Source organism: Liolophura sinensis, chromosome 1 (assembly GCF_032854445.1).
Source record: "Liolophura sinensis isolate JHLJ2023 chromosome 1, CUHK_Ljap_v2, whole genome shotgun sequence".
Classification (NCBI taxonomy): Eukaryota; Metazoa; Mollusca; class Polyplacophora; order Chitonida; family Chitonidae; genus Liolophura; species Liolophura sinensis.
Window position 1 is genome coordinate 14,403,188 of NC_088295.1, and position 136,349 is coordinate 14,539,536.

Sequence of the window (136,349 nt, forward strand, 5' to 3'; positions counted from 1 at the left end):
TCATTATGCCCCAGTGATATTTGCACCATGGCGATTTCAGTATGTGCCAGTAGCATTTGTACAGTGGTAACTACAGTAAGTGCCAGTAGCATTTATACCATGGTGACTTTAGAAAGCCCCGGTAGCATTTATACCATGGTGACTTCAATGTGTGCCATTGGCATTTGTACGCTGGTAATTTCAATATGTCCCAGTACATTTGTCTCCTGGTGATTTCAATATGTCCCAGTACATTTTTACCCTGGGGATTTCAATATGCCCCAGTAGAATTTATACATTGGTGATTTCAACGTGTCAACAGCATCTATACCATGATGAAAAAAAAGTGGTAAAATACGGCATATTTCAAGCTGCTGTTCTCTTCACCCCTGCAGAGGTCTTGAATTTTAGACTAATCAACGTCAACGTTAGCAGCTAGCCTAGAAATTTCAAAGATGCATGAAATATGAATGAAATAGTGTCTGACTGTTGCATGACGTACATGTGCGAATGAATTTTTTTCCATTAACAACAGTGATATCTATAAATTACGTGAAGTAGCATCTATATAATCATCTAAAAATTATTAAAAAAAATATAACACGGGTACAAATTCAAATCCATTTATTTGCACTAATAAAGAGCAAGGCGGTGTATCATTCGGGGAAGTAAACGTACCACCCGATATGTTGCGCGACACACTCAGTACCTGTCGACAATGTACCATAATGTTGATAATAATATGAATGTCGTTGTAGTGATGTCACAGAAAAACACCATAGTCTGGTGCTAAAGTCCAAGACTTCCTTCAATCACAAGAGCGGCCTTTCCTCTTATTTGAAGCCGGTCTCCTTTTCATACACACGTCTGTCCCTCGTTTCGAACACTGGCGACCTATGGACAAAGAGTAAAATATGCTAAAGGAAAGGCTATAAACCACAGGGACAAAAAGTAAAATATGCTGAAGGAAAGGCTAGAAACCATAAGGACTAAAGGTAAAATATGCTAAAGGAAAGGCTATAAACGATAGGGACAAAAAGTAAAATATGCTAAAGGAAAGGCTATAAACCATAAGGACTAAAGGTAAAATATGCTAAAGGAAAGGCTATAAACCATAAGGACTAAAGGTAAAATATGCTAAAGGAAAGGCTATAAACCATAGGGACAAAAAGTAAAATATGCTAAAGGAAAGGCTAGAAACCATAAGGACTAAAGGTAAAATATGCTAAAGGAAAGGCTATAAACCATAGGGACAAAAAGTAAAATATGCTAAAGGAAAGGCTATAAACCATGGAAGATTTGATCCGGGACGACCATTAGGAGGGAATAGAAACCGCTTGGGGTGAAGCCTGGTGGGAAGGCAAATCGTGAGACTATGAACTGATTACATCCAAAAAAAAGACTCCATGGCAATATGGAGAATGTGGTGAGGGTTGGAACTGTAAAAAGCGTTAGATGTGCTGCATGGTACATAACTGCATGGTCTAGTGATCAACCACGCCATGTGTCACTTAGGTAGATATACCAGTAAAGTCACCGTAAAGGATCTTAGAGGGTTATGTCGGTACACCCATCATATGTACTGATATTCACTGATCCATTTTGTTGTATGTAGAGCTACAAAGTGTTATATACAATGTTAAATCATGCTGTAGCGAGGATAATGAGTGTATATAGATAAGATGAGACATTCATTCAAATTGTCTCAGCTTTGCTATGGTGGGACTTGTCAATGCGACACATGACCTAACATCTCTGTTTTGCCAAGCCTTGGTCCCTAGTAATAAGGTAACACTGTATGTACCGAACCTAAGTAAAAGCAATCGTATACAAAAACACAGACATATGTGTAAGTATACATGATACGGAGAAGAGAGCCTGACAGGACAAGACCTAGACATAAGTGTACACGATACAGCGAAGAGAACCTGTCAGGACAAAACATGGACATAAGTGTACATGATACGGAGAAGGAGCCTGGCAGGACGAAACATAGATATAAGTGTATATGATACGGAAAAGTGAGTCTGACAGGACAAAACATAGACATAAGAGTACATGATACGGAGAAAGAGCCTGGCAGGACAAAACATAGATGTAAGTGCACATGATACGGAGAAGTGAGTCTGACAGGACAAAACATGGACATAAGTGTACATGAAACGGTGGAGAGAACCTGGCAGGACGAAACATAGATATAAGTGTATATGATACGGAAACGTGAGTCTGACAGGACAAAACATAGACATAAGAGTACATGATACGGAGAAAGAGCCTATCAGGACAAAACATAGATGTAAGTGCACATGATACGGAGAAGTGAGTCTGACAGGACAAAACATGAACATAAGTATACATGAAACGGTGGAGAGAACCTGGCAGGACAAAACATAGATATAAGTGTACATATTACGGAGAAGAGAGCCAAAGAAAACATGGACGTAACTGTGCATGATACGGAGAAGGAGCCTGAAAGGACAAGATTTGGACATAAGTGTGCGTGATACAGACAAGAGAGTTTGGCAGGACAAAACATAGACATAAGTGTACATGACACGAAGTAGAGAACCTGACAGGACAACATCTGGACATAAGCGCGCATAATACGGAGTAGAGAGCCTATAACAGGAAAAAAACATGGACATAAGCGTACATGACATGGAGTAGAGGCCTATAAATCATAGACATAATTGTGTATGACAGGGAAAAGATAATCTGATAGGGCAAGACAAAAGTATTGAGGAGATATCCCCACAGTACCAGTAACCGACAAATATAAACGCACATGGTATATAAGGAAGAGGAACGATAGTATCAGTACTAAATAATATCGACAACCTACATGCTAGCATGGTACATGATTCGGATGCTGATTTAATCCAGTCGCCCAGAACATTCGTTACGTATATACATCATTAGTGAAAACTGTTGTCTGCTTCTCTTTCCAAGAATTCATCCAAATTTCTTGCTTTCGTGTCTACTTTCTTGGTCTTTTGCACGGTGCTTTGTGTTACATGTTATTTTGCAATTGGTGTTGTGATTACTGAACGTCGATTTTCGTTGACGGCTTATATGTGAATTAGACGCCTTTATATATGGTACATATATGGGAAAAGATCCCGACAGTACAAATATAACATGTCTACAGACTGCATCGTATACAGATTACGAATATGTATAAACACGACAACGTATTTGGGCAAGGGTAGCTGACAGGATACTTGAAACGGGATTCTTTGACAACAGGCTGACGAGATCAGGAAGGAATATAAACCATGTAATTACATAAATATTAACTCATATACATATCTTTCAAAAAGTATCCATAAAAAACAACTTCTCGTAATGGTGTACTTCCTGAAAGACAGAAAGGAAAACGAAATAGATTATTACTTAAACGGACCACTTTAGAATTTCAATAAACTGGTGTGAATTCAGAATTGGACCTACTCATACTGAAGGGCAAAACACTTTAGTTTGGATCAAATGTATTTTCACGAAACTGGAAGATAAAGGTTTGAATCGTTTGGCAATATTCAACTATCAAGACACTCCCAAAACAAATTTATCAGTTCGCCAACAATAACATAAGAGAAATTAGCAAGCACAGCAAAATTGTGTGCATTTTATGAAGTGTTTTTTTTTCTGACAAATAATGCGTATTATTATTATCCTTTGGTGTTGCACTTTTTGGCTACAGTTTATTTATTAATTTCTTTTGCTTGAGGTTGTGGAGAGCTTGTGGTGTTATGTGAACACTTCATTGTTTTGGATGAGGTCATAATTATTCCAAGGCAAGTGACATGCTGTAAACCAAGAATGTTACATGACCTAACGACTGCAGCTGATTTGCCTTGCGCTGTGCTGAGCTAACCTGTTCCCGTCCTGGGAACCTATGAGGTCACCACTCAGTGCCTCAAACGTCAGAGAGGATGAGAAGTTCTCTGTGGAGAACCAAGGCATAAAGTAATCGTCAGGAAAAAGTCTCAACAAGACAGAAGACATTCTCCACGGTAAATATCGCCATGCCATTGCATGAATGTAACACTAGAAGGCGTCCATCAAGGTAAACATCGCCGTATACCATTGCATGAATGGAACACGGGAGGGCGTCCATCAAGGTAAATATCGCTATGTACCATTGCATGAATGGAACACGGGAAAGCGTCCATCAAGGTAAATATCGCCATACCATTGCATGAATGGAACACGGGAAGGCGTTCATCAAGGTAAATATCGCCATGCTGTGGTATGAATGGAATACTGGAAGGCGTCCATCAAGGTAAACATCGCCGTATATCATTGCATGAATGGAACACGGGAAGGCGTCCATCAAGGTAAATATCGCCATGCCATTGCATGAATGGAACACTGGAAGGCGTTCATCAAGGTAAACATCGCCATGCCATTGGATGAATTGTAACACGGGAAGGCGTCCATCAAGGTAAACATCGCCGTATACCATTGCACGAATGGAACACGGGAAGGCGTCCATCAAGGTAAATATCGCTATGTACCATTGCATGAATGGAACACGGGAAAGCGTTCATCAAGGTAAATATCGCCATACCATTGCACGAATGAAACACGGGAAGGCGTTCATCAAGGTAAATATCGCTATGTAGCATTGCATGAATGGAACACGGGAAGGCGTCCATCAAGGTAAATATCGCCATACCATTGCATGAATGGAACACGGGAAGGCGTCCATCAAGGTAAATATCGCCGTATACCATTGCACGAATGGAACACGGGAAGGCGTTCATCAAGGTAAACATCGCCGTATACCATTGCACGAATGGAAAACTGGAAGGCGTTCATCAAGGTAAACATCGCCGTATACCATTGCACGAATGGAAAACTGGAAGGCGTTCATCAAGGTAAACATCGCCGTATACCATTGCATGAATGGAACACTGGAAGGCGTCCATCAAGGTAAACATCGCCATACCATTGCACGAATGGAACACGGGAAGGCGTTCATCAAGGTAAATATCGCCATACTGTTGCATGAATGGAACACGGGAAGGTGTTCATAAAGGTAAATATCGCTATGTAGCATTGCACAAATGGAACACGGGAAGGCGTCCATCAAGGTAAACATCGCCGTATGCCATTGCACGAATGGAACACTGGAAGGCGTTCATCAAGGTAAACATTGCCGTATACCATTGCACGAATGGAACACGGGAAGGCGTCCATCAAGGTAAATATCGCTATGTAGCATTGCACGAATGGAACACGGGAAGACATTCATCAAGGTAAATATCGCCATACCATTGTACGAATGGAACACTGGAAGACATTCATCAAGGTAAATATCGCCATACCATTGCACGAATGCAACACTGGAATGCGTTCATCAAGGTAAACATCGCCGTATACCATTGCATGAATGGAACACTGGAAGGCGTCCATCAAGGTAAACATCGCCATACCATTGCACGAATGGAACACGGGAAGGCGTTCATCAAGGTAAATATCGCCATACTGTTGCATGAATGGAACACGGGAAGGTGTTCATCAAGGTAAATATCGCTATGTAGCATTGCATGAATGGAACACGGGAAGGCGTCCATCAAGGTAAACATCGCCATACCATTGCACGAATGGAACACGGGAAGGCGTTCATCAAGGTAAATATCGCCATACTGTTGCATGAATGGAACACGGGAAGGTGTTCATAAAGGTAAATATCGCTATGTAGCATTGCACAAATGGAACACGGGAAGGCGTCCATCAAGGTAAACATCGCCGTATGCCATTGCACGAATGGAACAGTGGAAGGCGTTCATCAAGGTAAACATTGCCGTATACCATTGCACGAATGGAACACGGGAAGGCGTCCATCAAGGTAAATATCGCTATGTAGCATTGCACGAATGGAACACGGGAAGACATTCATTAAGGTAAATATCGCCATACCATTGTACGAATGGAACACTGGAAGACATTCATCAAGGTAAATATCGCCATACCATTGCACAAATGGAACACGGGAAGACATTCATCACGGTAAATATCGGTATGAATGATTTATGCCCCAATTCTATTCCCCAATTTATTATAGGTTAAACTGAGGTGACCCACATACGACATTTTATTTTTTCGGGCTGTTAAAATTTTTCTTTGGTTTCCACCTACAGGTTAAAACAGTCCTCACCTGGATGAAAAGGTGGTTTTATCCAAGTTCCGGAAGCATTAACACGGCATACATTTGGATGGAAACTATTTCCACTTATGTTAAAAAGAGAATACAAGAAATCTCATGTCGACGCACTAAACTGCTTACCACAGGTAAAATTCTCGGAAGGGTTCATTGTCTTCTCTAAGGCGGTTTCAGAAATATTCATCTCCGCTGCGATCTTCTGAAGGGTCTCATCCTCCATGGGCGCACAGGGCACATAAAGACCAGAGCACACAGAATGATAGCATTAACACCAGAGACACAACAGGATAGCATTGACATCAGAGGACACAGGACGATAGCGTTGACATCAGAGGGCACAGGATGATAGTACGGACACCAATCTACACAGAAGGATAGCATTCACATCAGAGAACACAGAAGGATAGCATTGACATCAGAGCTAGCTAGGACACCAAGTTCCGCATGTGCATCAAAGCAAATGAAGAACCATATGAAGCATATGTTCAAAAGACTCTCTCACAAGACGTCAAACACATTGAAGTTTACATTAGCTTTATCAGCTATATAGTACCTTGTGAATTAAATAACATATTGTTTAAAACATATTGTCAATCTGTTTTACACAGCGATGTTCGGTTAGTAAAAGTGACCAATAATAATCTCTGAACACTGCATGTTTTGAGAGCAAACTACCAGAATTATCATGCAGAGATGGACTATTGGTCACAAGACGGATCACTTTTTTTTCAGTGTCGTTAAGGTTTTCCGCTGTGCTTTTCCGCCAGAATATTTATAATATGAGAATGGTCTGAAGGATTCTGGTAGAGTTTCGCCAGACACCTGACTAACATCCTAACGTCAACATGAGAGGAGTACTTTGGTGGTCATCGGTTGGGCGAATCTTATCAAGGCCTTTGATGGTGACAGGTTTCTTTTTTCTCTTGTTTGTTTTGAGAATGCTTAAACCGCCAGGCCTATAAGGTTTCTGAGTTTGACTAACTATCGTGCCGTGCTTATGCTTATAACCATCGACAGTTCTGTTAAGTAAATATAGACTTAGGCCTACAGTGGTCACAGTGGATATGTTCAGCCAGATCGCTAGGTCAATTTAAGTTTTAGAGCTGCCTTCACAAGCTAGGCCGTGGCATACTGACCCTCGCAAAAATCTGGCATGGGCCTGCATATATGCGAAAAGAGTCAGCGCACAACTTTACCTGCTGCTGTGTGATACAGTGTAAGAGCCATGATTCGTATTACAGTGTTGGCCTACTCACAAAGTCACAGCGTACAGCGTATACAGGGACACACGCCTGCTTGATTTCTTTGAAAAGGTACATCGGAGAAAGCATCTACAATAAATATTGTCTCTGAAGGAGTCATCTTCGTAGCCACGTGTCAAACTGAAGTGTCTTCGGGATGATATCCCTTACACCGAAACATTAATATTTTTCTCCTTGAACACAACTTTGAGCAACCACGTTTGTAATGAAACCATCACGGAGATGGGATGTGCCAAGTAACTTGATTTTGAAAGAGGGCAGTTTAGCAGGATCAGCGCAAAACTCAAAAGTAACACCAGTTACTTGGATTTTGGCACATCCCATCTCCGTAATGATTTCAATGACACATTGACAAACGTTTATAAAATCACACAAACATAGATTCAAACAGCAAAATATTTGAATCCAATAAATATTATTCTTGTGAAGAGTAAATATGATTTCTTGTAACTGTGAATAGAAATGAAAATGCACATAAATAAATGAGATAGATCTCATACCTGATTGGTGGTTTACGCGTAAACCACCAATCAGGTAAATAAATAAATAAATATTAAAGAAATATATGTAATACAATCAGGTAAATAAATAAATAAATATTAAAGAAATATATGTAATACAATTCTACTCGATTCAATGAATCTAAGCATATAACAGTTGGACAGTCCATAGGTCTATATCGTAAACATGTCATATCGTAGAATCATGTGACACCATTCCCACAGCATTATAACCTATATGTCCCTGCATAGGCCTGATCTTTGACCTCCACGAAAATGTCACAACTCACCCCTCTATCTGTTTACATTCAGATATTCGACCTTGGCATACATGCACATCTGTAAATGGGACAGGGACATAACAGCGTGTAGGCCTATACGGTCCATATAGTTGATAAACAAATATCAAGCTTAAAGTAATCTGTTCACCTCTGTTGTTGAACGCCCAGCTGTGTATAAGTACCGGTAGTAACACTGCCATTCAGGTACAGAACCAAACGTTCCTATACGAGGATATAAAACACAGATTCTGGATTCTCCGGGAGGCTACACATCATGACGACTGTCCGGATGTTCACCGTTGATGCCTTCACTAACGAATGTTTCCTGGGAAATCCAGCTGCTGTATGCTTAGACACGGAATCACAGGTATTAGTCAGGCAGCATCTACTGCATAAATCTGTTCAACTGATTTATGCAGTGGTTTCTTACTTTTTTCCTTTCTTCATATTCCGTTCAACAAAATAAGACTTGTCAACTTTTCTAAGGTGTTTGATCATATTTTATTAACACCTGGAAAATTCGGGTAAAAAAAATCACAAATATGGCATGAAATGCAAGTAACTATATTTGTAAAATATTGAGTATAACTCAAATTAAATGAATTTTAATCAACTTTATCTTTTTATTTCTTTCTCTGGAAGTGAAACATGCATCCATAAACACAAAACATACCACAAGTACACAAGTACTGAAATATGACATCGCCCAGTAATGTTGAATCAGAGGATGCAAATTTCTAATTAAAAAATCTCGTACTGAATTGATTCACAAAGTAAAATGTTGCGATCCAAAGTTGCTTATTTGGCAAATCTAGGTCGAGGCACTAAATAACAATAATATGTCAGTTCCTTAAAGCAAGAATGGAGAATAGGGTCACAGAATTAGATCAGTCGGTCGTCATCTCTTTCCACGGGTCTATCCTGCACAATATTCTGACTTGTATCTTCACACCCACACAAGTCTGTTCATATCAGCTCATTCTTCTTAAATCCACGTGGTTCTCTCATACCACCAGTCTTGCAACTGCATTTTCTCAGCTGTAGCAGGGCTTTCGGAGCTGTAGCATTGAGGCAGAAGACTGGTTTGAGCTGGCCATTTATGGACTCTCAGGAGTAGTCTGTAGGTGATGGCAGTTTTGTACAGGATGTTTTTGACAACTTTCAGACTATAGCCACATAGTAAGCCCTTGAAGTGTGTGGAACTAATGTTCCCCGAGTTGGAGGGAGCTGTGCCCTTCTTTTTCTTTCTGTGCAAACAATGCCCAGTTTCATTCAGGTGTCCAGTTTTGTACAGTACATTTCTTTTTCTTTCTGTGCAAACAATGCCCAGTTTCATTCAGGTGTCCAGTTTTGTACAGTACACACAGATACCGCTCCATTTGATCTAATCTGTAACAATACTCACCTTTAACAGTTTCATTCAGGTGTCCAGTTTTGTACAGTACACAAAGATACCGCTCCATTTGATCTAATATGTAACAATACTCACCTTTAACAGTTTCATTCAGGTGTCCAGTTTTGTACAGTGCACACAGATACCGCTCCATTTGATCTAATATGTAACTTGGCAACTCCTGAGTTTGTCCACATGCTGCAAATTCATCAAGAATATCATCAGTTTGCATAAATGCCTTGAAATGGCTCAATACACCTTTGGCAGCAAATGATCCAGTGTTATCTCTTCCCGTGAAAGCATACCGTCCAATCAGTGCTTCTCCTCTTCTTCAATGGATATTTTCTCACCCTCTGTCTTAGGAATGCAGTTGACGCTTGACGCATAGGGAAGTGGCCTAAGAGAAGAACGAACAAATCTGTGTCCACTAAGAACATTTCAAGGATAGATTGTGGGTTCTTGTCCAGCACATCAGATGCATTCAGAAGTACAAGCTGGTTACCCTCTTCTATGTTGTGGTGACCGGCTGCCACCTCTGGCATACTAGCAATGTTCATCAGGGGGCAATCGCCTTCCATTGTTCCATACATAACCAGCCTTGCCCTGCGATTGACTGGTGAGCTTATGAGACAGATACTTCGTCAGTTCTGCCTTAGTGTTTACATGAGAAAGAAAGACCTTCATGTTCGTGATTTCAGTATCATCATTCACTTAGTAATAGACTGGTGTTATTTTAACTATTCGCTTATCTCGAGTTGTTTCCTCGAGAGAGCCAGAGATATATTGATCAATGACAATCCTGACTTCATCATAAGGGTCACTCATTCCAGCTACAACATCAACAAACTTCAAGGCAAAATGCATTGCAATTCATATTTCAGGGTTTTCTGGCACCATGTTTACTATACACATAGCATCAATGATTAGGACTGAGGGAACATCAGTTGCTGGTTCAGATAATGTTCTGTTTTCTGGTACAGGTATATTCAGAATGGAAAATACCACCTTCGATTTGTCAGATAGCATTATCATTGATCCATCTGGGTGGAAATTGGAAGGTGGAGCTACACTAAATTCAAAATCTCCAATAGCGTCCTTGACATCAAAGTTCGTTCTGCTCTAAGCTACAACACGTGAGCGAGAAAGAAGCCTGCTATCCTGTTTAAATGATACCAACTGACAAATTATTTTAGTGTCTCTTTCTTTTGGGCATCCCAGAAGTTCACTGATTGATGTACCATCCTAGTAGAGGTAAACTTCTCCAAAGCCCCCCACCCCCTCCCCCATTTGTCACGATCTTCACTGTTACTGCAAACATTTCCAGGTACAGCAGCAAATGTGAAAAGGTTGAACATATCACTTTTGAGAAAAGGGTTACCCTGTCTAGTAATAACCCTCACAATATTTGCAGAATTGGAAAAAAGGGTGGTACTTTTGTCTCCAACAAGTTCATGATGTAGCAAACTGGGCTGTTTTGTTTCAATTCCCACACAATCTTTGAATTCTTGTACAATTTTGCATAGTGTGGTAGCTATGATGAAGTACTTCTCCATTGCGTTCTCATTGCATGTGATGCCTGTAAATCCTGCTCTGATCTTCATCTTCTCATGTTCCTGTTCAATGCCACGGTCTGAATCACTTGCCATGGAAATTATTGCAAAAACTGCTTCCATCTAAAAACATGTCTCAGGGTCTGCACTTTGCAGTTCCAACATATCTGCTGCATACATTGATAACCAACGCCCGCAAATGTATTGGTCACGAAAATAAGATGCCAATTCTACCATTGTAACCAAATGAAGACGAAGCTGTCCCATGTCCGTGTTGCAGCATTGAACAACAGCAAAACCTCCAGCTGATCCATATAGTTCCTAAGAAACTTTGAGATACCCTCTGCTTGTTCCTTCCACTCATGTAGCCTTTCAAGTATGTTACTTGCACATAGTGTCTGATGTACATCCGTCACTTGTGATTGGAATGTTTCCGACATTTAATCTGTCTGTCTGCCTAAGAAGCGAAAGCATTAACTGCTTCCATCCAACAAGTGTAACTCTGTGAGCTTCAACTGATCTGAACCAGCCCCGATAGCACAGTTGGTAGAGCGTCCACATAAGCGGTAGATCCAGGATCAATCCTGGGTCGAGTCACACCTAAGATTTTAAAAGAGGAAGTTGTAACTTCCTCGCTTGGCGTTCAGCATGAAGGGGATAGTGCAATCACTGGTTGACCTGTATCAGTATAATGGCTCGGGCGAGGCGACTTACTTGCCTCCTGTAAGGTGTCTCAGTAAAGCAGCACTAAATGAAGAGCGGTAGAAATCCGTCCTACAACAAGGAGGAACATTACATGCACTCTACAGATTCCTTCGTCGTCATATGACTGAAAAATTGTTAAGTACAACGTTAAACCCCAAGCACTCACTCACTCAACTGATCTGAAAATGTGACGACCATCCAATGTTTGTCTCAATGTACCTGAACCATACATGCCACTTTCTTTCCAGGCCAGATCAATGCCACTTCCTTCTATATAGGAACATCTATATACTTCACTAAGCACTTCAAAGCCGCCATGGTGATATACAAGCCTCCAAGCCTAATGCACGAGTTTCTTTTATAGTCTTTCAGCTTGACAGCACGGTCATACAATTCAGCACCAAGAGTGATGATTGGTTTATGCCCTTCCGCTACAGTATTACATCTCAGTTTTTGTGCATGTTTTAAAACTGTCTGGAGCACTGGACATTCTGTTGGACTTCTTCTGTACATTGGAGTAACAATGCCAACATCCCATATTGGTGTTTTGTCACTTATGTGGGACTTGAACATGGACCCTGAAGGCACTTTCTTGCTTGTACCTGGAAGGGGTCATCTGGGTACTTAAATACTATCACGTAGATTCTCACGTAGAGAATATACATCCTTTGGTAATCCATCGTCCTTACATGTATCTACCATTCTTGTCAGTAGCAAACTACACATGAGTAACCATGTGAAGTCACATTGTCTGTAGTTTGTAGGTATCTCTTTCCGGTTGTCAAGTTGATAGTCTGTGTGAGACACAGAAGGATTTGCTGGCTTATCACAGTCAGTATATTGCACATCTAATGACTTGTTGAGGGCTTTGTCAAGAACATTCAGGACAAGCTTGAGTTCATTGCCAAGGAAGGGGGCTCCATCATCTCCCCTCTGGGCTATTAACAGATCAGCCTCATGGAATGAGACAGCCTCACTCCCGAATAACAGTTTGTGCTATTTCAATGTCATGAATTATCATCTTTTTCTGATGACAATGAAGATGAGCTAATAGCTTGTGTTTCCTTTCGCCGACAATTTATTTATTTATTTGATTAGTGTTTTACGCCGTAGTCAAGAATATTTCACTTATACGATGGCGGCCAGCATTATGGTGGGAGGAAACCGGGCGGAGCCCGGGGGAAACCCACGACCATCCGCAGGTTGCTGCCAGACCTTCCCACGTACCGGCGAAGAGCAAACCAGCATGAGCTGGACATGAATCGCCAACAATTGATGTGATACTTAATGTTATGTGCAAATGCATCTTTATCAGTATAAAAAAAAAGTCAAGCCTAGCGTGGATTTCCTTGTTTTTAGCAGAATCTTTAATTTGCCAAAAACGTATTTCCATGTCACTGCATGGAGGAACACTATGTACAGCAGTGTCGTCATTACTTTGACAGAATACATACAGCTCCTGATCAAATGTCTTTCATGTTTTCGATGAAGAAGCTGCGACATTGGCTCGTCCTTTTTACTCTCTGCTGCTGATGCTATGTCATCCTCATACTTCTTTTGAGCTCGATCTGGATTACCTTGGTGGCACAGAGACTGATAACACTTTCTGTGCCAAGCATATTTTGCTTCTTTTGAAAATGTCAGATCTTTCACTCTATTCAGAATATTAATCGTTTTACCGATTTTCGTCCAGTTTTCAGAAAATGATTTGATAGTCTCGTATGACTTGTGACTTGCAGCTGACAGGGGACCACCACCTGACACTTTACAAATATGGTGGTTTGATGGAGAGAACAACGTTGTAAAGTATGAGAGAGGGACAGGACGTCTATTCTGTATCAACAACCTGGAGGCAGCCCCCCCCCCCCCCCACCTACGATCACGTGATAGCACTTTCGTTTAAAAAGATACAACTAAATACATGTTAGCATCAACGACTTAAAACTAAGTACGAATCACAATGAATAAAGGAAGAAATCGAACTCTGTCCGTAAACATCGATTTAAACAATGACAAAACATCTTACCAAACATCTTAGATTTTAAACCAACCTATAAAGAACCTATAGGTGCCACTAACACATCCCATAGCGTTCGCTACATTCTGATCCATACTGTAAGAAGCATTCCTAACACAACCTTAGTAACTTTTAGTTGAACCATTCAATTGTTTATGTCCATCACAAAGCGCCCACACCGACGGGTGCCTGATTCGACGACTACCAGCTCTCGGTTCGGGAGTAACCACCGTTGCAGGTTGTACATTGCGCAGACAGTTTCCATTACCCATTACAGTTTTCGCAAATTCAAACCATTTTGACCATTTCCCCTCTCGGTAAAAGAGCTTGAAGTTGATTCATTGTACACAGATAGATGCTTTTCATTCATTTTTTTCACCATTTGCTAACACATAAGTATGTGAGCCAACTGGTTTCACAATATTTATAGGACCAAAAATTTACTTTCCGCTCTTGGTGTGATTTTAACCAATGTAGCAGCTGTAAAGGAACGAGGTTTCACACAGTGACATCTGTCAAATCCTTCTTTCGATCGGGCTTCTCGCTGTTGTACTCGCTCATTAATCTCATTATCGGAGGTTTTCGGAGGTGAATTCGTGTAATCAACGATGTCTAACAATGTACGCATGTGACGCCCATGTAGTAGCATGGACGGCGATTTACCTGTTGCCGCATGTCGCGTTGCCCGATGAGTGCCGAGAAATTCGGTCACCGCATGCTTTATACAAAGTTTCTCGATTCTCGCAGGTTTCACAGTTTGGCTTAAAATGCGATTCAGGTGTTCAACCCCGCTGTTTCCTTCACAGTAATACACAGCGGAAACTCTATGTGTGATATTACGTTTACCAAGGACACTCGCAGACTAACTGAGGATCGTTGTCCGTTACGATTTCAGCCGGGTAGCCTTCTCTGCTGAAAACACTCTATATCATGAGCATGGTTTTCATGAGCACATTCAATCAACTATGGTGTCAGAGAGGATGACACAACAATCATCCCCGCGAAAAATCACGCCGTTATGAACATAAAGTTCGTCTCTGATGTAAAAGTATGACTGCAAATCAGGCTGCACATGCTTCTTTGCAGTCGGCCATTCTCGATTAATTACTGAAATCAACCGCGAGCAAACTGAATCCCGATCAGCATTTTCGACTAATTCAGCTTGAGTAAAAGTGTGCAGTGATTCGTCAACTCCGATTGCACACACTCCATCACAGTCGTCTTCATCCTTGGCCTACTGTCTCACTCGGTAAGCGTAATAGAGCATCGGTGTCATTCAGAGTCAAGTTTCTGTCATGTAACTTATTATGATGTTATCAAGGAAACATTGAAAACAGACACGTTTGTAACGAAATAACCCCTCGTGTGATGAACGTAGTAAGGTCTCGGCTTCTTTCGTCAAGTTCTAACTGGTGATACGCGGATTTTAAAGTCTAACTGTGTCTAATGCGTAGCACCATGCATGTCATTCAACATTTCGTCAGTGTTGAGCAGAGGAAAACGTTCCGGGACAATCACCTTGTTTAGAGCACGTAAATCCGTGCTTATACGCAAAGTACCGTTCTTCTTGCGCGTGACCACAATAGCGGACACCCAGTCAGAAGCATCCGTCCGCTTGATGATACCCGCGTCCTCCTGACGACATTAGATCAGTTCATTAGAAACATCGTCACGAATCGTACAGGGCAACCCACGGACTTTGGACTGAACGGGAGTTGCGTCAAGTCGTAGCTGTCTGACTCTGGGACAGGAAGTTTTTTTCGATCAGCTGATCGCGTATCATCTCGTCTTGTAATGTCCAAAAATCACAAGTGGACGCTAACTAACGCAGTGCGGCAATGTAGGAATCTACCGTCTCGTGAGCATACTGTGCTCGTTGGCGAAAACGATGAGGTTGTGTACCAACGTTGACCACAGGAGAAAAATGTTTCTTCAATGCCGCCATAGCACTTCCTGGGGAAGGAGGAAGGGTGCAGTAGATTTTTTGGCCTTCTGCACCGAGAGAATGAAGTAAAATGGCAGTCTTTCTCTCGTTGCTTACTCCATTTGTACCCGAGGTCATCAAATTTTAAACAACCGATGCCACTGCAACCAGGGTGTAACGGGGTCCGGTGTGAAGAGAGAAATTGAACGGATACGTCAATCCTCCCACCGGCCATCGTAACCTAATAACTAATAACATCGTAACTTACCTAATTGTCCATGAACTGTAGTAATTTCTTCCGTGATCCTCGTCGCCAAATATAGTGGTTTGATGGAGACAACACCGTAAAGTAGGCAAGAGAGACAGGACGTGAATGCTGTATCAACAAATGATGCACTTATCAGTCATTTTAGAGTTAATATGATTAGATGGTCAGTGCAATCACTCACCAGTGGTTTGCATCCTGTTAAAGAAAAGATAATTTTTTTATCATGCTAGAGCTGGCAAAATATATGCAGTAGCGCCACGGTATCAGCAAGTGCCGTCTGACTAAATGTTATTCATGAGTGACATTAGGGTGGCTGTCCCTATTCCGAATTTTCGTTTAGTAACTGGGGAGTTTCATTAGTAGGGAACAATTAGCAGATATGACACATGTGTATATGCATATTGTGTGGTTCGTATACATTTGACACAAACCATGTCACTACACCATATACAACACATAAATGGTCAGTTGTACTTGTATGTACATGTAAGCTATATCTGCTTTAAGAAGCAGCAAATAAATTGTAATTGTTCCCAGCATGTGAATGTATTTACAGCTGCTATATAGTGCCCACATATAGTTGCTATATCGTGTCCACATACAGTTACTATATCGTGTCCACATTCAGTTGCTATATCGTGTCCACCTACAGTTGCTATATAGTGTCCAGATACATTTGCTATATAATGTCCACCTACAGTTGCTATATTGTGTCCACATACAGTTGCTATATCGTGTCCACATACAGTTGCTATACTGTGTCCACATAGAGTTGCTATATAGTGTCCACATACAGTTGTATTAAAATCAACTTCCCTATTACCAGCCCATACCCGATGACACGAAGCAGAAAATGGCGGCGGAGATGAACCTGTCAGAAACGGCATTTGTCCGACCATTGCGCGCAGAAGAGCATCTCGATACTGGTTTGTACAATCATGTCCCATATATCATCATTTTAACAGATTTAGTATTTACAGACACCTCTTAAATTTTGGGATGGACCTTTAAAGGAAAAGGCTGATAAAGTTGATTAACTAGACTTGCACCAGCATCAGCAAGTCTTGCCATGTTTTACACGTATGGTTAGGCTATTTACGTTTAAACTTTACAGTGAAGATTCAATTGTGACAAGTTATGTGACCGAATATTCTGTTCACTCATATTAATAGAGTGAGTGAGTGCTTGGGGTTTAATGTCGTTTAACGTTGTGGTGTGCAGCAATTCATTTAACTGAGGGTCCACAAGGATGCCAGGCAAGCGGGAATCACCATGCACAAATTGTTTTGTCAAGTGAGCATATATCTTAAAATTTAACGAATTATATGATTTTATCTTGTGTACATGTCACTGGCTATACGTATACATCTCAGCTTGGCAATAAGGAATGCACTGGATTATTTGAATTTCAAACTTACATGTATATTTTCAGGTAACCGATTTAACCTTCGCTGGTTTACTCCACTCACCGAAGTCAAGATGTGTGGTCACGCCACACTGGCCACTGCCTTCATTATATTTGACCGCTTGAGTGAGTTTAATCATTAATTTATTGAGAAATACTTTTTATTCCTGAAAAACGAAGTATCAAGACTTGCTTATATATAAACAGCTATTAATACAAATGTCTGACTGAATTTTATTCCAATAGAGTGTTAATATTTGAAACACCTCAGGTGTATTAGGTCTCCTTGCTTCATGATTCCCCCGTAAAAAAGCTAGGAATAAATCAATGACATGTAGGATTGTGATGTCATTTCCCAGAAAACCCGTCACCTGAGATAACATTCGAGACGCTGAGCGGTGAGCTGATTGTGCGGAGAGACGGAGATTTCCTGGAAATGGACTTCCCCACTGGCACCATTCAACCCGAGGTCATACACTCACGTCAATGCCGTGATTAACACAAAATGCATGCAGATATTGCATCTTAATGCAAACGGAGTTTATCTTCTGAATATATGCATCTTCAAGAAGCTCTCATGCAGCTTGGTACAATGAATATATTTTGTATGGACATACACATATATATATATATTTATTTGATTGGTGTCTCACGTCGTACTCAAGAGTATTTCACTTATACGACGGCGGCAAGCCCTATGGTGGGAGGAAAACGAGCAGAGCCCGGGGGAAATCCACGACCACCTGCAGGTTGCTGTAGACCTTCCCGCGCACGGCCGTAGAGGAAACCAGCATGAGCTCGACTTGAACTCATAGCAACCCCATTGGTGAGAGGCTTCCTGGGTCAGAGCTCCACGCTGGCGCACTAACCTCGGCCTATATATATATATATATATCCTGCTTACTCTGTTGCTATGCAGAGGTCACTTTCACAAAACTTCATCAAACCAATATCCCGTATGATTTTAAGCACCATGTATAGTCCATGTTCAGATATGATTTTTTACCACATTGTTGAACGATTAACGAGGTAATGTGAGCGAGTGCTTGGGGTTTAACGTCGTACTCACGAGGTAATGTGATTTGAAATATATATATATATAAACACATTAGGGTAAACTTAGTCACATATATGTCTGTAGGCCTATATACGTAAACAGACGACAACGAATATGTGTTGCAAATATGAGCTAATCTCTTTATTCTCACCTTGCAGAACACAGCTGACCATCAGTCTTTGCTAAAGGTATGTTGTGCAGGTAGCCCTGGCTTTGGAATTATTGTTCTGAAAATTATATCTGAATCCTTAATCAGTACGATTCGCTACGATTTATCAAAGAATTACTACGATGTATATAGATCGGCATACCACGACATGGCTAATACAACTCAAAAATATGAAGGCCTCGCCCATTGAAATACTGCTCCCGGACTTAAGTGTGAAAAAAGACGAATTCCTGTTGCTGTGTGCTGCTGCAATGTTATAGTGCTGCGGTAGGCGCAGAGACCGCCAAAATCGACCACAGTTTATAAAAGTTGATGGAACTTACGATGCTGTGACGCGTCAACCCTTCATAGCACAAATTTCAGTACAAATATGTTCGTTCCAATGCTCTCGTGGGAGCGTTTTTCTCTACACCATAAGCCTGGGAAAAACCATCCTCAACTATTTTGAAGATGAATTTATGGTGACATTTTGGAAGCGGAAAGAGCCAATTAAGTGCAATTAAGTGGTCGTGTGACACGGGCAATACCATGGTATTATCGTGGCAGTGTTCTGACGGCTTCTTGATGATGTATTCTTCGGCACATCCACTTACATACTGCCAATTCTTTTGGACAATGTGCAATGAAACATCGGTTGTATTTGACACATCGTCGGATACCGTAGCATCAGTTATTGTTGGTATGTCAGGCAGCTTTGTCTCCTCTTGCCTTGACCGTATTCTTGAGACATCTTCCACCAGGTTTGCTTATCACTGAAATGGTCGTGGAAATAGTAGAAAGTCTGTCCCCTTCATGCCTATTAGTAACAATTATTTCTGCGACGAATTATCACGGTTTAACACGACACGGCTATGACCTTGACACGATCATTATAAATTATCAAGACGTAGGGGACTACTAGCTTCATAGCACGGCTTTCGATTTCGTTCATAGTGGATGTCTTAAACATGTTCAAAACGCCTCAAGAAAGGCCACGACGGATCAAAAAGTACCAAGAAATTTACGTTTAGTCCAACGAACAAACACGAAGACTCCCCAAGCACTCACATCGGGGCACATCATACGTCTAATTCTTGATGGTGGGAAAGAGATGTTATCTCCATCTGAACTACATGTATTACATCTGCAGGCGCTGTTTGATACTGTTGAATTCCCAAGTTGCACGTACTATCACATCTTGGTTTTTTTTCACTTCACAGGCATTACTAGGTAACTCTGATGCCGTGGAGGAGGTGGTGCTCTGTGAAGCCCTGAAATATCTCCTGGTTCGCCTGAAGGATGGGTGGACTCGGTAAGGCCATTTGTGAATCTGCCCAGATCAGATGCCAACGCGAATTCCTCATGACCATGTCAGGCCAAGGTATCCTTGTCAGACCGATGTTTCATTTCGGTCATTAGACCTCGTTTTGTCACTCCCCTTGAAGCAAAAACTGTGAGCAGGACAATATTTTAGACGGGAACAGATTATGTTTAGAAGAAAGACCACCAAATCTTATTATACACGAATATTAGCCTTAATATGAGAAATGATTTTGAACTCATGGTAAACCGACAGCGCCAAGTAAAGTAAATATTGAAGGAAGTAAATAATCTAGATAATACCTTAGAGAAGCATGATATATTGCATGCAGTATGAAACGTGTGTATATAATCATGTTTTGGGTACTACGGAATGCTCTATTCTATCACAGAGAGGAGTTCGAGCACTGGTCCCCTCCAGTAGGATCATTGCCCGAGGCTGACAAGACAGGAAAGATGATTCTTGTGATTGTCACCGTAAAAGGACCCCCGGAGAAAGGTTTCGTCGACAAGGATGGGACACCGTACGACTTCGTGTCCCGATCCTTTGCTCCTTGGACGGGGGTGCCAGAGGATCCAGTCACAGGTGAGACAGCCGATACATAAGCATGACATAATTAACCAATAAGTTATTCAATAGCCTCAATTGAACATTTTTGTGCTAAAAGTGTAGTGTTCTTTACGTTTACGTGTTATATCATAATGCATAACTGTTTTCAAGTTTGACAGTTTAAGCCCATTATTTGGTGTGCAATTGTACACCAAATAATAGCTGCCACCAGAATAACGACCTACTATTATATCAGACAGATGGAGTCATGGGTGTACATGGATAAGACGTTTCCGTGTTATCTTCTTTTTATCAGGTTCTGCTCACACAGTCCTATCCCAATACTGGTCACAGCATCTGGATAAAAACGATTTTTACGGTAAGATGTGAAAAGAAGACTAAAAAACCCTTTCAACCTTCATTTCACTTCACTACTGAGCCTATCATAATCACTACTGTTTCATGTTTTCAGCACGGCAGTGTTCGAGGCGTGGTGGTGACGTTTGGGTAATGAGACAGGGGGAGAGAACTGTGCTGAGAGGTCAGGCCGTGAGCATGTTGGAGGCACAGTTCCATCTGTGAAGAAAATGAACTAAATGGAGACAGGAAGACAAACCTCTAATTTTCTATATAAAGATGTTTTAAACTACTATCTCACCTCTTTCAAGACAATTGACCAACCAATTCAATAAACCTTTGGCCAAAGAGAAGACAAAGAGAAAAAGTTAAACCTACACACAGAAAGGAGCAACGATAGTGTCATTTATTGTCCTGACTGGGAGACTACAAATTACAGGGGGATAACTCTGATGCACATGCCTAATTTATGACAAGAGTACATGATTGGACATAGCATCCTTGTGACACGGTATGTACAGGTTGCCTTTATAATACAACACACAAGAATTAGGTTCACATGTATATTTACAATATCATCTAGATCAAATAAACACAGTGTCATCATAAAAAGCTGGCATCACAGTTTATTTTATTTCACTGATTCTACAGTTATTATATAATACACTTGACAATGGGATGCGTAATATACCTACTTTGTAAAGTGTCTGGTCATCATCCTGAATACCACCAATAACTATAAACATGAAGTACTGTTTATAGCACTGTGGAGGTTATCACATAACTTACACCATAGAGAAGGATAAAGGTCATTTGGTCAGATAATTTAAAATATGTACAATTTAATAAAGTCTTCATTAAATTAATCTTTAAAAGTTTACTTCATAAGAAGATCTGTTAATTTAGTTAAGATATGACACACAAAACCCTTAAAGGCATTTTCAGATTACCTGAAAATCCTCAATTTCTAATATTATTCCACTCAGAAAAGGTGATTGAGATACCTGTACTTCAGCAACAGAGGTAAAAACTTTGCATAACATTTCAAGCAACATTTTAAAGGGAATGATTGCATGGAATGGTAACTGAAGCTTAATACATGTAGATGATCCAAGAAAACCTCTGGCATATGAAAGTCTTTGAGCTGATTAATTCTTACAGACACCAATTACATTTTATATATTAATTTATAGATAATTAACCAACAAATAGCCACTTTGGCCAACCTGGGAGCTGAGGGATCCTTTATCTATTACACATTAATTTACAGACCGTGATCCAACAAACATTGTTACACCGGCTAATAGCTGACTGATCCTTACAGGTATCTATAATATACCCACATTACACATTCATCTTATATTAAACCCTGGATATTGTCATTACCAATCATATGCTGGTGACAGTCTTCCTGGGTGAAGACAAAATCTCACAGTCCTTCCCCAGAGGGATAGGTCAGCTCTTTGATGACCAGGTGGAGTAGTTGGTTCTGTTCAGCAGACAGGTGTGACCAGAGATCAGTCTGCAGAGCTCTCAGAGAGTCCAGTTCTCGAGACTGACAGGCCATCTGTTCAATAAAGGTGAAGCTGTCATCATGCAAGCAGATGAAGAGAATCATAAATAAAATAATTCAGTTAATACTACATACTAATGGTGCTTCAGCTTCCTATTTGGTAAACTAGTGACTAAACCTGGTATAGTCCCACAGGAAAATTTACCCCTTTAGTCATCGAGATGGATTATCCCCCCTGATAAGATGGCCACCTCACATGCTGGTGATGCCTGACTGAATGTTCCCAAATAATAAATATCACAACTGCTAAGAGTGGAGACCTGACATAATCTGATGGTTGCCATACAATTACAGCCCATACAAGTAAATGCAGAGTGCAACAAAAAACCTAAGAAAAAAAAAATTAACATGCTTACCACAACTGACTGTAACAGGAGGAACAAGTCTTCTCCTAAACACTGGGCTGTGGAATAAAATGGGGTAAAGTCATGTGATTGTCCAAAGCAAGTGTTCCATGATAATGTGATTTCTCTCTTGTAAGCTACTTTTCACTGTAACAAAATTGGTTACACACAATACGTTTTTTATAAATTTTTGTATTTTATGTTAAGATACTTCGTACTCATGTTCTTTGACTTATATGATGGTTGCCATGTTCATTGGTGGAGGAAAACAGTGTTGTCAAAGAAAACTGGAGTGCTTCCCAGGGAGCCAGAGTGGCCTGAGAAAACTGTGGAGTACGCTAGTAAACCTGAATGCTCCATGGAAACTGGAGTGCCCTGAGGAAACCAGAGGGCCCTAAAGGAAGCCAGTGCCCTTCGCTAAATGTCTTACAAAGTTTCTAGCTTAAAATGTCATTGAGCTGGATTTGACCATGTTGTGCCTTTAAACTGAATTAATCAACAGGATATCATCACACATCATAGCCTAACTGGGGAACAGCTTTCTGTTTGTGTACTTCAGGCAAAATTTCTTAAATTTCTGGCATACAGAAGTCAACTATCCATGACAGACTTATACCTGCCAAACTAACCATGACTGACTTATACCTGCCAAACTATCCATGATTGACTTATACCTGCCAAACTATCAATGGCTGACTTATACCTGCCAAACTATCCAAGACTGACTTATACCTGCCAAACTATCCATGACTGACTTATACCTGCCAAACTATCAATGACTGACTTTTACCTGCCAAACTATCAATGACTGACTTATACCTGCCAAACTATCCAAGACTGACTTATACCTGCCAAACTATCCATGACTGACTTATACCTGCCAAACTATCCATGACTGACTTATACCTGCCAAACTATCCATGATTGACTTATACCTGCCAAACTATCCATGATTGACTTATACCTGCCAAACTATCAAAACTGAATTATACCTGGGACTCTATCAATGACTGACTTATACCTGCCAAACTATCCATGACTGACTTATACCTGCCAAACTATCCATGATTGACTTATACCTGCCGAACTATCAATGACTGACTTATACCTGCCAAACTATCCAAGACTGACTTATACCTGCCAAACTATCCATGACTGACTTATACCTGCCAAACTATCCATGACTGACTTATACCTGCCAAACTATCCATGATTGACTTATACCTGCCAAACTATCCATGATTGACTTATACCTGCCAAACTATCAATGACTGAATTATACCTGGCACTCTATCAATGACTGACTTATACCTGCCAAACTATCCATGACTGACTTATACCTGCCAAACTATCAATGACTGACTTATACCTGCCAAACTATCAATGACTGACTTATACCTGCCAAACTATCCAAGACTGACTTATACCTGCCAAACTATCCATGACTGACTTATACCTGCCAAACTATCCATGACTGACTTATACCTGCCAAACTATCCATGACTGACTTATACCTGCCAAACTATCCATAACTCACTTATACCTGCCAAACTATCCAGGCTGTTGGACTCCCAGGCGTACTTTTCAAGTGTCTGAGCATGTTCTGGTCTAATTCTTTGTGGAGTAGGCTAAAACAAAAAAAAAAAATATGTATACAAATGACTGATCCAAAATATATCAAATGGTTTCGGATTTAAAATAGGGCTATTCCAATAAAATCACAGAAGGAAAAACATAGATGCTATGTTAACCATTTATATAATATGCTTACCAACCTTGATTCCTTTATTCAACTGAGCTAACACATTTATTTGTTAAATCTTGCTGTTAATTTGAAAGTCAAGAGGTTAACATAATTTCAGGTCTTTGATGACTTCATTAGACATCTGACTGGCAGTTAATTCATTACACTTTAAATCGGGATGTATGTTCTGATACCTGGAGTAATGAACAAACACTAATACATATTATAATCAGCATGTAATGTAGAACAGAGCCCAGACTTACCTGTAATAACATGAGCAGTAGTACTCTGGAGACCTCACACCTGGCCAAAATGTCTGCAAATGCGCCTATAGGTTTGCCTGAGGGGGAACCTAAAACATGTCAGCATGGGAATGCAATAACCATATACAAACTATTAGGAAAACCTAAGAAAAAGAAAATGAGCGTGTTTAGTCATGATATGAAATAAGTAAAGTATGATGGTAAGTACATGTTACCTCCTCTTTCCTGGGCCAAGTAAGCCATCTCTGTCAACACAGTTAAAGCACCATCGTAGTCTTCTGAAACAATAACACAGCCATGCCTGTATGTTAGATTATCCTTTCAGGTTCAAGAATTGCACCAATTTGCTATCAAGAAATTCACACTTGGATTATCATTAAAGTCATGAGTTACTTATGCATTTGTCACATCTTTATACAAAGTACTGTTATTGAAGAAAATGTAATCTGTTTTATTGTGCAATTAACAAGTGAGATGTGCCATTCATTTAATCTCTTGTAGGTACATCTTTCATTATGTTGACAATCCTTGTATTAAAGGGATTAAAACTGTTATGTGAAACAGTAACCTAAGTGCCATACTTGTGTCAATTTTGCAGGATGCCACAAGTCCCAGGGAATGGAGACAGTCCAAAGGGCTCTGAAAAATAAGTAGTAAAACTCTCACAATCAGAAAATCACAACTAATAAAACCCTGGAAGCAAAAATCAAAATCCTAATTCGTGCATTCTTTCTTAAAATAATGACAAAATTAAATGCCCAAATATTAAGCCACAATGAAGTACAGTTACACTTGTGCCATACATAACCTTATCAGTGGTATTGGAGAATTCTTTTCTGCGTTCAAACGTAGTGCAAATCTACGTGGTTAATAAGTTTTCAATTTATTAACCACACTGGTGCAATGTGTGTGGTGTAATTTCACCTGTGCCTGCAATTCTGCAGCCCTCTGGAAGTGTAGCATGGCTTCACCAGGTTTGTCAAATGACTGAAAGACAGAAATACAAGGATACTGTTGAGGGGTTAACTGATGAACAACGATGTATTTAACTCTAATTTGCATACCCATGTAAGCACACAGTTTTTGTCGAGCTACCAGATAATTTTAATAAATGAAACGCAGTATGATAAATGAGGTAACTCGGAACAATTACCAGAAGTAATATGTGAGAAGGAAATTACCATCAAGTCTTGAGAGTTCTGATTTTCAGAATAAATCTAGATACCATTTTACACTTATATACAAGCACATAATTTCAGAGAGCACATGAAGAAGTTCATTAGTTAACATAAATATTCATAAATATTGTAGCATACTTCTTATGTGCAAAAATCCTTTATTTACAATACACTGTTTGTATATTCCTAACCAATCTGCTAAAACAATTATTCAGTATAAAAGATGAACAGATTGGCAGAGCGGATCACGATGACATTTACCTTTAGGGCATTTCCTAGTTCAATGCAGAGTGCTGCAGCCAGAGCTGATTGCTTATTCTCAATATGAACCTGAAAAAGGTGAAATCAATCATTGGCTGTGATACAGACGTGCAAAGGTACCAAATAAAAAAAAATAATATGCTTTCATTCTTAGCAGTGTTGTTTACCCTAATAGCATGGCTGTAACAGTTGATGGCAGCAGTGAGATGTTCCTCAAATGTCGGGCACTGTAAGTCTCTCTCTGCGGCCTGAGCCTGAAGGAAGGAGCGGGCAGCATCAGTCAGTGCCTGGGTCTCACCAGCTGGATTAGATAGGGTCTGCTCACACCTGGACAAGGCAGATCACATGTACAGAGGTAGTGAGAGAGCAATGGTGACAATTAAGTTAAAAACAACATTAAACTGCTACTCAGGTGTCAGGAAATGAAAAATGAAATAAAATCAGTAAAATCCCAACATAGGTACTCATAACTCACTATTCAGCTCCACTGCAAAACTCTTCAAGACCCTTGTGGAGAGACTTACCTGGCCTGTGCCAGGGAACAAAATGCAGCATACTGTGGACATTCCTGTTGTTTCAGATTTTTTGCAAGTGACGCTGAAGAAAGAAAAGATGAAAAAGGCTTCATTAAAGTTATATACTCACATATTTGATATCCAGGCCATGCAGTAACACATAGGTATTTTATAATAAAACTTAAACAAACACCTTTTGTAAAAATATTATTCCAAATAGATTTCAGGTGTGCAGCTAGTATTTCTCTTCAAAAAGTACATACGAGTACATACCAAACTGCTCGCTACCTTCAGCAACATTTGGCTTCTTTAAGAATCGTCTGAAAAATAAAAATAGGCTTTCAGCAAATATTTAGAGTGATTATTTTCAATATTGTTAGTTCATTTCACTGTTAAAAATGACAATGTTAAGCATGAGTTTTCCGTTTTGAAAAGATGTGCTTGGAGAAATTTTTGAGAAGCAAATTTAATAGGAAAGACATTAAGTGGATCGCCCATTTAAATCATAAGAGACTCACTTTAGATATCTCAAATCAAGTAGATGCGAAAGAGTGAGATCTGCATGCAGGACCTCACTTGTTCTGTCAGCACTTTTCAGGTTTTCATTTCACCCACTGATGATTCATTTCCTTGTCATTTATGATCATGTTGCACTGATCACTATCTGCTATGTATCACTGTTGTTAACCTATGTGCTTGTGTTATGTCAGTGACAGAACTGCAATTGCCTACATCAATGTTAATATTTTAGTCAGTATTTTAATCCAATCTTTGTTACATCATTACCTGTTTTGCACCTGGTTCAAACATGTTCAGTCCATGTTGGGATTAGCTATGGCAACAATGGCAAGCAACCGACACATGGACTAATATGTAAACCCTTTTCAGACTTCACACTAGACATGGTTCTAGGGATCATTGGTAGAATGGCTCCCTGGTGGAAAGGATTCTTATACTTGTTTGGATGGTTGTTTCACAACATACATTGATTTCTATTCAGCTGACATTAACTGTATAAAACAGTAACTTTACAATGGTGATCAGACTTTTATTACTGTTTGCATCATGTACATTTGCCAATTACTACTCTCTGTTAATATTTTAGACTCTGGAACCTGTTGAAAGTTAATAAGATTTATTTATTTATTTGATTGGTGTTTTACGCCGTACTCAAGAATATTTCACTTATACGATGCCGGCCAGCATTATGGTGGGAGGACACCGGGCAGAGCCCGGGGGAAACCCACAACCATCCGCAGGTTGCTGACAGACCTTCCCACTTACGAAAGTTAATAAGAAGACAGAGAAATGAACACAAGAGGCCACAATTAGTGATGTTCAATGATCAATAAAAGGTCCATTTGGAGGGGTGTGTTGTGTTATTGAATGCATGTAATTACCTACAGGAATGCTATATAATCTTAATATGGACACCACTACAATCTAGACTACAAGAACTAGAGATATATATAGTTATATTCTCATTGACTATAAGCCTATGAATGTTATGCCCACTGCTGGCAACTTACTTTTTCAATTTATTAGAAACCGCTCTGTACTTTCCCAATACGTCTACATCTCTCTCCATACCTGTAGAATGCTGTGCAAAATATTAAAAAAACATGTGGTAAATATGATAATTATTTATGATGATTTTATAATAATGATTAAAGTTATACACTGTCTACTTTAATAATACAATGACAGCCATCTTTATGTGTGGAATATTTAACTCCTAAAGCCAACAATGCTATATGATCACAAATAAGTCATACTTCAACTTACATGAAAATGTTTAGATATCATCAAAGATAATATCTAAACATTCTGGTCATAGTTTGTGCTGCACATTGATTCGGACCATACTCGTTATTTTCTCAGAAAATTGTAGTCAAACTCGAAAAAAAGGTCTGTTTTGAGCCACTCGCCACATAATGCCATGTTTACCTGACTGACCTCAATCATGTTGGTACAGCGATCATATTGGTACCACAATCATGTTGAGAAATGGACATAATCTAAAAATATGTCATAACCTTATTTAAGTATTCCAATCTATATAGAAAAGATGAATATGCAAAGGTGGACTAGGCTGTTGTTTTAAAAGGTTATTCTATTTTATTACAGTGAAGTACAGGGAGCACCAGATGCTCTTAAAATGACAAGAAATTGAAGCTTTGACAGTGAATTGATGTGCCCTGGCACGAAAAGTCAACCACTGGGATGTATGTGCTGTGCTTGAAAGCAAAAGCTCCAAGTGTAAAATTTGTGAGTTGTGACATTTGTGGGTAGGGCACAAAAGCGAGATACCATGTAATTACCACTCATATTAGCCCCACACCATGTCTGATAATTCCTTTCTTAATGAGTATTTATTTATTTGATCGGTGTTTTAGGTCGTACTCAAGAATATTTTACTTATACGATGGCGGCCAGCATTATGGTGGAAAGAAACTGGGCAGAGCCCTGGGGAAACCCACAACCATCCGCAAGTTACTGGCAGAACTTCCCACTTACCCTTTCTTATCGATGTCTGCAGTCCAAAACAGGTGTCAATGGTGGCTCGTACCTCTCAGCTTGTCAGCACACACAGCAGCCCTGCTATGTTTCACTTGGTAATGACATATCAGTCTCATATTCAAGACACTGCAACCCATTTTAAAACACGAACGCCATTAGGCTCATCTTCTTGGGTTAACAAGCATGCGCCATCCAGGAACGGTGCAGGCAAAATGGCTGCCGCTTCAGTGGTGACTGCCTCATGATTTCGGAGCTGGTGTGCCATTACGGAGTGGAATATACCAGGGCTGTTATGTGTACCGGTAAGATGAGAGACAAGAGCCACTCAGTGGTGTATGGTTTCACCAATGGTTGCTATAATACTCTGCCAGCCCAGTATAAAGGGAGGAGTTAAAATAGCCACCTGGGGCTACATTTGTATATGCCTCAGAAGGAGATAAAAATTGTCCAGAAGAAAGCCCTTGGCATGTAATAAGCCCAACTGGCATTTCAGCTAGGGTTTATGCACAAATCCACCTGTCTCGATGAACTGTTAGGCCCTGAAACGCCTGATTGGGCTTATTCATCAACTTTTGCCAATAACAAATAAGTTTTGGCTCATATTTTTGTTCTATTGACTAACTTGGCGGAAGTCTCTATTCCCATACACATATTTTACTATGAATGTCTCCTGGCTGTCAACTAGATCTTACCCAAAATTAAAAGCTCACAGCTGATGTCTTGGCTAAATGTTAACTGAAGAGTTCACGATAAGTCAGCGCTTACATGTAGGGCTATTTCTTTACCCACCACCCAAAGGCGAATTCGGATCTGCTATTTGGTGGTAGGCTGGAAATACGATTAGCTGGCGGGCTTCCTCGGTGTTTCTGCTACACACAGAGCGCAGTTGTTGTGACGCCTGACCTAAGCTGAACGGTGCGGGGAGGAACTTCGAGCTTTGAATCGGGTAGCATTTGCGACGATCGTACATACGTTAGCCGATTCACCGTCGGAGCAGTTGCGGCTACATCGATATTCGTTATTACAACAACAACGCATTGGAATCAAGTTTAATTTTCTCCCACTGACCGTGTTATAAAACGTAAAAAACACAATAACGTTATTATCTTTACCCTGCTCTTCACATTAACACCTACAATAACTGCATAAGGCACAACCTTTTTTGAGAGTAAACATAAAAATAAAATTGACATTTCTCACCAAATTCACTATTTCTTGTACCATTCTCCAGTGGTCGGAGGTGAGTAAAGTCTCTTGAGTTGATGGGCTAGGACGATCAGGAAGTACACAAGTTATGTCCCTTCTTCCACCCAGCACAGATTATCACCTACTGTCACCTGATAAGAAATGCTGATAAATATCTAAGCCGCGATGGGCATAATCTTGTGTTTTATTTTTATCTGCTACGTCTACTCTGAAATGCTTTAAGTTGACGTGACCTAGCTGCATCTCCTGGTACTTTCTGATCGTCCAAGCCCAGCAACTCAAAGAACTTGGCCTTATATATGTATGATCAAGGTTGTACGTAGCACTTAAAACGCCAACTGAGGCAGAAACAAGCTGCATTTTTAGTCTTTGGTATGACCCGTTGCAGGTTCGATCCCAGGTCTCCCGCTTTCATGGCAACCAAAGCGGCCACAGAGACTTAATTGTACATGTACATACTTCTCTCTATGTATAAAAACTTTTTCATACAAAGAGGTGTAGGCATATAAACCATGTCTTGGAGAGCCTGTGTCACAATTGGCCTCGGAACAATAAAAGTCGCAGACTGATGAAGGCATGTGGGTGAATTTCTATTGTATACTCCAGGCAATCTGGTTTTCTCCATCCATATCTGTGTCAGCATTAACATATCATTTATTTACTTATTTGATTGGAGTTTTACGCAGTGCTGAAGAATATTTTACTTACACGACAGCAGCCTTTATTATGGTGGAAGGAAACAGAGAAGAGCCTGGGGAAATCCCACAACAATTCACAGTTTGCTGGCAGCCCTTCCCCCCTACAACCAGAGATGAAGCTAGTATGACAGCAGCCTCCATTATGGTGGGAGGAAACAGAGACGAGCCTGCAGAAAACCCACAACCATCCAGAGTTTGCCGGCAGTCCTTCCCATGTACGACCAGAGATGTAGGCTAGCATGAGGAGGATTTTAACTCACATCAATCGCCCTAGTGAGAGGCTCCCAAGTTATGGTGCTGCACTAGCACACAACCACTTGGGCACAGAGGCCCCCATGTCAACATATCAGCATCGTAAGTGGATACATGTACTTATAAGGCTATAAACATCAATCAGTAAGCTGCATCTTCTTGCTTGTTGCTTCAACCTTGTTAAACAAGGGTATTTCAGAATTAAAAATTAAATCAAGTCAAAATTCACAATAGCTGTAACATAGCCCAGAAGTCAATGTTTTTGGGGCTCAGGACCCAGGTTAAAGGAATGGCCATTCTTAAATGATGGCAGTAACATTACTGATCGATCAAGCTGATTGTCTCCGCTAGAATTTAAGACCTGACATTACAAATTCCTGACACCAAGACCAAAATGTGACCTCAAGAAAAAAGTGAAACATTTCAGTTTTGTTCACTTTACAGATGTTTATGGCAAATTTGTTTACTTATCATTAATTCTTCACTTACAAAATGGCAGTCAATTTCATGGGTGAAGGAAGCTGGAATCCCACAGTGAGGGTAAACTGATAATCTTTGGCAAGTTACTAACAATTTTGTCAGTTAAATTTTATCAAGTACATTTACTTATCTTGTGCATCAAGAAAAACCTTATACAAATGACAGCTTGAACCTAGTACTGGAGAATTTGTGTGCACAACTGAGAAATGACATTCCCAGTAGCCATCTCTAGCCTCCTACAATCCAGCCTACTTCCTAATCTTTTTAAGACGCTTGACAACAATCATTCAATTCCATCCCTAATACAGTTATAACTGAACAAAGAACATCACAAGGAAGTCTTAGATTTAATCAAACTCTAATTGTCTTTAATGTTTATGATTTTGATGCATACATGAAGCATACAGGATAGGTACAACATCTACCTTATTTGAAACAACTAGATTTGAAGCCACTTTGAAGTCTTTGCTGGAATGGCAAAAGATAGATTCAAGATAAACTAATACTGTTTTTCACCAATGGCAAATTTACTGCTCTGATATAAGGAATTAAGGAATCTGACATTCTGCAATATCACTGCAACATCAAACCATCATTACATATGAAATGAAAATGGAAAGATATACATTGTATATATAACTACATGTATATGTACCACAAGAGTCATTCAAATCCATCAAAAATTACAAACTTCAGGAAAATAGTTATTGTATTTCAGATCACATGTGTCTCATTGCTTTCATTGCACAACCTTTTTACGTGTTCATTGCAAGCTTACTATATACAATTTTATATACATTCAATAGAAATCACATACATTCAGACATCAAATCGGTACAAGGGCTCTTCAGGGTATAATATGAACCACTGCATACATAATACACAAATGTCTTCACTTCAACTACATCTTCAATAGAATTACTTATCACAAAGCATCAACCAAATACACTAAGCTTTGAATCTGTGTGATACAGACAAGTCCTAACTGTAAAACATCCAGCCTAACACTCTGATCTACTGACAGACACTCAGCTGTCTTGTACCGGAGATATGACGTCACAGGTCTATAGAAATGGTAACAACTAACACATGTGTACTCTGGGACATAATAGGGAAGGATATGGAGCTTTATAACTGAGCCACCCGACTTGAGTGCATTAATGTTCTTTATCAAGAGAGAAATCTGTGAAGCACGTGGCATCAACCATTGACTTTCTGCAAAGCTGTTGATCAATGAACATTACACATGCAAGGCTGATGATGGGAATGCTTGCTGATCTTGTATCTCACAATTTCCAGAAACACAACTTTACATTACACAAAATGTGCTCCATATTCCTCTATACTATATTCTAGGTTGACACATTACACTCACAAACACATCACAAAACCTGGGACCAATTGGATCATGGAGATAAACAATTTACTACAGATAACAACATCACAATAGTTACAATCTATGTAAATAATATATGATGAATGTTGACTGTTACCCCGAAAAATGTATAACAAATGAATGTACAACACAGTATCTTGAAATGATATGACATACTGAACTACTCCTGTCTTATGAAGTAGATTTTTCTCATATGGTAACTTGCATTAACAAAATGACCACGAGTACACAGAGTTTGCATGTCGTGCACATGTTATATGCTATTTGCAATTACTTCATTACACACAATGTTGCATAAATTAAGCCCACGTTAATAATAAGCCATATAGATTGATGTGAAGACTAGATCAGTGTCTACAGAGTGCACATCATCAGTGACACACAAATGGTTCTGCAGCTTTTTAGAGAAGCCTAGGCAAGACATGAAAAGTAAATTTACCACAAAATGTGATCTGCTGGTAACCTTTCTATGATTATCATAAACCACATTTACACATCAGTGGTTAGAATGTACCTACACAGTATACATGGTACCAGTATGGTAACCACAAACACAAAGCATGTATGTACCTAAATCAGGTAAATGTATTTCCTACGCACAGAATACAACTTCAAGTAATGTAACAATACAAGCTGCATCACCTAACATTACAACAAACATTAGCACTTCAGATGCATGATGCATATTTATGTATGTATGTATTTACCTACAAAACTCAAAAAGGAATGTAATTGCTTTAAATAATTCATAAATCATAAAATGAAGTGTTTCTACAGGGATATCCAACATCATGTCTGGCATTTCTACTGACACTGGAATGAGTCAGATGAAAACTTAAAACACCCTCACAATGAAAACTATGGACTTCAGAAAACTTTATTTTGAATACCACCACAACAGACCTGTTATGATAATATACTTCAACAACAAACTCTTAAACCAATAAACAAGAGATTCAAATATTTATACCTAAATCTTCACGCTATTCACTAGTGAACAGACTTTATAATAAAATTAAACATGCTACAGATAACTTGTGATTTCTGTATTCAATTTGTATAAAAATTATCATATATACAGACAATATGAATACAGATATATGTATGAACTATGGATGGTAACATTACTTGTATGTAAGTGTCAATAACAAAAGATAAATAAACAGTAAAATACTACAATTTCTTTTGTAGGTACATGTACAATGTATTAAAAGATGTGGCTGGAAAGCACTTATTCCTGGATACTGAATCACAACTACAAGTGGAATGCTGACCAAAAACAGTGATATCCTACATATAATTAGTTATATAGCAATATACTTAAACATACATTAACATAAACTACAATTAATTTCAACAAAATATACACTTATGTGTACAATGAATTACATGTATGCTTCACATATACAGATATGTATATATATAGCTTAATGGCCATAGCCCGTGTGCTGTAGTTGCATAAGCCTTGCTTGTCAGAAGTTGTACATACTCCACATGGTCTGGGCAATTACCTGTAATTTAAAGCTCGTTCAGGGAGGTATAAGTGTCAACGTCTTAGCCTCATCTTGTGAGGCTTTGGAGTTGAGGAACACCCAGGTAATAAAATATTATCCATGTTCACTAAAGTGGTGAGTTGTATTGAAATAAATACATTACCATAAAAGTCCAATTCCCAGAACAATCAAAGGAAGATAAAGGTATGAACTAAGTACATGGATTCATATTAACAAATACCTATACTATCATTCAATCTTTCCGATCGTGAAAACTTCCCAATCCTGCTCCACATTACTTCTTCATGCACCACAGGAAATGTCAATGGATAATTTCATACAAAGGTACTAAACCTGCTGAAAAAAAAAACTGATCATAATCTTTGTACTACTGAATAAAACAGCTTTTGAAGCATCTGCATGTAAGTGTAGAACAAGGGAAGGCATTCCAGTTACCCGTTTAGTCCTCCAGATAGCTATTATAGGTAAATATGGTGCCTTATAACCTAAAATATAAAAATTAACGTACTCTTCATTTTGAATATTTTCTGATAAATTAAAATTAAGTAATACAATTTATGATATTTTATGTATCAATAAATGGGTTTCTCATTTTTTTCATATCTTCTCTTGATTTGCTCTTGCATACCTCAGCTGCTAATTTTTCCACAATTGGAATAATACACTGCAGTTCAACTTTTACAACAGGTATATTTTATGTACATCATTTTCCTGGATCTGCAGTTCCAGACAGGAATACATTTCACAAACAAACTATGCATGTCATGTCACATCAGTTACACTGGACAAATGTACAAAGTACTTTCATACGCGCTTATACGACACTTTACAGCCTCTTTCAAAAACAAAATACAAAACTACGTAAAATAAAACCAACACAAATGAACACTAGCAGCACTTCCTTCTTGTGAACTGTTTGAAATGATGGCCCAGTTTTCAGAATTCCACTGATACTGAATATTTCTTAAGACAGCCAGCTTTAACATATGATCTTAAACATAATCACAATTAAATCTGCACCACAAAACTGTCTCTACTCACAAAGATTATACAACCGACCAAAAACTGGCCAACTATCATTCTGTCAAATTAAGCCTTTTCTTTCCCCACCTACATGTAAGTCAGTTTTACATAGTAACTGACAAAGTAACCTGTTGACAGCCTAAATCTTCTGTGCTATAATCTAATTATCAAGCCTCATGTAAAAGTCATAACACTACACAGATGACTCCTTCAGACAAGCAGAGCTCTTGGCCACCTCGACAGGTCGTGCTGACCTGTGGTTGTTGTATCTCAGGTAGGCGTAGTGCCTCTGAGGCTGGTAGCGAGGGAAGCGCTCCAAATTCTCCTGGTAGCGGTCTAGTGACTGTGTTTCGCCAACAAACTGCTGAGGGGAGATAACTCTAGCATAGTTGACAACCCTATGGCCGGCTGAGGCCTCTTGCACCAGGTGGTGCTGGTGAATCCTATCAGGCCTGCTGTGAGCTACATCACGCTCAGCTCGTCTATCAACTCTCTCTATAGTGTGGAACTTAGGGTTGTTGTTGTTGTTATTGTAGCCTCCATTCTTTGAATAGGTCTCATCTGAAAGTAAAAAAAAATCTGTTTTGCCTCAAAATATTACTAAAAAGCATACAAAAAAAATATCATAACTGTAATAATGTACTTTCAAACAGCATTTTTTTCTGTAGTGTTTCTGTAGTGTTTACACTTACCTGGTCGGAGAATGTCATGTGACTTGCTCCTTGGGGTTGGTCTGTAAGTGGTCCCCTGTTCTGGGTTGTGAGAGTGGCCACCAGCTCGTCGGCGCCTCTCATCTGGTAGAGGTGCAGGGGACTGGACTCTCTCTGTGGGTGGCAGACTTAAGGGTCTCTCAGAGGGACTTCCAGAACTTGGAGAACGACTGGAAGAGCTACCTGAACCAGGTGAGCGCAGAAGTGGGACGCCTGGGCTCAAAGGTCTGCTTGACGAATGTTCCCTAGGTAAGGCGACGTACAGCTGGACAGGTCTGTCAGGACTACTGAACTGCTGGTCAACATTAAACGTGACTGAGTGGTTTGGAGGTAGGTGAGGTTTACGTGGGTCTATTGGTGGTTTGGTGGTGAGGATTCCTTTAGACCATTTGTTGTTGTTGTTGTTGGCAGCTACAGGGGAAACTGGTGTACAGGGTTCACTCCTTTGATTTTCCTTTATGCTGGAAGGTGAGGTGTCGGTGGGATTTCTGGTCTGCCTGAGAGCCTGAGGAGGCATGGAGTAATGTCTCTGCATGGGGGGAGAGTCTGGAGGGGGCTGAGCCCTTGGCGTCGATGGGGTGCTTGGGGGTTTCTTTCTGCTCAACCCTGGTGATATGGCCTTATCAGAGGCACGGGACTTGGTGGGTGACCCTGGTGGGGAAACAAAGCGCCCCAGGGTGGCAGGGTCCACAAGGTCCTCAAGCCTATACACCCAGTGGTTGCCTTGCTGTAACTCCTGACTCCGGTTGTGGGCCTGACTTCGCCGCTGGTAAAACAACAGGTAGGCCGCTTTGGTCACCACCTCAGACTCCTGCATGGGTGTCACTTTGGAGTCATCGAAGGAGTACCACTTATCGTCCACTGGATTCTTACAGAAAGCTGCAATTAAATAGCTTATCTTTAATACATGAAAATACAAATGATCAATTCTTTCCTGTTGCCAACATAATTAACCCTAAAATTTCAACCTCAGAATATCAAAATATTGGTGATCCAAACATTTCCATTTCCCACAGAAAGAGTCGTCTCCCTTGACCTACCTGTGTAGTGACCGCCGCACATATCTCCATAGTGGTTACACACTGCAAACAGGTCATAAATCTCGGCAGTGGAGCCACCCAGTAAGGCCATCTGCTTGGTGGGTGACCTGTGACCATTTGGGGTCTTCCCGGACGGACTCTCATCACAGTATCTAGTGTTATTGTTGATGGTTCTCTGGACAACATGAGGAGCCATGTTTAACCCTGTCACCGGGAAGTTCACCAGTGTGTTCAGCTTATTTCTCTTCATTCCAACCTGTTTGGGTGAACAGAGCAAACTGCATTAACCTGTCATACATGTATGCACAGGGTAGAAACATTCAAATCCATGAACATTACTACATCTGTTAAACAACAAACAAAACATCAAAAGGTGATGTATTTTAACTAGGTCTTAAGCTATTTCACATTTCTTGGTAGAAAAAGAATAAGGTCATGATCTTAAATTAAAGTCCGAGTGCATAAATGACATAAGGTATCTTAGCTAAAAAATACACATTAAAATTTAAGTTGTGTTATATGCTATCGTAAGCATTTTCACTTATATGACACAGAGTATACATGTGAGCAATTAAAAGCTGGCAGATCTAAGTGGAAACAGACAAACCTCCTGGCTTAGAGCCATACAAGATTCTAACACCTGGCCTCAAAAATCAAAGAATGTTATCTGCTATTCCTTCCAACACTGAAGTAGCATGGGTTGAAAAATCTAGCAATGAACACCTATTACATATTGGATGTCTCACCTGCTTAAACCTCTTCAAATGCACGACAAAAACATCTGGCAGTGACCACAACCCTAACTTCTTCATGGTTCCCTGCTGTTGTTTCTTACAGTACGGACACAGCCAGGCATCTTCTCCACATAGCTAATTAGCGAAAGAAATTCAATTTTATTTCATGGTTCAACTATGACAGAAAAAACTTACCCATTTAGCCAGATGGCCAAATCAGAAAATGACAGTATATCCTCCAGTTTGAATAGGAGATTTCTGTTCTTGGTTAACACTATCCTTAAGAATGTATGTATTCTTTAGAATCTTTACCACTGAGCCACCTACTACCCAAGCTTGTAGATGCAGAAAACACTTGCACTGACAATGAATCACAGTGATGAATATTATTGAAGTGAAATTATTGTAGACACTACTGAGAATTGGACATAAAGTTTAGAATGGGTGAACCTTTTCCTCTTGTGTGTAAAGCTGGAAACATTCCTCGAGGGAGGCTCCTGCTGGTTTCTGCTGGGCCTGTCTGACCTGGTAGACACTCGAGTGCTCTTCAACTCTGTCCTCATCACACACAACCAACCTGCACATAACAAGGTTACAAAATGTCATTCTCCAACATACCTTACACAGGGGCTCAATTCCGAATAAACCTTAGGTTGAGTCTACAATCGGCAATGACAGCCACATAACCTTACTTATAAGGATTCATCTTCATAAACCTCAACAATATCATCTTTCTAAAAGCGATATAAAAGTAGATAAACAGATCACTAGCAAATGGAGAAATAGGTAATTGTTAACTGATAGACAAAGGTGCAGTTAACCGAACTATCTCTCATACATTTCGACATGAACTGGTAGATTATGTCATCCAGATAAGTCCAGATATTATTTCACAAATAAAGATTGTCTTCCAACTTGTCTCCTACAGGTACATAAATTGAAAATGAATGAAGCATAAAGTGCCAGCCAGATGATTCCTTGCATGCCAATCAGATTATGATAATTATCAAAACTACAAAACATCAATAACAGCACAAATGCCAAGATGGTTCTTTCACAAAACAAGTTATTACTCACCCCTCCTTTCTATTTGCATCCCACTCCACCACAAGCTTCAGATGGGCTGGGCCATATCCTTGTTTATTTGAGGTGTAAAACGACAGTGCCCTGCAAACAGGTACACAAAATAAGTCAACAAATATACAGACAGTCTGAACAACAAATACATTAAAGTTTCACACAACACTGAATAGTAGATACAACAACTAAATACAGGTACACTGACTAACAGTAAGATGTCTGATGATATAGACTAACATTACTCAAAGGGCAAAAGGAACAATAAAGAAAAAAAAAAGAAACAAAAAAACAAAAACAAAAACAAAACAAAAAAAAAGAAACAAAACAAAAAAAAGAAAAGAAACGATAACAGGGGATCACAGTTTGCTGCAACCCACACTGGTATGTAGACTTTATGGAAATTAAATCTGATCACATTTCATTATTCATTTATTTGATTGATGTTTTGCTCAACCATTTTCACTAAAACATTTATATTTTCACTGATATCATGGCGGTCATTATTGTACATGGAGGAAAATCTGATGGAGTGCCTGAAGTAAAGCAGCAACCTCCACCAGTCACCTGGCAAACTGTTGGAGTCCTATCTCATTACGAAGAAACCAAACACATAATACTCTATAAAGCTGTATGGTAGATAGCATACACACTCATGTATGTGGCACTTCATGCGAGCAGTACAATGAATGAAATAATAGATATACAGGTAAACTGTACACGCATGCTGCTGATGGAAAATTTCTTTCCATATAAGTGTCTATGGATGTTTGGTTACAAGTCATCATTACTGACCTATCAACTGTTTCCATGTATAGGGGCAAATCCACGTCTGGGTTCAAATAGCACTTCCCTGGGATACCGTCTACAACTCTCAGACGGAACAATACATTCAGCCTCTGAAAGGGCAAAGACAGATTATAGAGCTAATTTACATATACTATTAAAAGAACTGAAGTGCCCCTAATGACCTAATATTTCGTCCACAAAAGTGAATTTTTAGAACTCTCAGCATCAGGAACAATGGGCAAGTTAGTCATGGATGAAATTTATGGTCATTTAGGATATTTAATGTTTCTATGTCAACACATGGAGATGTATAGAATCAGGACGAACGAGGCAAATATTAATTTCAATAATAATCCTCATACTTGATCAGCTTAGATCATTTTACACGTAAAATTTAAATGTATTTCTGATATAAATAATACACAAAAGTGCACAGTTGTTCTCAACAAATACAACAAACACAAGAAAACAATTGTCGACAAACCACATGTAAATGTTAATTTCCCCCCCCCCCCAAAAAAAAAACAACAGCCCTGAAGATGAATCATGAAAGGGCTGGAGAGATAAATCTGCCTTACATGTGACTGCGCTAGCAATCCCTCTGCCAGATCATCAGCCATGTGCTTCAATATCTGAGTCTGCAGCTCTTTGAAGTTCAAATCCCGGGGCACTTGCATGACTTGAGGGCTACAGAACCTGTAACTGAACATGCAAACAGAATAATCAGCCATGGGTAAATGACAGCCGATAGTGTGCCGCTCTTGGCTGGGGACATTTCCATCTCTAACAACAATCAGCAAGTGTACACAAAACATGTAAAGGTTACACCAACCAATTCTATTGAAAACTTTAACTGCATTATCTTTGTTTACAGAAAGCAGGCCAATGATTTTTACTTTTCTGATCACATGCAACTGTAGAGTGTACATTAATAATCAGAATAAAGTCAAAATAAGGTTGACATATTTCAGGGGTGTTTTGGTTTCTAATATAACTTGGATTTCTAGATTATTTACACTTCCATGTACATACATGTATCTCTATGCCAATCAGCTAATTTATTAATATGTTTTAATGTTTAATGAGAATTACTAGTAATATGAATTTTGACACTTGTAACCCTTTCTGATAAATAAATTTACGACTCATGACAGAAGTGATCTAAACTTTGAAATATTAAAAAGACAAGTTTCTTACTAAAAGATGTATGTCACCTTAATTCTCACCAATGTGAAGTTAATCAATCAGACAATTATTTATGCAAATCACAAAACAAAACACTGCTGCTTCCAAACAGTGACTAAAAGAGATACATCCACTGTTAGGACTAACTATACTATCAATATGTACTTCGTGGAATGTCATCTGATTGGCTCTATAGTCATGTACATCAATTTGTTTAAAGAAGGAAGAGACAGATTACAGGTAATCCTGTAGAAATATGTGCAGGATACAATAAGAGAGACCTGGTTAAATTCTTCTACTGTTCTCAAACATAAAGGGACCAGTGTGCAGACAGGGGCAACAACATAAAATTGCTTTGTGAACAAACAGAGAATTTCAGACAAAAAATGTCAAAAGACAAGGCCTAATGCACGTATAAGGTAATGCTTTATGGATCCAGTGACACACTTCCTAAATGGTTATAATGGGACTATCATGATTTGTACTGACTATAAACACCTTAGTACAGGTACTGGGACAACATATTTAACCACAGGAATGCAATCTACATAGCTGAGATACACCTCCATGATAATGAAGGGCTAACATTATTACAGACCAGTTCAGTGCGCCACAGGCATGACAAACAGCTCAACTACTGGTTCCACATACTTAACATGCACATGAACATCATCATTATATATTGGCTTGACACACATGAAAACTCCTTTGTACACCTGGGTTTTATTAGCCAGTTGAATCAATCTGTGACATCACTGAGGTAATACCTATCTTTATACACAAACAAATGTCTTGCTAATGGTTGTTAATGCAGTTCAGTGTGTTGTAAGTAATGGTACATGAGAGTGAAGCCAGCAGTGCTCAGAGTTTGAGTGCACATTAATTCTGGCATGAATGTCCTAACATCATGTAATGATAAGCCAAAATAAGTGTGTAAGTATACGCCGCTGACTTTTTTCAAGGAAGCCATGTCCATTAGTGTTTTTTCCCCCCATGAGGAACAATAAAAATGTGTGAATTCCATAAAATCTTCAAGAAACAAAAACTATAAAGAAGATAGGTAAAAAATATGACATGAAAACAAGAAAGCAAAGCAAAGGAAAAAATGCTATTTTAGCCCAAAAATGTTATTTTTCATTTCTTGATGAATAACAACTGTATGTCAAATGTGGTTAAAAATATCAAGAGATAGCAAACAACTCACTAACTCAGATGAAAATTGATTGCAGGCTGAGCAGTAACGTGATTGCCTGCAAATTACTGGATCTGATCTTGCCGATCCAGAGAGCTAGTGGACTGGGAAAGTCAAAGGCACACTATCTCCCCAGACAGGAACAGACTGCCCTTCATATCCCACAGAGACGGTCAGATCACATGGCTTTAGTCTAAAGCAATCACAAGCAAAATCTCTAGATAAATGCCAATCTGACCTGTAATAGTCTGCAATTTTGATAGGCTAGGCTTGTTTTTAAAGCTTGTCTTCCTGGTAAAGCAGTCTCACAGCCTGCTGGTCAGATGGTCAGAGCCGCCTAAGGGCTCCTTCTGACTGCTGACAAATAACTATCCACTACTGCTGACCCACTGCCCGCAGCTGGACACACTATCTAACTAAACCAATTACTGCTAGGAAGCCTGTTAGAAAAGCCCTGACCATAATCACCATGATGCAAGTACACAATAGCAACATGATCATAGTCTGGCAGCATTAACAGAGTTCTACTCACCATCGAGACGGGCTGGTGATTTTCTCCACATTGACAAAGATGATTTGGATGAAGGAGGTCTGGTACTGTTCTGGGTGAATGATGGGCAACATTTCCACAGCATACACGGTCTCTGACTCGGGGATGTCAGACAATGGTTGATGATCTCCATAAGTATTCCTGAAGCCATCATCATAGATCTGAGCAAGCACCAGCTGTAAGAGAAAACATGAAAATAGCATTGGACAGCACAACTAATCCAAATGATTATGTGGGCTACAATATAGCAAAGGTGCAGAGGAACAACTGAAATTGTCAAAACACTTTGTACTCCACTTTTGTTTAATACTTCACTCAAGATTATTCCAACTATTAACAACCACGATTTAATTAAAAGTGTAGCTAATGAATGTTGTTTGTGCACTGCACACATATTTGCTAGAGAAATTCACTCTGTCAGGTTCCTTACAGTGGAAAATGGTATCTTTATTTAAATGTATCACCCTAGTCACAATTTCCATACATTTGTATTACACTGGTTATCCTCTCATGATCACCAGTTTTGTGGGCATGGCACTGTGCTGAACTATAAACTATCCCTAACAATTTTGAAAAGGGATCTTTTTTGTGGATCTGATGCCACCCTGTGAGCTATGGAAAAACTTGACAATGAATGAACAAAAAGCTATTTGTTTTGAGTTGAGGATGGGGGTGGTGGGGTCTTGGAACTGTTGCACTGATTCTTGACCCTATGCCAAGTTGCTGCTGTTTCCCAGAGACAGCAAGATGGTGAGCCATGCAATGTCCACCGTGATTGCCAGAGCCGTCCATCATCCCAGGCTAGGTCCAAAGGGTATAATTATCTCCTTCACAAAGTCACTACAGATGGGGATTATCAATATTATCCCTCGGTCCAGCTCACACACACGTAGTCACAGACTCTCATTCACCATATAACAGTTTCCCTTTCATAGACAACAGATGCATGTGTATCTAATAAAAGATGCAGATGGGTTATGCTGACAATAAGTACCCTACCAGTTTGAGCAGTCAGAATAACGGGTACATAAACAGTGCACTAGTATGTCCATGTCCTAAACAGGACTTCAATGGCCATAACCTTGTCCGAAATAGAAGAAACAACCCAAAACTCGAACCTGATCTGTAACTTGCCATGTAGATGTACCAAGTTCCAATCCCAATATGATAAGTCATTTGAAAAAGAAAATGTGTGATGACGTACACATGGACTGATTGAAAAGGGTGAAAATCTGTGTTCCTCACCTGCTCCTATGATAGGTGGGCAACTAATATTATAACATAGTACCATCCATAAGAACATCTAGTAACTCTAGCATGGCAGATGATAGGAGTTCTCTAAAAGCATCAACAAAAGAGTTTTAGTTTGATCCTAGACAACTTTACATGTGCCACTGTATTTATTAAACTATTTATCTGATTGTTGTTTAATGCCATAGTCAAAAGCTTTTTCATTTATACAATGGAAGTCAGTTTCATCATATATCTAAAAGTGAGAGCTTGGGAATGCAATGTGCCATTATGAGAACATGGGTCACACTGGTGTTATGCATCATAACTCTAACCACCCTGACTCAGCTTGTATGTCACTGCTTCAAAAAAGAAGCAACAGGGGGCGGAAAGCGTGATGTCATGCCAAGTGTTAATCAAATATGATACCTAACCTAAATTTATAGTGAGAATATGTAAATAAGTAAGTGTCTCCATTTTCCCTCTGGAGTTTACCCCAGACATGTCGTGATATACTGCCACACCTACAGTCACCCAGATGTCAAAACCTCATTAGTGTAAGTGTCTGAACAAAAATTGTCTGCTTTTGCTTTCTACACTGTTCTCGTCTGCCAAAAACCCAGGGGAAGTCTAAAATCTAGGTTTCCAACCAGACCTTGTCAAGTTGAAAAAACAATCCTGATTACTGATCAATGTAACAATCATCTCAAGCCTCAATGCCTAACATTCCTAGACATTCAAACATGACTGATGTGCATATAAAAGTTACATTCATATCCTGGACAAAAAAAGCTTTATTGTTAACGATAATGGATAATTTCCATGTACATGCAACACTTCCATGCATTGCTTTTGTTGAGAGAGTCTTTAAAGCCTTCTCTACATACACCTATACATGTATATGGTCTCCTATCATTACTATTTATTGGCTTCTGTACAAATGACAGAAGCTTTAAACAGCATTAATTTCCTGATGCCGCTGTAAAAGTTAAATACCTAGTTTTCCAGTATTTCAGACTTTATCACAACTGCAAGTGTGCACGAACATCAATATTTATATAAGAGGGTCATACATGTAACAACAACTGAGCAATGCTGAAAAACAACCCAGCATATTGTACATATTTGTACAGAATACTTCGCCGAGGCTGCATGTATGTATTATAAGAGAGATAAAATAATAAATCTGCTTTGAATTTGAGAAAATCTGAAACATGAGCGTCAGTAACGTCTTACAGTGACAGTAAAATGTCCCATATTGAAACAACTAACCTATAAACTATTTAATCATCTATGTATTTTACTGATGTTGTATGCCCTACTCAAAAGTGAAGCTTTTATTGTACATATACATACAAAAATGTAATTTATGTACGTGTATGTCAAGTGTGTAACAAAGTAACTCCTTTCCTCATGTTTGTCCTGGACTTACTGTAATTCCTTTAAGGAAAGTTATTGGGGGACATCATGATATGAACTACATGTAAAGCTATTTTACAAATAAATGCTAGATGGAGACAATATGGTGCCCCTAGGCTTGAGAAATGGTTACAGGTATGTAATTGTATAGTAAAAGAGTAAACAACCAAAAAAACAAGCATTCCATGAATTAATTATAGTGACTACACAAAAAAGTACAGGAAGGTATGCTGACAGTAATCTGTGACCATTGGAGCGTAGCATCCAGAAATAAATCAAGCAAGGAATATAGAACTGACCTCACCTCCACTGAAAAACAGTCGTGCATTTTGAAGTAGGTCAAGAAAGCGTGTTATCATGTGTTTGTATTTAAGTCAGTGACAGGAACCTCGTGGTGAATTGCCTCTTCAGGTATCTCAGAGAGGTGCATGCAGGCTATGCTGTTTTCTGACATAGTTACCCGTGATAATGTATCCTAGCCAGGTGTTAGTCACAAACATTTAACATTAAACCAAGGAGAGTGTCAACCAGGGCCAAGCAGGGAAATACCTAAGCAAGTACTTGTCAAAACCAGCTTTGTACCCTGAATATAAAAACTAAATTGACTGTACGTACATTCAGACAAACCAGGACAACATATATAAATTTGCTTTTTTATACACTTATGGGCCCTTTAGACACAAAATGACTTCACCTCAAAACCAGAGTGATATGATTTAAAAAGTGTAATGTTGACAGCATTTTTATTAATCCGGGTCATTAGCCTTCAAGCACTGAGTAACTTCATGAAGATCAAAAAAGTACATGTAATTTTAACCAGCAGTGATGTCACTGTATATACATGCACGGGCATTTCACAAGTCTACATATCCACAACACTCTCTACTTGAACATGTTCAGACGATTAGTAAAAAATTCTTCGGTATAACCCAATCCCCCAATCCCGTCACAAAATAGAGGTGGATGGTAGAGAATTTATTTTTGACGGGGGGGGGGGGGGGGGGGGGGGAGCTAATAAAAGAGACATTGAAAGAAATATAAAGAAATTCCATCAAAAGTCCATTAAAAAGTTTCGTGTAAGGCCTGTTCTGTTCTAACAAACATATTTTTATATGTCCTCCTTATTTGTCATATTCTGAAGATCGCTCTACCCAGTCATGTCACTGAGGACATCCTCACTGTTTTCACAGGAATCTTTCTTGATAGCTTCAGGAGTCCTTCAGGGTATTACATATATACATATCCGTCTGTTGTATTTCTACATTCAGGTTTGTTAAATCTTCTGGGTGACGACAAGTTTAGAGAGGTTGTGCAATGTAACAGATATAGACCTTAAACAAATCAAATCTGGTACAAGAAAAAAAAATGTTAAGGTCACAGCATTAGTTGCAAGGTAGTGAGTCAGTCCACATCCTAGTATGTGAAGCCCACCTGTGTCGCTAAGGACCACGTAAGCCAGGTGATAGGACAGGTAGATGATGTGAACAAAGCAGTATTAGTCACTAAGGTCAGAATACCCCACCACTTCACCTACAACATACCATACACTCACTTATCTACCTATACAAATATAGGTTTGTACAGGTATCCCCTAACTCTACTATTTAGGCTTGTCTAGCTTGAAGACAAACATATGCTGTACTGAGCACAGAATATCTTTTTATAGGTTATATTGCCAGATGATAACAATGCTGTCACTTCATCAGTTCACTGCAAGACTGTTATTTTTTTATACTTATGAACTTAACAACACTTATATCCCTGATATATTTCTTGAGTATATATATACACAGGGCCTAATCTGGCCCCAGAAGGGCAGGGGGTGGAGCCACAGGTGAAGGGCACCTCAATCTTGAATATTTCGATTCTCAGTTGACCTCCACCCCACATGCACACCACAACACGTACCTAGCCTGAAAATTAAGTCTAAGGATGGCTTGTATTTATTGATATGTGGAGAACTCTGCCACCCCGGATGACATGTGCATCTAATCATCACATTGTATCATAGCTACCCCAAGTCATCATTAAGAAGTTGTTTGTTGCAAAGTAAATTGAAAGTAATTCCCGGCCCGCATAATCTGAATGCTAATTCAATTATCCCGGGTCCAATTTTCATCACCTGCTTCAGGGTATACATTTCTGATTTTAAATGCTCTTTAAAAACATTGTTGTTTTCATAACCAAGTTCTTTCACCCTGAAGTCAAACACTCCTTTTTGATTCTGGATCCAACATTAAATTTGAGTAAATTTACGAACTTTAAAACTAAACAAGCGAAGATGAAAGGCGCCCATTACTTTTGCCACAAAGAAATTATATTCACCAACAATAATGTGGCGAATGGCTAGCCGAAGCCTAGCGACTAAGTAGATAATCCGAGTCTTATAATGAATTCGGGATGTTTCTTTCTTTTTCTTTGTTTCTTTTTTTTTTCTGACGCAAAGGTCACTTTGAGGCAACGACAGCGTCCAGTAATTGGACGCTGAGAAGGGCTGGATTAGGCCCTCATACATATTCAAATTTACAATTATCCTGATTTATATACCTACCCTTGACTCTGGAATATTGGTGTCAGAAGCCAAGGTTCTCCTCAAGTCTTTCACATAGTCAGTCACATTGCACTGCAGGCCAATTTTCACTTGCTTAGGTCTTGCGTCTGCATACACGATAGTGACATACACAGGGCGGAGCACCTTTTGTGGGAGTGGCAGTGAGACGCAGAGGTACGGGTCAAACGTATTACTCTGTCTCTGACAGTTCAAACAGGTGAGGGAAGATCTGTACAAGGCCTGGAACAAATCACTCACAAAACTCTTACTGAAGGCTGTAGCTTCTTCTGCCAAGTCTTCATCTCTCCTTGGAGACTGGTTCTGAAATAACACAATAAATGCACATTAAAAGTTATAAGATGTATAAGGATCATCAAAACTTGAAGAAACATGACACTTGTACACTCAGAAAAGGTAGTTAACACACATAATATAGTTTCAAGTGTGTGGAAATGAAAACAAAAATGTAATAACCTTTATACCCATTGTGCCATTAGGCTAAGTGACACATAAATAACAAATATTGGTAACAACAGAGAATAGTGAGTACTTCTTGCTGTTCTGTCCATTCGACTGCCAGTCAAATAAGGAGCCCTACAGTGGTGTATTATGACGTAGATGTATCATGTAGGGATGTAATAACCATGATAAACCATACACTGTTTACATAATGACTACATATTTTTAACTTTTCCGACGGAACACTACAAATTTGCAACACCAGCATAGAATAGGAAATATTTAGTATTAAAAAATACAAAAAATGAAGATGATGAAATGAAAAACACATCAAACCTCACAAAGAAATGCTTTGCATTCACAAAAAAAACCCCAAAAACAAACAATAAACAAAGAAATCCTTGATAATATCAAAAACATATGGATAACAACAGTGCTGGCTGCAGTTTTCCCTGAATGTCTGCTCATGTTGATGAACAATTAGTGGACTTGTCCGGGGTCATCCATGTCAAAGTCACACGCAAGTCACACACAGCATGGCATTGTTTCTTAACCTGAACAGATCCACCCTTCAGGCAGCCTCAGGAACATGTGAGTGATGTTAAGAGATGTGAACAACAACATGATGTACATGTGCACATGTATGTAACAGAAGCCCAGCCAGATATAAGGGCAGTTTCTCAATGAAAAGTAATCCCTCAACAGACAATGTGGCATAATGCGTAAGTTTAGAAACAAGAGAAAACATAAATGAATGGAGAACAAAGCAGAGCCTGTTCAAATGCGGACAGTATAAACGGAAGATTCACGTAACATAGCTGCATACAAACACAGGAGACAGAAGAGCCTTTTACAACACTGGGATTGCGTGGGAGGTCATTCAGACACGTCAGAAAACATTACAAGCTGCGAGAGATGCACAAAGCTAGCAACATATTCATTACACAAGCTTCTTTGATAGCCAAACACTTTAACAGGTTATAGACATACCTGTACATACAACACACTTGCATGGCAAAAATAACATCCTCAATTTATACACACCCAGATATAAACAAATTTTAGGGGGGAAAAAGTCTTTTAATACAACATGAATGAAAACTGTGAATTGAGTGTAAAGACTGATCTAAACTGAAACCTTTTACGTTTCATGGGTTCTCATATATATCGCCACGATATGGTCACAATATTGCTGAAGTGGTGTTAAGTTGTAATCATTCACTCTCATACAAAAGTATCATGTATAAATACATTATAAACATACTTGTACAATCAATAATTTATTTCATTTCATCGTAATCAAGAATATTTCACACACGACCAGTAGGAGGAAACTGAGCAGAGGCCAGGGGAACCCACGCCCATCTGCAGGTCTCTGTTGGACCTTCTCACATAGGGTCAGTTATGTACAATGTATGACAATAATGTCATGATATATGTACACTGTAGCAACTTGTCTCACACAGTCCAAGTTTTAGGCTTACAGCAAGGACAGAAAATCACAGCTGGTGAACATAATCTTTTAAACCTTTAAGTTGGCCTGAATCAACAACCTGTTACTTGTTTGGCCTCAAACTAATATTTCATACAAGACAACAGCATTGTTCTCCTCATAGCTGTTACAGAAGCTTCAAACAGCTGATTGCAAAACCAAATAAGATGAATACAACACAAACAGTACATCAAAGCCTAAATGGAAAATGAGAATGCCGTATGAAAAATACAGGTAACAAATATGAAGAAAAAAATTCTGAAATCTGCCCCTTAAAACGTACATGTTTCCACTGAAGACAAATAACAATACATGGCTTCACAAGATGAATACAAAACTTCATGTAGTCACCCATGCTTTTACCATTCCATGAGACTGATCACAAATGAGTTTGTGTAGTGTAATGGGGGCAATGGTAGTTATAGGGTATTGACCCCAAGCTGACCCCTTTCCACAAAGCGTACATAATTTCACAGTCTGCTGATTTAATTAAAAACACACTAACAGGAGGTCATGGTTGATGAGCTTATCCTTCCCCAGGTAATGCCTTAACTACAATGAATGAGAGAGCAGACCAGTGAGTGTGAACACATTCCCCACATTTATGGGTGATTACAATTCTGCCCTACACATCTTCATGTAGTGTTATAATAACTACCCAAACTTTTCTCCTATGTAAAATGATGCACTCTCACAAAGTTTTCATATAAAGAGTAAACAGAGGGAGCAGACCAGTGAGTGTGAACACATTCCCCACAGAAAACCATGTATGGGTGATTACAATTCTGCCCTACACATCTTCATGTAGTGTTACAATAACTACCCAAACTTTTCTCCTATGTAAAATGATGCACTCTCACAAAGTTTTCATATAAAGAGTTAACAGAGGAAGTAGCCCTATGGGCTACACAATGTACATGTATAGACCTACTGAATGATAACAACAACCTTAAATTTTTGTAATATAACAACTACATGACACACATGTTTACAAACTTGTACATGTGTCTATTTCAAAATATCACAATTCAATACTTCTGTCCAAAATTCCAACATGAATAAATTCAGTCTGGTCATGTAAATGTGTATTTTAGATTCAATAACACTGTCCTTATGTAAGTGAATAAAGTGCATCTTCATAATTACATGTCACTGTAAGGAAGAAAGCAGCATCCCACATATTAGGGTTAAAATACCTGTACCCTAAATGATGACAAATTTCGTTCATGACTAGCTTGTCCATTTTTCCTGATTATGAGAGTTCTATTGCTTTTAGAAAGGTGTTTTGTGGTTTGTTTGGAACATGGAATTATATTCTACTGGGAAATCTTAAGTTTCAGCACCATAAGTAGTATGTTGTGACATTTCTTTGCCTCTAAAAATGTACTTTTGTCGGGGAAATTTGAGGTCATTTAGGGTAGGTCTACTGTTTCATATGTGTGCAACACAATACTGTGATGATAGCTTAATAGTTGACCACTGAAGATTAGAATAACATGAATCCTTGAAACACCTTTTTATCTATACAGGTATAGACATGTGCATGTATTAACCTACATACAGACGTCACATGTATACAAACAGGTTTGTTATGTAATGCGACTACAGCTCGTCTGGCCCGACAGTCTTGTCCTTAATCTTCATTCATGCATACATGCACTATTTGTCCATGTTTTCGAATATGTTGAGTTGATAGTCTCACAACAGGAAAACAGATGAATCAGATTTTGAGTCACATTCATACCTTTTGGCATGTTCAACAAATATTACTTACATAAAACCATATATTTTAGGATTTGTTTAATTTACATGAATATACACAGGTTTATTGAAATGAACTTCTTTATATCATGACAGATGTGTAAAACAATTCACTTCAAAAAACATACAAAAAACACAAACAAGCCCATAGTACATTAAATCTTGACAATCACACCCAGATCATAGAAATATACATGTACATAGAGCAGTATGTACATCGTACAGGTACATATGAGAGGAAGCTCCTGGTAGTAATAGTATCTTCCTGCACACTATATGACCACTCTGTCCAGGCAAAACTGAACACATATCTTGAGCTGAGCATAATCTTGATGGATGTGGTGACTACAATCCAGGTTTGTTTGAACATTCAATACTATTCAATACTATTACCCGTTGGAGATCACATCTACATGCTACATCATATGTACATGTACATGTAATGCTCATGAGACAACACACTTGGTTTATTGAACATAGACAGCTAATTGAGACGTTGATACATTGAAGGCTGTTACATTGAATTACATGATTTCATGCCCGTAATTAGATTAACATATACTGGTCATGTCCTCTCGTTGGTACTCTAGAGACAGCAACTGTAATATCATAATATTAATTCTGACTAATGCATCAGTCTTGTTACACATGACACAGTGGTCTGGGATAAGTGGGTAATATCCACCAAACAGTGTCTACCTGTGTACAGGAAGTTGTTCAACGATTTCCTGATGGATAAGTCTAACATGTCTATCCTATCAGTCCATACATCTAACCTCAAGTCACACACACACTTAACCCCCTACAGGTACCAATGTACATGTACATCAGCATCAACTTGATCAATATCAGCTGACCAGTTGACTGTATCAACAAAGAAATCTACATCCCATTAACAACAGGAAGTTGATTACCCCTTACCTACAGGTAAAATCAACAAATCCCCCAAGAAAAACTGAACTATTAAACTGAGCGGTCAAACTCACAAGTACCATATACATGTATATAGATAAAGATGTATCAGTACATGCAATGATATCTAGGGCAAGTACTTAACATGCGCAATACATAGTTATACATCAAAGTTTTTTACATCATTTTTGCATTCCAAGAATTCACTAACAGTAGATGCATAAAAATCATCTGTCTTCATGTAAATGCATAAATCTGTACACTACATGCACAAATGCATACAGTTGCTGCCAAAGAAAAACTACATACAATGCCACCAATTGCCAGAGGTACATGAAATACGAATATATTCTTGTACACTGTATGTAACTACATGCACAATCATAGGTTTCTGTAAAGCAATCACTCAGTGCTGAATGCTCAGTACATTGCCTGTACATGTACTACAGTGTTATAATTATGGCTGAATTTATTACATTTACCTGACACAATGTTCTTTCTTTACGAGTTTAATTTTTACCATAAACATTAATTCTGCTTTCATGGGTACATATTGTTATGTATGAGAGGTATTATAGTCAATGTCCATACATGGTGTATTTGGATGTGATGGCTACAAGCAGATAGCCGATATGGTCCACGAGGATCTGATAGCACTGATCTGTGCTGATGTCAAACAAACTTGGATCAGCGTTGTTTGTTCATCAGCGGGGTGAAGATTGATTGACCAGGGCAGCAGGCTAGCCAACCTCACAGCTTATCCCTCCAAGGTCATCAATAGTTAGATGTACACAGAAAAGTATATTGACGTTTGCGCGCTACTTTCTCATATAAAGCAGAATCCACTGCACTGATTTCGGTACCAACAGAAAATCATAAATTTTAATACATAACAACTTCTTTCATTTAACTTGTTGAACAACAAATACAGCTACTGTAATGCTTCAATCTGCTCATGTGTTTACAAGGTGTTTATTGAAGCATATTCTGACGACGTTATTTGGTGTACAATGACAAAATTATACCTTTAGTGAAGCCTAGAACCATAGTAGTTTCGTCTCCAAATTCAAATTAAAAATGTGCATAAAGTGCCCTGAAAGTTACTCTTTCATATGCAAAAAGGTTGAGGAATTAAGGTATACATATACATATCTTTTATACTGTTTATACATACATTTGAACTAGTACACACTTACATGATGTAGACTTGCACATGTATACAACATTCTTCTAGTCCATACCCAATACTACATTCAACATACATACAAGTATTGAAGGTAACATAAAACCATTACACATCAATGCAGAACTTGCAAAACTCATTCCCGCCTATATCAAGACAGTCCAAAGCTGTGAACTGATTTGTTTTTCCTTTTATCACGTTACAATTATCAGTATACATGTGCTCATAAAACTAATATGAAGTAGGCACACACAGCAACGTCACACAAGAAGACGATACGTTCTACTGTCTGGGTAGCTCCTCTTCGAAGGGAAACTTTTACAATGATACACGTAATATCAAACATTTGAATGTATGCTTTTTAAAGTATTATTGTGACTTTCCTAGCCCAACTAAGGTGTAGTTGTAACACCAACAATGACTCAACAAAGTGTAGATGAAGCAGGGCTTCAAAGGGCAGTTGATGGGTTTCAAGGGAGTACTAAGCTTTAGCCATGAGAAGGTTCAGCTTGACTAATGCAGTTGGAAGGATCTTTGTCATGTTGATTGACTGGCGCATCTTCCTGGTCAGAGTTAACTGGTCTCTCAGGGCATCTGCCTCGTCTCTGTATGTGCATAAACACTCATCAGGAGTCAGCGGCACACACAGCCATACATCCCAAACAAGGCTCTGAATAATATGTACATACAACACACACAGGCTGCCAACCATACAACAAAGGACTTAACAGGCTGAATGTATTTGTCACCCAACTTATGAATACCTGAAATGTTGAGCTGATGATTACATGTATGTTCACATGATACATGCCTGCTGCATAATAACTACTGTATTACAGTATATGTATGTCATGTGCCTGTACTTTGTACCATAGTGAAAAAAGACATATTAGCACAAAGCCAGATCTGTTTCTTTCACAACCCTTTAACAGCCATGTACATAGGTATAACCCAAGCAGAAAGTATTATGGTGTTATGTCAGAAAATGATAATTTGGAAACAACAGTTTTTGACCACAAGCAAAAACTGCGAAGTACACCAATATTATGAGTACTTGATTTTCATTTCACTTTCGCAACTGTATGCATACATGTACTTCAATTTAAAGAAATTACAAGTACCAAAGAAAACAGAATTTTCGTGAACATGTGCTACAAATACAATTATGCACAGACATGAAATTGGACTGTACATATTATACTATAAACTGACATGTAACAATGGAAATATCACAACAAAAAAGAACATATACATGTGAAAAGAAATAGACCAAACTTTTAATTGTACGTGTAAAATTGCTACTATGCTATTATAAATAAACCCATTCTAGACAACATACAAAAATCAAAGCTTATTATGTTAATCTGGATAACAATCTAATTTCATATAGCTGGATATTTTTTCATTTGGAAAAAAATAAACCCACACAGTAACATGCACCTATCTCGGAATTGAGGATTATGCCCACAGGGTACAATTAACAATGCTGGTAAGAGAGCAGGTAGGGACCATATTATGTCTGGACATGGTTCACTGCATTTGAGGTACAAAGGTAAACAATTGTTACAAATTGTAGGCCTGCACGGCTTGCTATGAAAGTCACACTATGTAAGCAACTACCATGTTGAAGCACTGGCAATGTCAACAAGATCTGACAGCGCAAGAGTACTTGTGGTTGGCAACTGTCAACTTGACCTTACCCCAGGTGTTAACACAAATCCAGAGAGAACAGGTCACTTTGGACCAATACATACCTACAGTACATGTGCACAAATAATTACCCTCATTCACCACTGACATATTAACAGTTACAACCATTGAAAATTCATCTACGGGTGTGTTATAGTTGCAAACAGTACATACAAGTACTTGATAAAAAAAATGTTGAACAAATTGTTAAACATCAATCGTGATCTTGAATGGAGAATAAATATACATTTTACATGTAACCTCACTGTCTGCAGTGGAGGTCAATAACAAGCTGCTTTAACCCGAGGACACATCCACTAAACTTTTTTACAAAGATGTCATCCTACAGGACTACAATACGGTGTTACAACATGAAGGGAAAATTCTGTCCATAAGTTTCAAGAAACTAAATCTGAAAATGGTCGACTCACTCTGAGCAGTAAAGGTACACACTCCGCACAACTTAATAATGTGACAATCTGAATCCAATATGTAAATTGTGAACAACAAGGCCTACTTTTGGAATTATTAAGCAGTGAAGCCGAATCCTGTTAAAATTTACATGTTCTTAAGATGATATTTTCACCATCTTGTCATCACAAAAAAATCAGTAAATGCCAACATGTCCATGGTCTTGAAAACCTAATTCCAAATTTCAAGTCTTGCATATGTTTGCTACATGTACATATAGGTAATAAAGTTGGGAGACACAGTATTTGGATGGGGTATCTGTTCCAGGTTCTGTATTATACCATAAATATACAGCAGAATACTAATAATTGGAGATGAAAGGTATATACCAGTAGTGAAACACTGTGCAATTGCAGAGTCAACTGGTCAAACCAAAATGGAAAATGCGTTTTTGTATGCGATTGTAGCACTTGATAAATCACACATGACAGATCGAATGACAAATGGCATCATGTGCATGCATCTTTATAAACAGCAAATAACATAACATATTCAAAGCCCTGACTAAGCTGCATTTGTCTAGTCCCCTAGCAATCTTCAAAATATTTTTAGATTTTAATCAAACAAGTCAATTTAAACAGATTTATAAGCTTGAAAGTGCATTACACTGCAGATTAAATCTTACAATCATGTTTAACTTATATATGTAAATCTCTGTACAGCTTCAGTTTCATGCGCATGTACATATACACATGTAAGTAATAATGCATGCTCAAATATGTAAATATCCTTGATTTAAATTCACAAGGGATGTTTGCATGAGAGGATTGTCCTTACTATTAACTGAAAGACCCATTAATTTCTTAATGTAAGGTTATGTAACATGAGTTTTAATGAGCCAGGACAATACCTTTACTATAAGAAGTGACAACTACTTCACCTTGTCACCACCTGCAGATATATAATCCTGACCCTTTATACTGTATTACTCTGCTTCGACGTTAAACACATTTCAGCACCCCAGCAGAGCACCACATAAGGAAGTTTAAGGTATATGAATGTAAAACCTCGCCAAAACAAGCCACCTTAAGTATTTTCAATTATATACATGTATAACATGTCTTATCCATGTATTGTACATGGCTGTAATTAGTCTTTCATCATTATGTCAACTGTCAACCTGTCAAGTCAGAACCACAAAACACACAAGCCATAGTGTGTACTAATATTACTTGTACACGTACCAGATATGCACAACATGGACTGGTACCGAAGCGCATCAATGATAATACCAACCCACCAAAGAACTTCAAAGGTATGTATTGCCTTGTTTTGTTACCTTTTGACACAATAAGAATTATGAATATATAAGGTTACAGTAAAACAATATTAAACAAATGAAAACACATCAATACAATGCCACAGAGCAAAACAAGCATGTCATAAAAAGTACCATAATAATACGCACCTTATTTGCTTTGTACTTCTTCTTTGCCACTGTGTTCAGGTCCTCATGCATTTTATCCAGAAGCCACAGTAAAAACTCTTGAGCATCATGTTGAGAATATCCTTGATACTGATTGTTATATTTCCCAACAACATTTTTGAAGTGATTAGAAACATCAGATGTGTACCTGTTAGTCCACAAACTATGGACTAGGTAAGCCATTTGTTCTAGAACTTCTCCTTTTGTTCCAAATTTCTTAGAATTGCTTTTGTTGTGGTGGGCCAGGTCTGCTTTGTATTGTTCCCTAATGAAATACTCTGTGAGTGCATCAGTATGGCTTAAGCACTGCAGAATTGCATTCATAAAACAGGTATTTCCATGGTTTCTCAGTCCTACTGTACCTGGCGTTACACCGCCTTTTAGTTTAATTATTCGCTGTGTTAGAAGAGGTCTGTTACCAGACCTAATGAAGTCATCATCATTGCCGTGATCATGTCGGGTAAAATTAGTCTTGTGGGCTGACTGCTTCGTCTCACCTGGCATCGATTCGCTGTGTTTACTTTTTCGCCGTAAAGTCGGTGTGACTATAGCACGAACGTTGTAGCTATTCTCGCTATCCGATCCGTTCTGGACATTAGAATTCACTGTACGTCTCACCATTTTCATCACAGAATGTTTCATAGCCTTAAAGGACGGTCTTTTGTATTTTTTCTTCCTTTCTAAAGTAGAAATACCTTCTCTCTCAGCAACGTTTTCAATGTACTCTGAGCGACCGGCGGATCCACTGAGGTGAGCACTTCGGCTAACTTTGCGATGTAACGGTGAAAGGCGTTGATGGCCGTAGTTAATCCCATCTTCGTCTTCATCGAGTAAATCTCCTTCTGAGGATGACCGTTGTCTTCCTCCAGGTATAGTTTCAGACATGTTATGGACTAGAACAGCGCTTACGTTACAGTGTGGCCGCACAAACTAATTGTGTCAGTGCTCACACCTGCCTCCGCCAACCTTCCTGCCATGTTATGCTGCGGAATTGTGGGATCAAAGCAGACAGCACCAGAACGAGGCTGGCCTAAATAACCCAACACGGCGGGAAATCAGCAGGAAAGCTAACCTGAGGCAAACAGGTAAGACGTCTGACACCGAACTGACATCTCACCACTTCCTCTGTAGGCGTCCTGGTGATGCGCTCAGATGATGGAATAATGCCAATCTGTTGTTGGGAGAGTTTCCCACTGCGAACACACTAACATCACATGCCACCCCCACCCCGCCATATTCCTTGATGTAACGAAATTTGGGCTGTCAGTAAGGTCTTGTTCTTAGCAGTTTAGCTCGTAGGCCACCCTATACTGCCACAGTAATCTTACATGTTGGTCATAATACTAACGATATTCTGCTGGAGATCAGGATGTACAAGATGCTGAATAAAAAAGGGCTGGTGTTTATACGAAATTTACTGGGTTGTCAATTAGACCCAACTCCTTTTCTTACATTGGTCTAGCGTCATTGGTATCTCGACACTAACAGTATTAATTTCGCATTCAACGAAGGCCCAGGCCGATTCTCTTTGTTATCGTACAACTCTTGTGCGAATAAAAGACACCAACCTAAAAACCTGCTCAATCCTGGGTTGAGTCACACCTAGCTAAGACCTTTGAAGAGGAAGTTGTAACTTCCTGGCTTGGCGTTCAGCATGAAGGGGATAAAGCAAAGACGTGTATCAGTATAATGGCTTGGGTGAGGTGGCTTACTTGCCTTCGGAAAGTCGTCTCAATGAAGCAACACTAGATAAAAGAGGGATGGAAATCCGTTCTGCAACAAGGAGACACATTACATATACTCTGAGGACTCCTTCGTCGCCATATGACTGAAAAATTGTTAAGTACAACCCCAAGCATTCACACACTCCATATCTTTTAGCATGTGATTCTGAGATATTAGTGCAAGGGGCTCACCAGGCCTGCACAAAATTATTTTGAGAAGAGGAAAGGAAATTAATATTTGTGTGGATTTCAATAACATTTGACCCCGAAATGGATTCATACATGTACATGCAGGAAGCATTAAGTTAATAAGGGAGGGGCCTCCGTGACTCAGTTGGTTAGCATACTAGCGCAGCTTAATGACCCAGGAGCCTCTCACCAATGCGGTCTTGGTGAGTTCAAGTCTAGCTCATGCTGACTACCTCTCCGGCCATAAGTGGGAACCTGCAGATGGTCGTGGGTTTTTCCCCATAGAGAAATATTCTTGAGTACGGCATGAAACACCAATCAAATAGATAAAAAGTTAATGAGGGCCCTATTCTCTTTTATCCACAACAGGAATTGTGCTGCTGTTTTATAGGTGATTTAAAGGCCCACTTCATTTCACAAAGTACTTTGCAGAATGGACTGAAGGGATTTTTCAGTTCATGGTTTCGAGCACCCGGGTTCCTAAATGGACAAAATGCTGATTTTTGCAGATCACTAAAATTTAAAGTACTCTGGGACATTGAAAGTATTATATCTGATGGCTAAACACATTCTGGTTATTTTTCTGGAAAGAATTTCTTACCTAAAAGCAACATGTTTGATTTTTTTTTGTTTAGATCGTCTTCAATACCTACCTCTCCTGGGTTAAATCCACTTTCACCTCCTGTTGAGTGCTTTAGTCCCATGACCAAAGTGTTTACTGAGGATTGGCTCAGAGCAGCTATAATATCACTCCAAAACTATGATTAATTGAGTGATTAAATGTTAAGTCAGGTAAATATCTGAAATTTATGAAAATAACCTCAATGTTTAATTAAATTAACTAGTGTTTTAATGTAAGAAAAACAACAACATGAAATCTTCAAACAAATACTGAAAGTAATTGAATTTAAGGAGCCTTCTCCTTGGCTTCCCTGTGTATACATGAAATGGTTTTGCTTGATACTGACTATGAAAACAGTACCACGGTTATATCCTGGAGGTATGTATGGAAGTAGGCCTTACTACCCTGAGTGAAATCTCCCGTGGCCGTGCAGCCTTTTATATTCAGTGTATACCATGCCTCACAGTGCATACACCAGCCAGGCTTAGGGTGAACTGCCAGGAAAAGTATTCCATCATGGCCACTAACTTTGAGTAAAAAAATTAACTGAATGTACATGTGGAAATTTAGGGCCCCCTGAGCGGTTCTTACCAAGTGTGTTTTGTGTGAACACTACATTCCTGTATTTCTCAAAATGCCCGGTCAACTTAGGTGCTCATTTGTAGTCCCCGCTTATTAGGAGAATTAAGCTGAATAGGTTTACCTGATGTGAATACATGCCTCTGTTGAACATTCATTAGCTTCTTGCTAATGTTTGTCAACATAACCTGTAAACCACTGGTTATGGAGACTTATACAAAGTTAGCATTAATCGCAGTGTGCCATCATGTGGTGCATCGCAATGGAATGTCGTAGCCAAATCCGACTGCCGTTAGACAGGAATGCCATCCACACTCATGTCATATGCCATATATACATGCTCTGTATGCAGACAGCTTCCTACTGTTTTTACGAATATTAAAACCCATCAGGGGTAAAATATTGGGGAGTATATAGCAGGCTACGTGTGGTACACCTTACTGGCTAATTCCTTTACGCCATATACGTGAAGGCATGCACAGGGCCAGGTGCAGCAAGAAATAACCGACAGGTGAGTTGGCGACATGTTGATCAGTAACAAAGTGAATTCAGTAAGATAAATATGTCTTAATACTTGTTAAAACAAGAAAATAGGACAAAAAACTTTGGTCATAATTTTGTTGAAAATGAAGAGGAATTCAAACATGACTGCCGGAATGTTTCTGTTTATAATGTTAGGCTATTTGCTTTTAAACATGTTATTCCCAAGGAAATTGCAAATTTCTTCTGCTGTGATAAGTGAATCAAAGTGGTGTAACATCTGTTCTGTTATCCTATCTTTATTAATTATTCGCTGCTTGTATAGGGGGCCTCTTTTGTGAGCAAGCGACGCACGACTGGGTGGTGAGTACCTATCACCACAGATGTCAAAAGCTGCTGTTCTCTTAGAGTGTATGCGCTGTCATCTGCCTTAGGGTAGACAGGTTAATCCCCTGTTAAAACAAAGCCCAAGTCCTGCTGCCTCGGTACCGTACATTAAACACTTTGAAGAGCCTGAGTTGTGCCTGCTTACATGTATGCCTGCATGGTTATATTATGTAGAACTAGAGATTTCTCTGTTTCAGGATATATTAAAGATGCCAATAAAACCTGGACTCAAGTGTCACTATGGACCAACTAACACTTTCCTCGTGGAAACAGCAATAGGGTTGATGGAGTTGGTATGCTGTCCCAAGGGAGTTCACTCTCTCAGTCAGCTGTCTACAATCACTGATGCCAACTTCAAACCCAGGCCAGGGTAAGACAAAATAAGGTGGTCATTTAAAATGAGGGAACCAAGCATTTCTTGGTAAGCCTTGTCTTTATACTTGCATAGAATTAACTGTTTACAGAACACTGTATTGCATTTAAAGTTTCGCTTTTTTAAGTGACACATTTTTAGCTCGCCTGTATAGAGTACCCTAGGCATTTGCATTTTTGTCCAATAATAGAGAAAGCAATGTTAAACAAAATGTTCGTGGCGTTACCTTATAAAGTTCTGCAGGTATTGAGTTCAGGGTTTGCACACATGTAGAACACAATAGCATGAGAGGGATATTCCATCATTATTTGAATGTGTGCATATTAAGTACCAGAAATTACTGAATGTCTGACTTAGTGCATTGTGCAGAAGGCCAGAATTAAAATATTATATATATATATATATATATATATATATATATATATATATATATATATTTTTTTTTTTTTCTTTTTTTTTGCTGATCGTTTGAAATGTCACTTTGTTTATACAGTGCTCTTTCAAGATATACAATTTCCTTAGTCCGAAAATCCGGTCTAAGGATGGCTTATATTTACTGATACTTGGAGACCACTGTCATCCTTAGCCCAAACGATGTGTGCACCAGATTATGACATTGTACCTGTATTCAGCTACCGAGCGACAAAGCTCCCTGCCTATGCAATACTTAATATCCAAATCCACTTAATACATGGTCTGTCCACAAGGTAATACATTTATGCACCTTTTGAAACCATTGACACTGACATTTATTTGATATTTGCTCAGAAGATCTCAATCGAATTCAAAAATAAGGTCTGCTTTGAGCTCCTCACTATGTGATGCCGCTGACACGATTGGCCTAAATTGATCCACATCAATCACGTTGACGTTTGTTGAGAATCTTCACATGATGTAAAAAATATATCACAACGTTATTTAAGTATTCCAATCTATAGAACAGCTCAGCACGGAAACGTGAACAACAGTGTTTTGAAAGCTGATTGTTGAGTGTGGAGGACCAGACGCTTTAAAATGTCAAGAAATTGACGCTGTGACTGCGAATTTTTTTTTTTTTTTTTTGTATCACCTAAAGGCCAATCACATTGTGCATGTGCGGCGCGTGAAAACAATAGTTACACGTTTGAGAGTAGGGCTCAGGAAGCAAGATATTATCAAGTTACCACTCGTATGCGCCACGGAATGAGATTAATATTGTCCAAAAGACCATGAAGTCTTCAGCGAATGTAGGCCTAATTCTTTTGACATTTGCCGATGACACGCAAGTGTTTTCTCGTATTTTTAAGAAAGGAAGAAAAGTTCCCAAATACATATTTTACTATGGATAGCTTCTCGGCTTTGAACTAAACCGTACCCAGTATTTAAGGTTCACAGCCAATGTCTCGGCTAACAGTGTTGGCAGCAGAGGTATTATTTTAAGGCCTTTGTGTGATTTTGAAAGTGCATGATTTCCACAGGCCAAACTCTAGGTAAAACACAGTATCAGTGCTCATGCCTTAAAGCAGACACTGATTTTTCTTCTTCAGACAGAAAGTGTGCGTGAAGTCCCAACTGTACCAGGATAATGGGTACACCTATAAACCTGCCGTACAGTGTGTGGAATGGCTGAGAGATTACTTTTCTCCAGGCAGAATTACCTCAGAGCCCCCTCGTCTCTGTATCACGGGCGCCAAGGAGGGTAAGTATGTCGGGTCAATATCCTGAACCTCCAAAATTACAAGCCAGAATTCTTCCTCTAATTGACTGAAAAAATGTTAAAGTATTGTTATGCAACAGATAAACAAAATCTTGAGATAATATTACATTATCAGCCACTGCCTAATCAGTCATGACTGAACATCATGTAATGCAACACGTGTTGTTTATTCCCGGTGAGTTGGATCGTGCACCTAGTGGAGTGAGACATCTTGATTTCCCTTCTGATAGATCAGGCGTAATGATATTTCATACTTCATGTCTTCTTCCATGAAATGCAGTCTATACAGTCAAACACCCTTGTTCATTTACTTGTGGAAGTGCCATCCTGTATGTTCAATCTGTGCTGTGATTCCTTCATGTACTGTGTAGTGTGCCTGTAATTGTACTGGGTGTTCAACATTCCTGATTGTGTCCTGAAATTGTGCGGACTCCTGTACACATTGATGTTTTCTGTGCCATCAACCATGGATTTTTGTCGTTCTCTGTCTGCATTTGTGTTGACAAATGTAGTGATGTTTCACCTTTGCCACGAATTTTGGTTTGTCGTCTTTCTCAGTCTACCTGTATGCCAATTTCTGCAACTGTTTCTTATTATGCCATAATTTCTGGATTCCTACCGTCTGTGTGTCTGCTTTTGTGCTATGTTAAGTAGCTATTTACATGCTTGTGGCACGTTTCATAGACTTCTGCCAGGGTTACTGGATTTGTGTTGCGCTGTGTCCTTGTGACGTGTCATGAGTTCTGGAATTGTACTGTAAATGTTGTGATTCGTTTTTTCCTGTTTTGATTTTTGTCCCATTGTAAATTTATTAAATGTTTAAACCTGTGCAAAGACTGTGTCAGGTATGTTGTCTTTCAAGTAACTAGACTGGGTAACATAGCTTGTACGTGTGGAAATCTATGTTGACATAAGTAATACTCTCTTCGTATGGCTAATGTTACAAGAGTTTTGACTGATCAGGTTGTATGTTCTAATCCAGCTCAAGCTTGGCTGTGGCCTTTCAAGTCAGGAATGCTACACTTGGTAAAGGTGTGGTGGTTTCTCCTGTGCTACGTCCATTTTTTTCCACCAGTAAGCCTGACAGCTATTTTGATTACAGAACAATTTGAGAGCTGCATTAAACACCAAATGAATATATAAAAAAACATTTCACACCTTTTGCTTTGCTTTTTTGCTTTAAATTTTTTCATAGGCTCATTTACTGGAAAAGTATGGAAGACCTTAGCGGAGAAAGTGACTTACGGTCAGACAATATCATACCGAGACTTGGCCGTGCTGTGTGAGTGCCCGAATGGCAGCCGTGCCATCGGTCAGGCTATGAGGTCTAACCCATACCAGCTGATCGTCCCATGTCACAGAGTTATACAGAGCTCAGGCAAACTAGGCAACTACAGCAGCGGTCAGAAAAACACAGTGAAAGAGTGGCTGCTCAATCATGAAGAGGCTATTTGAAAACCTGTTTATTCATGAATGTTTTTTTTTTCCACAATGTATTAAGGTGGAACTGATAACTACATGTCACCAATAGTTCATTAGGAGTGACAGGATACAAATATCGCTGCTAATTATGTCATTGTTTATTTGATTCAGTTATCGCCATGAAAGATTCATGTCATATATGCATCAACATTTCTGGAAGGATTGACTTCATTGCATTTGTTGGCATGTTGCAGATGTACCAGCTGTTTTGGTTATCGTAGTGGTAAATAGCTGTTACCTGTATGTAAGTAGTCTCTATGTGCATACACTATCCAAAATACAGAACATTGCCACTGCTAATTTTTTTTCAGGAATCTTAGTATCATCTTGATGTAGCTAGTTGCCAGTAACATTGAGAGTTGTGCTCAAATAGCTTCTTGAAGACAGTGCATACCTAGTAAAAAGATTCCTTGTGATATCAGTCAGTTTTAATATTTGCTAATTAGTAATAAGACTCACCAAAATTATATTTTTGAAAATAGACATGTACATGTAATGCATATTGTTTGATATTGGAAATAAATCTGGATTGCTCGAGTACAAATATGTGAGGTGTATAGTTAAATATGGTCATCACACAGAGCATAATTGGGTACCATGATCATGGGCTTATACAAACTGAGGAAGGATGCCACTCAGTGTGCCATATATTGCCCATTCTTTGTGCTGTAGTTGATTGATTTTGGATATCGCCATTAAATCCTTGAGTCTTGATGGAGACAACATTTATAGAAAGTAATGGACATAGTAACAGGAATCAGAAATCAGTATTATACATGTATCTATGACCGCTGTTTGATCTGTGGACTTAAATGATTCTTATACCTGTATGAATATGCATGTAATTATGACAGTGGTTAGATAAGCAGATGCTACTGTACATGGAATATTAAAACACTGAGCACCAGATCATGTTATTTCAACATTACTGTTCATTTAAGTTGCGCTAAGTAAAATGTTACGGAAATCTGATACATATTGGTTAATGTTTATTCCGTGTTTTCTTTCAATAGCTAATTGCCAACAGAATTAACATTGAGTGGATGTGAGAGATAGATAAAGGTTCATTCCGAGTCCGTTTGGAGAGTATCGGCAGTATTGTCTATAGAAGTCATCTTTGCCTGTGGACTTGTCCATCTCAAATGGCAATTGTTTTACACTGATTCTGTCAGCAAAACATCTGTAGCTTTGGTTTAGGACTCTTTAAAATTAATATCTGTAAGATATAGTCTGATGCTCTCAGCAGTTTGACATTAGGTCAAGCTAGGGAGAGGGTGGTGGCCCTGTGATTAGTTGCTTTTGTTTTACCAGAAATGGGGTTCATTCACATTCTCTTGCTTCCATTGGGCGAAAAGGTGATGTTACTTTAATGTGTGCAGCTATTGGTGAGTTTGCCTTCCACCAGTAGATGCAAGACATTGGAAAGTTCACAAGTAACTTGCCGAAGACTGATGGTTTAAAACGTCCTCTGCCAACATACTAGGCTGCCATTAATATGATTTAAGGTGTTAGTCTAATAGTCACAGCTGTTCTGTTCACTGTTTGAACTGACATGTATGCCTGAGAATGTATCACAATCTAGTCAAATCAAAAACATTTATCAGTAGAGGCCTGGCACCGCATATCTTGTGAAATTTGGTTGAAGGGTGCTGTCTGAGATTTGGAAAGTATAAGATAATTTGATTTGTCGTATTAAAAAAAAACAAAGTTGAGATCATTGGTGGTTGTCCCTTGTGGAGGGGACATGCTGCACCTTGGCTTGTGCGTCTGTGATTTACTAACACTAGCTCAGCAGTGCTATATGATAAGCAGAGAGCGGTACCCGGACAGAGGCTGACCTTTCCCCCTCCAAGAAGAAAACATGAACAAATACCATGGGAAGCTGGAGTTGAAGCTGAAGCTGCCTCACTATACATGGTACTAGAAGATTTGTACCTCAGAGTATTGTCTCCATCTCGCTTTGTTTGGCTACAAATGTATTTTTTTGGCGTCTGATAAACTCATTCCCCACTCATACAAGCAGAAAATCATCAAAAATATCGGCACAGATTGTCTGTACCAGTGACCATAACTTTACATATATTTGGGGCCTCCTTGGCTCAGTTGGTTAGCGTGCTAGCACAGCGTAATGATCCAAGAATCTCTCACCAATGCGGTCGCTGTGAGTTCAAGTACAGCTCATGCTGGCTTCCTCTGCGACCGTATGTGGGAAGGTCTTCCAGCAACCTGCAGATGGTTGCGCGTTTCCCTCGGGCTGTGCCCGGTTTTCACCCAGGGTAATGCTGGCCGCCGTCGTATATGTGAAATATTCTTGAGTACAGCTTAAAACACCAATCAAATAAATAAATAAATCACATTTACATATATTTAAGTACTGTAATGTATAGGGACTTGCAAAGACTTGTGGAAGTAAAGAAAAAGATGTTGGTCCCAGCAAGCAGCACATGGGCAGTAACCCCTTACTAAAAGTGTTCAAGTCAAGATAAATATAAAGATTTCACATAGTTTCCAAGCGTTATTACGTCTGGCTGGTAAAACGTGTAATTTATCACTTATATCTGAGAAATTCTTTTCATCATGACCAATACATGCATGGCACACTTCTGACATCTATGTCCTTTTTATTAAAACACATTGGTGTTTAAGAACACACAAACATGTATTTCTAAACACAATTTTATTTCTAATAGAACAATGAAGAAGAAACTTTCAACAGTAAAGCTTAAGATTGGTAAAGCATTGTAAACAGATTGGTTTTGCAAATGTAAGAAATAACCAGTCAACAAGTGATTTCCCATCCAAACCCAATAAATATGATAACTTGATATTAAAACAATTGGACTAGTGAATATTGCTACACTGTACCACAGATGTGACACTATTTTGCTAGTATTATGAACAAACATTCTTCCAATAAGCAAGAAACAGAAATACTATGATTTCCATTTGAAAAAAGAGACCAATTGACAAGCAATAAACTGTATCCAGAGTGAACCATTTATACAAGATGGCTTGCTAAAAGCTGCCTACCATTTACGCTTGACATATACATACTCGTACTGTGCTTCACTCTTCTCACTATATGCACTGTATATGTTCATAAAAATGCCACATGGAAATTATGAGGAAAGGGGAAATAAGACTTTCATGTATTTTGTTGTTAGTCAGCTGCACCAACAAATACTGAACTTTTCACACAACTAAGACACAAATTTACTCTACACATTTACTCTACGTTTCACTTTCAGTCACAAATGATGTGAAAAGTAAATTGCACCATGACAGCCATAAAAATAATAAAATAAAAATTTGCACAAAAGTTAAAATAAAAAATAATATAAAGCAAAAATCAAAAAAAAAACCCACTTATGTTTCACAATAAAAATGATAAAATCAAATCAACAAACTAATAATTCCGCGCACTCAAAAAGGAATTCAACACTACAGTACTAATATATGAAGTTTTACAGGTTGTTAAGCACGAACTATTGGTGGTGGTAATGGAAATTGAGATGTGCAAAATACTTGTAGTGACATTCCTTCAATATACATACATCAGATCCAGGAAATGATATCACAGAACCGTTCTACAAATGGAACAACTAAACTCGTGCAAAACAAGTCAGAACATACATAAATTTAAACTTTTTCTTAGGCTGGAGTTTTACCTCCAAAATATAAATAAATATAAATATAAAGACAAAATAGTGTTTTAAGAACATGTCTAGAAGTAGAATAACTGATGAGACATACATTTGATGAACCCAAACAATGAGATCAAAATATGAAGCCTCTAAGTAGAAGCTGAACTAAAAATGAACAAAGAACCTCATTGTGAGAAACATCTATCCCTACTCCCAATGCACAAAAAGGCAAAATGAAACAAAAATCATGTTTTGCAAGATGAAGCAAGGACATTAAATTCATCACAGGCAAAATAGATTGTCAATTCAAACTCTAACACCCACATGTAAATTCTAAGCAAATTGGTGTTTATGTACTTAAAGCAACTGTCAACATTAAAGCACAGGTACCTGATCACATGTATTTAAGTAGAAATATGTTTAGATGTGCCTGTAAATAATCACATTCACTTCACATTTAGTCAACACATGGAATGACATGCAGGACTTACAAATATCACATCAAACAGATGGAATGTTTGGATAGTTATTGGTATTTCCCATCATGATACAGTCTCTCAGCACTTGTCATTACAACTTGTTTACAGGAGCAGGATAAGACCAGGCTCTCATCATTTGTCATCACTGGGTTGCTTTTTAGAATATGAGAACATTGGCATTAGGGTTTTCTGCATTTCTTTTATAGCTTGGTTTAATTTACCCACATGTACAGTATTATTGAGATCACTATCATATACAAACCATTCAACTATTACCATTTGTTGGCCTTTTATGATTCAGTATAAGTGTTGTTCATTTCAAATACTTCATCGATATCAATTCATGAATCTTCATCTTTGGTGCCTTTAATTTTTGAACATCAGTATATAATTATTACACTATAATAATGTTGTCATCATTCCTCCTGTAAGAGAAGTCCTATTTTAACTTAACTTTGATCCAGGGCAGTTTAAACTTGGTTCACCAGGATAATTATAGTTTGGCATACCACTTCAGGCTATCATTTTTTACTGCTTTTAGGGTCTATTGCCACGGCATGACCCTTCTCCGGCTGGAACAAAACAGATATAAATGTGTTTACGCATACATACGCTAAACATCTGCATAATTGTACTTTACATAAATACAGCAAACTTAGGCTATGGTAAGATTCAAGTTATTCTGGGCATAAAGCTAATGGGGAACCATTTCTGCTTAAAGTAATTCAGGCCAAAGCTATGTAGTCTACTGTTCTGTTTCTGCCTATGGGATGACATTATATGAGCAAACTGATCAAGACATAGTCATGTAAAGTAAGAGAACAAGTCACTCCAGCTTGGGCCCATTGGGCAGGTACCCCATTGTACACAACCTGTATGTACAGTTATTACTAACTTTATCATTCATACCAACCAAATATTACTTAACTTTCTTGAAAGGAATGGTAAAAAGAGACCATTTTAGTCATTTATTTATATCAGTTATACCCAACTTACAGGAAGGATTTTGAAGGAACAGGTGAGATCCTCTGAGACAATCATCACTGCTGCTGCATTGTCAAACTCTCCACAATAGTTTGGTGCACTAAACAGTGTGACCAGCTGAAAAACATCACATTATTTGTTCTACACAATAATTTCATCAAAAAGGCATTCAGAAAAACTACCACAATAATTCCATTCGTTTAATACTTATTTATTTTACTGTTATTTAGTGCCATACTCAAGAGTTTTCCAATTACAAGACATGCAGGCCCTTAGATTTCAGCTTAGCTACTACTACTAACGATGTCCCCAAAATATAAGCGCCCAATATAACATACCCAAAATAGCCATAGGGGTATACACAGGCCAAAATTGTTAACATTCAGTAGCATACTCTTTTGACTGCACTGAAGTCTGTCCAAAAGGCACGAGTCCCCAAAACAATGGTCTCTGATTAACAGATTATCATGTGATCACTCATGCTACAAGTTTGGTGGTCACCGACAACAGGCAGTTCCCAAAGCAAATGAAGCAGAACTATCCACAACAACCATGTTATGAGTCATCCAGAGCTTGTCATGGGTCCAGGAGAATACAACCATTTTATTTTGTTGCTTATTGTGTTTATCAGAGTAAATATGCTATGTCTGTGGTACATAATACTTCACTCAGGCCACTCGTCAGATAATCACTTGTGTATTATTGGATCTATAAAAATACATGTAAGTGGTTACAATGCTGAAACCCCTCTCTGGTGCTTCATCAGCCTGCATTTTTATAATGTGGTTCTAATGTCCCCAAACTGAAGTGGCTCTAATCTGCCCAGAGTGACACCAAGGGTCCTTAAACAAGTCTGATGAATTTTATCCAATGCGATGTATAGATATGCACACTATAGGGGTAGAAGACTTGGTCTTCAACAAATGTCACACGGTCACAACAGCCACATAGACTTATTCAATCATTTATCATTAAGGCCCAGCAAACAGCGCGATTGAGGGAATTCACAAATTCCATATACAGGGTTAGAATTGATCCTATGGATTGACTATGTTAGCACTTCTAGCAAGTTTTAGGTCCCCTTAATGACTTAAAGTCACCTATTTGTGACGTACATGCTGTACATTTTAAATATCTTAAGTGTTATTAAACCTCAGTTGTCCTTTCTTACCTCAACAATATCATCTCAATACCATTGCGCCTGTAGCTATTTTACACGACAGTTTCTAACTTACCTTTCGCCTTTGAAAAAACTGATAGCCATCTTCCACAACCTGAAATTTTAAATATGAAAGTTTAGCACAGCTTCATTCAATATCTACATCCTGCTACTATCATTCAAGTACACGTAATCTGCCTTTTTTCTACTCTTTTGTTGAAAGACAAAATTAAAGACTGAGCAACATCTTGAAAATCATTTAATTTTTATTTTCTGTAATCATGTTTACAAGATCTGAATACTTTCTAGTGGTATTACCAGTGGCTGAATTGTTTTTCTGGCACAAATATTATGAAGAAATTCTTTAGCTTAACCTATACAAAGAAAAATCATCTGTATCAAGCAGAATCCAACCTATTTAACTCTTTATAAAATAATCAGCAATAAAATTTGCAGGCTACACACAATGTATGCTTACACACACATTGCCATTTCAAGTAAGGAGAGCTGGGTCGAGAAACCATCAGGTATAAGAATAAACATCTACATAGACACGACCACTGAAGGATACATGAAACGCTTTGGTTTTATTTCTTAATGTGCAGATTATTATGTGTAATAACACATAACAGTACCAACAAATTTTTCATCTTTCACTTTGGGGGGTAAAAATGGATTCAAAGTACAGTTTTCTTAAGGTCCCAGTGCTGAGTCCGGCAATCAAGTAGCTTGCAGGAGTGATGTCAATGATAATCCCTATATAAAACAGAACTCTGTGGGAGACAGGCAGAACAGGTCTGACCAAATAGGGGCAGGTGTGTGGGGGAACACACCGATTGGGGCGTGTGTAGGGGCGCGGAAGGTGTGCTAAGCTGGCCCAATGAAATTTCACTAGCACTCAAAAATTCTGGAACCTCAGTTTACACACCATAATAATGTAGTGAGATCCTAGTGGTGCCACCACATGTACCATAAAAAAGGTCTTTTCCTTCTAACCTTGCAAGTCAGTTAATACAGTTTCACATGAACTCATTCACACGACACCCCTGATGGCACCATGTGAATTAAATACTTTACTGTTAACACTCCAGTATGAAAATGTTCACTACATGTAAAATGTTCACAGTAACTGGCAGTGATATCTTCTTGTGTGCCCTAATTCTTCTAATATTTCAGACACCTGATATGCCCTTTTTAGCTAATATAATTAACAGAGATAAAAAGTTTTTTTTTCTCCCATGGTTAGACCATCTTATGACCAACATATCCATGTCTTTTTCAAAACACTGGGAGATAAATGTTATACTTTGCTTTCAGAAGGACCAATATCTGTCCCAATTATTAGAAGAAATAGGGTATCACTAATACAATTCTCTCATTTACCAAAGACAAGCCACACGGTCAAGTTCACATGAAATTTCCTTAAATAGTAATCAACGCCAGGCCAACTACACTGTTAGATGTTGTGTTTGATTATCTCATCTCATAATTTTCATGAGGACCAAAATATAGATATTCATTAACATTTTACTGCAACTCAACATATATAGCAAATATAGCAAACTGTACATATAGTTTAAGTAATTTATTTATTTATTTGATTGGTGTTTTACGCCGTACTCAAGAATATTTTTATTTATACGACAGCGGCCAGCATTATGGTGGGAGAAAACCCATGACCATCCGCAGGTTGGTGACAGACCTTCTCATTTACAGCCAGAGAGGAAGCCAGCATGAGCTGGACCTGAACTCACAGCGGCCGCATTGGTGAGAGGCTTCTGGGTTATTACGCTGCGCTAGCGTGCTAACCAACTGAGCCACAGAGGCCTCTGTTACAGTAAAAGAGATCACCTGGCAAAAACATATTTCAATAGAGAGCCGGATGCTCAAGCTTTCTAAAATGTATTATATTGTATTTTTTCAATGAGATTTCACTGAGTAAGACAAACTGACAATACTAAGCAAATGGATGTTGTGAATCGAGGCAGCCATTTTGAGAATTTTATCCAATCAAAGGCGTTGGTATCAGATTGCCCGACCTAAGCTGTGATGTAGCCTTTTCCTATTCAGTCCATGAAGTGAATGATGACAACATACAAATACTACATAAGACATCATTTTGAGGCAGTTTACTTCGATTTAGTTACGTGTAGCCCAAGGACCTTTTCTCACAGACTGTTACACAGTGGTACAGGTCTACTGACCACAACAGATCTAAAACCTGTTTATTAACAAGCTGTGTAATATTCAACGAATATACAAATTTGACGTCAGTACACTTTTGTTCAATTTAGTATTTAGTAAGCAGTTTTCAAATGACAAATCTCATAGTCATTGAAAAAAAAAGGGGATGCCAAATGTATATGGGTCCCACACCTTATTTCTGCCATAGTTTACAGCCTAACCTATTACATAGAAAATACAGAGCGCGAGTAAACGTTATGTCACACTGCTCTTGGTAATGGCGACATGCTAAAGCTGTGTCAAGATCAAGCCTTTTCATCTACCAGAAATTCAACACATATCAAACACCTCATAACGTTTTTTTCAGCGTCTTTTTCATGTTCTCCTCCCTTTGACCTGTTGTCAGAACCCCTCAACTCTTTTTCTTTGGCAGTTCGACCCCAGAAATAGACCACCACATAGTGAAATTCAACTTTATCCACCTTAATTCACACTTTGTAAATGGCGCTGGCCTCCCACAAGCAAGGAGGCAGTTGCAATGACATCGCCTTGTGTGCAGTTCTTACCTAGACTCGTACCTTTCTATGATGTACCTCATATGCCACTTTGAAGAAAAGGTACGAATGTGCGTGTTTTCATCCAACACCATTGAATGGAGAACAGAATTTTTTTCGTTTAGATCGCCAAACCATAGGACACATTGGAAGTATTCCATTATAGTTTTATGAGACTTTTATCACCATAATTTTGTCTACCATAATTTTTACAAGCCAAAGCGCACTACACCTTGTAAACATCCAAATTTTCAATTATTCACTGTCAGTATAACCCATCATATCTACTCATTGCAGAAGACCCACCTGGTGTGCCCTGACAATCAGACTCAACTCAAACTTCTTCAGAAACTGTTTGACAATGTCACCTCCAAAAGTGTATGACACACCTCTGTCATTTTCACCCCAACCTGTTATATCCTGAACAAACAAAACACACCAAAAAAAAAATGAGCAGACAAAATGTTATTTACAACAGATCTGAATTTGCGTTCAGTGATATCACTACTCAGTCAAATGAGTAATTGCTCACAACAAAGAGTTGTGTTTCACAGAGTTATTTGAGGGATTAGCTCTTCCCTTGCCCTCCTGGTTCACACCAGGCACCCACTGGGTGTGAAAACCATACAGTGGACAAATCAGGAAATAATCCAACTTACTGTGGCTCCATCACATTCACTGAATGCTTTCCTAGAAATAAATTGTCTTATTTTCTTTGCCATCATACTACATTTGTCAGAGATTCATTTTGTATCACCATTTCGTTTGTCAAAGTGGGGCATATGGCTGACTAAAGCTTATAAACCCATGTACTGTTAAATGGATGGCAATCCAAAATGGCAAAGAATTCTTTATACTCAAGTAACTGGCACAGGGCTTTAGAATTCAATGGCTTGGAAATGTTAGGGCAAAATGTGCCCGTTACACATGTAAATATGGTGTCACTGATAGCTGAGGTAAAGGTCAGATTATGCATAAACATCAGACAGGAATACCAGTATTCTTACCTCATCAGGATCTGACCACAGTAAGTCACACACCATGCCATGGTCAGGAACATCCAACGGCCTCTCTATTTCCTTTAACTGTCATAAAAATTAAGTTTTATAGAAGACAATTAGTAACTACACATATTAGAATTAATCAAAACAATAATTTGAATGGAAGGTAGAAGCCTACTTAAGAGGCAAATTACTTCTTTGATATAAAAAAAAAATAGATGAAAGACAAAATATATGTTCCATTATAGTATTACAAATATAGCATGAAATAGGAAAAAATTCAAATTTATAAATGAATGGATTCTTGAAGAAAATGACAATTTCAAGATGCAAAGCTTTCAAACTTCAAAAAGTAAAATTTCATTTCAATCTATCTGATTATTGCACATTTGACTTTTTGGAAGAGCACTTTTGACTTCTTTGCTTGTTCACAGCTGTTTAATGCGACATTAAAGATTGAGTACTTTTGACGGTATTAGAAATCATTTTATCGTTTTATGGAAAGTTCAAAGTTTGAAGCAGACAATTTAACTGGAAGCAAGATATTGAAATGTTCAGCGGCTGTGACTAACATTCTTTTGCTACTAGTGCACGCAAGTGCTTCATTTTACATGTATGCGCATTCTTCAAGGCTAATGTTTTGAACTCACCTCTATTCATCAGTTTAATACAGGAGAGTGGCTGGACAGCAATTGGAAGCGCATGTCCTTACTCATTAATAATAACTGTTATTTTAATTTTAAAAATACAGCTGTACCAGGGCCAAATACAGCTTTTTAATGTGAACGTCCTATAAGTTTAACAATTAACTGTAGGTACATAGCAAATATTAAGAGGTAAATCATGTATCCATTGTGTAAACCCTCCTCTAAAATTTCAATCTCATGATTCTCATGCATTCTGGTCTGCTTGGGCTGAATTTCGAAACCCACTGTGGGCATAAAATGAATGAAACACTATACACATGTATTTGTTGATCAGACAAATCTTGTACTATTTTGGCAACTACCAACTGTAACATACTGAACTTGCAGTCATCACTGCGGTTTAAACTGAAGTGACAGTGCAGTGAAAGGGGGCAAATCTGGATGAAAACTTTATAACTACAAGTGCATCAGGTGTACAATACATCTGGAATATTCTTAAGTACGGCATAAAACACCAAACAAGTATATCTGGGTCTACTTTAAAACTCTTCATTCTACAGCCAAATACTAACCAACTATTCTCTTTCTATGAGGAAAGTTTTGTACCTATGAAGAAATCTACACCATATTACGACACATCAATATTACCATTTCGAGTTCTGTTAGCTCTGGTGACAACCCCCCGTGCATACAAAATATTGTGCCCTCCACCAGTGCAGCTGAAAAATAACAGTGACTAAGTTAAACTACATAAAAATCTACACAAAGTATTAAGCTGGGTACAAAGAGTGATATGTAACAGTTCTTCAAAGTTCTTGCAAAATATCTGAATTTAGCAAACTGTTAAAATTGTTACACTTCACAATGTACTGCATTCTCATCAGCAATACTAACATAGCACTCAATAAGAAATAATATGGCTCATTTTGTATTTTCTTACTTACAAAAATATGTCACTTTGTGGCATGATGTGATCACTGTGCAGCAACCTTGGGTTTCCAGTTCAGTAAAATCAAACAGTACAATATTTTACAGATTTGTAACATTCTGATTTTAAAGCCAAGATTTTAAAATGACATCCCAAGTTGATTAAACATCTGATTCAAACAAGAGAAACTAAGAAGACTAAAACCTGGTATTTTTGCCCAAATTCATCTAGTATTTCAGATTATCAAAGCCTATTCATATTCTTCAAGCTTCAGATGTAGTGAAAACTGTAAGGATAGAAAATCTCAAAATTAAGACTCCTACTTCTTCAAAGTATGAAAATCAAGGCCATTAAGTTTCATGAGGATGTAGTGGAAACTGAGACACTTGTGGATGCAAACCTAAAAATCAGATGGCGACACTTTGTAACAACAAGCTAAAAAACATTCACAGAGTTCATGCTCTGATTACTGGATTTTCACGCACTGGGGAGTTAATTACTGGTATCACACTGAAAACTATTACCATTCTGTTGTTGCTATGAAAGTTTTTTTTAACCAACATGTATATGTACATGTGCTTTGTGAATTGATCTTACTTGTGAGCGATGACAGCAGAAATTGTGGGAATTTGCTCTGATACAAGTCATCCAATCTGCTCTTTCATGTGCTACACCCATGGCTTTTTATTTATTATTTTTTTAGTTTTTAGGCTTAGAAGACCATAAAATTGACCCCTTAACTAAAGGGAGGTAACTTATAGTACAGCAAATTCCCACTTCCTATTAACGAACTGTCACATGTGCACGTTGGTGCAATCAAAGCTTTTGTTGGCTTAATAATAACTTTTTTTCTACCTGTCACATGTGGTCAGTAATCCTTTTTTCTACCGCACTAATGAAAGATTTCTCCACCTTTACAAAATATTTCAGAAATATTTCAGAAATTCCCATGAACAGTGTACTTCACCACAATAGTTAAGTTTTGTTTTTACTCAGTGAAACATATCATTTTTACCCCTGTTCAGGGCTGGATTCAGCAACCTTATAACGAGAAAAATTGCACACTGCCGGCCAATATTGGTATGACCTTCTACAAAAAAATAGCAGGCCTACCTTCTATTTTGTGTAAAATGTCCCATGTGTTCGTGTTACAAAGAACTATTTTAAACAGCTGCAGTACCTTTTTATGAGTGAAAAGTAATCATGACAAATTTCCGAAAACAATTGAGAACACCATCATAAGATGATCTCCGATGTTGTTGACTAGTACCTTGTTGCATTACTGTATTACCGTATTCACTGATTGACATGCCACAAGATACCAGTCACGTAATTGTACAACAACAATAACAGAGATCGTTATGAAGCTTCTGTCAGTTTGAGAGGGTACATTTATGCACAAAGGATTCCAAAGATATTGTCTCAAAAATAAAAAGTTCTCTGTGCTCAAAATATGTAACATAGGTGTGTGGAGTATCAGAATTTCCAGGCTGCCTGGGCACTGGGCATTGCTAAAGTGATGGACTCAGACAGTGAGGACACATTTGAATGAATGGTGATCCAGCCTCATAAAAAAAAAAAAAAAAAGCAGTTATTTAAATTTTTTTCTTCAGCGCTCGATTTGTTCATAAATAAAAACAAGAAAAGCACATAATTGTGATCTCTTTCTTTCTTTGCTCATAATGCCACAACATTTAAAAGCAATCCATACCCTACATATCCTCATCCAATCAACCTATAAAATAAAACTTCATGTGTGATTTATGGCTCTGTATGATGTTGTGATGATGACCAAAAACCTTGTGGTATTCCCAAGCTTCTTCAAATTACGAATTAAGGAAAATACATGTAAGCATACCAATGCGATACCAGGTCATTTTACATTTGCCCTGCGGCTTTATTGAATAACGCAAAAACCCTGACACTAATTATTTGTGACTAAACGTCAGTGTTACCCATTAAGTGTGAAAGACCAAAAGACTTCAATGGATTGCTCATTTAAAGTCATGTATATTCCTAATTCTTATCACATGTCACACATGCATTGGTGGAATGAAAGCTGTTGTCAGTTTACAGTTGGCACTCCAAGAATCATGACACTACAATGTTAATGATATTTGCTAGTGCCTCAAAATTTTTTAAAAAACCTGAACATGAAGGCAGCAAACCTGTACAGCCAGCACAAGAAATTAGGATACTGTCTATAATCATCAAAGTTGTTCTGGGATTACATAATTCTATGAAAACTTATAGATACACGAATACATTACACATGAAATTATTACTACGTATTATAAAAGGTCAAATAACTTCTGTTACACTTTAAAGCAGCTGATTAAAAGACAGGAAGTAAAGTAATGCACTCTGCTTACCAATTGGTAAACAATTAAAACAGTCTGTGAATGTTTTCCAGAGTTTGATATTGTACCTCCTCTTGCATTCATCATAGAACCCATAGATCCTGAAACAGCCAGAATACAAAGTAGACTTTTGTAACTGCATTAGATCTGGGATTAAAACAGAAATCTATTATAATCCCAGGTTAGATAACACAAACAGCAACAGGGTAATTATCCACCCTTCTACAATTTTGGCACAGAATATCACATCAAAATGGGTATGGTCATTGCAACGATGATATACTGTTTTTCACCTAAAGGTCGGTAGGTAAAAATAAACGCCTTAAATTGGTACCTTTTCTGACAAGACACTAATCAAACATCTCAAAAAATAACTTTACCTAAATTGGCCGCATAAGTTGAACAAATCAACAAAAAATCAAGCAAAATGTGTCATTTGAAGAATGCTAATCTTAGGTGAAATATAGTATACCATATCAGAATTGGCACAATTGAATGTTATTTTCACAATGGCTGCTCGATATGAGCAACACACACCTACATTCATATCATTACAACATCGGGTAATGAAACTATGAGGCCTTACCTATTGATTGAGGCACACTCATGGTTTCCTCTTAGTAAGAAGAAGTTATTTGGGTATTTTATTTTATATGCCAGCACCAAGCATATGGTTTCTAATGATCGTTTCCCCCTGAAAAAATGAAAGAAGAAAATAGACATGTTACTTCAACTATGAAAGCGTGTCTACTTACACACGAGGGGTACAAGTTGTGATAATTATTCATTTAGTTATTTGACTGGTTTATTTGATAACCTCCTTTAATGTGTACATGAAAGAGCTGAATACAGCACTGGAGTCCGTTTCTCAAACAACAATTTACCAAGGTCTTAGACCTACATCCGTTATAAAACATTAAATTTGCAATGTAACCATTTGTCACACACAAGGCCGTAACTTTTGCCCACTATCATCATTATCAGGTGGCGTAACTTCAGGTCAGAGCAATGAAAAAGGAGCAAGTATGGTGGCAACTGCTGGAGAAGATATGCTTTGAGAGACCGACTTAGAAAATAAAGTTTTAGTCACCATCCCTATGATGTCATGAAGCAATAAAGAAGGTCACTCTGTTGTCATTTCTGACATCCTATCATGCAGCTCATTCCTAGCTATACAAATGAACAGCCCTACAAATTTAACATCATCTTAGAGAACTAAAATACTGCTGATCTCTGTGATTGTATCACTGAATCATTAGTACACACACAAGTACACTATTATTATAAAGTGTACCACATGTAAGTACACACTAGTACCTATCAACATAATCCCCCAGGAAAAGATAATTCGACTCTGGTGGAAATCCACATTTGTCAAAATGTCTGATCAGGTCACTAAACTGCCCATGGATATCACCGCATATGTTCACTGGGGCTTCAAGTTCCACAAGCATAGGTTGTTCCAGGAATATGGACCGAGATATTTGACATAACTGGCGGATTTGAGTCTCGGGGAGCTGCACCTGAAATCAGAAGGTAAAATTGCTATTAAAATAATATCCCTCACACAAAGAGGAAACCTCAATTAAAAGCATCACCTGAGTACTATCTATAAAGAGGCTTATGGGAGATAAAAACCTAAAAGAAATTACTCATAACAGTGTTTCATATCTAATACACAAAAGCTTTATACTGACAAGAACTCATGCAAATGTTCCATCCTTTCTATTTATATATGAACTATCTACTGGAGTAGTTTAGATAGCTAAAGCAGTCAAACACAAAACTGAACAACCTATGTACAAACAGACTGTGAAGTCATTCTTATATGGAAAGGGATATTTATTTACTTGAGTGGAGTTTTATACTGGATATTATGTACTCAAGAATATTTCACTTACAGTGAAAGACAGTACAAGGCTAATGTCTATGACCACTGAAAGACTACCATTCAAAAGTATCTTAAACAAGCATTAAACATATTTTTAGATTTTGTTCAACCCAGTAAAAAGTTTAGTAGAAACTTTGTTTTGACACAGATTCAGCATGTCTCCATTATCGAGAGCAAGGTGACATAAATTTTACTCTAGCTCTCTAACATCGAAGGTACTTCCTGTATAATAATTTAAGCAGTAGCCTAAGGCAGATAAAAGTTGTCTACTAGTTTTCTCGAATATGGGACAAGCTGTACATAAGGATATTTCTTCCACTGCTTGAGCTGTTGATCAACTGCTTGAGCTGTTGATGCCGAGACGGTATATGCTGCGGTACTGTACTTACCAACTGACATAATTTCTGATATCATCACTGAATATTACACGCCTTGTAAATCAACCGTTTTTATGTCTGTGCTGGTCCTTAAATGATACAGACCTGTCCCACAATCAACACTGTGTGAAATGGCCCTTCAGCTACATCTCAAAATGATGTCTTTTGCAGCAGTTCTATGTTATCATGTCATTTCATGGAGTGAATGGGCAAAGGCTACATGACAGCTTAAGCCGTGCAATCTCACAGCAACGTGTTTGATTGGATAAAATTCTTAAGATGGCTGCCTCAATTTACACCAGCCATTTGAGCAGTATTGCAATTTTGTTCTACATGTTATTTGGTGAAATCTCAGAAAATAATTAAGTATGATACTTTTTAGAAAGCTTGAATAACCTGCTTTCGACTGAAATGTGTTTTAGCCATGGGCTGTCTTGTCCATTAACAACAGTCAGGCTCAACTTCAATTCCAAACATTCAAGTCAAAAGTGTTTATGGATGCAAACAAAGGAAAACGATATGGTCGTAAAGCAAATTTTTATGTGATATACTGCACATATTTGTGTCATAACTGCAAGAAGTGCAATGTCTCAAATGTAAATTTGATATTAGACCAATCACACTAGATTCCTAGTTCCCAGTCACAACCCGCATGCCATTTCACTCTTGCATGGGGCCTCATTACTTCTTTAACAGAAATTGTTACAGGACACCAAGACAGGGAACCGCGTCAACTACCGAGCCTCGCATTTTCAGCGAAATAAGAGCTACTCCAGCATGACCGCGCACCACTAATCACACATCAGTGAACCAAATACTCTATACTTAAACTCGATTTCAATTAACGCATTTGGTAAAGTTTGGCTGTACTCACCCTCCAGCTTTGTTCATTCACAGTAAATTTGCAACAACAACATGTTATGGGTTATGCTACTATCATTTCCAATGGCCATTCAGGATTATGTTACTTTGCCTTCAATACCATTTTTGTGAGCTCCTGCTGCAGAGATAGTAGACGGCAGGCATGAGGATTTTTCAGAATATTCCGAAAAGGAACAAGAGTGCCATTTAATATAGCATTATACATGGACATCACTTAGAAAACTACTTGGTGAAGGCAAGTGATCTCCACCAGGCATCATGCAACCGTTAACCTAAACAGTAATATTCTATATTAGAAGGACTATCGTTGACTTTTTAATATTACCTTCTCACATAAAAGTGAAGGCTGTAAGAGTAGTGGATTCCGTATTTGAGGATGGCATTGCACAAGCAGTGCGTGTACCTGATCTCCATACGAAATTTTGTTCAAGTTGTCTGAGAGCAGTAGTTATGGTGCATTTCAAAACTTTAAAAAATCTATTCTCTACCACAAATAAATATATGGTGCAAACATATACATGTGCATACATAAACCTATATACTGCTGGTACCTGTTTCCCAGGATTGTCCCGAACTGCCAAGAGTTGTTCCAATATGGAGTCAACGTCAAGTTCAACTCCACCTTTTGACATGTTGTACACGTATCAAAATATTATAATCCGCTTGAAGATCTTGACAAATCTGTTTACGTCTAAACGATGAACTGTGATGTTGACACTCCGTGTTAAGCCACCGGCTTTCCTGTGATGAGGTATCTAACAGCTAAACATGTAATGGGATGATGCGGAACATATGAAAGTCGCCGTCACACTGTCCAAATGCCTTGCATACTAAAGAAAATCTGCATCATGGCCATGCACCTTTTGTTCTGAACCAATCTGACAACAAATTCCGAGCAAATACTGCTGAAGCCAATCGCTGATTTTCCTTCCAGTTCAGTCCTTATCCTTCAATACTGCAACATTAAGCACATTTAAGCAAAATAAAATGCAGTCATTTCAAGCCCTTGGTCTGATTTAAAGCGAAATACACCGAGAATATCCCAATTTGGTTGTAACTATCAATATTCTTTCACAAAAGTACAAATTATACCCACAAAACGGATATTTTTCTGATCACTTAACCCGTCGCCCTCCGCTCATTACGTTCCGCGCCATGATGTCACAACGAGGACGACACAGTCACGTGACCGTTGCTAGGGCGCTTGGAAGAGAGGCACCTGCTTCGCAACAGTTTATTCCCAGCCTCCCCAGTAGCCCACCTGCCTGTACGTTTAGTGTGTTAGGTGTGCAAACTGGTATCATATAATTACTAGTTAATTATTGGTCGTCTGTTGTTAGTGAAATTATGCGGTACGATATTCTACTGGTTTTTAAAATGCATTTAAATAACAAGAAGCTAGGCTTACTGGTATTTTGAAAGAGGAGAAGCAGTACGGTCGGTGCGACCCACTTTTCGTCAAAAAAAAAAAACCTGAAAAAAAAATAAACTTTGTATAAGCCTAAATTTAGTTGTACGTTTAGAAAGGCCCAATAGTATATGTAACATGACTGATTCTGAGTAGGCCACCGGTTTTAATAATAAAAAAACTAGAACAGCTTGCAGCTATACAACTTCCAAGCGGTCTGTACACACACCTTTTAGTGTCCACTTTCTACAACTTTCCCTTTTCTCCACCACAGACCGCTCAAATCTATCAGTTCTATGCTGTTCTAAATAGACCCCAGGTTTGTTTAATATGAGCGAAAAAACAGACGTAATCCACAGTAGACAATAAATTCTCCGCACAATTGTACTGCATCCCTGTCGGAACCAGATCTCGTATTTTGAACGAAAACAAAACTATTTCAGCAATACCCGGCATCACGATCTCCCACAAAGGAGTCATAGTGTGCATACTTGAATCCAAAATTAATTTGATAAGATAATGGTAGTGAGTATACTGGATTTGAACCCCAAGGCTGATAGGACTGATAGTTCTCAAATAGCAGTGCTTGGCCACACATATAGGGAGATTGTTCCTTTCACTTACTGTCGCCAGACAGAATTAGAATACAAGCCCTGTAGCCCGCACTCTAGTGAATGGGTTTCATGCAGTCTAGCACGAAGCTCCCATGTTATTTGATAGGAGATCTTGTCCACGTATGTACGTACGCTTGGGAGGCGGGGAGGTGGGTACGTCATACTTCATACTTTTGATACTTTTTGGTCATAACCTGAAAACTATACCAAATACAAAAATAAATCTTATAGATTTGTAATCCTGACGTCAAGGAATACTAGAACAGTACAAAACGTCAATAGGTGCCGACTATGAATAAAAATAATAAGTTTTTAAACGCATTTTAATGGCAAAACTACCTGTCGTAATTCAAAAATGAAGATCTATAGTTAATCTGTCCGCTGTCGTATAAGTGAAATATTCTTGAGTACGGCGTAAAACAACAACAACAACAAAAAAAAAAAATAATAGATCATAGGAAAAAAAACTAAACCCATGGTTGTCTTCAGCAGGTCTAACTACATCTAATTTCTGTCTTGTTTTTTCAAAATTCATCCACAGTCCATGTGACTAAAACGACCAATATTTATTTATTTATTTGATTGATGTTTTACGCTGTACTCAAGAATATTTCACTTATACGACAGCAGGCAGCATTATGATAGGTGGAAACCGGGCAGAGCCCGGGGGAAACCCACGACCATCCATAGGTTGCTGCAGCCCTTCCCATGTACAGCCGGAGAGGAAGCCAGCATAAGCAGGCCTTTTTTTTTTTAGATTACCATACTGCTCCAATATGGCCGAAAGGGGGAAAGTGGGTTTATACTCCAGCAGGTAGCCCAAGCAATTTGGTAAGGAACGTGTGTAGAAAGTGAACAGCTGTGACACACAGTTTTCTCGCAAAACGAAACAACAGTTGGCTTAGAAGAAGAAAAATAATTTGAAGGAGAAAAATAATTATCCAAGCAAAGCTTGGAATCCTAATTGCAATTTATACTAGTACATGTAGTGTCACATCACACATCTCACACCCAGACTCACTGCAGGTGTCCACATGAAAATAAATATTTATTCACAGATATACTATAAATCTTGGCTGTTTATTTACAGGCCTCGGGAACTTAGAGGCAAAAGTCACTTGACAGCGGGTCAGAAAAAATGTAGGCCTGCATGACAAAAACCAAAACTACAAGAGCAGGGAAACAGGGTCAGCCAATGCCTGGGGATACATAACCAGTGATGGACTGTACCGGTACATCAACTGTAGGCCCTACGTTGCTCTCTGGTCTTTGCACAACTTCAGATATACCCGTATGCAGTTAATTTGGTAAATGATTGGAAGCAAAGAGCCAAGAGACAAAAACCTCATTGACGAAGTTCATACAAGATAAGTACAGGTACAGGATAAGAAATACACAAGACACACTAACTAGAGAACTGGTCCAATTCAAGTAACCTGGTTTGAGAAACTTTTAGTAGCCATATTGTCCAAAATTTTAACACTTGAAGACCGCCAATTTCATGTTCAATTTAAGCCTTTTGTTAGTCCAGTGCAGAAAGCATCTCTTCATGTGGCCAAGTCTCTGCAGGCTATTCCATTCACTATTGCTTGTTTCACATTCCATGGTTGTACAAGTATGCTCAAGGTTGTACTCCAGAATTTTCACGTTTAGAATACCAGTCAGGTTTGAGAATAGAGGAGAAACCACTGACCTTTGGGCAAGATGAATACCAACACACTTTCCAATGTGTGGTATAGAAACTTAGTCACCATATTGATGGAAGACCAGTGGTCTTCAAAGAATGTGCAGGACTCCACACCAAGACAACAAATAATAGCAATGATGGCACACACAGTGTATGCCTCATACACATTCATTCACCAAATGATCATTACACCTAAAAACAAGAATTTTTCTATCTTATATAAAAATATTTCAGTCCAAAAAAGTACAATCATTACCAATACCTTGATGAATTCTCCCCACTCCTCAATTAATTACATGGCACATTGCATACTGCAAGTCAGACAATGGCATTAAACCATAATCATTCATTTAGTGAAGCCAGACAAGAAGGAGGACAGCCAGAACATTTCTTTAATGAAAAAACTTTTATTAACAGAACACTACATTCTATATAGTATGCACAAACAAAAAACAACTATGGCTAACACTCCAAATAGCACAGTGCTTTGTCTGCACTGGGTTTATTCAGGTTACAGTCAGCATTGCTTGGTCGGTTCACACATCAGGCAACACAACGCGAAGAGGACAACTTTGTTGGATGAGAGCCACTGAATCAAGCTCAGTTGTACTTTTCTAATGTGGGGTCATCTTTCACATCTGTGTCACGTATAACTACAACAGAAAACATATGACTATATCAGCAAACAAAAACAAGGCATTCAGAGAACACAACAGTAGCTGACCTGATTGAGCAGATTGTAAAACTGCGTAATGTTCAAATGAGGTGACACATTCAAATAATATCCTCTAAACCAACACACAGAATGACAATGTCACAGAGAGATATTATTCTCTAATTTTATACTGCTAAGGTCTTGCCATTCAATCAACAAGAAAAGCCAAAATTATTACACTGTCACATATATGGCCGTTAATCATATGCATACAGACTGCAGGGCATTGACATATGATACAGTTGTAAATTGTTGCAGTGGTAAAAGACGTCATTGTGGGAAGTGATATGCAAAGTCGCGAGCTCACTACATTTGACAATCCATGTACTATATGTGGCAATTTCAACCCTGTGAATGGCTGAACAAATTGTTGGTAGTAAAAAATTTCCTTTTGAGGAGTTTAAAAAGCATCTTGCTGGAGTGGTCTTTGTTAGGCAAATCGCTACCTATAACTGGCCATCTGTGTACTATGGGTAGCCACTGCAATCGTATGATTGGCTGATAAGTACTCAGCTGACAAGAGTAACTGCCTATGTGGATGATTTAAATCTTCCGTCACAGTCTAGGTAGGCACATGCATCAGTGAGTGACCATGATAATATAGATGTGGAAGGCGTTCTAATGTGTATTCCAGAGAAAATGAATTTTTTCTAGAGAACATGTGTTTACTACAAACACAAAGCGATGTTTATATACCTGGTAAATTTTTACATTGAAAGTCTATCAATCAAATTGACTTCAAAACATTCACAAGGGCAATTAAACTAAAATGTATAAAAAAAAAATCAACTTTCCATCAGTACACCCTATATAGATGTACAGACCATCCACGATCCCTTAAACACGACTTTAGACTAGTGAGCCCACCACCCCCAAAAGCTTATCCTTCAATTCCAGCATGAGAGCCTAATACACAAGTGCTAAAAGAAGTAATAAACCTTCCAACATGTCAAGTACAGATTTCCATTCACAAACTGAAAGCCTTGTCCTTCAACAAAGATCCTGTGGACCTCTTATGTAACTGGAAATATAAACAAACACTACACAAAAGTTGCCTGTATGAGACATATGCAAAACTTTAGCTTTTCATGTACTTATCTCAGATGTCCCAGTTACATACCTGAATAAGACAATTTGTATTTGCCAGCATTGGGTCCCAGCTGTTTCCATTTGTATGCACCAACTCCAGCCAGAACTAGTCCTTTTTTTCAAACAACCAAAATTGACAAACTTATTACATATAATTATATAGCCAACAAAATCTGCCAACAAAGTGTAATAATACCATTTGAATATGGTCCTTGTAGCCTGTCACAACAGCATGTGCTGCCTTCTTTAAACAGAGAACAACTTATTTATTTATTTGTTTGATTGATTGCTGTTTTAACTGAACTCAAGAATACTTCTGTTATACGACAACAGCCAGTATTATGGTGTAAGGAAACTGGGGGAGAGGAAATCTACAAGCATCTGCAAGATGCTGGCGCACCCCACGTATGACCGGAGAGGAAGCGAGCATGAGCTGGACTTGAACTCACAGTGACAGCATTGATGACAGGCTCCTCGGTCATTGCGCTGCGCTTGTATGCTAACCCCTTTGTCCACGGAGGCCCCCAGTCAGAGAACAGTAAAACATATAGAAAAAACGCTAACTTGCAAGGACAACTACAGAGATAAAGAAATAATTACACTAGTTTCAGTTTTTCAACCTACCGAAAACTGATATCACTCCAGAAAACATAACCTCTGGAATTTCATTCCATCCTCGTTTAATGAGAGATATCTCTGAAATAATGATAAAGACATCCATATATTGTCAACAGAGTTGAAAAAAAAACTAACTTTATGTCTTAATTCCACAAGGCAATAAACTCCAGTTACTACCATACATCTGCGATGAGAAGTGCATTAAAAATTACCTGACATGATGAAAATTAAAAAATTAAGATAAAAGAAGTTAACCATCACTTTCCTGGTCAAATCAGAGCAATCCTGACAACTAATATTGTACTCTTGAATGTTCGAGATGCAAACATTGCTACAGGTAGAAAGTAACAAAATTAAGGGGGTGACAACTGCTAATGTATAACCCAAGAAGTTATTTCCCTTGAAGAGGACTTCACTGAATCACTCTGAAATGTGTGAGTAGATATTTAAATAACAGAAGTACAGTTACATATTTAAAAGGTATCATGTCAATATGAATTACTATGATACTTTTTTATTTCAGCAGGTTACAGTTAGAAGGTCATCTGAACTGTATAGGTGAAATTTGCTGCAAATGGTTTGGTAAACAACAGCAAGATCACAGTTTTGTGGTGAAACTTTATCAGAAACTGTGTTAACTGCATTTGAACATAACATCAGTGACACAAAGGTTGGTTTAATCTTTTAAAATGATGCAATGCAAGAATTTTTAAACAGATATATACTGCACACCAATCCCACCAACCAACAAGTCATTGACAGAAATTTGAAAAGAATGCAAAGTCACTGGTTATCTACTCTCAGGCACAATGTGAGTGACATTATGAGATTTTCAAAAAAGCACAGCTTAACATTTTTATTGTTTAACATAACAAGAACCATCAGGAGAGGACTAGTCACATGGGTGATTTCTTTATGCATTTATGAATATTAATAGCTAAAATGTTGTTTTCAAATTGAGTCTGGTCATATGTAGGCATGGGGATAAGTAGGTCTTTATATTGGCATCTTTTAAGCCAGGAGTAGAATGACCTTGCAAGAGGGAGCAACTGGGTTTTGTTGACTGGAATCATCTTACAGTGACTTGTCCAAAACTGGGCTTCATTGACTTATATCACAATATCATCCACTGGAGTCTCATGTTCGTTTCTCTATACCTTGCCATGTTATCTTTCACCCAATCTGCGAAGGTGACTTATTTAGACAATATTTCACTGCCATGTCTACGCAAGTAATGCATGTAGGTATGGGTAAAACAGCAAATACCTGGACGTCCTGGTTTCAGATGGTGTCAATACATAACATAGCCCTGATTAACTCTTACACCCAACACATTTAATTGATCTTAAGCACTGGTGTTGGTGTCATTCACGTCTGTCCGAGATTGCTCTAACATAGGTTTGGCAAAAGTTAAGGTAAGGTGCCCTAGAAGGATGCACAAGGTTTAAGTTATATCATAGTATGTCATTAGGTTTAAAATTTTGAAAGTTTTTCACGTTCTTGTCCATGAGATTGTCTTAAAAGATAATGCCATATTTAATTAGTGTATGTTATGGCATATTAATCAGTGTAGGTTATAGTTTTCGATATGGCCTGCATGTTCTGGGCATTTTCTGACAAATGCCACATCAGGGACACCTTAAGTTAAGTTGTACACCTCAAAAAGTGAACAAGGACGTTTTCAGCAGTGCAGAGCGAATGCAATTATACTGTTGATGGAATGAACAGCATCCCAACATGGCTGGGAGTTAAATGCTTGCACAGTCCACTGATAGTAAAATATATGTGCAGCAAACAAAAAATCACACATAAATGCCTATGGTATTGGGAATGAGAAAACAAACCCACTTTGCGCAGCTTGTCTCGACGCCGCCATTTTCCTGAGCTTTGAAGGGCGACCACTTGGTTCGTCTTCCGGTTAAATGTCACTATGGCCCGCGTCAGACATCACCACGCTTCTTTCGGACTCTGTGGAAGACCAGCCAAGCAAAAAGCCTTGCAGAACGTGTACGGACTTCAAATCATGGGCTAAGTTACAGGGAAAGGTTTGTTGGTTACGAAGGTTATGTCAAGTTAAGTGTAATGGGAAGTGCCAGGATTTCCTTGCAATGTGTTGGCCCAGCTGTTTAAAGTTAATTTTAGAGCCTTAGAGGCTGGAACACATGGATTTCCATCAGATTTCGTGTAAATAAAAGTTGATAAGATATAGTTCAAATTTCCAGATTGAACAATAGAATATATACTGGGGACTGACAGAAAGTCAGTAACAATTTGTTTGCCTTTTCCTTGTTTATCTCTATGGTTAGTTGTGGAATGTAACTCTGAAATCGACCTAGTGGGTGTGGTGTCTGAAAATGTATTTATTTATTTTGTGAATTTGTGCGGTTGTCAGGGATCGTTTTTGATTTTGCAAGACTCCGAACAGGCTAGTTGATTATGGGAACCACTCTGTTGACATGCGTTTTTGCTAGCAAAGTTCTAAATGTGTTTTTACCATAGATCCGACACATTAAAAGCAGTTTCTCCCCATAACTCTACCAACACTCATGTTGGTCGATTTCAGAGTTACATTTCGCAGCTACCTCAGTGGTGTAGTTTTGTTTTCCCTCCGTTGATTGATGGATATTCATATATATCCCACCTGCCTGTCTGTCCATGTGTCTACCTAATGTTTTTGTTCATTTTTGTTTTATAGCTCAAATCTTAAATGGTAAAATGTCATACAACACTGCAAACTATGTTGTGACAAACAACAATTAAGCAACTGAATTCGTATCATTTCACCAATTTACAGCAGGGGAGTCAGAAGCAAGTGAAATCCTTGTGAAAAAACAAGTGGATTCCTATAAAGCTCTTGGATTCTGCAGGTATATAGCCGTACATTCCTTTGAGCGTGTTTTAAGAGAAAAAAAAGCCATCCTCAAGGTAGAGATGAAGCATTCTGTACATTTTGGCATACATTTAGTTATTGGATCGCTTCCATACAGACATATATGTACTTACGTTCGTTGAAATACGTGATAGGTGAAATGTAAAATATTTACTCAAGTAAGCCATGAACATAAAGTGAATATATATTAATTATACATTGACCTGAGTAATCAGGCCCGTAGGCAGCGTGGAGAGGTGGTTGGGTAATGCAAAGGCAAGTGAAAGTTTTAACCCAGGCAAGGGCATTATAGATGGGGGTTCAGGGGCCGACCAGGTTCCAGGAGCCCAACCCTGCAACTCTGAGATTCCAGACATCCGGATAGCTAGGGGTATCCTCCAAATCGCAAAAAGGAATTCCTATCCAGCATTAAGATCTGAATATTCTAACCTTCTTTATAATAGAAAACTTCATAAAACATTAGCTTAGTAAGTATTATCACCTTGCTGAAAATATAGTATAAAATAGGGCAAATACATCAGTGCCGATATTTGCTGAGTTTTGCTGGCAGATAAGAGGCTTTTGAAGGAATTAATAAACAGGCATGTTTTTACTCTTTTTGAAAGATGAGTTACATGGTCGGATTAGCAAATAACTATAATAAATTTCAGACACCACTTCAGTAACGACATGGTTGTTTTTATCCAAGATGAGTATATCTGACCAATAATTACAGTGTGTTAATCTGTTTGAACAAATTAAACAAGTGTTTTAACATCTGATTCAATACAGTGAAGAAAACATTGATCATATACTCTGATGTATTCGTTTTATATAGTTAGGTCGAAAAGTGCCCCCCCCCCTTTCCCATGCAACATATTTACATAAACTTTCAGCATTCATTCATTCATTCATTTATTAACGTCTGAAGGTCTTTTTTGTGTTGCATAACTTATTCTTTTTCCATGTATATTACAGAGTGTTAGATCTGAGAACTCAAGGCCTCCAGCTGAAGTCCACTGGACAGGACAGAACTGGGGCGCAACACCTGGTCTTTTCTACACACAATGGCGGCGTATTATCCAGATAAACCCTCAACTCAGCAGCAGAGTGATATGAAAAAGCTTTATTCTCCTATTTTCCAAATTTTTTCCATGTGAAGAGTGTGCAGAAGATCTAAGAGAAAAGTAAGTTCACTAGCTATTGTCATAAATTTGTCTGTGTTTATGTGTAGTGTACAGCCAGACAAAACTATGTTCAGGTAATTTACAGATGTGTACGAAATTCTTCAGCACTTGGGAATATTCTAGATAGTTACCACAAACTACTCCTTCTTTTCTTTGTTGATAAATGTACACTGTAATGTCTGATAATCAGAACATTAATGGTATTATAGCAAAATATGTCTATGCCATTAAATGACATTTTAATTAAACCTTCAGACTCAAAAACAACACTCCAGACACAACAAGTAGAAGAAATCTGAGTCAGTGGTTTTGTCGACTGCACAATGATGTAAACAAGAGACTTGGAAAACCTAAATTTGATTGCAGCAAAGTTGATGAGCGATGGCGAGATGGCTGGAAAGATGGCAGCTGTGATTGATAAAATTGTTTTTATAGAATTTCATACATTTCTGGTTTAATGTATTGGTGGAGGAACGTTATGTTTCCTTATTCCAGAGAATTTATATACAATGTTCATGTAGAAAGTTTGACAACTAATTGAAACTGATTGACCATTATTCTGTTACATGCAAGGTCTCAACTTACTGAAGCTAGGTCATTTTAACTCTGCATACATGTGTAGTACTTAGTACGTAGGGGGAAAAAAAGATATTGTAGAATGTATTTGGGATATTCCGCGTTGTGAAGGGGTGTCATATTTTTAATTTTTGTTTGAATGACACAAACTGTTATTCTCATGTAATTTTGTTTATCCATTTTACTGCGAATTATGTACAAATATATTAACTTTAACTTGCGAAAGAACAGAGATGTATCAGGAAAATGTATTAGTGTTTAAGTACATACAAATTTACCATATTTTACACCACGGAGTTGTCTCCCTTGCATATGGGACGCGACAGGTGATTTGAGATATTGGAATCGGTGGGCACATCTTTGGTACATGTACAATGAAATGTTCTGGCCTTTTTCCAGATGGTTACCGGTATTTCTATCAGATTCAGTCATTTGAAGTATTAAGTGACTTAGATATGATAACCCAGTTTCGTATGAATTTACCCATTATTTCAAGTACCACCATAAGCCTATATGTGGAGCAGACAAGACGGAGTAAAGCCAGCCTAGGAGTGGTATAATATATGGACTGAAGCATAGGTAGATAGCCAAACTAATAACTTATCACGCCGTTAGCTGTATTGAAGTATAGGATTTCCAACTGGAACACTAAACGATCGTGAACAGGTTGGCGGGGTTGGATGGGGGTTGGATGGTGGTTGGATGGGGGGACTAGTAGTAAGAGCGTCCACCTCGAAGTCTAGAGATCTGGGATCCAACTCGGGTCGGATCTAGTTGCTGAATGTAATTCTCAAATCGACCAACACAAATTGTGGGGAGAGTTACGGGGAATAACTGCGTCTAATGTGTTGTATCGACGAATAGCCACATTTACCGCATCTTTACATGCACATTAAATCAAAAACGATCCATGACCGCAGATTTAATGCACGTGTGAAGATGAGGTAGGCCTAATTGTGGCTTACCGTCAGTCCGACACATTACAAGCAATTATTCTCCGTAACTCTCCCAACACTTCGTGTGGTTCGATTTCAGAGTTACATTCTGCAACCAGGCTCGGGTCATACCAAAGACTTTAAAATATGGTATCCTTTGGTGTCTTTCACCGAGATGTTAGAGCAAGGAAGCAGGACTGGTTGATCCGATGTCAGGATAATGGGACCGAGTGGGGTGTCATCTCCTGTGTCTTCGGCATGATACTTCATTGGTGGCATTTGGCAGTATGGACTCAAGCCACCAGAAGACATAGTATGTATATACACGCCGAATGACTCATCGTCGCCATATGACTGAAAATTCGTTAAGTGATGTAAAAAGCCCAGTATACATATGTATATATACATAGTTACTAAAATCAGATGACGATCTGATTACATTTTTATTAACGGAATTTAATATCCTTACGGGAGCGGGTCGTTGTCGGGTGGTTAAAGAAGAATAAAACTTAAAAACCTGATACTATAGGCTGAAAAGAGCACACTTTTTTCTATCTGATGGTGCCTGCTGCATAATTTTGCGATTTTTCCTCGCCATACACGTAAAGCCTGAAAAGGGCAAAGCTGGCATAAATCGCGTCCTCCATCTTGAATACCTTGTAATTTATGCTGGGGGTGTGTTGCCTCTCAACCTATGAGAGTCGTTGAAACTGCCGTCTTGTTCGTGTAAACTCGGAACCTACGTCCAACATTCCGATTTCCCGATCGTCAAGTGGAAAACGAACTATACTGTTCGCTACCTTCTGGGAAAAAGAGTTCTACCGGAAATGTACGAACTGCACTTCAGCGGTTTCCGACGGCAATTCTCCTCCTAACACAGAAGACTTCAGGACCAATTCTTAGGCAAAATGGAGTCGCCCACAGCGGATTTCGGCGCTGACTTTATTTATAATTTATCAACTCGAGGTACATATTAGAATTTTTTATGGCATGCACCTGCGAGGAAATGCATACTCTTTTCAATGGTATTTGATTGATATTTAAATTTTTTTCTTTTAAGAGGCCTGTCTTTCCATCAGAAGGACACAAGAGGTCTTTGTGGTATGTGGCGGTACAATATAGGCAAATATACTCCTCTTTTGTTTGATTCAGGTTCATTGTCCACGTTTCAATATTTCTTCCGTAATAACAACGTGTCTCTATACAGCAGGTCACCCTCAAAGCAGACACTGGACTCTCCGTGGCCGAGTGGTTAGCGTGCCAGAGCGGCGCAGTACTCGGGAGCCTTCAATCAGCGGATGGTCATGGGTTTTTCCAGGACTCCGTCCGGTTTCCTCCCATCACAATGCTGGCCGCCGTCGTATAAGTTGAATATTCTTAAGTGCGGTGTAAAGCATCATTCAAATAAATCAGAGCCAACACATCGATAGTGCTGCATGCCTCACTTTGAAAGCCATGTCGAAACTACAAATATGAGCACTACAAACCAGGATCATGAGCCCAAGTGACACGGACTGACCAATACATATAATATATCCCCGAATGGTGAAAAGCGAGCGAGAAAGGATAACAGTACCGTCACTAATACTGGCAATCCGGCATCCTCCACCCATGAATCTGGCCATAGTGAAAATTTAGTAAGTTAAATACTTATGAAGTTAACAAACACACAGGTTTTGATGAGACGCTATTTTATTTTGATTCAGCCAAGAAGGTGTTGTATATCTGATAGCAGTTTGCCGATGTTTTTGAGGTTGTCTCTGTTATATTCGTCCTTGTACCGGCCGAAACATTCCGCAGCTTCTTTGTCACAATGGCAAGTGGCCTGTCTACATTGTTCATCCTGTGTAGCTAAACAGAAATGGACAGGGTTTGACAACATGGAGACCACTCACAAAACTAATGGCAAAGCTATATAGATCTAGGCAAAGCTGTAAGCTGAATTTGCACTATAACACCAGGCCGATGATCGTTTTTCTGCATGACCAACTTCCCAGTGCTTTTAGTTTAATGGTTGAAGGATTTACTCATCTCACCAGGATTTGAACTCGGGCCAGGACCTTGCCGCTAAATCCTCACCTCTCGCAAGACACGTCATCGTTCCCACAACATGGCTCGTGCTTCCTGGAAGCTGTTTGGCCACCCCACTAGTGTAATGATTGATAAATTTATACTGTGTGGGCCATAATGAGATTTGAACTCGGGTCTTCAAATCTGAAGTCCAGTATTCTAATAACTGAGCTAAAGGGAAATTCCCTCTGTAGCGGTACTGCTAGTAAAACACTGAGAAGTGGTTCCCATTACGTTAGCCAGCAGTATGTTTAATACCTCAGTGGTGTTGTGCTGTATGTCGGATGAGGGGATCACGATCTGAAATCCCGATATGACCTTCACAGAAAATTTTTTAACCATTACATTCGAGTTGCACTAACAATGGGTTCGATGTAGTTTCACTGACTGCACCAACCAAAGCCATCAAAATGTCTCACTGCTTCGGATTTGAGCGTTCTAGCATCATTATATTGCAAATATAAAGCCCGTAAACTGTCTCGCTGATAAACCGGTTGTGTGTTTGTAAGAAGTGCTCACAATGTTTTGTCGGTCTATATTGAAAATGCTTGCTTATGGTAAATACAGATAGAGGCGGTTTTGAATCTCCTGAGCATGGGCTATATCGTCTAAGGTGTATGCATTGAATATTGGAATATGTTGCATGCCTTTGGAGTTTTCTTAAAAATGACAATTGTCTGGTAACGTTACACCATGGAACTCTAGCGACATTCATGGTCTCTAATAACTGTCCAGTGGGCAATCATACGCAAACCTTGCAATATAAATTAAAGGTAAGCCAATTGACGTACAACAGGTGATCTGTCCGTTATTGTTGTGCCAGGTGTAACCCTCCAGGTAGGGCTTCAGTTTGATCACGGCTGAACACTGGTTCCGGTTTACCGAGTAATAGCAGGCGTCATGAGTCTTACAGCATCTGGAGCATAATACGAATGTGCGCTATATATATATATATATATATATATATATATATATATATATATATATATATATATATATATATATAGACAGAGAGAGAATGTGTAGCAGTAGTTAGTATAAATATGGTAATGAATGCTTTACATCCTTCTTTTCTTTATGTAGTTTACAAAATTAAAATCTTGACCTTCGTTTATTGAATCTCAAGATGGCATGCAGTATTGTTTGCACAACTGTATATAAAAAAAAGATGTTTGTCATGTTGCTGTCATCCGGGTAATAATGCAGACAAGTTAATTGCGACATCAATTTCTTGGAGGAAAATATACAGTTGTTCGAGTGAGTTCTTCCGTCGCAGCTGCGGTGTACATCAGATTAGAGCGGGTAAACATGCAGAATCGAGTTGCAAGAACTGCCTTGGAAGACAAAGTACAACATTCTCCAGAATGACCTGCAACCTACATTCACTAATTTGGACTTGAAATTTATGCCAGAGGTTGAATGAAGAAGCATTCTGAAAGTATATAGGTATTGTAATATATGTCTCCTTACCGACTCGATTTGTAAGAATAATAACTCCACAACAAAACGAATACGGCCCTAATTTTGTTGGAAATGGACGATACGACCAAAAATTCAAGCTTCGTCTGAAACTTGTCTCGGCGTGTCAGAAAAAACACTTTAGGAAAAAAACCGCTTAAACTTGTTTGTTCAAAAAAGAACCAAAATCATCTTAATTTTGTCGAGAATTAACAAAGACAAATGGCACTAGCTAGTGCTCACATCTCCTACCTGGTGTTTATATAGTTACCATCTTCTTACTAGCAAAGTTGATACCACGCTATATATGGATAATGCTGGGCGCCGCCAACTTTATTAAATAAAGATGAAATACCCGATACCTGTCAATGTTGTCTACCGGCGTGTTTCCACCCCCGATACCGCAGTAGTTGCCATAGGAGTTGTAGTCCAGAGAATCTCGGCCTGTCTTCAGGTGTACCATCTCTCCGAATTGGTCCAGGCGCCGTTTAAATAGGCTGTGACCATCTGCTGACAGTAAGCTGTTTTTAACTCAACAAATCATTAATTTTTTATTTGTTTCATTACATGCTGCTTAACATCGACCAAGAATTTTTCCCTTAACATGACGTCGTTCAGGTACATATACGCTATACGGTTAAGTTGACAAACTTCCTGGCTCTAACTTATCGCAGCCGATCCGGCCTGGATTAGAACCCTCGACCTTATTAATCGTGAGCCTGTCAACTGCGACAACAACAACAGAGAATGACTATGCGAGGGCATCTGAACCATCAAAAATTAAATCTAACAGAAGGTCTGTTACTACATTGCACTCTGTTAATGCTGCAGATTATTAGGTTAAATATAACGCACATATTCTATTAATTCAACATAACCATTCTATTAAAGTAACAGAAAATTATGTTGAATGTGACACACTATTGTGTCATAATATCAGAATGTTTATATATACCGCATTGATGAGAGGCTCCTGGGAGGAGCTGTCTGAGCCACGGAGGCCCCATAGGCTCAGACGGTTAGCGCGCTAGCGCAGCTCCTCCTAGGAGCCTCTCATCAATGCGGTCGCTGTGAGTTCAAGTCCAGCTAATGCTCTCCGGCCGTAAGTGAGAAGATCTGCCAGCAACCTGCGGATGGTCGTGGGTTTCCCCCGGGCTTTGTCCGGTTTCCTCCCACCATAATGCTGGCCGCCGTCGTATAAGTGAAATATTCTTGAGTATGGCGTTAAACACCAATCAAATAAATATATATATATATATACATGTATTGGTGAAAATCATTGTAGCTATTTATTTGCGTTGGCATTCCGTGACACTGGGTTAAAGAAAGAAGAAAAAAACAACACTAAAATCTTCAAGTTTGACAAACAATATGTAGGCCTACAAAACATACCCACAACAATCACCGATAGTACTTTAATGCTTCTTTGTAGTCAACCGTATTGAAGTAAGCTAACTTAGAAGAAAGCATTTCAGCAGAAATCCACTGTCTAAATGGAGAACCCCCATTTATGCAGAATAAATGGACTATAAATACATGGAGAACTTTAATGTGTTAAGTAACCGACAGACTCCAAGAAGTTTAAAACACCCGTTTTGTTCTCTACAAAATTAAGGATGGGAAGTATACGCCTAACTAAATCTTGTTGACAACACATTTCGACATTTAAGTATAACAATATAACCATATTCCTGATTATAGGCCTGTAATTTAAAGTGCTCTTTAAAAGTGAAGTAATCAAGGTCAAAAGTTTAGCGTTAGTGCTATATCGGTGTAAGCAAGCGAGAATTAGGCCATAGATCAAAGTATAATGTGAACATTTAACCCTGCCTACTGCATGCGGACCGCTTGGTTCCCATGTTATTCTTATCTCAATGAGTTGAGATCCGAGACAAAGCTTGCATGCATTTTAGCAATTATATATTTACTCGCCGCCATGAAATATAATGTTGGAATTGGCGTTCAATCTCAATCATGCAAGTAAAAAAACTAACTAACTAACAGAAAAAAATTTGCGTCACTTAATACCAAAGGATGCACCAAAATCTCCTCAAATCACTAATCGTTGCATTGCCTAGATATTTCTTGGCAGCATATATTTATCACACACGTCATTATGACCATGTATATGTAGGTGTGAAATAATACATGCTAGATTTACATAAGCCTGAAGACAGTTTGTCATGTACAGCCTAAGTTTGCTCAGTCCACAAGATATTCAGTCAAACGTATATATGACATAACTGTTCCACATATCAGAGTTTTTTACGTAAAATAAAAAGGCTTCTCCGCTGTTGTACCAGGGTCGCTTATGGGAAACCCACAAAACTCCTTCCAGTTTTGCGAAGTCTGTCCAAAGCATGTAATCTTAAATCCTCATGTAACAGAAAACGATACGTTTTTACTACTATTTGGATGTCTTTGTATACCCCTTCAGTGTCTCTCATCATGCCCACAATAATTTTTTGTTTACTTTTATTTTATGTTTTCTTTGAAATCGGCCAGTTTACATTATGGCTTGGGAGACCATATGGTGTTATATCTATACTGCAGCGTACACTGTACATCGTACACTAAACTACCAGTGGTACACCATCTGAGCAACTTATTACAAAACCACCTTCAATTACAACATTTGAGCTCACTTGCAAATTGTATAACGTAAACCAGAATCCTGTTGTATCATGTTTAATAACTTGCAATCCTAATAAAAATCGACCCCAACACTTACGCATGTTTAGAAGCCGTGGGTATATGCTAAGCCATTATATATCTTACCGGTTGGCGCTACGGAGCACACATACAGAAACGCCACGACCAGGGCAGTCACGATCATCATGTCGGTATGCACAGCTGTTGTTTGACCTTCTCAATGTCAGCCCAGGTGGCAAATAATAGAAAACCTTCCCAACTCTAGTTGTTGTACATTTATAAACTAATATCTCGGATAAAAGTCAATGCGTCTATTATAAGCTGATGTATATCGGCTTATCAGCTTACTTGTTATGCCGCTTTACTTGGATAGCTCCAGTTTTGACACACCGGTCGTAAGTGGGATGGTATGTTGGCAACCTGGGTTCTGGGTTTTCCCCGGGCTCTATTACCCAGTTTCCTCCCACCGCAATGCTGGCCGCCGTCGTATAAGTAAAATATTTTTTAATATGGTGTAAAACACCAATCAAATAAATAGATAAATAATCAACTTTCTCATTGTTCATAATCCTTTAGTACTTGAATAGCAAAATGTGTCCTTCATATCGTTTTGTAGCATATATACATTTGTTAGATCCCGTGTCTGTGTTGTGTGATGATTTCAATCACGTCACAGCTTATTACTGCAAAAACTGGTGTGTCAAGGTTATTCCATCAAGCGCCTTCACTCAAAGTTTCTTAAGTTTTACAACGAGTATAATTCTCTTGCAAGTAGGCCTATATCGACTGAGGGTCGAGAATCTCTGACACTCCGCTTCATATTTGACTAATTTCGACTAAACCGGGACTGGGGCCATGTTCGTCGAGTTTAATATGATCGCCTCGTTCGATATGAACAGTTGCAAACAAAGCGCAAGTAAAACACATATTTTGATTAACGACATCTTATAAACTATAGCATGTTACACCGTTCGGATACTGGCACTTAATTAATCCTGATTAGCTTAGCACATTCATCACCGCTTCCCTTTTCATGAATCCGTCTTGTTTGGTCCGTGTTTATCATCACTGACCTGGAACGTCCATCTTGGTTGACGGCAGGTATATGAATCGCGGTTTCGACGCTTAGCTTCATATTTATTTGATTTGATTCGTGTTTTACGCCGTATACTCAAAAATATTTCACTTAAACGAAGCAGGTCAGTATTATGGTGGGTAGCTTCATTCAACATAGCTACCTTTTTGCTGTTTTAAATACTGATAGTTTATTTATTTTATTAAGAATATACATGGAATATTTACTACTTGCAACAAATAGGTCAGTGTATACAATCCCGTGTGTGTACAGGCGTCACTTTCATCTCGAAGTTATGTCCCCTTTAACGATTAGCATGATCAGTGAGTGAAAAGAAGTCACATTTTCGTATTCAAACAACCAAACAAACCTGTCTGTTTATAAATAATTTTATCAATATATGGTTTTACATAATTCTGAATATAAGCCCTGGGTCAAGAACAGCTGCTTGTTTTCTCCATCACGGCAGTGGTTTACTCGAGAAATCTCTCCATGCACAATGGACCAGCACGGTTGAGCCAAGGATGGTGGTATATATATGTAAACTGTTGCCGCACTGTTACCTTGTGTCTTGTATATATAAACGAGTTGTTTATTACTTTATTTGATTATTGTTTAAGGCTGTGATGATCTTATATGATGGCGACTATAACATTTATGGACAGAGGAATTCATAGTTCCCGAGTAAAATCGCCTTTCACCAGGTAGCTGACAAAGCGCAGCCAAGGCTGCAAAAGCCGGATTCAAACACGTGACCAAAGCAGCGGCAACCCATCGTATTAACTGGCTGACAAGTGTTTCGAGTGTCTGGTCCAGCGCTTTGACCATCTGAGCCTAAGCATTAACTGTGAATTATGAATTATTTAGCTGTTGTGAAACAAAATCGTGCAGATCATTATATTTGAAGACTGCCAAATGTATTAAGGTTATATAATATATACAAGGCTTCAAGTATCGGCACCATTTAGTTCCACCATCATTAGAAGAAAAGACAGTCGACAATTACAAGGAAATCAGAGGTACAATTCACATCCACGTCGCTCTTTTGTTATTACTATTTATTTTAGTTCTTTTTTTTGTTAGTTTGTTTTTTTTCTATGCGTTGGGGAGGGTTTTTTTTTTAATGTTTTAGTATACACCTGTGTGGAAAACCGTTTTCACCTGTATGTAAAAGTTTCCATCCAGGTAAAAATTCATGTGATGAAAGATGCCACGTGTAACGCAAATTACTGGAACAGTTGAGTACGCAAATGTTTGCTGGAATCTGCAGTCATTTATAAGACTTACTGCCATCTTTGGACTACTTTGGACACGAAAGAGACTCAGAGGAGAGATTCAGCGCAGATGAAAAACAAATAACTGTTGCATGTGAATCATTTTAGAAATAAGCATATGTGCTTGGATCAGAACTATCGTGATGACATTCCATTTTTCAAGGAAACTTTGGAATTTTCTTCAAAGATAAGTAACATTTTCATGCCTCCGGCTGTTAACTTGAAACTTAACTCAAAGGGCAAAATCGTCGGAAAACATTTACTGCCCTGTCGTTTTTAGGAAAGCCTTGGGAATACGATTTAACAACAACGTAATTCAGGCATAATCAACAAACATCGTTTATCCTTGGGTGGTAAACAAATCCCAACAACAATTAATTCTTCATGCAAATTTACATATGTGGTGTCAGAGGAGGGATTCAGGTCTACTTTGCGTTGTCCTGTAGCAGTGTGTTAGTGTGAAAAATTCGCAATCTATTTTACCTTCGAATTCGCACTTAAGTACAATGTTGTTGTATCTTAGGTTGATATAATTAGATTGCACATGAATAAAAAGTGGTTCCAGGAAAATATCTACAGGCGCATCATTTATAAAAGTACATCCTACATTAATATTCGTTATATGCGACCTCGGAATACGCATTCACAGCATAGATTACGCGTTGCTCGAAGCGTGACGACAACGTGGCACTTTTGCCACGTGGTGAGTAGTTTACGACTGCATGTATGCTCAGATTGGCCAGTTTTGTATTTCACCGAAGAGTCTCACGTAAACCATTGCAAACGTTCACCCATTCAGTCTGAAAGGTATTATGACATCGTGCAAGACTCATGTTAAACGAACTTACTCAGGCGGTTGGCATGCTTGCCGCAGAAGTAACGCAACATCATAGAAACATCACAGCAGCGCTCGTTCGACACTATAGAATTTTTCACGACGTTAGAGATCGTCCGCGCTCTGGGCGTCCACGGGGTAACTACGGCTACGGGAGTGCTTGACACACCTCAGAAACAGACGAGCAAGACGAGCAAACAGCAGAAGAAACCGCTCGAATCATTCAAGATCATCGTCGCAGAAACCCACAAGACGTAAGCAGGTCGTCCTGACGCCAGAACATCACGTATCCACCTTTCCCATTCAGATGGGCGTCAACGCGTGTACCGTGGTTGGGGTGAACGTTACGTTGACACTTGTCTTGTCGTGTAACCATTTTGGCGGCGGGTCAGTGATGGTGTAGTGAGCTTTCACATTTGGGGAGGCCATGTGGACCATTGACCTAGAAAATTCACCTGATTTAGCACCTATTGAGCGCGTTTGGAAGGGAATGGATCGACGCTTGAGACGTCAGTGTCGCCAGCCCCAGTGGCTAGATATCTAACCTGGATCTAGGCGGATCCAGCGTTCCTTGCTCGTCTGGTGACTTCAGTGAGACGGAGATGCACACAAACCATCGACGCTCGTGGTGGACACACCCGTTTCTGAGCTTGCCAACCTTTATTTTGACCCTTCCTTCGTGAATTTACCTTGAAAACACGTTTGCAACGTGAATTGAATAACCATTTTTGCCTGCTCATTGAAAATCGGTTGTTCTTCGACCTTGAATAGAAAAAAGACAGTATGTATGATCAGAATATTTATGTTGATTTATTTATTTGATTGGTGTTTTACGCCGTACTCAACAATATTTTCACTTATACGAGGAGGTCGGAGGAAACCGAATATATTTATATCTTTGACAACTTACTTGTTGAGTGAGTATATATGGACATTTTTAGACAGACACAAATGTTTTCCTTGAGGAAAATACAATTTGCTTTTTGGTTTCATGCTATAAACTGGACATGTTTAGATGGGAATTAACCCGGTTACAGCCCAGGGAGAACGACCGCACTCCCTTTGTGTACGTGTCAAACTGTCGTAATGTTAAGCCGCAGTCGATCTGGCCGGTTTAACTCACTGGCGGGGAAACCTCCATGGGAGCTTCTTACTTGAAATCGTACTGGGTAAACTAGTTGGTAATACATCACCTTATTGACGAAGGGGCTCGGGCGTGGGTTAGACATGTTGAGTGTTGAGGCGGAAGAGGGTGTGGGGTGGGATGTTGGGTGTAAAGGGCGGCACGTTCGATCGTTGCTCATTAGCAAAGATAACTGCTGTTAACATGGTTTCTTCTCAGACTGTACGAAGCTGGACAATATGACCATCTTGAAATACTTTTGACAAGAATTGATAAGACTGGATTCAGTGGTCGGAAGATAGCATATTTAAGAAGCACCAGACTGTTATATTGTTTTGTTTGGCATTTCTCATCAAAATAACCACAATTACTGTTTTACACCTCCCTTACAGTCTTGAATTGCTTGTCTTTAATGATGGAATTTTACGTGTGCATGTTTAGTCAGTGTATTGTGTTTTACAAGATTGCACTTCTTTCAGAAGAAAACATGTACACAACTGTGTGTTGTTAGGTGTGTTCTGAAGAGGTTAAGGAAACCTTAATTTTTGTGATATAACACGCATGGACATGTGCTGTCAGACAACTCTGCTATGCACAGAACGGATTATTTTGTTTGGTATCCACTCAACTGACCAACCCAAGACAACAGGTTCAATAGTACTGAGTCAACTGGTCTAACGGTTTTATCATCTACTTTTACAGAGAAAAGTGTCTTTTTCGGGATAACTTGTGTCTAGTGTAACTACAATCCAGGCTGGTTGACTTCTTACGATTCACACAATTTTCTATACTACATATTTTCTATAAAAGAAAAAAAAGTGACTGGGCGAGGTGAAAGTGTTGACCAGGTTTTAGAACTGCCATAAGCTGATAACGTCTGGAAGAAATATCTGTGACTTGAAAGGAATCTTTTTCGACATTACTACAAGTGCAACGACAGGAATTTTGAGATATATGCGTAGTTAGTATGGGTTTGATGCAATGCTTACATATATTGTGTCTTAATACGTTTCTGTGCAGCGTGCCTTACATGTGTCAACATACAAAAATACTGCGAAAAACAATTTTTTTATCATTTGTTTTGAACTTGGTCTTTTGTGTTTATTTTGGGTAGAGCCATTCACTAAAGAAAGTTCTGAATCTTCTTCTTTGAACTTCCAAAATTAAAAGTGTTTTCTAGTGGTCACTTGTACGACTCTCCTGTGAGAACATCAATTTGGCCGTGATGGTCGGTTAATCAGTGGTCATTTGTACGACTGCGGTGTGGAAGCAGAGCTCCCTGCAGAGAACTTGATACAAGCCACAGAAAATTTTGTGAATCTTAACAATACTATTGGATCAGCTGTCTTTGGTCAGTTGACCTGTATTCACAAGTTTTTTACACACATACACACGTTTAAGTACACCAGGGATGCTGTTTAGGGCGTGTACAATAACAAAAACAATTTTAGTACATGTTCGTAACCCATTTTACAAAGTAATCAATCTGCGCTTTAATTATCAAAACAACGCGTTGAATTATGTTGATGCATGGTCAAGATTGTTTAGGAGAAGGTTAATGCCATGGGTTACGAAGCTCTGTTTACAAAGTCAGGTTCTGGTATTACACCTTGTTTTCTCTCCTCATAAAACCAAATGTAGGACACATTAACTATTCACGTTAATAGGCTTGTAAGTTCACTTTAAAGCCTTTATTTGCTGTAAACAGCTTTGTCTCTCCTGTGGATTTCTGTTTTTATTATTCTGTCAGCCGTTAGTGACGGCTATGTCCTTGGTGTCCCTTGTAAAATGAGTTTAGGGTTTGACTATGTCGAGACTCGCATTACCAGTCGCTGTATATTAGAGTTCCAGTGGCATTCCCTCCGCTCCGCCTTTAAATAAATCCTCGTATAATTACTGCTCTAATATAAGATCAGCAAATCTCCTGAGATGCGGCATTACGAGCTAAAGACGTGTCGACCAATATTGCGGCTCGACAGATACCGTGCTTTAGGGGAACCGAATCCGTTTAAGAAATGTTAAGCCAACTAGACGTCCCGGCAGCTCTTGGACACTGATGAAAAGCTATGGGGCACTTCCACACGACTTGAAATTGAGTCATTTGCCCTTTCGCTCCGCGCCTTATTAAGTCTGATTTAATCAGCTCGCCATCAGCTCGGTTTAAGTCGCACCAAAGATCGGATTGTCCACAAAATATCATGTAAAAATAATGAAGTCGAAGAATCTTAGTGGAGATACACTCTTGTGAACTGACATACAATTTATATACTATATAGATGACCAAATTCTTTGAGGTGTTTTGCTGAATTTTTATTAACTATATTGTGAAGCTGGACCTGTAATTTGATACACTGTACATATGTGTTAATCGTTTCCGTCTGGATTTTAAAAAGTTTTTATTTATTTATTTATTTTTTTGTTGTACATGTTGGAAACGTAACTATATTTCGGATAGAATGACCCCTCCCAATGGTTAGTAAACTTTTCTCCTGACGTTAAGGCGCCTGCGCACCACATGCATGGCTCTCTAGCTGCGAAAACAAGGCCTTTAATTTGACTGATTTAGGTCTATTTACTTCAATTTTGCTTAACACCACACTTAAGAAGTTTCAATTGTACCATGGCGTCAAGTTTTAAGGGAGGAGGAATCCGGAGTGCCCGGGGTGAGTCAGCGACTTTTCCAAGTTACCACCGACGAACTTTCTCACCTTTGACGTAGGCTACAGGCTTGCGCGACATATACTGATGGAAGACAAGAGGTCTTCAGTGAATGTCTTAGACCGTACAAATGGTCATGCAGAAACACAAACTCCCTGTAAAAACAAGGCCGGTAGTGAAACAAGCCTTTTAAAAACTACATATCGGGTATTGTTATCGTATGTAATGGAACGTTGTACATATTTTATGACTGCAAACAGACGCAAGTCGGGGGACTCCATAGCTCAGTTGGTTAGCGTCTGCGCTAGCCTCTCAACAAATAACAGAAGTCACTGTGAGTTCAAGTCCAGCTCATGCTGGCTTCCTCTCCGGCATTACGTGGGAAGGTCTTTCTGCAACCTGCGGATGGTCGTGGGTTTCCCCCGGGTTTCTCTGCCCGGTTTCCTCCCACCATAATGCTGGCCGCCGTCGTATAAGTGAATTATTCTTGAGTACGGCGTAAAACACCAATCAGATCAGATAAATCAGACGTAAGTCTATATACGTGTGTATATAGTTAGTTTAGTTTTAGCCCTGTATTACCTAACCGTGATCGCCAAATAGACAACGCACATGTCACAAAACAAATAATAATAGTTATAATAATCATAATGATAATGGAGTCCATGAGTCTAGCGAAGCATACACATGATGCCGACAGTTCACATGGACTGGTTTGGAGGCTCAATATTTTTTATACGTTTTCATTTTGTCAGAAAAGAATGATAATACTCTACTTCTCAAAAAAGGTGTGAAATAATGTTAAATAAAACATTCGAAGTTATTTTAATAAAATATTAAATGCGAGGTTGCATATTTCCGTGCGTGCTGACGTCAGCATTGTAAAGCCAAATGCTGCATGTAGTTAGATGTATATCTAGATTTATAAGTTATTATGTTTAAAAATGTATAGGGTTTAACCTCTGTATACTTTTATCCGAACAATTTGCTTCAAATGATCACCCAACACTTTCACCACGATCCAAATTTCCAAATGCGTCAGAGACGCCGCTATAGCTTGTGTTGAAACAGAATTGAAACCAAATCATTTGTATGGCAAATGAGCCAAGTTTCTTTTGGAAGAAATTTTACATGTCTTGTGAATTCTTCTATTAGTTTTTATGAAAGACAGCAAATTTGATGTATTGGAGTTATTTCCTATTCCGTGGTGTTCCTTCAGTTAAATCTATAACCTAAATATGATTACTTAATGTACTTATACGTATAGTTTCACATATCGTTTGGTTCTAATAAGAGTTTAATGATTATTTATGAAAGCGTTACATGAGCCACTGCAACGTGAACCATCCAATTGCTAAAACATGAGCAACCTTTTGAAAAAAATCTCTTTGAGGTCAGGAAGAAAAATATGATTAAAATCCATGGCTTTTGTTTAAAAAAAACACCTTGAAAGTCCTGGTTTGTTGTAACAGTTTGATCACCGAACTAAAATTAATCCGCATTTTTGTGGGTTAGGAATGGCACAGCCCTTTAATGTGGACAAATGAGCCCCGGAATAGGGTATCCAATGTTCGGTTATACTTATAAGATAATACAGAGATTCAATTTGTTGGAGAGAGTTGAATCATACATCATATTAGTCGCTTATCCAGAGTTTGATCCATTCGGTCTGTGATATTGAACGGTAACTGCCGGGTATGGAGCTCTGTTCGATTTAGGCACGGGTCCGCCTAACTGGATTTGCTGTATGATATAACCCTTACGACTGGTTCTAGAACACCGAATTAGCCCACTCCCTTGATACCCACTGACATATAGTGAATCTATATTACACCCCAGGGGAACAAAATTCCCCCCTAAAATCATTTGTTTCGTCATCAAAACGGTCTTATGTCGATGAAACTCAATTTGGGCTAAAAACTTTTGTAATTCAATATTCAATTACAGTGACAAACAGCTAGGGGATAACCGCGTCAATGATAAAAGATGGGGAAAGAACGCGGTGGAAAATCAGTCAAGACATTTAGACTGCTTCATGGAACCGAAGATAACAATTATGGTCGACCCCTTGGTTTTTCTGCCAAACCAATTAGGCGTCCAAAATCTGATAATTAAGACAGACCATAAAGGAAGAAAGGAGGGACTAGCCGGTTTTTACATCTTGATCTAGGATATGTTTTCTGTGCGCTGATCGATCTTTGTCTGCCGCGGTCAACAAGATAAGAGCCTGTGCTGTATCACCCTAACTCTATTAACCCCAATAATCCGATTAATTGTGCGCCCTTTGTCTTGGATAGGAGCTGTCATTTCTCAGGGTTCAGGGCCTTGGCGGAGGCACGGTCAAAAAACCGGAGCCCTACGCGGAACAAGTACATGCATGAATACGACCCATATGCATACAGGCCTATCCAATATTACTGTGACTGGCTGTTAATATATAAACCTATATACATACGCCTTACTATAATCCATTCATCATGTACACCTTGTGCAAAAACAAAAAGAAGACTCCAGGACAGGTCTCTAGCTTAAAATTTACCAAGCCAAGACATTAAAGAAAATACGTACGTTTCAAATGCTTGTCGAATTACATAGCTTCAAGAAGTTACATGGCAAAAAGCAAAACTTCATTTAATGATAGTGTTACATGGCAAAAGGAAAGCTTCACATAAGAGAGTATGCCTTAAGGCAGTACTTTAGAAAACAATTTTAACACGTCTGTAATTTAGCCCTACCTCTAAAAAAAATGTGAAATAATGTTAATTAAACGTGCGATGCTACATGTATTTTAATAAAATAATAAATAAATTGTTGCATACTTCCATTCATTACGTTTGCAATGTAAAATCCAAGTGCTACACAACTAGATGAGAAATTCAATTCATTTTAGTCTTGCACTAACAGGTCCCAGGTTTAATGTATTTCAACGAAGATTTTGATGAGCACTGGTATCTTCATATGCATTTGTTAAAAATCACAGTACCTGTGACTTCGATTTTGATTTTACTGAAAAAGGCAGCACTGAATGGAGTCGAGTCTCTAATGACTTAAAAGTACGATATACATGAGATGATTTATGAGTCAACGTTGAAATGTCAAAACATAAGGTCAACCAGTGTTGTTCTTCAACTGTCTTTTTCTTATCTTTGTGTTTAGTTTGATACAATTTGGTAAACCTAATATACATATTGTATTGCGTACAAGCCAGCAAATATTACCTCACCTTTTTTCTGAACTGGAAAGTAAAGTCGAGCAAATGCCACGACAAATTACCTAACAGTCGCACGTGAAGGGAGATGAAGTCTGATCAGCTTGAATGATTAAGGTGTAACAAGACGACCCTAATCATTGTGTACGTGGAGACAGAAAGGCATGCAGACATTGCCCACCGACAGGTATTTATACCGGCACATCAACTCCCCTGTCAAAGCACACCAATAATTGAGTTTTCGATTAAAGAGTCAACTGATCGGGGATATAAGAAAACACTTCATTCAGACAAAAAAGGGGAAAAGAAGCATTAGGGGAGATTTGGTCTGGAGCAGTATTAATTATTTTGACATCCTTCTGAACACTTCTGTAATCATTCCTGATCTTCTTATCACATCTGAATAGTAACGTCTTGATTCATGATCAAAAATTCAATTCTGACCATTGGGAGCGCTATGAAATGTGATTACAAATATAAACTGGGAAGCTAGGGAGCGGAGCGAAAGGTAATCAGTCTCCCTTCTTGTTAGCTTTAGCCTGGTCTTGTTCTGTCTGCTGTCTCGTAATCCCTCCTGAACTGATCAAACGCTAATCCCTTTGATAAGCTTCACTACGATTTTCTTCAGACCTTTACTCGCGGTTTAACCATTACGTCGGCACGGCTGTCTGAGAAAAATCTTGACGCCATCTTGACTTCCACAGAAATTTAGATCGTGTTCTACGTGAAATGAGGGTTCTATCAGGTGTATGTAGGAAGGAAGCAGTGCATACCAATTCATGTACCCAACAGTACTGAATTATCATTGTTTTGCTTGTCGGCCATGGCAAACTGATCATGCATGCTATCTGAAGCTGATCTTTTTGAAGATAACAACCAAGAGTAAATCAATCTGAAAACCAAGAAGCTTTACGTATCATAAATTTCTTTGAGTAACTTCTCGCTGAGATTCCTAAAGTGGAATTCAGAAACTATGATCATTGGTTGCTTTTATCATTTGAAGGAATTTCATTGTACACTGTTGTTCAAATGTCATTTAGGGATGAGGCTAAATGGGTGAATATACAGCCGTGCTTTTCCCGTTCAGTCTTTATTTCTGGGGTTAGGAGCGCATACTAATGCCCACGTTCCCTCTCAAGTCGAAGGCGAATTTTCATTCGATTTTCCATTCTCGAACCAGAGCGCACTGTTCTGCATAAATAAGACAATTAGATTTGGCATACAGATATTTAATTTAGTGTTTAAGTAATGTTATCGTTCTTTAACAGGGGAAGGACATTTACCAGAACACGGTCTGAATGCACAAGAGAATGGAACGACTGGCTGTCCGCTGACTTGGTAATCTCACAGCTCACGTCATGTTGGAGTCCAGGGAGCCTACAACGACAATACCAACCGAGACTTTTAAAACGAAATGTTTTCTTAACGGTCAGATAATCAAATCCACGGCACATTAAATCAAATACATTTATAGTTGTCAGGTCACGTTTTCAATACTGATTCGGGTTGTTTAAGGTCGGTTTTGGTCCGGGGATGGCCCGGCTGGCCGCACGCCCGGGACATGGACTTCGGTAACCCCGGACAACCGAGATATAGTGTTCGGCAATGACATATTGGCCCCACCCCTCACACCCAATTCTCTCTGTGGCTGGGGTAAAATCCCGTGGGATTGCCTAACGATGATGAAGAGCACAGGGAAGCAAGAGCCGAGGCGGCCCATTGAGCCAAAGTCAAGACATCCTTCTTGTCCAAGTTCGATCGGGAAGCACACCAAGGTTAACTCTATTAAGCGCTATTGATAAGAAAATCAATAGGCAAATATGCCCTTCTCCACTGCAATAAGATTGGGAAGACTGGGGTAATTTAATCTAAGTTTGTTTATCTTATTACACACCTGGGCTCCTATTGCACAGCCATTGGCACCGTATTATACAGATTAGCACCCAATCATTGAAGTCCATAATATTATTTGTCTTTGCTAATGGCTCGCGTGATAAGGTTGCAGCTGTAAATTGGGTTTAATTCCCGGAATCTCTGACAAATACCCAAAGTCATGGTGCCTAGGCTCCGTGTAATACCCACTGACTTAAGAGTCAAGTAAAGACCTACAAAGAGTTTTTTCGGGTTCGTGTCGAAGTTAAGAGCTCTGTGAAGAGGTCGTCAGTCGGCGGTCCGCGAAGCCACACACTAGCGATCGGCTCTAACTATCACAAGCTGAGCTGAATCTCGACCCACTGTCTATACTACCTGTACCAAAGATGTGAAGGAACTGGCGGGTTTCACACAGGGTTGTGCTTCAGTCGTCCTGACTGAATCCATTAAATGTATAATCATGGATATAATATTTGGAAATTTCTTATATAGTAATAATTAAGATCGTCTACATTTCACACACCGAATGAAATTCTCTTCCTCTCAAAGCCTTCAGTTATTCCATCTACTGTGCCTGCATTGTCTGCTTTAGTCTGAGTGCTCGTTTTGTCTTGTAGTAAATGGATGGAATGTTTTATTTTAACTGTTTCATTGTCCGTTCAAAGATAGATAACTGTCGTTACTATGATGTCTTCCCTGTTAATTGTACGTATTTTTAGCGTGTTTGTTTATTTCCGATGTGGGTGATCTTTCAGGTTATAACAGTGTCAGTTCATCGTCAGTATCACAAATCAATACTTCATTCCCAGTCAATTCTTAATCACTTTCCTATAACATTGCTAAAAAAACATATAGGGGTCGTGTATAAAACAGAATTTGTATATGACGTCAGATATACAGATCCCTCACAGATTCACACAAAAAGTCATACAAATTTCGAATTCCATCGTAAATTTTTCAAAAAGTTGATCATGATGCTCTGGTCATCTAGAGTTATCCAACTTATTTGCCTGTTTGTTTAATAGTTTGTAACTTGTAGCTGTTAGTATTCAAACATCAGTGGGCGGTATTGCATGTGTAATGGACAGAGATACATGTACTTAGACATCCGCGCATATATATACGTATACAGTGATACTTATACAGCCAGACGGTCAGTTTATAGGCATATATATATTCTTTTTTGATGATTACAATTGTGTGGTCTATTGGTAGAAGTGCACCTGTTCTTACATGAATATCACAGTAAGCATGTAGAGGTAATCTTTATCAAGCTCTTTATTATGTTGATTTACTATAAATAACCTATGTATAACAATTTCTGTTAAAGAAATGTATAAACTTCCACTGGATTTATTTCCAACTTCAATGGATGTATAGGAAGTTATACAGACTGTCCAGATGGTACATCTTATACCATATAAGGTAACATTCCTGTCACTCTGTCTTTACGATAATTAAGGGTAGTTTCAATTTTGACCTTCCCAGTACTCTTTCTTGGATACACTGGACAGACGGTCGAATGGTCTTGTATGAAGCGTGTGCATATCTCACAGCATTGACTTCTGACACTATTATACTCATTTTAAAATGTAAGAATCTTAGAAGGAAGACATGGATATACTAGTCTAGTTTTTTGTAGTGATATTAAAAAAGTACAGTATAGAGAGTAAATCGAGATCAGTGTGATAACTGGCAAATGGTCACACGTATTATTTAACAAGTGTATATATATATATATATATATATATATATATATATATATATATATATATATATATATATATATATATATATATATATATATATATATATATATATACACACTGATCTCGATTTACTCTCTATACTGTACTTTTTTAATATCACTACAAAAAACTAGACTAGTATATCCATGTCTTCCTTCTAAGATTCTTACATTTTAAAATGAGTATAATTTTCGTGTGAGTAAACTGCGCAGGGTGGTCTGAATCTCCGATACTCTGGTTCATAACCGCGTCTAACTTGGCTTATCTCAGTTTCTGTGCATCGTGTTGAATGACATTGCCAAGTTGAGTACATGAAGAATTGCAACCAAAGCGCAACATATTCTTTCTTAACAACTTATAAACTAGAACGATTCACGATTTAGATACTGGTTAAACGAACTGGCATGTTAAGGCGGGGACTCGATCCCAGTGCAGCAAACTGTACACCTTAAGAAGCGAAACTGACTATAGCTGTGAGGGAGACGCTAAGGCTACTTCTTTTTTCACTTCTGTTTTACTCTTCTTTTCCTTTATTTGGCAAGCATGCGACTTATAAAGCTCCAAACATGCACCGAAGCGATGCACAGGTCATAAAATCGAAAAATGGTAGCCTGCTCGAGTCACACTGAAATATCTTTTTTTACATTCGACACTGTAGAGTGGGGAAAATCACTGCACCACAAATATACCTTCCTCAAAAATTCTTGAGCGCGCAGTTAAGCACTAATCAATTAAATAAATATATAACACATGTAGCTTTCAGCTAACACATGTATACTTCCGCTACGCATAACATGTTAATGTTAGCGATAGCTAGAGGACCACATGTGCGATCAAACAGGATTCTTGTGTGATTTGGCTATAGTTACCTAATTGGCTATAATCTTTACCCACACAAAAGTATATTTCCAAAGAAAAAAAAAGGAGGCACGAAGATTCGATACTTCCTCGTGAAAGAATTTTTTCGCCACAGCGAGTTCATTAGTCCACTGTACTATAAAGTATCCATAAGAGACAAAAGTAGAAATACTTATTTTGAACTTGCCAAACTATGACTAAACTGATCACATTATAAAGTTTATGTTTTACATATAAAGGCAAACGTTAAACAAAACAAAACTTTGACAGCACGTAGAAATACACATATAGAAGTTTCGGTAAAGATATTGTTCTGGTTAAGGTTGATCTTCATACTGCAGATTAAAGACACAATGCTCCTTTGAACGAAAAAATTGCGTTTTTGATCCGGGGTGCATCTTTGGTGGGATATTACTAAGCGACCATCTCTTTGATAGCCATACAACTTTTATGGATGCTTCGACCAAGCTTTATACTTCTGAATATATTCTGTATATTTACAGAATTGTGCTGAAATTTTGAAAATTGCATTTTCTTATCGTACCTCTCCTTACCGTACCAGGTCCTTCATGAGACTAGAACCTTTTCTGGATCATTTCTATCACTTCACTGAAAGCTGTTGACAGCGTCTCATTACATGGCTCTGTCCTATATAATTTCTTACTTTAAATACTTTCAAAGGTTGTTTGGCAATTGGTCGTGTGATTACTGAACCGGTATTAACGTCCGTTAGGCATGATTGATGATTTATATACGAATGTGTGGCACGACCTCTAGATGCAACTGTTTATACGAGCACCAATGGGACGTATTACATAGATACTTATTAAGCATTCCTATATATATACATAACCTAATACTGATGGATACCCAGATAACAAAAGACTTAGTGAAGAATGTCCAAATACCGATGTACTCTGATCCACCATCAGCCAACACACTGTTTTCGCAGCCCCTGAGTGGATTCAGCAATTTCCCACAGGTGATGTCAATGGCGATGATGTAGTTGGGATACCCCTATAAATTATTTGTGACTCATTTACTTACCTAATTTCCGCCATGGGGAACTCTGATATACTGTTCATGTAATGACGATATACCACCGTTATCAGCATAACAACCTTCTAATGCTGCGAACGGGGCCTACTGATCCGACTCATGCAAACGGTTGAAATTCTGGCACGCTGCAACTTTAAAGTCCCTAACCGAGGAGGTCCCGTGTTCGAATCCACCTCTTGTTGGTTCCAATGCAGCGTTAAGTCAGGAGGTACCTATAGTGAATGTCGGTGGTTTACTCCGAGTGCGACACCCACACACCGTCGTTGTACAAGGGAAAAATTCCTGAGCACGGCGTTAAACACCAATCAAATAAATATTGCAACTGTTCGCAAAACAAAAAAAACATCAAAAAAATCACTTCACCGGAACAATAAGGTGGTGTGATCGAATCTAGTTTCCACTTGTACATATGCAATTAAGGGACTTTTTTGCAATTAAGGGACATTTTTGGCTTTGCTCTTTTAGCCAAGCCTCCTCCGCTCACTATCCTTGCATTTCAAGTGGAATAGTCTTAAGTATATCGTTAAATAAAATCAAATGTAAAAACAAAGGAAGAACGATACAAGATCACTACTCCAACACTGTATTATAACTTGTATCATCTCGATATTACTGAGATGTTGTTGATGTGAAGGTGTTCATTTTGATCATTAATCAGTCATTATCGAAAGGCTCTGCATGATCAATGTATTTATATATACATATGTGTTGAATATATGTTTTTGACCAAACTTCTACATTTATTTTTCAATGAATATAAGCTTTCTCTTTAGATTAACTTAAACTTTCCAGAAAAGACTAATTATTTTAGGCAGTTTATAAGTTTGTGCTACGCAGTAACTTATTATAGTGAAAATGGGATCTGGACATGGCATTTTTGACTGCTTGAGGATCCATTTCTCTTAAATGAATTCTCTTAAATGTAGAATTTCACAAGACTGGCACAGAATATATCCGGATAACTATTAACCTAACTATAGTGCGAGGTTTTATATTCATCATTAATTATGTTCGTATTTTAGGTGTGAAAGTTTATTCTCCATGCCTTCAATCTTGCACGAGTCTATACATCTGTTCACTAGGAAATATTGTTGTTCTGAAGTATCACATACGTGTAGTATATGTCCATAGGGTTATTAACAGGAAGGAACCCACATCTCAATTTGATAAGACGTTGTTTTATTTTAAAAAACACGTCTTCATCAACACTGTCCAGTTAACCATATGTACTACCAGTAGGCAAACCGCGGCTTCGTGATGAAAACGTGCAAGGTGGATTAAGCTCTAAGCTTCTTATTGATAAATGTATCCCTTTATGTCGTGAAATCTGTACATAAATTTGTAAATTTTCTGATTTTGTATGTATAATTATGTAAATTATATGAAAATTTTTTCTGTTTTTCAAACAAAGTGTAAATCGCTCCCAAAAGAATTACTACAGGAAAATATCTTTGTGGTAAACATTTTCGGGAAGTTTCATCTATGTCTGTGTAGTGGAGACATCCATAAATCCTTATACAAGCGTTTGTAATAAGCTCGAGATATATAGCACCTTTGACAATAGTTTAATCAGGCGACGTTAATCATTTATTTATTTCCTGTCGTATAATAAGAGCTTTGTGGAAGTTGTAATAAGAATAAGTCGGATATGATTGGAGATAGCCCGGGAGCAAGCTGGAGGATGTTTTCTGACGGGTCCGCGTTCAGAAGGGGCGCTCTAAACACCGCCAAGTGAGCCTGATATCACGATGGCCTCTATTTGGAGCCAGCAATGCGAGGAGTTATAACCACAAAAACTGGCAACATTGATTTTAGTTGGGCTCCTCGGGCCATGAGTATAACAAGGTCTGCGCAGGCGGGCCTAGCAACCGATGATGAAACACAGCCCCAAGTTTTAATTACAACCTTACTGGGCGACATTGCTCAGGAATTAATGAGCAGACAAGAAGCGATGGCAATCGCCGGAAGACAACCATTCAGTATTAAAGCCCTTTCTCTCTATCAGTAATGATGTTACTTTCCATAGATAATTGTGGAACAATGAAAATGTCCCCGGGTTGGTCACCAGATGATACTTGGTCTTTGACAACCATACACAAGGGTGGACAATCCAAATAAACAGCCGGAGAACTCCCATGTACAGCAGCTATACTTGTGCCGATAGAAAACCGAAGTTTCTTTGGGGGTATTTTTTTACTCTGGTGTTACTTGTTTGTTTGGGTTTTCTTCCACAGTTTCAAGGGCTTTTCATGAGAATTTCCATTGTGACCTACAGAAAAAATAGTGGTCTATGTTTTGTCCTATGCCATGAGTTTTCGAATAGTTTATTATGGAATATTTGTTTTAAACAGAAAATTTTAGCTGTGAATATGAACAGGTCGTGTTTTCTTCAAATATACCTATAGGTAATTTCGTCTTGACTGAAAGCAGTGTAGTGCATATAGTGCAAAACAGCGCTACAGGGCCAAATGGCAATTAAGGACCATGTGGACTGTATACAGTTTATTTCTAATAAGATAGATCAGGGATGTAGTGACGGTGCATAAGTTTAAGTATGTTCCACTTCGGACTTCTGCTGGTATCCCATTTCAATATTGCACAGATGGCACACTTGAAATCAGGAACAAATAAAACAAGAATGATTCTTAGGCCATTAGGTCCATAATCACACAGAGCAGAAGTCAACCTCATGCACGATAATATGTCAGAACATATGAGGTATGACTGAAGTCTTACATGTCAGAAATGTCATTTGTCATAATGGCGTACCCTGCTCCATGTAATTGTAAAGCAGATTTGCTCAAAAGATAAATAAATAATTAACAATTTTCATGATTAAATACTATTTTACAAATTTACGAGAACGATTTAAGTTTTCAATATCGGTACATAAGTTTTTCCCTCTATGATTGCTAACGTCTCTGTTGATCTGTTTGAGCAAGGTGCAGTGTTTTCCACGAAGGTAACACTTCCTTTTGGTTGGTCATTCTTACTGCTATATGTCTTGTTTGTGAAATCATCTTGGTTATGACCGCAAATAACCTCGGTAAAAATGCAATAAATACATAATTATTAATATGTTATCTAAATGAAGGTGAAAACAAAATAATGATCAAGAACAAATTCCTTTTAGATATGATAAATATTTTCCTGCATAAGGACAAGACTGTCTGTGCTGTCTTTGCAAAATGCCACGCCCTGTAACCTACAGTATACACGTGAAGTATATATTTACGCATACGCAGTGGGAATTGACAGGCGTACGAATGTAGATATAGGCCTGCGCACAGGTATATAATATTGCATCTCTTAATTAAGGGCACATATTCATTCAGCAACGTTTTACCGAAATAAGAAGAGGAATGTATGTATTTGTTTACGAAAGATGCAAACCTGTGTAACATGTGTGACTTGTGTATAGTATCTATTGACTTACACAGGGCCGCCCACTTCTACATTCTACTGATTGTTTTCTAGTCATTTACAGGTATTGGCAATCCATTCCAAAATGAAACGACGTTATGGATAACAAGGAGAACGCAAAGCTGAAATATATGTGGCCAGATTGTACACATTAAATGGTGATAATGTTTAATGATGACTATCATATCATAAAGTTTTCATATAAATGCCCGATTCATATTCCATATACATGTGGGCAATTATTGTCTAATGTCATCTAATATCAGACAGGATCCACTGATGTCGCAGAACTTAGGACAACAGAAGGCTTGCTCAGCCCTGCCCGGAAACTACGCCTGAACGAGGGCTTTTAGCACACGAGATACGCTTGAATAACCGCAGTCCCGCTGTTAGTACATATCACTCAAGTACCGGGAATTAATATCCGTAATGAGTTTGTGCTGTGACAATTATCAAATTAGTCGACCTTCCACTCCAGCTAATACCTTATCTTTGACATTCCGCTTACAAGTGCTGGCAGGAAAAGGTTAACAGTTTTGTTTCCCCGTCCGACTTTTCAAATCGATCGGTATTGAAGTAATGAGGAAACTTCGCGATAAAACCAATGATAATGGCCTATTTGGTGGTCACGTGGGGACCATTGTGTGTCCGTCGCTGTTAAGATGGCGGCCAGCAGAGAAGACCACAATGGCGAAACTCTCAGGCGCTACTAATGGTAATTGAGGGGTGAGACTGAGCAGGTATCCAACATTAGTGTCTGCCCATCCCACGGACCTGTCAACTTTATCAAGAGAAGTTGGCTGACAATTCCATTTACCTACTCTTCTTGTAAAATAATTTATTTGTGATCCTTTGTAACTGGTGTAAATTAAATATTCTGTAATCTCCCGGGAAATGGGCGTCACCTGATCGGGCGACATTTTATAGATACCAGAAAACTCAATTAGACTAATTGAATTTAAACGGGGTCCATCATATTCTGTTAAATCCCATGGAATTAATATTCTACAGTTGATCGGAGCCAGTCTCCGACTGCAGTGTCAGGAAGCTTTAACCCAATTTAGATATTCACAAATTTCCATCCGGGGTAGGACAGAGGAGAAAAAATGAAGCGACTCATCGTTCCGTTATGTAATTACATAGAACATGGTATATGAAAAAACTGCAAATATATATATATATATATATATATATATATATATATATATATATATATATATATATATATATATATATATATATATATATATATATATATATATATATATTATATATATATATATACCTGTCTCTGCAAACCTAACTCGGATAAATATTTATGAACTTTTAATGTTGGATGGAAAACTTAGAAAATTGTTCAGTTCTTCAGGATTATGTTTAGGGATACCACGAGCTTAATTTACAGATGGTTTGATGATAGCGGTTACTGTGAAGTCATAGATCAAAGCTGATGTCTCTTAGCACGTGTTGTCCAGTGGCCACTAAACTTGCAGCCCCTGGTACGTACACACACACGGTCAGTTCATCGATATGAAATATTAATAGTTATATCCGATAATTGAATAATTAACACAAACAATCATCTCTGTTCGAGTTCGTCCGGTCCAGGGAGGCCAGGCGAAATAAAGATACAGGACTGAATTACTGGCTATTATTAATTGATAGCTTGTAGAGACTGATTAATTTACCTATATCTCCGATAACTTACACTCGTATCTGGCGGGCGCGCGGCCGGCCACACTCTAGCCGCCAATTTTAATCGCCCTCACTGACATTTCTCTGGGCTGTAATTTTCGCTATGAAGCTTCTATTGTTCTTCAGTACGTTATGTCCGAATTCTCTCTTCAGAAAATGAGATATTTCGAATATCACCGATTAGAACAGATATCCCGCGGTTACACGGACTGTTTTATTCATATGCCAGATCTACAGGGCGGGCCTATGCGATTATTAAAGATAAGAAATCCACATCAGTAAAAGTTATTGTCTGAATCGCGGGTTATCTACACAATTGTTGCCCCAGCGAACTCTTAAATATTACAATTCCGCCTGTACATGCCCAGTGGAGATGGAGTCGGTTTCAGATGAGCGTCACGTGACAAGTCGCCAGGTATAGCCTACTTGGTCTTGCTAAGAATCGGAAAATATGTCCTCTCCTATTTGCGTCATAAGTGATAACACTCAAGTATGTTTCTTACTAATATTTCTTCGCTAAAATATTAACATATTTGTGTTATAAACAACCTGCTTTAAAAAAGAGTATTGCTCTGGGATCTTGAAAGTTACAGTAACAAGATGCTTTGTTTGATTTAATATAGTTTTCCAATATTTTCGGCATGTTAGCTTACCTTTGATAGGTGTCCTCACATGTTTAAGAAAGAATTACGTATATTAAAATGTGGATGACAGGTTCAGAATATAGGTCATTCTAGGTCATTGCGTGTTATTCGATTCAACATACATGGAGCCTAGTTACTGATTTTGAAATACACAATACGGATAAAGACATTAAAGGTAATATTTAGTTATAATGTTGGACAATTTCTATACTTGTTTATTGAGATACCACTATTTCACACACAAACTTATAATGCTGTACAGGTCAACATTTACAGGTCATCAGGCAAGTCTCTTTGAATATCCTTCCTTTTATTTCAGACAATTCAGGAGCAACATTGCCAAGCACAGCAAAAGGAATTTGATGAAAAAATGTGGTGCTTTCCTGAAAGAATCTTCTATTATAATTGCTTCAAAACATTTAAAATTTATGACTTAAAATTACGCAAAACAGTATTTTAAGCTATTACATGAAACCCTTTATATATGCATTTTAAGAAATATGTGTATATACTCGGAAAGGTAAAAGGAGACAGAATTGTTCATATAGGTGGCTAGGGGGCATACACCGAAGCGACGACTGTCATTAATAGGTGTAATAAAAGTGATTGATGTTCATAATGTATATTGGTCATTCTCGACCAGATGTCAGTTTTGCGATGGTCACCAAGTGCTTTGTTTCTGCTTATTTTGTAAGTCATGGTATCTGCTTGATGCCCTTCAAATAACTGTGAGAGTCTGTGTAAGCAATTGCATGCAAGCCCGGTCCCATAATATTGTTTGATTGAAGGTAACCCAGATGGCAGAGATCATGGACGCCTCCAAAGGATACTGTGTTCATATAGACGTATTTAATTAATGGAAATGAAATCTCAGATATACATGAGTAAAGGTTCATCGGAAATTTGTTTTAAAAAAAGAAAAAAAAAATCAAAAAAAAAAAATAAATGTCATAATGACACAGTTCTAGGTGGGTTATATTCACACCGCTCATGCTGGCTTCCTCTGCGGCAGTACGTGGTAAGGTCTGACAACAACCTGCGGATGCTCGTGGGTTTTCCCCGGGCTGTTCCTGGTTTCCTCCCACCATAATGCTGACCGCCGTCGTATAAGTGAAATATTCTTGAGTACGGCGTAAAACACCAATCAAATAAATAATTAAATAAATAAATAAATAAATAAATAAATAAATAAATAAATATATTTACACCGTTAATTTATTGCCTGTTTCAAATCACCATGTTTAAATATTGCTTTGTGGTGATAATACAGTACGCACTAAAACGTGCCTATAATAAATATATGAAAACTTTACTATGATTAGTTGCGTTATATTGGTGTTGTCTGATCGCCTGTAAAGGTGTCACCGTGATGATGTGACTATCGTCGGGGCAACTGTTGTCGATAATGTCGTTGTCGTTGGCACTGTTATATCAACGTTACTACCATCTGTTCCACTGTTGTCATAATCTTAGTAATAGAAGTCACTGCATATATTCTATTCCTCCGTCGCCGATGACATTGTACTTTATATGTAATGGTATGGACCCTTATCGCCCTACTTATAGTCATTACTGTTATCGGTGTCCACTTTGTCAATGCTATACCTTAGATATAAGTGTCGTCATAGTTCACTGTTGTCGATGTTGCTTTTATCATCATGACTGTACTCAGTGTCATTACCATTATAAGTATTTGTTTTGTCAACGCGATCATACAGTAGGTGTGAGTGTTGTTTTTACTATTATCATCGTGACTGTTCTCACAGTCAATGTGGTTATCGGTGTCCCTTTTATCAGCACAATCATACCGTAGGTGTGAGTGTTGTTGTTACTGTTATCGTCGTGACTGTTCTCAATGCCATTACCGTTATCATTGTCCCTTTTGCCTACACATCAGAGGCCTGTTTTGTCAGCGTCAGTTGTTATCGGGGTTGACATCGGGTTTGTACTTTAACCTGCTGGTGTTAGTAGATTTCTGAATGCACGCCCTGTTTGGGGCTTCTGAGGTTAGGGGTGATTGTATCAGCAACAGCTTAATTTCTATACATTGTCTGCCAAAACAGTCGGTGTCAGGAATCACCGTGTTGTCGCACAACAGCGAAGCTTTATGGTCTCATAGCACCGGACACGTGAAGCTTCCGCACATTGTCGGCTGAGTGATACAGATCAGATAGCCGAGCGCGCGTGCGGGCCGCGATAACTGAACCGTTTACCAGTACACGCAATCTCCCCAGCCCCGCGCGGCCAACAGGGACCGCAACCATTCATACAAGTACCTCCAGAACAAATATACCAATATTGCATTAAAGCGAATTAATGGACTAGGATATGGGTAAAGTAATTAGGAGATATTAATGTAATTTCTCGCTTTTGCCTTTCCACTTGGCCGTGATAAGAGTTTGTTTATACAGCGGTCGATCTGGGGCGACTCAGTGTTTTCTCGCCCTTTTCAAACCAATCAGCAGTCATTTGCTGAATTGAAATTTTAGAGCAATAAAGAGACGAGTCTGTTAGATTAACGAGATGAACAATATTGTATTAATTTTCTATGAATGAGAAGACAACAGTTGGCCGATAATTCCGGAAACATTAGCTGCCACAAGAGATGAGAGAGATCGATCAGGCTTTGACGCGCTAGGCGCTGACTTGGCGGACGACACAAAACACTATGACTGCCAAACTAAAACATGGCCGGCCAACCACTTCCGCCATTGTACACGCAGCTCCGCCATTGTTAGAAAAACCGGAGACAAACTGTATGCACAGGATACTACCTATTAACACATCCGTCAACGCTGACACACATCAATAACTCATGGGTGCAGTGGATATTAGACGCCAAATTGGTCTAATTTATGACACCTTCAGTATATACAGAGGGAACGGAATTCCGTTCGACAAACCAATCATTGTGTCCATACACAACATTATTAGGATAATTTACTACTGATTTAGGGAAACGTGAGGGCTATCTTAAACTCGGTAAAGGCATCACGCCTTCGCGCCATTTTTGTCGTAATGTTTGCGACTGCCAAGCGTCTATTTCACCATTATCTTACAAACTGTAGTTTTCTCTACCCTCATGGTTCGTGTGGCTTTAGTGACAATATGCTGTTGAAGGAATTTTGCGTTCCTTTTGAAAACCATGTGTGTTTTTTTTTTTCATATTTACTGAGTATTAAAGCTCATGTTGTCTCACGCACGACACGATCATCCACTTACCACATCACAATCCATGTACCAGAACCCAGGCGCCACATCACCACTCAAGAACCCCTTTGCCACTGAGTGAAATTGGAACACGCGGTCCTATACTAAAATGATATTCAGAATGATATGTATGAATTCTGAAAAGGTCTTTCTTCGATGTATGCAAGTCAAGTAAGCATGTCCCTGTTACATGGAAGTACGTATACATTGTAATGAATGACATGGCTTAAAGCCACTTCGGCAAGTGTGTAATTGTTTTAATGAAGTTTGTCATGCTGTCGAATGCTGCTTTAGTTTTGGCAAATATTTGGCCAAAATTTGTCTTTGTCATGGGGTATTTGACACAGGTCGTTAAAACATAACGCCCTGGTAACTTTACACCAGTACATACATTATTTAACTTGTCATATATTCCCCTAACTAATAAAATGATGAAAACTATATTTTCCTCGAACTGGGTGAATAACTTCGGCTTCCACAAGGAGAAGTAATTATTATTAACGTGAATGGCTAAAACTGGATCAAAGTAAGTCATCAGGATATGCTGTGCAGTGGTTCATGTGCTGGGTAGTCTCCCCTGAGACTTGAGGTTTGCTGTTGGTAAACACTGGCGATAATGGATTATTTGATAATTTTGTTGTCACTCAGCCATAGACCGGCTTGTCCTGAGATCTCGGGAGGGCGGCGGATTTGCACAGCGATTTAATGGTGAGCCCATTCCCTGCAATCACAAGTTGATGTTGCTGTGACAGATGTAATCAGCGGTAAAGAGTCCAGTGCACGATCGGGTCTTACTGTAGGCCTATATCCAACATAGCTCACAACAACAGTTTGGAAACGGCTCCGAGAAAATTAAAACTGCATCCAGTTTAATTTTGTGTTTTTGAAGGCTGTGGGACGTTTAGAGGTGTCAAGGGACGTAAAATCCAAGCAGATCTTCATCTGTCAACTCGGAAACAAGATAATTTCATTTGTAAGATTATGAATCCCCGGACCTGAGGGACAGTCTCTCTTTATTAATGGAGAGATGGGAGCTTGTTTTAGCGCAGTGTTAACATCCACGTTGTCGTGGTAATATGACAAATACGGCCATTTTACGTGTACATATCTTGTCTGCATCAGAAATGCCTTAACTACAAAACAGGGGCATAAATTTCATTGCTAGACATAAACATGCATGTTGTATACGTGGATTATTCGACTATAGCGACGTTGTCATATCGAGCTCAAAACGAGACAGTCCCTCTTGTCTGATCATGTTTTCCAATACAGGCGACTGCATGAATCGCTGGTGGCGATAAATTTAATTTATAAACTACCTATAATTGCATTTAGGATATGAGTACTTATGGCACAATTTCGTCGCCTAATTTCGCTGGGAGAATTGTCATGAGAGATGAGAATATCCAATTGAGTCGGCGTTATGATAATTTGATGAACGATATTGGACGTTTAAGCCTAGGCGTTGCTAATCCACATTGCTGACGGCACTTAACAAACTTATTCAATTTATGATCTTCATGGTGCCTCTCTAACGTTTTCTGATGGTAAGTTACTCTGGCGTGCCTCTGACTCCCACATCCGAGCAGAGGGATCCGCACATAACTGATCTGTGATTACTGCTGGGATTAGCTGAGTATGTGTGTCTCTCCAGGCCTTCCCAATGCTCACGTCTCAGTTAGAAGGCTACGCAAGACACTGACATGGAAAACGGATTTATGTTCGTGTTTGTTAAACACAAATAAATGAGTCATCATAGAATAATGATGAACAAAAGTTTTCAGTTTTGTGTACAGGTTTTGTGTACAGGTCTGTTTACAATGAAGAGAGTGGAATATGAAATAGGTATCACTGTAAAACACCTTACCCTCCAGATCTCGTGTTTGAAAATTCGAATTAGAATAAACAAATAAACACTGAAAAATATTGACAAATGTTTGAATCAACCTTACTCATCAACATGCATACATAAGGTACATATAACATTTGGATAAATCCGGTGACCCATAAAGAGACTCCAGGAAGATCAAGAAATGGTCAAGGTGCTTGCCTTTCAATAACTAGGTCTCACCAGACATGAGTTCAACACCATTCTTGGACACGGAGTTTTTAAGATTTCCTACTCTCTTTTCCTGTTTTTAGGCCCTTAACTAGTCTCATTATATGCTGTATATGAGGTTCGCATGATTGTTTTCCGTCAGTATGGCATACGCCGCATGTGGATAAGTTGCCAGTATAACTTGCCACTGAAAGGCAGGTGGTTTATTTCCGGCACTCTGATCATCTTCACCCTGTATATATATACTGATTGCGATCTTGTAAATGAAAAGTTTTAGGCATAACGGCCTACGGAACTAAATACAGCAATAAGAAAAACTCCAAAAAGTAAATTGACATTTCAAAATGATGTTCTACCTTGTTTTACTTGAAATGGTGATCAATTGGTCCTCCATCTTCTCGATAGACGGCGCGCAAACGTTTCTTCCATGAACTGATTGAGTCCCGAATCTCCTTAAGAGTAATTTTTCTCCAGCAGTTCTTGATGCGTGCTTTTAGTTCATCCTCAGTGAATTTTTCCGTGCGACCCTCATCCGTGTTCCATGACAGGTGATGCAATATAGGTTACCGGAACGTGCGTTTTTGAGGCTATGTTTTCATTTTAACCCTATGCACAGACTACTCAAGCTATGACCTTGAAAATTGGTCAGTATATTAACATTTGAATGTTCAAAGTTTGAAAGAGTTTGAACAAAGGATGATGGAGCAATACGGCATCAAAATACGGCCCTTTTTTTATGCCCACCTGGTATAGTTTTGGGTATCAATGTCACCGAATAAACTAAATGACGGTTGGGTTAATGGGCTGAGCAAGGCGGAATTGCCGAAGTAAACAAACCGCCCTTGGCCAAGTATATACCTTACCAACCTTCACTCTTAAAGCCACAGACCAAGCAGCCAGAGCTGGATTCGAGCCTGCGATGTTACTGATCATGCAGGGGCTGATCATCTGCGGCTGGAAGAAAACTTTACCTGAATGAGCCAGTAAGTTGTCATCATAAGTCATTATTTCAGCTTTACATCCACTCAGATTCAGATCAAGGTTTTCAGATGTTTACCTGAGCTATCAGCCATTGATTGGAATCTTTAAGCATATATATGGCGCATACGTCGTAAATCCTCATTTATGATTCTTCTCACTACCAAGCCTATGAATCATAGTGGAGCTTTAATGTTATGGCTGAAAATGCTTCACCGCACACTATTTGGTGTCTTTGTGGCAAGGAAGTTTTAATGTTATGACTGAAAATACTTCACCGCACACTATTTGGTGTCTTTGTGGCTGGGAAGTTTTAATGTTATGGCTGAAAATGCTTCACCGCATTTTATTTGGTGTCTTTGTGGCAGTGAAGTTTTAATGTTATGACTGAAAATAGTTCACCGCACACTATCTGGTGTCTTTGTGGCAAGGAAGTTTTAATGTTATGACTGAAAATGTTTCACCGCATACTATTTGGTGTCGTTGTGGCAGTGAACTTTTGATGTTATGACTGAAAATACTTCACCGCACACTATTTGGTGTCTTTGTAGCAGGGAAGTTTTAATGTTATGGCTGAAAATACTTCACCGCATACTATTTGGTGTCTTTATGACAAGGAAGTTTTAATGTTATGACTGAAAATACTTCACCGCACACTATTTGGTGTCTTTGTGGCAAGGAAGTTTTAATGTTATGACTGAAAATACTTCACCGCACAATATTTGGTGTCTTTGTGGCAGGGAAGTTTTAATGTTATGACTGAAAATACTTCACCGCACACTATTTGGTGTGGTTGTGGCAGTGAAGTTTTAATGTTATGACTGAAAATACTTCACCGCACACTATTTGGTGTCTTTGTGGCAGGGAAGTTTTAATGTTATGACTGAAAATACTTCACCGCACACTATTTGATGTCTTTGTGGCAAGGAAGTTTTAATGTTATGACTGAAAATACTTCGCCGCACACTATTTGGTGTCTTTGTGGCAGGGAGTTTTAATGTTATGACTTGAAAATGCTTCACCGCACACTATTAGGTGTCTTTGTGGCTGGGAAGTTTTAATGTTATGACTGAAAATACTTCACCACATACTATTTGGTGTGGTTGTGGCAGTGAAGTTTTAATGTTATGACTGAAAATACTCCACCGCACACTATTTGGTGTCTTTGTGGCAGGGAAGTTTTAATGTTATGACTGAAAATGCTTCACCGCATACTATTTGGTGTCTTTGTGGCAGGGAAGTTTTAATGTTGTGACTGAAAATACTTCACCGCACACTATTTGGTGTCTTTGTGGCAGGGAAGTTTTAATGTTATGACTGAAAATACTTCACCGCACACTATTTGGTGTATTTATGGCCAGGGAGTTTTAATGTTATGACTGAAAATGTTTTGCCGCATACTATTTGGTGTCTTTATGGCAAGGAAGTTTTAATGTTATGACTGAAAGTGCTTCACCGCATACTATTTGGTGTTTTTGTGACAAGGAAGTTTTAATGTATGACTGAAAATACTTCGCCGCATACTATTTGGTGTCTTTGTGGCAAGGAAGTTATCCGAGGAAAGACCTGAAAATGTATGAACAGTATTGTAGACTGAGTAAGGCGTTTGACACAGAGGGTGTTAGTTACATCCTTTATTGCATAATGATGGAAGCTTCGTAGAGACAGTACACTTCTTCCAGGTATTATCAACTGTTATTAATTAGAATCATCGAAAGACATTTTTTTTAGAATTTCATTCTGGATACATCTTTTGTTGACCATCTGACTGTCCAACCTCTTTCCTCAATTTTACCATTGTAATTATTTAAAATTCCGATATAGGCACTATGTGTATGGCCAGGCTTTTATCACTCCACTTACTGTCTTGATCCGATGGCTACACTGCATCGTCTTCCTTCCAGAACTAAGCAGACAGTTGTCGTTATTCAATCCGATAATTGCCTGCTCAAGTTCACAAAGGATTTATGCACGTGCCAAATAAAAACACTTATAAATGTACTACTATATAGATTAATATACTTATTAATATTCATCTCGACTGAGTTATTTTGTACGAGTGACTATATATATGCGAAATGTCTGACGAGGAACTGAAGATATCATTTTACATGTACATTAGTGGACATATACACATGAACTGAAAAGTATATATTGGACATTAGTAGCCAATGCTCTTATACTAGCGCGTGTATAGAATGTTTTTGGCGCCGTATATGTGTTATAAATATTATTAAGTGGCCTTGCAGATGTTAATTTTTTTTTCAATCTAGCTCAGATAAAATGATAAAGGACTACAGAATTTGGAATTATTAAACATAGATATTTTATCTATATCATATAGCTGACGGCCGTCAAGAATTTTAGAACTATGTTTCGGGAAGGAGAAATTAAACTTTACTTGACTTTGGTGGAAGACTAGTAGTGAAATATGGGCTAAGAATATGTTTTTTGAATTAGATAAGAAATATCCATTTCGTATCTAATGTCATGGCGCAAGACACAATGTTGGTAGGATTAATTCTGCCTATAAAGTTTCAGAAATATCAATAGAAACTTAAGGATTTTAAGATACAATTAAACTGGCGACTAAAGAAATCGTTTGAAATATTAACAATTTATTGACACTTCTTCGGAAATGAAGTTTAATTGATGCATCTTGGTGGAGCTTCAAATAGATAAAGGCGACATTCTTTGTGGACAATATTTCCGAACTGTCCGGGGTTTCTGATGTCCCTTTTCAGAGTCGTGTCTACAGTACCAACATATGTTACATGTGCATCAGTTTTGTCCGTATGCATGAACCGTTGTCATTAAATTGTCAACGAGAAACACAGTTTTCTCCAAACTTGGCCGATACATTGTCGCTTCTTGGAATAATGTTTTGTAATGATTAATTTGGATATCAGTCAACTAACTTGGGCATTCCACATAACGGTTGAGCTTTTGGTTGCGAATGTAGGGTGAATATCTGTCCAAAATCATGCAGAACTTGTCGAAAAGGTGACTTTATGCAAATTCCATGCGTCTGTGTATATGATGACCATCAAGAGACCCTCTAAACTCCTTTAAATATGCTCTATGCACTGTGCTCTACACTAATGTTTCTTATCTACGGAATTGTACACATAATGTTTCAAAGACCATTAGTTCAAGACCAACCAACGGTACATATATCTTCAACCCGTCGCCTAACTGACCAATTACAGTAAACTGACTTCGCGGTCGTTTAGCCCAAAACTCATTTCAGTTACTGATTATTTCTTGATAGTAAAGATCTACAAATGATCCTTCATCCAAATCTTCGAAAGCTCAAACCTCCATTCTTGACTAGACACGTCATATCTGTGACTGAAGACTGATATCGTCAGGGTCTTGTGCGCGTATTTAACTCTACGGCAAACACCAGCTGGGATGTTCCTCTTATTTGCCTTGTGGATCTTATATTCATCTACAAACCTCTGTTTTCCCTCGATGGTTTGGATTATTACGGTATAACTTCTAAACGACATTAAAACGATATGACACCAGCAGCTAGTAGAGCGTGCAGAATGTAACACCGGGGAGAGGATGTTGACGTTATTGGATTGGCTTGCTGCTGGTCGCCTTGTTGTATCCGGTCTGGGACTCCCTTGGTACACCGCCGGCCACATACAATAATCGAATTTCGTTATCGATGATATAGCATTATTAGATAATGAGAGCACCGAAAACAATATCGGCTGGTTAGTCGTCATTTGGAGGTGTCCCCTGAAGACGGTCTTGGTTAGCGTCAAACCAGAACAGCGGTCATCAATAACGTAGGGAGAGCTGGACGGCGCCTCCACTGCCAGGCAGCTTATCCAGCACTTCAGTTTATAACACTCGTGAAACCTGCAAGCCCTGTGTACGAGCAAAGCTAATGGAATAAAACAGGATCTATTTAAACACAATCATATTAAGTTGCCGGGAAAAAGATGATCAGAAACAAAGATCAGAGTTAATTAAATTAGCCGCAGGCTAACTGTCAAATTGAATGATACGGGCAAAACACAGATATTAAATTTCTCTCTCGTTCTGTTATGTTTGTATCAATAATATATGAGTCGTCGTAGCCGGGTTGTTCCTCCCGGTGCCCAGCGACTCTCCAAATGAAGAATCGATAGAAAACGTATTCCAACGAAACGAATACATGCAATAGCTCATGATATGTACAAATATCTAACGTGTGGTTAGAAATGACATGCATCGTATGTCATCTGTCCTAAACGACCAGCTTACTAAAACATGTCTTTATTTGGTTTTCAGCAGATTTTTTGGAAAATCCAGGTATACCTCATATACCAATATCAACAGGTGCCCAACGACAATATCTCAGATTTGTTAGCATGTAGGTGTAAATGCTTTCATCTCAATGCTGATATCATTTATGAGAATACATGTGTACGAGTCAGGCCGTGGAGGTTGTTCTGTCAACCAACTCCTTCGCATACGGAGGGGCAATCACCATAGACACGAGAGAGATGGGGAAGAAATTTGTGAATTTAAAAAAAGGTTTCCAGTACTGCCAGTAGTACAAACCCGATTAAACATATATTTTGAAATCTGCCACCACCCACCGTCACCAATGCACAAATAATTCGGATTTCACCAACCCCTGGCTTCTCGTAATTGTCCGGACACTTTGAAAGAAGATAGACTGGAGATGTTAAAGATAAAAGTTATCGTTAGTGCACTGGTTTAATTCAGTCCACAACACGCATCGTTAGTTGCAACACCATTGCAAGTATAGCATTTACTAGATGTCTATCTTCGGTGGCACATATATCGCGAGTCGTCTATGATGATTTGCGGTTATGAAGGAGTATCCAGGGCCTTGAAGTGTGGCCATGCTACATGATGTATAATATTCTTGTTTATAGACAAAGAAGGCCTATAACCAACACATGCTGAAATTCCACACCACAGGCCCCTGATCAATTGCATGTAGTAACAACATCCATAAACTACATGAAATGCAAAGTGTCCCAAAATTACTTTTATAAGAGATAATACAATCAAAGAGTGAAGTCTTGTAAAGGTATTAAACGGCTTCTATATATACTAACAGAAAACGAGGTATTAAAATCAGTCCTAAAGTATTTCAATACATATTTGTGTAATAGCATTTAACATACAGTTTCAGTTAACAATATCAAGCTTTCCATGTACATAACCTGTACGAATTTGTATGAAACAAACATTGTAAAATTTTACTCATAAGTAGTAAAGTGTTCAATCTATCCCACATGGATGTCCCTCTATACTACTACTAAAAGAACATTTTGTCAGAACTGGAAGAGTGAGCAGTATGGAGGAAAAAAAAATTTATCACCGAAGCCAAAGAAATGGGGTCAACCAGAAAAATTTCAGCCTTCGGTAGTACTTCTATAGACATTTCTTTTTCAGTTAAAACCGAAAGCAAAGTTTATATATATAAATTAGTGTTTATGTAGGCAATTGGACCTCAAACTCCTATTAGTTCATTTCTTTGTCGTTTCCTGAAGTACAATAGTCGGAAAGAGCATCCAGTGTCCCTGGACTCAAACCTATATATACACGCTTCCATTAATTAACATAAGGTTAAACCGAAGCAAACGAATAGACATTTACGTCGATAGACTTACATACTGCAGGTTCCTTTTCACTGAAATAGCTAACATAAATGTTGCAGACGATCTTGTCCGGTGTACAAAGAGTACACAAACGTAACTGATAAATGATGAGAGACTGCCTGGTGTTTACGAAGGGTACAGAAAGGAGACTGATAAATAGTGAGAAATTTTGTGGTTTTTATGATGAGTGCCCAAATGCATTAGGCCAATAAATGGTAGGACATTTTCTGGGTTTCACAAAGAGTACACAAACGTGGCTGATAGATGATGAGAAACTGTCTGGTGGTAACGAAGAATGCACAAGGCAACTTAAAAATGGTGAGAAATTGCCTGGTTTTCACGAAGGGTACACAAAGGGGACTGATAGATGATGAGAAACTCTCTGGTGTTTACGAAGGGCACACAACAGGGACTAGTAGATGATGAAGAAAAAATTATGTTCTTTTCAGAAAAATACACAAATGTAACTGATAAATGATTAATAAAGTAAAAATTATGGATTATAAAAAAAAAAAGTTACTTTAGACTTAGATCCACTTAGATAAGTGTAAGTCCAAGACCATGTATGTTGTAGAGGTATGAAGTGCGCTTATCTAAGGGCTACTTAAAAATAAATACCCTTCATGACCGCTGGTTCAGGTTAATTTGTGAGGTACTTGGTTATGCATGTGCGGCTGTTTCCCTCGCGCTTGGTCTGTTATCATTCACCAACAGATATGTCTCTCATCGTATACTGTAGTGAAACAGAACTAACAAACTGTTTGATCACAAGTGTACTGTCCACAGTTACTAATAACCCAGCCTGGCAAAGAGATAACGTGCTTATTTGTATGCACCAAAAACCTTTATCTTTCCTATATATGCATGATACAAAACTTCGGACGTTTCCCTTCAGTGCCATACCCCCTGGAGTAGTAAACCACAGCATAGAGATTCACTCCATAGTTTAAGATTCTTTAACATCACCGGCGTATTATGATCCTTTCATTTTAGTCCACAGATCCGTCGTCTCATGCAGATAATGTAATGTAGGGCAGATCTCATTGTGCATAAAAAAAAGATTCTTCAGCGGTGTGTAAGATAAAACATTGGTTTCGGTTTTAAAGAAAGAGACCCCTCAAAGCGGAAGTAGGAATTACTAGGAGGACCACTTAAAACAATGAATGAAAAGATGTTCATTTATGCTTTAATGTTTTTTAATGAGAGTTAAAGGCTATCAAATGTTTTAATTCTAAGGTGGGTTTATGAACCATATAATACCAGTGTTTAGGAACTCTGACGTCACTGGAAGTTTTTCCATCTCTAACCACAACATTAAATGTTGAAATAGCTCTTTTTAGCTATGAGTAAAAGATTACTGCAATATTATTCTCCAAAATTCTTTCCTTCTGGTGAAATAAGGCAAAAATGGTGATATGACGTCAGAGTTTCCAAACACCGTCAGTACTGCCAATAAAACCCATAATATAGAATTCTAGCACATGGATACCTTTAGCAGCCTTCATAGAATTTAAAAGGGTTAACGACAATATTTATGTTTAGTTACATGTCTGATGAAACTTACTTCATATTTTAGCTTTCTTTTATAATAATATATAACTATGCACGCGGTGTTCCATGGTACATAAGTTTAAGGTAAGCAACATTCAGAAATCAATATATTGTGTGTTATTGACAATTAACTCTCTGCAAAGACTCTTACTTGCAGAAGGCATACACACTTAAATCTGTAATGGATAAAATTTATGTCATTTTGTCTATATGAAATTCATATCAAGCTGACAGTAGAGGGTTGAGTATATCATCGCAAATAGTATTTATCGCAAGTAGTGTAGACTAAAATACATGATAATGATTGTAAAGGACAAAAAGTTTCTCGAGGTTCTCATACCAGTGGTTGATAAACTTTCTCTACGTTCGCTCGCAGTACACTAATGAGAGCATATACTAACAACGTGACTCGAGAGCTGCCAAACGATCCTTATACGTGTAACTTCAAATGAACTTCCGCTTTGAAGCCAAGTGCCGGACATAAGATTTTTCTTCGTAATTACTAGTTTGTCTATCAACTTTTAACCAAAGCTTCATTAGATAAAACATCGTGTTTTAGCCGTGCCAGTGTATCATTAGAATAACCCTTAAGCTGTCTTTTTCTTTCTTAATAAATCGATAAAATCCAAAATGGCCACCGTTCGATGTATGCTTTGCTAATTTTCTGGCGACTGAGACTGCCTTCAAAAGTAACCGAATTAGCTGAGAGCCAGGTATGTCTTTTGTTTCCATCCGTTACCTGCTCTGCCTGAACGTCATTTGAAAGAAACGGAGAAGGCAATCTATTCTTTGAGTCTTTTAACTACCTGGTCACCGACAAGAGTGCGCGTGTCAAGGTAATCACCTGGTATTTGACGGACTGCTCCTTGTCACTCGGACTAAAGCCGACTTAGTCTTATTGTGATAAGACAGGTTATTAATTAAGCGATACGAAAAATGGTTTCGACAAGAAATCAAGCGCCATATGTAGGAGATTCTTCCACTGACAATATACATACTCAGTATATAATTAAAGAGTCAAAAAAACATTTCTGACAAAGTCATAGGGATATTTTGGCACGTGGAGCGAAGTTATATTGGATTTTTAAACTTAGACTGGCTATTATGCACATTTAATTGAGGAAGCATGCAGTAGATATGACAGCGTCATAGCAAGAAACTCTTTCAGAAAGTCACAAATAAAAAGTTTTTTGTTTAAGAAAATCTTATTTGAAAGTTTTCTTC

General features: G+C 38.5%; 7 protein-coding genes across 12 annotated transcripts; 3 read left to right on the top strand and 4 right to left on the bottom strand.

Annotated features, from left to right (window-relative positions):
- Nucleotides 1-8,271: 8,271 nt before the first annotated feature.
- On the top strand, nt 8,272-21,140 carry LOC135469957 (phenazine biosynthesis-like domain-containing protein 1). 2 transcript variants are annotated; one of them, XM_064748622.1, is made up of 9 exons: nt 8,272-8,558; nt 16,875-16,974; nt 17,481-17,579; nt 17,813-17,922; nt 18,669-18,698; nt 19,879-19,970; nt 20,371-20,564; nt 20,845-20,907; nt 21,001-21,140. In XM_064748622.1, exons 1-9 carry the CDS (start codon nt 8,466-8,468, stop codon nt 21,108-21,110), a joined length of 891 nt encoding a protein of 296 aa, XP_064604692.1. In that variant the 5' UTR covers nt 8,272-8,465; the 3' UTR covers nt 21,111-21,140. The 2 variants fall into 2 exon arrangements, with proteins under 2 accessions (XP_064604692.1, XP_064604700.1); XM_064748630.1 differs by lacking the exon at nt 17,481-17,579.
- Nucleotides 21,141-22,304: 1,164 nt separating this feature from the next.
- Nucleotides 22,305-30,509, bottom strand: LOC135469942 (40-kDa huntingtin-associated protein-like). 2 transcript variants are annotated; one of them, XM_064748603.1, is made up of 13 exons: nt 30,484-30,509; nt 28,293-28,363; nt 27,037-27,083; nt 26,773-26,845; nt 26,416-26,575; nt 26,249-26,317; nt 25,734-25,796; nt 25,391-25,448; nt 25,025-25,087; nt 24,810-24,898; nt 24,346-24,430; nt 22,815-22,861; nt 22,305-22,452 (listed from the first exon to the last, which is right to left on the bottom strand). In XM_064748603.1, the coding sequence occupies exons 1-13, from the start codon at nt 30,505-30,507 to the stop codon at nt 22,315-22,317; spliced, it is 987 nt and encodes a 328-aa protein (XP_064604673.1). In that variant the 5' UTR covers nt 30,508-30,509; the 3' UTR covers nt 22,305-22,314. The 2 variants fall into 2 exon arrangements, with proteins under 2 accessions (XP_064604673.1, XP_064604680.1); XM_064748610.1 differs by having other exon boundaries at nt 22,374-22,471.
- Nucleotides 30,510-32,286: 1,777 nt separating this feature from the next.
- On the bottom strand, nt 32,287-58,698 carry LOC135467074 (ubiquitin carboxyl-terminal hydrolase 43-like). 2 transcript variants are annotated; one of them, XM_064744845.1, is made up of 11 exons: nt 57,705-58,698; nt 48,330-48,650; nt 43,112-43,305; nt 40,781-40,898; nt 40,209-40,312; nt 39,414-39,503; nt 38,787-38,913; nt 38,349-38,471; nt 37,603-37,858; nt 36,545-37,441; nt 32,287-36,413 (listed from the first exon to the last, which is right to left on the bottom strand). In XM_064744845.1, the coding sequence occupies exons 1-11, from the start codon at nt 58,605-58,607 to the stop codon at nt 36,046-36,048; spliced, it is 3,501 nt and encodes a 1,166-aa protein (XP_064600915.1). In that variant the 5' UTR covers nt 58,608-58,698; the 3' UTR covers nt 32,287-36,045. The 2 variants fall into 2 exon arrangements, with proteins under 2 accessions (XP_064600915.1, XP_064600907.1); XM_064744837.1 differs by having other exon boundaries at nt 40,781-40,904.
- Nucleotides 58,699-58,739: 41 nt separating this feature from the next.
- Nucleotides 58,740-66,243, top strand: LOC135467091 (methylated-DNA--protein-cysteine methyltransferase-like). Of its 2 annotated transcripts, XM_064744855.1 has the most exons (5): nt 58,748-58,807; nt 60,271-60,427; nt 61,901-62,073; nt 63,603-63,754; nt 64,968-66,243. In XM_064744855.1, the coding sequence occupies exons 2-5, from the start codon at nt 60,416-60,418 to the stop codon at nt 65,225-65,227; spliced, it is 597 nt and encodes a 198-aa protein (XP_064600925.1). In that variant the 5' UTR covers nt 58,748-58,807; nt 60,271-60,415; the 3' UTR covers nt 65,228-66,243. The 2 variants fall into 2 exon arrangements, with proteins under 2 accessions (XP_064600931.1, XP_064600925.1); XM_064744861.1 differs by lacking the exon at nt 60,271-60,427 and having other exon boundaries at nt 58,740-58,807.
- Nucleotides 66,244-67,872: 1,629 nt separating this feature from the next.
- Nucleotides 67,873-83,510, bottom strand: LOC135468559 (serine/threonine-protein phosphatase alpha-2 isoform-like). Of its 2 annotated transcripts, XM_064746889.1 has the most exons (11): nt 83,441-83,510; nt 82,896-83,299; nt 80,512-80,717; nt 79,781-79,888; nt 79,207-79,295; nt 76,555-76,625; nt 75,266-75,343; nt 74,565-74,678; nt 71,597-71,635; nt 70,374-70,478; nt 67,873-69,949 (listed from the first exon to the last, which is right to left on the bottom strand). In XM_064746889.1, exons 2-11 carry the CDS (start codon nt 82,974-82,976, stop codon nt 69,899-69,901), a joined length of 942 nt encoding a protein of 313 aa, XP_064602959.1. In that variant the 5' UTR covers nt 82,977-83,299; nt 83,441-83,510; the 3' UTR covers nt 67,873-69,898. The 2 variants fall into 2 exon arrangements, with proteins under 2 accessions (XP_064602959.1, XP_064602968.1); XM_064746898.1 differs by lacking the exon at nt 83,441-83,510 and having other exon boundaries at nt 82,896-83,432.
- A 6,887-nt stretch (nt 83,511-90,397) lies between these two features.
- LOC135466255 (FAD-linked sulfhydryl oxidase ALR-like) lies at nt 90,398-93,762 on the top strand. Its single transcript, XM_064743700.1, is given in 4 exon segments — nt 90,398-90,537; nt 92,360-92,468; nt 92,470-92,531; nt 92,787-93,762. Coding segments are annotated over 4 exon segments (474 nt in total). The 3' UTR covers nt 92,950-93,762.
- A 1,972-nt stretch (nt 93,763-95,734) lies between these two features.
- On the bottom strand, nt 95,735-100,487 carry LOC135461527 (phospholipase A2-like). The gene is made up of 4 exons (XM_064738665.1): nt 100,349-100,487; nt 97,933-98,077; nt 96,904-97,028; nt 95,735-95,893 (listed from the first exon to the last, which is right to left on the bottom strand). Exons 1-4 carry the CDS (start codon nt 100,407-100,409, stop codon nt 95,745-95,747), a joined length of 480 nt encoding a protein of 159 aa, XP_064594735.1. The 5' UTR covers nt 100,410-100,487; the 3' UTR covers nt 95,735-95,744.
- Between the last annotated feature and the right edge of the window lie 35,862 nt (nt 100,488-136,349).

Coding starts and splice junctions, on each gene's coding strand:
- LOC135467074 (XM_064744837.1), bottom strand. CDS start 58,607: ATGTCTGAAACTATACCTGGAGGAAGACAACGGTCATCCTCAGAAGGA. Junction 48,651..57,704: donor AGAAGTACAAAGCAAATAAG/GTGCGTATTATT, acceptor GTGTTATTTCAG/AACCAGTCTCCAAGGAGAGA. Junction 37,442..37,602: donor GTGCGGCGGTCACTACACAG/GTAGGTCAAGGG, acceptor ATTTAATTGCAG/CTTTCTGTAAGAATCCAGTG.
- LOC135461527 (XM_064738665.1), bottom strand. CDS start 100,409: ATGATGATCGTGACTGCCCTGGTCGTGGCGTTTCTGTATGTGTGCTCC. Junction 98,078..100,348: donor GTGCTCCGTAGCGCCAACCG/GTAAGATATATA, acceptor TACTGTCAGCAG/ATGGTCACAGCCTATTTAAA. Junction 97,029..97,932: donor CCGGTAGACAACATTGACAG/GTATCGGGTATT, acceptor ATTATGCTCCAG/ATGCTGTAAGACTCATGACG.
- LOC135467091 (XM_064744855.1), top strand. Junction 62,074..63,602: donor AACTTCAAACCCAGGCCAGG/GTAAGACAAAAT, acceptor TTTCTTCTTCAG/ACAGAAAGTGTGCGTGAAGT. Junction 63,755..64,967: donor TATCACGGGCGCCAAGGAGG/GTAAGTATGTCG, acceptor ATTTTTTCATAG/GCTCATTTACTGGAAAAGTA.
- LOC135468559 (XM_064746889.1), bottom strand. CDS start 82,976: ATGTCAAAAGGTGGAGTTGAACTTGACGTTGACTCCATATTGGAACAA. Junction 76,626..79,206: donor TTTTAATTGTTTACCAATTG/GTAAGCAGAGTG, acceptor GTTATTTTTCAG/CTGCACTGGTGGAGGGCACA. Junction 75,344..76,554: donor AGCTAACAGAACTCGAAATG/GTAATATTGATG, acceptor TTTTTATGACAG/TTAAAGGAAATAGAGAGGCC.
- LOC135469942 (XM_064748603.1), bottom strand. CDS start 30,507: ATGGTACAAGAAATAGTGAATTTG. Junction 26,576..26,772: donor TGTTCCCTGGCACAGGCCAG/GTAAGTCTCTCC, acceptor TGCCTTGTCCAG/GTGTGAGCAGACCCTATCTA. Junction 24,899..25,024: donor CTTGGCCCAGGAAAGAGGAG/GTAACATGTACT, acceptor GACATGTTTTAG/GTTCCCCCTCAGGCAAACCT.
- LOC135469957 (XM_064748622.1), top strand. CDS start 8,466: ATGACGACTGTCCGGATGTTCACCGTTGATGCCTTCACTAACGAATGT. Junction 20,565..20,844: donor GCCAGAGGATCCAGTCACAG/GTGAGACAGCCG, acceptor TCTTTTTATCAG/GTTCTGCTCACACAGTCCTA. Junction 20,908..21,000: donor GGATAAAAACGATTTTTACG/GTAAGATGTGAA, acceptor TCATGTTTTCAG/CACGGCAGTGTTCGAGGCGT.